The sequence below is a fragment of the Puma concolor genome, chromosome A2 (genome assembly GCF_028749965.1).
Source record: "Puma concolor isolate L17-30 chromosome A2, mPumCon1.1.hap2, whole genome shotgun sequence".
Classification (NCBI taxonomy): Eukaryota; Metazoa; Chordata; class Mammalia; order Carnivora; family Felidae; genus Puma; species Puma concolor.
Window position 1 is genome coordinate 18,010,262 of NC_141668.1, and position 144,179 is coordinate 18,154,440.

At 40.7% G+C, this 144,179-nt stretch overlaps 1 long non-coding RNA gene across 1 annotated transcript; it reads right to left on the bottom strand.

Moving 5' to 3' along the window:
- Positions 1 to 24,838: 24,838 nt before the first annotated feature.
- Positions 24,839 to 111,128, bottom strand: LOC147583033 (uncharacterized). The gene is made up of 3 exons (XR_015242752.1): positions 111,065 to 111,128; positions 109,796 to 109,909; positions 24,839 to 25,014 (listed from the first exon to the last, which is right to left on the bottom strand). It is a non-coding gene; the product is annotated as an uncharacterized LOC147583033 (long non-coding RNA).
- Between the last annotated feature and the right edge of the window lie 33,051 nt (positions 111,129 to 144,179).

The following is a 144,179-nucleotide window of genomic DNA, read 5'->3' on the forward strand; positions in this document are numbered from 1 at the left end:
TTACACTGTTCTCATTAAGAAGCCACCAATAGGGGTAAAACTAGCTGACTCTGAGTCAAGAATAAATTTAAGAAGATAAGAGAGCTGGGATTGTCCTCCTTCCTCTAGACAATCATAAAGTCTTGAATGACTTCCCCTAAAGATGTATCCCCAAAACCATATAGTATAGAGGAATTCACTCTGGAGGATTCCACAGAAGGCCATTTGTACAGGAAGCCCTGGAGAAAACAGAAATGACTAGTCAATGCTTTGATCCCGTCCGGGGAAGCAAATAATGAACCTAGTATGTACCTAGGGAGCTACCTATCCAGTGACAGATTATGGACATATCAACCAGTGCCAGTGAAGACAGCTGGCATAAAGATAAAAGGGCTAATATATCTCAAAGACAGATTCAACAGAACAGAGATTCCTGGCCAACAGAAACTATCGATACTCGGGATCCCCAAAAACTACATAAGGAGACATCATACAGAATATTAAGATAAGGTAGCAATGGCATCATAGATCCCATCTGAGCTTTAGGACCCAGAAAATTTTAAAGATAAGAGATGGGAGGGGCCAGAAGACAGACACCATGAGAAAAAGGGCTGTGGTAGAGATCCACTGAATGGAGAGAATAATTCTTGTAGGTGGAGACTCTGGAGATAAAGGTTCTATGCCATAATCAGCACATTCTGTTATCTTACAGGACCGGATGCATAATCTCAATGACTGAGGCTAACCACAGGATAGGGGGTAATGGGTAAGTCGAGGCGTGGAAGAGTGTTCTCCCACCTAAAGATAGCTGTGGCTACTCCGCCTCGGTTAACGGTTGCCACTAAGGAATTTGGGCCCAATATTGCCACATTGTCTGATTTTTCAAGAAGGGTTAGAAAATTGTTGTGTGACAAAATCAGACTGTTCTGTGACAAACAATTTTTTTTTTAATTAAAAAAAATTCTATATAGGCCAATCAAAACATGTCCACAGACCCCCAGTTTGTTATCTCTACAATCTGTCTTCAGGCTCCTGGGCCTGACAGAGGAAGCTGTTTACTCCTACTGGGCCTTAGCATCACCTTCTCCCAAGAGGAACGAGAAATGCTGGGAACAATGGCCATCACAAGAAAAAGCAATCTATTTTTTAAGGGTAAGACATAGTTCTCATTTACCTTGAATTGCACAAGCTCTGCCATTCAGAGCTAAGTTAACAACGTTAGCTCAAAATACACTTCAAGTTTCCTTTACTTTTTAAAAAGTGTAAGGCTAAAATAGGACTCTAATTTGCCAAATTTCAAACCGGTTCATAATGGTGCAATTCAGGCTTTTTGCATCGTGCTAATGAAAATGGCATACTGACTGGGCATTTCACGCATTCAAAGATGCTGATGCGGCCCTCTAAAAATAAATGAAAAGGAAAGACCCACCCCGCCCCCGATAATCAGTTGATTAATCTTCTCACTGAGATGACCAGATATTTTGGTGCTGCGTGGATAGACACAAGACACCCCTTGCAAGGTCAGTCCAGTGAGTGTAGAGAGCACAGATTGGAGTTGATGTTTTATAGCTCCCGGGATAGTGTTCAATGCATTTCTATCCCTTTGCAGAGGCAAGAGCTGCTTTTAATCTGAGAGAAACTTTTCCTCTATATGAAAAATCACTCTGCCTCTTCCCACCCTGTTTCCACAAATGCGATTTTTTTCAAAATTCATTTATTTTTACAGTGAGGGAATTTCTAGCTGGAAAACACACTGGAAGTCATTCTGGTCAAATCTCTCGCTCAGTGGGGGAAATTCAGGCTAGAGAACCCCCAACAAATGAGCAGTTGGTGAAATAACTGCTGAGTTCTAACCAAGCCTCTAAGAGTTGTGACTCTGGGATGGAGAATGGGAAACGTGTGACTTAGCATCCTTCCCTCATCCTTCCCCCAACTTCTCCCCCTTGCACATAATACGAGGAAAGATCCTTGCTGTAAAATCTCACTTATCGTGCTCTGCTCTCTCCTTAGTAATCCTCAGCACCAACAAACACCCAACAGGCTGGCGTCCCAAGCACCGTTCGTGACTCACAAGTATCTGATTATTTAAAGCAGTGAAATATCACATTTGGCACCTCTTCTGAGAGGCAGCTGCTGCGTTTAGCTGGCGTGTGAGCAGTTGGTGGGTCCTGCCCACTGACAGGGCAAGTCAAAAATAGTGCCCACGTCAACCCTCAAAACCGCACGGTGTAGCTGAAATCTCAGAATTTGTGGGGCTAACTTGGCCCGGTAGGCAGTGGAAACCTGGATGAAAGTCAGGCAAATAACCTTCCCAGTTTGCTGGCCTTTCTGTCCTCCAAAGGGAGAACAAATCACTGGCTTGATAGAATTGGTCAGAATTGCTTGAATCGGTGACAAAGATACAATTTCATCATAAATCAGATGAATTCATTATGGACAAGTAATTTCAAAATAATAAATTATTTCCATTTTTATAGAAAAATAGATTGGCTATGGAAATTAGGTGCATTTTAAAACATTTCATTAAATGTGGTGTAGCATCTCAAATGGTAAGCGTGCCCATGGCTTCTAGAGCTCTTACAGTAATGTTCTGGAAGGTAGCTGTCCTCATTTCCCCTGTATGTGTTCATAACACGGCTCTTCATCCTTGGTCAGTTATATATCATTAAAATACCTTCCAGTTTAATGTCCTGTCTTTTCATTTTCTTTCCTGGTAAATTTACATCAAAAAGAAGTACTTAATTTGTTGCAATCAGTTTTATTCATCTTTTCTTGTACATTTTGTTTCTTACGGGTTTTATTTACGAAATATTACCCATCATAAAGTGAAAAAGCATCAGCTATCTTTTCTCCTAAAAGGGTTACCGTTTTTTCCTTGGAAAAATAAACCAACACTGTTTTATGTGTATGGTGTGAGGTAAGAATCGAATTTCATTGTTCCCCAACATGATAAATTGTGAGCATTTATCTTCCGCTGACCTAGAATGCTACCTCTATTGCAAATCAAAATGTCACAAATGTAGGTTCTAGAATTTTGAACTTTATTCACGAGTCAGTTTGTCTACCCCGTATAAACACCACTGAAATAAATACTGCAAATACAGAGTAAGCTGACACTCTGTGGAGCAAATCTCCACGCCGGATTCTTCCTAGGAGAGTTTTGCCCATTTAGCTTTCCCTTAAACTTTTAGAAGCTGCATGTCAAGTTTCTCAAAAATTTCTATTGGTGTTTTTACTGATATTGCATTGAATCTCTAGCTTAACTTGTAGAGAACAGGCATCTCACGCTATTAAGTGTTCTGAGTCACTAATTGGATTCATTTATTTATTCATTTATTTAATTCTTCCTTAATGTCTTTCAAAAAGTTTTAAAATTTCTCTATAAAAGTCTTACACAGTACTTGTTAGATTTATTCCTATGTGCCTTTATACTTTTGTGCTATTGTAAAGATGGCCATTTTTGAATTACATTTTTGTTTTAGATGGTGTATAAAAATGCAGTTAACTTTTGTATGTCCTATAGCTGGACACGTTGTTAAAGTCTCTTATTAATTCTAGTAAATCTGAAGAAATTCTGGATGTTTCTGTCTGGGTAACTATTTTCTGCAAATAATGGCAATTTTGTGTTCCTTCTTTATATCTTTTATTATATTTCTTTTGTAGTATCTTGACTATACTTAATACACTGAAACATATAAAACAATATTGAACAGAGGGAGTTTTGTTGGTCATTCTTGTCTTCTTCCTAATTTTACAATGCTTCTCTTTTTTTTTTTACCACTAATAATGTTTTAAAAACATTTTAATATGTAGCTTTTTTAGGTTAAGAGAGTTTCTTCTATTCCTAGTTTGAAAAATTTTTGTAATAAATGGGTATTGAATTTTATCAGTTTTTTCCAACTTTTGAGAAAATCTGTATTTGTTTTGATCTGTTGGTGTTGTGAATTTAATTTATATAATGCATTTAAAAAATAAAATATTCTTGAATTGGGGGGGAATAAACTATGTATTAAGGATATATGATCTTACTATGCATAATAATTAGATTTCATGTGCCAATATTTTGCTCAGGATTTGCATACCTCCATATACCCAAGTAAGATGATCAGCCTATTATTTTCTTTTCTCATGGTGTTCTTATGTGGTTTTAGAAACAAGATTCTATTCGCTTCCTAAAATGTGCTTAGAGAATATCCTTTTATTTTTTTTCTATTATTTGGCAGGTGTATAATATTAGAACTATCCCTTGAAACTTTGGCAGAATTCTGCAACTAGTGTTTTCTTTGTGAGAAAATTGAGATGAATTTAATGGTTACAGAAGTTTTCATGCTTTCTATTTCTTCTAAAGTCAGTTTAGGTAAAATATATGTTTCCAGGAATTTGTATATTTCATTTAACTTTTCGAATCTATTGACATAAGCCTATATACTTCGTATTTTCTTATTACTTTTTGGATCTTTTCTGTATCTGTAACTATAACCCTTTTCTATATTTAATGTTAGACAGTTTTGTCTTCTTTAACTTCAATTAATCTCATCAGATATCTATTCTAGTAATCTTTTCAAAAAAGAACATTTGGTTTTGTCATTCTTCTTTATCTTCGATTTCTTTTTTTTTATTAATTTGTTTCTAATGTAATTATAGTCTTTTTTGTACATTCTCTTGAGGATATTGTGCTACTTTTTTACTCTTTTCTTAGGATGAATAATTAGCTCATAATTTAACTTTTTCACAGTAGCAAAAAAAGCTAAACAAGTATTTACGACTAGTAACAATTACAGATATTTTTGCATTGTATTTCTATAGTTGCAGAATCTCAAAATATCGTGTCCATTTATAACTACTTTAAAATTATAGTTATTAGAGCCACCACCAGAAATTATTATTTAATAAAATAACAAAGAAGCACATATACTACTAAATCACAAATTTAAAAAACTACTTTGATAATTCTACTTTTAGGTAATTTGTTTTCTTTATACTTTCATGTGTTTTATTTTACGCATTAGGGATCACTGTTATGTAAAGGAAACCATGGGCTTCACCAGATTTCCATAAAGGAAAAAAAAGTTTAAACTCTCTTTGGTACAACTTAATGCAGGATTCTCGGGTTTAGCTTTCTCACCTTGCCAGGGGCTGACTTCTATATATCAGTGCTTTTATAGGTATTTTCTTTCATGTAACCACACTTTACCATTCCTTGTTTGCTTTCTTTTCTATGACTTTACTTTCCTGGATTATATTTTTTTAGATCACTGTTGCCCTTAGGTATTTTTCTTACTTTGTAGCAGATGAATTAAATATTATATTCGGGGCAATTTACTAAAGATCTCACTATATTCTAGAAAAAGGATCCCTCAGACTATGTAGCCCAGTATCCTATTGAATTCGAAGTCTTGTTCAAGATTTCCCAGCTCTTATTAAGCTAAGTTGGGAAGAAGATTTACCATAATTTATTAAAAATTCTTGCTTCTGGATACAGAAGGACTGTATCCCTCAAAGAACAATTTTCCCCAGTGAGAACTTGTACCTCTTACTCATAGAGCCATGAAGCATTCTTCTCTCACTGCAAAATTCAACATTTGTTATATGGAAAACTAGTCCTCAGGTTTCAACATCCACTGCTCCCATCCATTTTGATGGGGACATACACTCTTCTCTCTGGTGAGATGGAGGGCATATCAGCACCACTGACAATTCTTGAGGGCTCCACCCTCCATCAGGGCTCAGTGGCCACTATCCTCTGTGCCCTCAGTCCTCACACAATGCTTCAGAGTGCTCCTAGCCTGATACTGCCATCTCTCAGTGAATTTCCCAATCCCAGTTTTCCCTTAGAATTCATCCAATGGACCAGGAATTGGAATTCTCTCTTTCTTCTTATATTCTATAGTATTCATACCAATTAATTATTCTTACTTATCTTTTAAGATTCCTACCGGTAGAGGAATAAGTCTCTTGACCTATAGAATCTCCTTTCTCTCTCTCCCCGCTACACACACACACACACACACACACACACACACACACACACACACATATACACACCACAATGAATTGTACATATATATGTGAAGGGCACCACCTCTTTCGTTGATTTATATCAAGGCTGTTCTCTGAATACTATTGAGGCTAATGAGCCACAATTTATTTTTCTTTGCTTCCCAGTAATTCTGCATCTGGTTGCTTTAACTAGTACTTCCCCACCCACTCTACATTTATCAGCCTTAGTTATTATGTTCTATCTAGGCTTTTTCAAATCTCATAGGCAAAACATTTTCTTGTTTTAACTTACATTTCTATGACCAGTGATGTTGAGAATTTTATCTTGCTCGTGACTAAGTTATTCTAACATGAACTCACTCTCCTCTCAAAATGTATGTTATTTTTCAAATTTAGGCCAGATGGTGGCTACTATAATAATTAACTACTTGTTTTCACATAATCTTTTTGGAGGAACTCTAGGAAGTGATTATTTTCAAAGGTGATTAGAGCCGATTTCTATTGCTTCACTGCTCGAATTCTTTTATTGTTTCTGACTCACTTATTTTAATTATCTAAAGATTAAACTAAATAAATTGAGTGACTGGAAGTACCTAAATAATAGCATCAGCTCTTTATGGGGTTGACTGCAGCCTTAGGATATTTTTATAAGACTTCAAAACAATCATTTGATTTGGCCGGAGCCTTCAAACATTTATAGATATTTGAAGGAGGAAGGTCCTTGAGGAGAGTCAGATCCAGTCTTGTTATTTTGTAAATCCAGCAACTCATATCCAGAAATGTCGGCTGATTTACCAATATTACAGAGGAAGTTACTGGAAAATTTCGGATTACAACCCAGATGTCCTGGCTCTTTTTGTACTTATTTATAAACATTTTGCCACCATACAAATTTTTCCAAATTGGAAAAAGAAACTATGACAAATAGTACATTTTGTATATTCAGACAGACTTGATATGTAGACTCCAGGAAATAACAAATTTTCTCTGACCAAGGCTATCAACCTTTCTGGTGGCAGGACTTGATTTAATCCATATTCAACTTGGTTTTTGCTTAGTAGTTTCAAATTCTTAAAACAAAAAAATAAGTAGGCTAGAACCAGTTTAGGAAGTGTGTCAGAGAGGCAGCTAGAGACAGGGCCTGATACAGTGATGATTCTAGTATCTTTTTAAAATAAAGACATTTCAGTGCCAGTTGAAGAAAAAAATAGCTCGACTGGAGTTAGTGACTTAATGAGTGACTTTTTTCTGCATAGCATCACACTGAACATGGAATTTAGCTCCTGTACCACTTGCCCCCAGACTCAACCCACACAGAGAATTTGGGAGTATAGTAGATTTAAACACACACACACAAACTGGAGTCTGTTGCAGCTACAAATTTCTACATCGGAGGAGATTATGAACAGCAATCAAGTTGGAAGAAGAGGTGTGTAGGGGACATGTTTTGAAGAGGTTTTTGTGTACAAGCTTACCATTGGGGGTTCGATTGTGTATTTTTGCTGTTGCTGCTGTGTATTTGTTTTTGTTTTTTGCAGGACCAGGGAGATGCCTGAATCTAAGAAATTTCTTTACCCAGAAGAGCTTGTTGGTCAGCGGGCTAGGAAATGTGCCAACTGGACCTTTCCTGACACAGCATCCAGCACATATCACGTTATGCTTGATTTCTCATCCCGTCTTTCTCTCCTCTCTGTCCCTTCAGCTCTCTTCTCATTGTGTGAAGGGCAGAAAATCTTTTCCTTCTCTCTGATGCCTTGGAACCAGCATGCCTTCTGTAAACACTTAAATAAAATCCCAGCCAAAGACAGTTCCCTCTATAAGAGCAACTCTAATGCCAGCTGTTTAGGCGATAATATCTTTTGACCATATTATACAATAAGCAAAGAGTCAACTACGAGGGTTTAATGGAGATGCGGAGTCTACCATAGTTCTTAACGGTCTCCAATCTCTGAACAATCTCTAAGCCATAGCACTTAACAATCTTTAAACTCTGCTTATCTTCCTCTACTTGCCTAAATTTATTCCATTTCTGATCAAGTACTACTCTCTCCATGAAAGTGAACATTCTTTTGCTAGTTCTACCCAATTCTCATCTTGTTCTTAGGCAAAGTTTTTCTCAGCCTTCCTCTGCACTGAAGAAACTCTTTTTGCCAATTCCCATCTGGCTCCAAATGGCTGTCATCCCTTGCCTAGTGCTCCTATATAAACGAATAATTAATAATCCTCAACATATTCTTCCCTTTCTTTATTCATTGTTTGCAATTTTCAACCCAAGTACCCAAATATCTACTACTGTTCTGTTCCAGAGCCTTGGAGTGAACATGGTGGTCTCCCATTCACATGCTTCCTGTAGTGCATTCTGGCAGTAATTTAAAACTCATACATTGAAAACACTCCGAGTGAAAGTTTTTTCACAGAAAACATGCCAAATAATGAGAATAGAGAACTTCCCTTAAAAATGTCCATGTCTTTGTAATGATTGTATACTCTCTCCCCCCAAATCAAGAAAACAGATTTCATTACCCTTTCAGATCCTATTTTTAAAAAGAAATAGCTACTCTTCATTCTTCCTATGATATCAGAGGCCAACCTCACTCCCTCTGCTTTTCTGCCTCTGACGGAAGTCTCCATTCAACCCATACACAAAACCATGTTGCAACAAGGGAATTTAACATCACCGGGAGAATGGTGGGCTCAGTTGTATCTCTTGGTAGGTGAAGACACGTCTGTATAGCTCTTACAAGTGTTCCTGCTTTAGTACTCCCCAATAGATTACTTCAGGACTCTTTGGATCCATGACATCGTTTGATTATGACCTCAGTTGTGAACCTAATTTCCAATAACAGGTGTCTTAAAACAGACACTGTTCTCATGAGAGAGTTTTTCTCTGTGGTTCCTATTCCTTCTCTCTGCCTTTTCAAAAAACCATTTGGCTGGCCAAAGAAGTAATTTAATTCAGAGGGAGGGGGAAGGCAGGCAGCCAGGAGAGAGGGAGGACAACAGATCAGAAGGCCGTAGACTTCATTCTCAGGTGCTGTACAACCTGCAAGCATCAGTACATGATGCTTGATAAATGGGTGTTTTCTAGGAAATAACACTTAGGTTTTGAGAAGGCTGCAGATACCAGGCAGTTGGGGCAGGTATAATATGGATGGAGAGTGGTCCCTAAGGTAAGACGAGGTGTAGAAGGACCTCATGTATCTATCACCTCATGAGATTCTCTAGGTTACAGTTTTCTTTCTTTTCTCGATCTCCAATTATTGAAAATAACATTGGCACTCTCCTTCTAAAGGAAAGATATTATTTTTACTAAGAAAATATTGGGAAATATCTTTCTGGCCATTTCATTATTTTCATAGCAACCTTCACAATAACCTATAATTTCAAGGCAACCCATGAACACCCAATACCTAGTCCTTGCAAGTTGGAGCATTTTAGCTCAATATATGCTTAATATCACTAAGCTTGCTGCTACAGATAATTTTTGTTGGTTTTTTTTTGTTTTGTTTTGTTTTTTTTTTTTTAGTTTTAGGATCACTTATTAGCCAGGGGCTAAGAAGGAAAAAAAAAATAGATGCATTATCTTGAAAAGACAAGAACATGATTGACAAGCAAGAATTGGCCCCCAAGCTAGTTCCAGTCAATTTCCTGAACAAAAGATTCATTCTCAATCTTTCTTCCCACATGAAACAGGCCTAACTGAGGAATTCTTACATAACCCCAAATCTGTAGGACAATTGTAAACAGGAATTAAGGTGTTAACTCCATCAGGATGAGGTTAAAAGTTTTCTGCTTCCACTTGGGTCTTTAAGAATCTTCACTTTTTTTTTTTTGCCTTTATTATCAATATTACTTTCCCATCCTTCAGGGTGTGTGTATATATGTATGGCATACACAGAACATAGTATATATAGTGTGTATGCATTTGACATTAACTTAAAATCTTAATGTGCAGGATATTTCAATCCTATCAAGTAATAAGAAACAACCAAATCTGTCTTCAGGCATTGGAAAACTCTGCATTCATTTTTGTAGGTTAAATCATCCCTGTCGCAATAGTCTTTGCACACAGAATATTATTTTCGAAGGAAATACTTGGTTAGGCTCTTAGAGAATCTTACAAATGTCTACACATACCTAAGCTAGTGGAACTCAGAATAAGACTCTCACCAGCCTCTGACTAAGAGTGAAAATCAATGTAAATCACGCAACTTACTCTCCTGAACGTTTGAATGTAGAAATGCGCGGTTGGAAGAAACTTAGCTCCAAGTGATTCCCTGAGTATTTCACAAGTACAAAAAAGTAGGCTGGTAGCAACTCTCCTGCGAATTTCAGCCATGTGGAGAAGAAACCATAACCTCCCACAACTACCACGTTCCATCTCCGTGGGAGCAAGCTCAAAAGCCCTTCCTGCTCCCGATTCTGTGAGTTACCAAGGAAACTGTAGGCCATGTAAATATACTTGGTATTTGAGAGGTATTCCCTGAGGACCTACTCTTCCATTTGTGTTTAATGAGGTCTTTTTACTGAAACACACTAAGTAACATAGAAAACTCTAGGGGCGCCTGGGTGGCGCAGTCGGTTAAGCGTCCAACTTCAGCCAGGTCACGATCTCGCGGTCCGTGAGTTCGAGCCCCGCGTCAGGCTCTGGGCTGATGGCTCAGAGCCTGGAGCCTGTTTCCGATTCTGTGTCTCCCTCTCTCTCTGCCCCTCCCCCGTTCATGCTCTGTCTCTCTCTGTCCCAAAAATAAATAAATAAACGTTGAAAAAAAAAATTAAAAAAATAAAATAAAAAGAAAAAGAAAACTCTAATCAATGGTTCCCTGAATTCATAGATGGCCCCTGTAGTCCAGGAACGTACAATGTCAATGTCAACAACATGGGAAAATTGCGTACAAACAGCGCTCCCACCTAGCAGGTAACCTGGTGTTTGGAAATGCCTGAGAGTGTCCAGGGATCAGGTAGGTAATGCTTAGATGCAGAAAGTCTTAGAAGACTCCTAAGAGTTCAATCGTCCTGAGAAGAATGAAGCCAGGGAAACAGTCATTCTCCAATAACAGACTCTGTGCTCTTCTCCACCCTTATGGGCCTTCACTCCCCTCTTCCTTTCACTCTCCTCTACTTCCTCTCATGCCAAAGTCCCAACTCCTTTGAAGTGCATCCTCCAATGTGGGGTATCCCCCATTAATGCTTTCATTTGTTTCCACACTGTACAGGGGAAGGGGGAATTTTAGATCCTGAAATCTGAGTATAGAGGGAAGGGAAGAAAGCCTCATGGTTATTTGGGCTTCAACTTGGATATCTGAAGGCCAGTAAGAATTTAGTTACTGCACAGGTAAATCTACTAGGTATATCTCCTATATGTTACATTAAGACTGTCTGTATCCCTCCTAGCTCAAAGCTCCTTTAAAAAACATTTCTATTATCTTAACAAAAGACCATGGGGGAGGGGAAGGGAGAAAAAAAAAAAAAACGTTACAGGGAGGGAGGGAGGCAAACCATAAGAGACTCTTAAGGACTGAGAACAAACTAAGGGTAGATGGGGGGTGGGGGAGAGGGGAAAGTGGGTGATGGGCAGGGAGGAGGGCACTTGTTGGGATGAGCACTAGGTGTTATATGGAAACCAATTTGACAATAAATTATATTTAAAAAATAATTGAAAAAAATAAAAAGCACTTCTATTATAGCCAGGCAACTAGAAAAGAATGAAGGTAGAGGTGGAAATGAGGAAATCTGTTCCAGCTTAAGTTAAAAAATAAATTTGTAGTATTCATTTATCCACATCCCCAAACATCTTCTATCACAATTTTAACATACAAATAACTTGAGAAAATCATACAATAATCCCTGCATACCCATCACCAAACTTCGACAATTATCAAACTTAAATTGTTTTGAAGCAAATCCCAATTGTTGTATCATTTTGCCCATAAAAACGTCAGTATGTACCTCTAAAAACATCATGACATCATGACCTTTTCTCTGAAAACCATAGCTACAATGGCATTAACCAAAAAAAGATAGCAATAATTCCTCAGTATCATCAAATATCCAATTAGTCTTCAAATTTCTCCAATTGTCTCTTTTTTTTTTTTAACAATGCATACATACAAATCAGGATCAAAATGTGGTATACTTGGTTGATAAATCTCTTAAGTCTTCTTGAATATATAAGTTCTCCTATCTTTTATTATTATTATTATTATTATTATTATTATTCATTTGTGGAAGACATGAGACTAGTTGTCCTGTGTATTTGGACCAGTCTAGCTTTTGCTGATTGCATCCTTATGGTCCTTTAGCATGTTCCTCTGCCCGATATATATTGATAGTCTAGCTGGAGGCTAGATTAGATTCAGGGTCTTTCTTTCTTTCTTTCTTTCTTTCTTTCTTTCTTTCTTTCTTTCTTTCTTTCTTTCTTTCCAAGAAAACCTTAGAAGTAGTCTGTGTACCTTCATTAGAAGGTAAAATACAGACTGAATGTCTCTGTTTTACAATTTACAATCCATTATAATAATTGCCTAGATTCATTCACTGGGGGGAAATTCAAAAAGATTTAGGAAAGGCATCTGTATACCCTAGGAACTAAGGACTCAAGAATGAGTAAGACATGGTCTTGCTCAGAAAAACCTTATAGCTGAAGATGTAGGAAACAAGAAACAGGCTGCTATAATGCCAGGCAGACCCTGTCAAGAGCAGGTAAGTCTGTAGTGATGCCAGTTTTATACAAGGGAGCTGAGCTAAGCAGCGTAAGAAGGCATTCCAGGTAACATCAACACCAGAAAGAAGCAATTGTGCAGAAGATTACTGGGTGTATGTGGGGAAACCCAGCTACTGTGACCATCAATTTTTTTCAGCTATATAAGAAGGCTGACCTGCATGTTCTTTAAATGCCTTCTGCGCCTAAAGTTCTAGAAATCCATATACTTAAACCTGTAAGACAGCCAAAATCCTTGCATATTTGTAGAACAAGAATGTTAGTAGTAAATCAAATGATAACAAAATTCAGACAGTTTGTTACGCGCTGTTGAATTCAGCTTCTTCAATAAAATTTTAATCAGAGGAAGATAAGATATTTGAGACACTTCCGCAAAGGATTTCTGGCTAATTCAGAGGACTTTGGAGTGTGATTACTCCAGTTTTTCACTGAGTTAAGTTTAATGTCAAAACATGATTTTCTAAGCACTCGATGGGCTGTGGGCAGGTGTATAAATTAGAATAATGAACTTTGGAGGGGAAATTTGGAAATAACTGTTAACAATATAGATTTAAATACTTTTGACCTAGCATTATGCTTGAAGCAATAAATTCTATACAGATACTCACATAAATATGCAAAGATGGTGATTATAGCCTTGCTTTTAATAGTGGTAAACTGAAAACAATTACAGCTATCAACAGAGGATTGATTTTTAAAATAAAGATTTGTTGCCAAAAAAAAAATGGTTTGCCACCAAAAAAGAATGGACCACAGCTCTAAGAACTTAAATGAACATCACCTTACAATTGCAGATTAATCTTGTGAAAAAAAGTTTGTTGCTACCTGTAAATCTGTATGTTTGCATGTATATTTGTATTCATAATAGAAAAATGCCTGGAAGTACAAAAACCAAAAAAAATTTTTTACCAGTATTTGCTTTCAGAAGGTGTAATTATAGGAGATTTGCATATAGTGACTTCTTTCTATACTATTTGAATGCTTTATCTGTACCTATTGCTTTGCAAAGTAGGGCAGTAACATTTTTAACGAAGGCTTCTCTTTCCCTTGATAGATTTCCCTCATCCCCTCTCTCCCTCCCTTCTGATTGGATTCTCCCAACGCATAACCTTCCTCTATCTTCTAACACACCCAGAATAAGTCAATAATAAAACCTTTGCTTGATCTTGCATGCTCCCCTGGCTTCTGCCCAGTTCCCTGCTTCTCCTCACAAACATGTCCGATTTGGAGGCCACACTCACTGCTGCACCACTACAGCTCCCTTTCACTTTTCAACACAACATCATTGGGTTCCTATCTTCATCACTACACTAAAACTTCCTTGATAAAAGCCAGCAAAAGCCTTCTGGATGTCAAATGGTTTCTTTCCTTGAAACCTCTTATTCAGATCATTCCTTGAATGTTCTTCCCTTTGTCCTCTTAATTCCATCCTCTCCCATTCCCTCAGGTATTCTGTCTACCTTCCACACCTTCTCTGTCCCTTCAAGTCACATTACCAGCATGCTCATGTCACTCTATGAAGTACACACACACACACACACACACACACACACACACACACACACACACTTTTGCCCTCTGTTCTCCACTTCCACACACTGTAACTTTTCAATTTTTCTTCTTTCCTTTAAAACCAAGCCTCTTGAAGGCTTGCTGTTTCATCATCACCCACCCATTCTTCAGCCCAAAGATGAATTTGTGAAAAAGCAAACGAAGCTGTATGTCAGGACCCCTCATTGTGTGGACCCCTTCTAACACTCTATATACAGTTTTGAATTCATAATTGAGTATCCTTTTTCTTATAAAGGAGTCCCCAAACAGTACAGCTGAAGACTACCCATAATTTGGGCCTGTTCATGCTTCAGTGCATTGAAAACTGGCTTCTAATGTAACCATTCCTCTGAACTACTGTGATACATTTCAATTTAATTCTTAATTGATAAATCCATATGTCATTGTTAGTCTGTCTGACTTCTTTGAGATTTTGTCACAAGGAGTTAACTATCTCTTCTTTTTAAAGCTGCCCTTCATTTTAACTTCCATTCTTCCCTGGATCTTTAAACATCACTTGAATCTCCTCATTCTTCTTCTCTCCTTGCCTGCCCACTCCTACATTTTAATCAATCATCAGTCCTGTCGAGTGTACTTCTAAAAGTGTACTTCCTCTGTGTTTATTCCATTGTCATTCAGACTTGCTCTTGGCTTCTACTCTCAAAAGATCCAATCTCTGTAATTATGTCATCTCTCTGCCTTCACCTACCCCCACTTTTAAAATTCTGAAAGGTGGCCCGTAGCTTAATGATGAAATTCAAACTCTTCACAATGACATATAAAGCCTTCCCTGGCATATTTTCTCCTTTTCCAGCCTCATCTCAAAACATGGCTCAATCAGTACTCTAAGCTCCAGCCAGAATACTTGCTGTTCCCAGAAGGCACATGTGTGCTTTGGACCTACTTCCTCCATTGTCTAAAGAATGATTTCCCATTTTCTTCTGTGCTCCCGGCCATCATTCTATCTAATTCCTACTCGATTTTTAGTATCAGTTTAAGAATCATTCCCTGAGAACCCTCTTTAGTTTTTGAAGTTTAATTATTATTATTCATATTTGAGGGACAGAGAAAGAGTGCAGGGGAGGGGTAGACAGAGAGGGAGACAGAGAATCCCAAGCAGGATCTGTGCTGTCAGCACAGAGTCCAATGTGGGGCTCGAACCCACAAGCTGTGAGATCATGACCTGAGCTGAAACCAAGAGTCAGACACTTAACCAACTGAACCATGCAGGCACCCCCCTGACTACCCTCTTTTAAATGCAGCTGGTACTACTTACGTATGTTGGAATAGCATTCTGTTGTCTCTATTATGGTATTCACCAAAGTAGACTGTAATTGCTGATATAGCTGTCTGCTTCCCCTATTAGGAACATTCTTTAAGGACAAAGAATATGCTCAACTCATTCTGTACACTTAGTACAAGAAGTACTGCTTGGGACATGGTAGGCTCTTGACAAATGTTTGTGAAATAAATGAGTAAACAAATTAATGAATGTTCAATACTCTTCAGTAGGATCAGCTTAGGAGTCTTTTCCTTCCTTCCATATTTTTGTGCCTAAACCTTCTTTTAAACTTTAATAATAAGTTGGATATCCTATTTTCTATCTGTAATGAAGTGACTGGTTTCATTCTTTTTTAATATGTTATGTTCATGAAATATTTCTTTTCATCAGTCTAATCAATATTTATCCAGTGCCACATGGTACATGTATTAGGGTCTTTGGGGTTCCCAAACTATGAAGAACCAGGCAATGAAAGATGTTCTTACCAATCAGGTTAATATCCTCTGTGATTATCAGCCACACTTTCAAGTTTGAAGAGAATTTATTCACAGTGAAAGAATCAAAGATAGCACAAGTAAGTAAAATATCCATGAAGGTCTAATTTCAACAAGTATCAGTGCATAGATTGACAGTGAGCAACAAAGGTAGGGTATTGCAATAAGAACTCTGAAAGCCGGAATTCATGACCCTCAGTTGTTTTTCATCTAGAAATTTAAAAAATAATTCCTTAGCCTGCTGTTGACTTCACACACTCCCACCTCACTGGAGACTTAAGGCACCCAGAAAAGTATAACATTTGGAGACATCACAGGATAAGAGGGGATGGAGGTAAAGGCAAAAGAAAACAAATGAAATGTTTGATGATATCAGGATATTAACAAGGCATATATTATAAATAGGAAAAAAATAGCTGGGATTCATTCTCCCAAATGAAGCAGTTGATGGACTTTCTCTTCCTTCTCTACCCCTATGAAGCACAATGATCATGATTATGAAGATTCACGGGAGAGGGGGCTTGGGAGTCTTTTCCTCTTTAATGTTCACTTTCTCGTTCTCTTTTTCTCAGAGGGTGCCTTTAGCTCATGAAGGAACTGTATCTCTAAAGAGCACAGATTGGTCCAGATTAGAGTCCAGAAAAAAGGAAAAGAAACAAGTAACCATGTACTAGGATTACTCTACATTATTCTTGGTCTCAGGCTCACAGGGTGAACTTAAGGGCACTTGTAGATTTTCTTCCAGCTTAACTTGCCTAATTAACTTGAATGGGAAAATAGCCAAGAATTCAGGGGTGGCATTCTGATCTAGAGTAAATACTGTTCACCTTGACAAAATTCTCCAAAACAAATATAACTACAGATATTCATTCATGCCTTCAGCAAATATTTACTAAATCTCTATTATGAACCAGGCACTGTCCTAGGTACTGAAAATACAGAAATGGGCAAAATATACAAAAATAATACAGAGAAGGGGATGGAGAGTGTTAAGCAGAGTTGGTTATTTAAAATAGGTTGGATATGGAAGGCCTCACTGAAAAGATGACATTTGACTAAGACTGGAAAGAGATGAGGGAATGAGTCATGGAAATATCTGGGAAAAGAGGCAATGAGCCATGGCATCTGGGAGATAAACTTTCCAGGGAAAGAGAACAACTGGTGTCAACCTCCTGAGAAAGTAAAATTTTAGAGGAACAAGGGTTTTAGAGGATTAAGGATGTGAGTCACTTGGCTGGATTCCAAAGTATGAAAGAAGAAATAAGAGAAGGCCAGAGAGCTACGTTAACAGTAAATCACGTAGGATCTTGAGACCAGAGGCAGGCAGTAGCCCTTACTCTGGATGAGATGGCAAACCACCCAAGGGTTTCCAGCAGACAAGTGGCATGATGTGACATGAGTATTAAAGAGTGTATGTAGATTCTGTGTATGCATGCTAAGTAAGAGTACATTTTCCACAATAAATGCGTTCCTCTAAGAACTGTTAAGTTACATTTTAAAAAGTCAAATATTGTTTACATTAATTAGAGGATAGCAATTTTAATTAAATCACCTCACTCTACAGATGTTACCGTAAAATTCAGAAAATGGGACACTCCAAGGACAAATATCCAGGTTTTTGTTTTTAACAACAAATTGTGAATCTTCATATTAACTTGAAAATTTTCTGAGACAATTGGGGATATCTGAACACTGGACACTGGTGATGTTAAAGAATTATTGTTAGTTTTTGGCTTACAACTTTTCAAAAGCTCTTATCTTTTAGAGATAAATACTAAGATGTTCATAGATTAAATTATGGGATGGCTGGGATTTGCTTCAAAACAATGTATGTGGTAAGGGTGGGAGACTGGGTGAGGGAATTAGATGAAATGAGATGGGCCACGGGGTAAGTGTAGAAGCTGAGTGACAGGTACACAGGGCTTCATTTTGCCATTATCTTTGCTTTTATACTTGTTTCAAAATTTCCATAGTACAAATTCTAAAGATAGAATCAATGGGATCATTTTATAAAATGAAAAATAACCTAGTTCAAAAGAAATGCATGTTGGACACTTGAAATTTGATGTAAAAAAACAATGATGTTTAAAGGAAATCCCTATCCATTCATATCTGTGATTTTCGAAGAATCTTACATCTATTTTTAAGGAGTTCAGTGTGGCATAGTGGACAGGGCACGGACTGGGACAAGAAAGGCAGGCACAGTAGGTTCCTCTTTGCCTCGAACTGACTTTGTGTCCCTGAGCTAGTGACACAAGGACCATGGAGTTCTGTTTCCTCCTCTAAAATAATAAAGGACTTAGACCAGATGATGACTCAGGTTTCTTTCAAATCTAAGACACAATCTTTGCAATGGTTGATTTACATTAATTTCAATTTTAGTGACTGCCTTAGAGCAAACATATGTTACCAAAGGGTGAAATCCAAGGGAATCAAACTAGAATCCTGACAGATCCAAAAATCTGCCTGAAAATCACGTTGATTCCATTATTTCAATGATTCCAGATTCTTCTTACAACAAAACTAAATAATATTTTTTTTATTTTTTATTTTTATTTTTGATAGAGAGACAGAGTGTGAGCAGGGGAGAGTCAGAGAGAGAGGGAGACACAATCTGAAGCAGGCCCCAGGCTCCAAGTTGTCAGCACAGAGCCCGATGCGGGGCTTGAACTCACGAACCATGAGATCATGACCTGAGCTGAAGTCAGATGCTTAACTGACTGAGCCACCCAGGCACCCCCAGAGCTAAATAATAAAATGTAGAGAATAATTCTCTTTAGCTGGAGTCTGAATACTTTTTTCTGTAAAAGGCCAGATAGAAAATATCTTAGGTGTTGCTGCCCATAAGGTCTTTGTCAGAATATCTCAACTTTGCTGTTATTATGCAAAAGCAGCCATATGGAATGCATAAATAAATGGGGAGGCTATGTTCCAAGACACTTTATTTACCAAACAAGCAACAGGCGGCATTGGACCCACAGGCTATAGTTTGCTGGTCCTATCTACTTAGTATAATCAGATATTAGTATAAAAATCTTAATATAATCAGATAATATGGAGATAGTAAGTCATATTCATCTGTTTCATGTTTTCTTCATTCTGACTTTCTGTAACCTAATGGTAACAGTGAGTAATGATGTGACCCAATGCTGTCTATTTTTATATCCCAAGTCCGTCTCTTTCCGTCATCTCCACTGCTTTCCCTCTAGTGCCAACCCCAACATCTCTTGCTTAGATTACAAGCATAACTTGTTTTATTGTGCTTCATGTTATTGTGCTTTGCAGATACTGCAATTTTCACCAACTGAAGGTTTGCGGCAACCCTTCATCCAACAAGTCAGTCCGTACCATTTTTCCAACAGCATTTACTCATTTTGTGTCTGTGTCACGTTTTGGTCATTCTTGGGAGTATTTTTACAGTAGATGGCTTCCCACTTTGTACTGAGGCATCTTTAAGTCTAGGCATCTCGAAGATAAAAGATTGTGGAGAGAAAAGTCAACTTGATATTTGAGATAACAAACTTGGAGGCACATGGCGCCTCCCCTCCCATTTCATTGGCTTGCACTTAGCCACATGGCTGCACCTGGATGCAAGGAATGCTGGGAAGTGTAGCTGTTGCCTGGGCGGACCCTTCCCAGGACTACTCTACTAGAGTAGGAGCACAGATTTTTGTTGGATAGCTAACCATCTCTGCCAGAGCACCCATTCCTAAACTAAGCGTCACCATATTCAACTGCCAGCCAGCTTTGAATGTGATAGTCACAGGACTAACACCACACAATAAACACACCCATACGAGCAATTTTCACAAAATCTACAGCAATAAACATTTAATACAATCAAGAATGTTTGATAGAAATCTTTAGATTCACTAACAATTCTCACATTTTTCCTTTCTGTACCTAAACCCAGGACTTTCTACATCATATCAATCATTCCTCACCTGAATTTACCTAAAATCCCATCACTATTTTGTTTCAGACCACCAATTTTTTTCTCCACATTCTATTTTTTCTCTGACCAGCTAAGGAGTCATTCATGTGATTGTGTAGATTCATTGCTCATCCTGCTACCCTGATGTGCTTTTCTAAAACCTCCCCAAGATTTAATATGGAAAAGTCACAATTTGTGCCTAAAATATTCACAATATAACTATTATATACATATGTGTGTGTGTGTATGTGTGTGTGTGTGTGTGTGTATGAATTACCAAAATATTTTTTAAAGTCCACCTCTGGGTGTTGGGAAAATATATAAATTTTATGTCACTCCTTTTACTATCTATATTCTTAATACTTTGCTTATATTTTATGAGCAAAAATAAAATAAAAGTAAACTTCCAATCAACCTTAAGGCCTTTGTAAATTTCCCCTTACCCAATTCCCAAGGACTCATTTGAGTTTTGTTCTGATTTTGCTGTATTTTTTAAAAACTTTTATTTATTTCTGAGAGAGCACAAGCAGGGGAGGGGCAGAGAGAGGGGGAACAGAGGATCCAAAGCAGGCTCTGCACTGACAGCAGCAAGCCTGATGTGGGGCTTGAACTCACGAACCGTGAGATCATGACTTGAGCAGAAGTTGAATGCTCAACTGACCGAGCCACCCAGGCGCCCCTGCTTTTGCTATATTTTTAAGAAACTTCATTTCTTGAAAGAGAGGAAAGTAGTTTCTGAAAATCTGCATATTGTATCTTTTCCTTTCATCATGTAACATGCTTGCCTGGTAAAGAGCTTTAACATAAAAAAAGATAGATTTTTATAGCTACAAGTCCAACATAGAACGGGACATTGAGCAAGATTTTAGTTGGTCCCATTATATCACTGCTAAAATTTTAACTATAAACGATTCAGGAACCTCATTTTAAGTAACAGCTTCTAACTCCTCTCTCTAATTTTCTCAGAACTGCTAAAAAGAAGCAAGACTGAAAAAGTTTATCTTTTCATTTCGCCTTCACTCAAGGGATCGTGGCTGTTGCCAAATATCAGACAACAGAGAGAAAGAAAAAGCCAAAGGAATAAAAATATCTAACAAATGGACAATGGCCTCTGAGTGATGGAAAATTCACATTATGTGGCACTTGGTGTCGCACAGGTCTTAGGCTAAACAACAAATTACTGAACCATAAGAAGCTATTTCTCTGTGTTCTTCCCAGGCCCTACAAACAGTAGACAAATGAGTCCCCACATTGAAGAATGCATCAGTCTTAGTTCATCCACCAAATATTGGGAAGGAATGTTGCCCTTCCCAAAGTGAAGAATCTCAACATGTAAACAAAAGTGAAATGTCATTCTGATGTCACTACAAGGATCCATATAGACTTTGATTCCTTTGACAAACCCACATAGTACAGGACCCCTTCCACACTTCCATGCCATGGAGGCAAGAGTGCTGTTCCCACTCCCTAACCTCCCTGTAAATACAGCTCTCCAGAGCAAGCCAAAGTCCTTCCACCCAGAATTCTCTCTCTTTCTCTCCCCCCCCCCCAGTCTCTCTCTCTCTCTCTCACACACATACGTGCATGTCATTTGTGGGTTCTATTATGAGTCTCATGTAAAAATTTGATATTTGTTTTAACACCACAGCCTGCATCCCCAGAATTGCTCTACTCTGTACTCGTTCAATCAATTCTAATTTTTCCAGATCATTTAAATCCTTTCTATTGTCTTACTCTTGCTGAATAACAATCACTCTGTCTGTACTGTCATCGTTTAGTGCCTGAATATAAAAGCCCTTTTCTGACAAAAATTTTCCATCTCTTCTGTCTTCGCATCGTGGCACGGCATGGCACGCTCCAGCGCCCTGACTGCCATGGGATCCCCAATCACACTTAAACATGTCTACCTAAAAGTGACATGGACAATAATATTTTCTAATGAAATCAGATTCCCTACACTGATTTCTTTGTTTTCTTTCCCCAGCAATGAAATATCACTGTGTGGTTACGCAAGTGGAACTGTACCTTGAGTATTTCTATGCAAATTAGAACAAGTACTTGCTGATGTGCACACAGGCACAGAAACACGCACAGAGACTTGTAATAAGGTAAGTGTGTAGTAGGAGTGGATCAGAGGGACTTAGATGACTGCAGAGAGGAAATATTGACTCCAGATGACTAAGTCAACATAAAGTGTGAGGAACTCACCTCAGAACCCAGTCAAACTTCATTGCAAAGAATAATACCTTCCAATAGCGTGCCTTCACTGACACTCCTGTTCTCTTTCTCGCTTTTCCTCACTATGTATACCTACATGTGCACACTTCCCCTCATCCCTAGTCTACACAGCTAATCGCCCGGTGGTAATTGCGATCTGACTGTTACTAAGCTAGGATAGTCATAGATCCCATGTTCATGTATAAATTGCAACCACACTATTAGATAGTTATTATTTTCCTATCTTAGTGATGATGATAAAGGCACAGGACTGCTGTGACTTGGCTATGGTTGTATTCCTCAACCTACACCACAACTCCTGACAAGCAGCCCCTCTCACTCGGCTTCAGCTCTCATCATGTGCTGGTGGCCATTCCTTCCAGTTGCCGCCATAAGCCAAAGAAAGGTATGGGGGCCTCTGACTTTTGTTAGTCATAGATGCTCCATCATTGCTTGTCAAATCTCTTAGCTCTGCCTGTTCTTCTTCATGAACAAATAACCCCTTCATGAAACTCTCCTCATTACCAAGTCAAAGAAGCAGAGACTTTATTCAACAGCACAAAGGTAAACATAAGAAAGATGATGCAACCAACTAAAAGATGGGTACAGAAGATAAAGAGGAAGGAAGGGAAAAGAGGAAATATCCTAATTTTGTCATTGTTTCCAGTAAGGCATTAGTGGAGACCATCTAAAACCAAGCATTAAAACATTTTTATAGAGTTGTAAGGATAATTTCTTGAGCAAAAACAAAAATACCCATACACAACAGTCTGAACAAACAGGCCATACAGTGAAACAAGTTTTTAAAATAGAGTAACTTAAGACAAAAATGGGACCAAACCTGTTTGTCATGTGACAATGTACTGAACTTGACAGCAAAAAAAAAAGAGAAGTTTCTACTGATCACAAAGCCTTCTGTTGGCCCAAGAAAATCACAAGGCAAGCCCAGATTCAGTGGTGTGGAAGTCACTTTATCCACTGATGAGAACCACAAAGTCCCATTGCAAATCATGTGGATAGAGACAGAGGGGAACAGTTAGGATCACTGGCCCATCAACCTACCACATAACTCATTCACCAAATTGCTTTCCACAGAAGTAACAAATTACGTTTCCCTCAACAATGTGTCAGAAGTGATTTCACCACAGACGGTATTTTGTTTCCTTTGGGGTTTATTTGTTGTTTTTAGAGGTTTGTTTTTGTAATCTTGTTCACTTTTGTTTTGCACTTTTATCATAAGGTATATTTCTAAGAATTTTCTCTTTTCAATGATATGAATATTAATTTGTGTCTCTCTATACTATTAAATTCTCTTATTGTTTGGGTAGTTTTTCAACATGGATTTTCCAAGCATACTGTCATGTCATCAGATAACAATTGTACACCTCCCTTCTAATGTTTTTATATCAAGTCCAATGTTTTATGCCCCTGTCCAATTGTGTAAGCTAATATTCCCCAGAACATTGTTAATAATAATGATGCTAATGCAGATATTTGCTTTACTGTTGGCTTTAATGAAAATGTTTTCTAAACTTTCTTAATTAAGAACTTGCTGGCTCTGAGATGAGATAGATATATTTTATCATCTTAAAAGCTTTAACAGCTTTTCATAATCTGATAGTTCCTAAGGTGTAGGACTATAATGTGTTTGAGAATCATTCATGAATAACTCTTAGGGAAAAAAAAATCAGAAAATAATCTGCTTCTTGAAACCCTCAGAAAATAATCTCAACTGTACAAAAGAATCATATACAAAGATTTTTAGCACTGTGTAGATGGCAATAGGACAACCTAATGCCATAAAGTAGAGGTATGACTCAATGAACCAATGGTTAATGGTGCTACCAAGTAGAGGCAATACAACAGTCATTAAGACATATATTTAAGAAATATGTAATATTCATTATTCAATTAAAAATATAAATTACCTTGTTAAGCATAAATATGCAAAAATATGCACAGAAAAAATACAACACATGGATAATTGTGTAGCTTTAAATAATAGAACTATGTTTAATCTTTTTTCCTACTTTTCTGTACTTTGAAACTTCAATGAGAATTAGAAAATAAACAGTAAAAAAATAGCATAGTTTAGTGCCTGGCAGGGAACCCGATATCAACAAGGAGGCCAAGCATGGACTCCACCCCAACACTCTGAAGACACATCGGTTTTAGATTCAAGCAAAAAAAAGTGCAACCAACTGTTTGACAAATGCTATAGTCAGTCAATTCAGTCAGTTAATTAGTTGGACTGATTTTTTTTTCCAAAATTAGTTGGCAAGAGCTATAATATAATTAGGCGTACTAACTAGATATTTTTGCCTTTCATACACTCAGTTGCAGAACAAGGCTACAGAGGAGGGGATTCTTTTGCATCAGAAACCAGAGCCACAGTTACAGTGAGTGTCTGGTTGTGTCCATTTGGTGATATGGGGGAAGAGTGTAACCAAGTGTATATATTTACACTCTCTTCCTTAAATGCATCAACATACTTCTATTTATTTGACCACTTCTTCCTCTCCCACACCATACACTATAATTATCTAATGTAAGCATTACATCTCTGCCTTTTTTTTCCTAGTTCTATGTATCTTTGAGGGGCAATTTATCATGGTAAGGGAAACGGAAGTACAGAAAAGACTGGCCTCATGACTTACCTAAAGAGGATGCTCTGAACCTCATCCATGGTTACCACTGCTCTAGCTTCAGAGTTCCAGACAGAATCCTGGAAGTGGCAGGATTTTTGTCCATTCCCATCTCTCACATTGCATTTGACTCCATTACTTTTTCTTCTTTTTCTCTCGATTTTATTCCCTTTGTAACAGGTTGCACCTAAACACTGAAAATCATGCCATGTAAAAATGATTAAAAATAGTCATTCAATCAAGATAAGTTGCTCAACTGTCTGTCACGCATCAGCTTCGTGTCTGCCCTTCTCATTCCTTATGCCAAAATCTTCAAAGATTTTTCTCAACAAAATTTGTAGGTCTCCTACTCCAGTTTTCATTTTCACATTACTCTTAATATTGGCAGCTTGTCTTTCTACTATCTTTCAACTGAATATTTTTATAAATTAGCCAGTGCTTTTTATATTAACAAGCTGACAGTTCTTTCTGTGTATAATACTTTGCTGACATGAATATAACTTTGATTTGACGTTGACAGACAAATCTGTACCATTGGTGGATTTCGAAATGTATTTCTTTACAGAAACATCACTCAATGATAGCCATGAAGTTACTAGTATGATTGAGTTTGTGTCCGCAAAATTCAGCCATTGACCCAGGCAGAACTTTAGGGTACTAGATAATCATCAACTAGTTAATAAAAATATGTAACATTTACATGCCATTTACAGCATACTTTCTCATTCATACCTTATTCTATCTTTCAAATGACCCTGATAGTGATGTATTATTGTTGCTAGCAGCACATGACAGCAAAAGAACCCAAGGTCAAAAGAGGTGGAGTAGCTGCCTTCCAGAGTCAGTTAATGAACGACAGAAAAGATATTATTGTTCCATCAAATTCTTATCATCATCAATGGGCAGGAACACCTGCTCCCATAAAGTAAGTCTGTTACATGTTAATAACACCAACATTATCCTGCCACTGTATCAAGGTTACTGACTGGTCTACCATGAATATTTTTAATTCCCTCTTCTAATCTATTTTGTATGTGTGTTGTGTTTGCTTCGTTGAGATCAAACTATATGGATATGTCACTTACCTCTTTTTCATGTAAACTATGACATGTGCTCTTTACAAACATCATTTTAAATGTATCCATACTTGTTCATCTCATGTCATTTAACCATATCTTTATTGTTAATCATTCAAGCTTCTTCTAAATGCAGGCATGGGTGTGTTTCAAGCATCATTTTTATGCACGAGGCATTTCACCTTACGTTCTCAGATAAATTTCTATCAGTGAATGGAAGACTACTAATATTTTTTAGGTTCTCAGTACACTTTGGAATGCTTTCCAAAGGCTGTGTGATTTACATTCCCACAGTAGTATATGGGAAAATACTCTTGCCAGTATTAAGTGATTTACATTTTACACTTTCAGAGAAGTTCATAGTCAAGCTTAGTATTTTAGTGTTTTAATTGACACCTTCTTTATTCATAATTTAACATTTTCCCATTTTCAGCCACTTTGCCGTTTGTATTTCCACTATTATAAACTGTTTGTTGACCACTTGTTTTTTGAAATTTTAGTGTCTTAATCTAAATATGCAACTAATACATGTGTGTCTTGCTAAATTTTGTATATTAAACATTTTAACCTTTTGTCTTTAATGTGTATTGTAAATATTTTCCAAATGTGTAGGCTGCTTAGTAAACTGGTCTTTAATTTTGAGCAACAGTTTTAAAAAACACGTTTAATTATAGTGAAGTCTACTATCATTGCCAAAGTAATTTCTTTCTATGCTTTCCAAAATAGAAGATGCCCATGGAGATATTGATAAATATTTATTTGTTTGTTTCTGGACTTTTATGGTTTGACATTTTATTAAACCTACTACTTTAAAAATTTCAATGAATATATTCTAGTGATATTGACCTGCACTGGTTAATCATTTAACAACTGATATTGATTAATCAACAGTCCTAGTATTATTGTATGACCCACAGCTCATTTATTGCTTTGTGATGTTTAATCATCATATAATCATCCTTTTTATTAAAAAGTCTTTTTCTGGGGCGCCTGGGTGGCGCAGTCGGTTAAGCGTCCGACTTCAGCCAGGTCACGATCTCGCGGTCCGTGAGTTCGAGCCCCGCGTCGGGCTCTGGGCTGATGGCTCGGAGCCTGGAGCCTGTTTCCGATTCTGTGTCTCCCTCTCTCTCTGCCCCTCCCCCATTCATGCTCTGTCTCTCTCTGTCCCAAAAATAAATAAACGTTGAAAAAAAAAATTAAAAAAAAAAAAGTCTTTTTCTGGTCCATTTATTTTGTCATTTTGTTTAGTTTAATGCCACTTTATAATTTAAATTATTATAGCATTATAAAGACATTAATATCTGAAGAATCTATTTCCTGTTCTGTACTTTCATTTTCAAATATTCTTATTTTATTCATACCTCAGGAAAATGTTCATTCCACCTTCCTTTACATTTTCAGACTCTAAGAAAATCCAAAAATATGAAGTAATTTGTGATTTTATGTATTTTTCTCTGAGAATCCTCTCGTGTTTCTCAGTAGGTTTTGCAGGATTCTTTATTCGATTTTGCTAATATCTATTACTTTTTTCTTAAAAATATGGGAATAAATAGGCACACTTGCTCTAGGACTCTGCAGTGCATTTTATTTCTAAATTTAAATAGTTTTCTACCATGAAAGTGACACATGGATGCAGCTGGAAAATGCAATCACTACAAAAATTTTTTTCAATCTCACCTCACAGATGTAATTACTATTTTTTTTAATGTTTATTTATTTTTGAGGGAGAGAGAGCATATGAGCTGGGGAGAGGCAGAAAGAGAAGGAGACAGAAAATCCAAAGTAGGCTCCAAGCTCCGTACTGTCAGCACAAAACCCAATAATGGGCTTGAACCCATGAACTGTGAGATCATGACCTGAACCAAAGTCGGACACTCAAGTGAATGAGCCACCCAGGTGCCCCTAGGTGTGATTACTATTAAACATTGTAAGTATCATGCCCCAAATTTTCTACCTAATGCATGTATGTTTTTTTTTTTTTTTTATTTAAATATGAAATTTATTGTCAAATTGGTTTCCATACAACACCCAGTGCTCATCCCAAAAGGTGCCCTCCTCGGTACCCATCACCCACCCTCTCCTCCCTCCCACCCCCCATCAACCCTTAGTTTGTTCTCAGTTCTCAACAGTCTCTTATGCTTTGGCTCTCTCCCACTCTAACCTCTTTTTTTTTTTTTTTGTTCCCCTCCCCCATGGGTTTCTCTTAAGTTTCTCAGGATCCACATAAGAGTGAAACCATATGGTATCTGTCTTTCTCTGTATGGCTTATTTCACTTAGCATCACACTCTCCAGTTCCATCCACGTTGCTACAAAAGGCCATATTTCATTTTTTCTCATTGCCACGTAGTACTCCATTGTGTATATAAACCACAATTTCTTTATCCATTCATCAGTTGATGGACATTTAGGCTCTTTCCATAATTTGGCTATTGTTGAGAGTGCTGCTATGAACATTGGGGTACAAGTGCCCCTATGCATCAGTACTCCTGTGTCCCTTGGATAAATTCCTAGCAGTGCTATTGCTGGGTCATAGGGTAGGTCTATTTTTAATTTTCTGAGGAACCTCCACACTGCTTTCCAGAGCGGCTGCACCAATTTGCATTCCCACCAACAGTGCAAGAGGGTTCCCGTTTCTCCACATCCTCTCCAGCATCTATAGTCTCCTGATTTGTTCATTTTGGCCACTCTGACTGGCGTGAGGTGATAGCTGAGTGTGGTTTTGATTTGTATTTCCCTGATAAGGAGCGACGCTGAACATCTTTTCATGTGCCTGTTGGCCATCCGGATGTCTTCTTTAGAGAAGTGTCTCTTCATGTTTTCTGCCCATTTCTTCACTGGGTTATTTGCTTTTCGGGTGTGGAGTTTGGTGAGCTCTTTATAGATTTTGGATACTAGCCCTTTGTCCAATATGTCATTTGCAAATATCTTTTCCCATTCCGTTGGTTGCCTTTTAGTTTTGTTGGTTGTTTCCTTTGCTGTGCAGAAGCTTTTTATCTTCATAAGGTCCCAGTAATTCACTTTTGCTTTTAATTCCCTTGCCTTTGGGGATGTGTCGAGGAAGAGATTGCTACGGCTGAGGTCAGAGAGGTCTTTTCCTGCTTTCTCCTCTAAGGTTTTGATGGTTTCCTGTCTCACATTCAGGTCCTTTATCCATTTTGAGTTTATTTTTGTGAATGGTGTGAGAAAGTGGTCTAGTTTCAACCTTCTGCATGTTGCTGTCCAGTTCTCCCAGCACCATTTGTTAAAGAGACTGTCTTTTTTCCATTGGATGTTCTTTCCTGCTTTGTCAAAGATGAGTTGGCCATACGTTTGTGGGTCTAGTTCTGGGGTTTCTATTCTATTCCATTGGTCTATGTGTCTGTTTTTGTGCCAGTATGTTTAAACACACACACACACACACACACACACACACACACACACACACACATTTTGGAAGCCTTGCACACATGGTGTTGTCATTTTGATTTTCTCATTTTGCAATATCCTTTGCTGATTGTTTTGAAATGTATTAAACTGATTTCTATTAATTTCTTTTTCATTTTTGAGCACCTATATGAGAAATTCATGAATCTGAAATATGGACTTGTTGGGTGAAAGGATAGGTACATTTTTAAAATTTTGAAATACTCTATCAACCTCCCTCTGAAGAATCTCCACCAGTTTTGTACCCTACAAAACAATGCAGGAAAGATAGGCTATATCTTCCACAACAAGGTGTATTACGAACCTTATACCTAACTATTTTAATTTGCTTCTCTTTAATCCAGAGTGATTTTGAGCCTTTTTCAAGAGACTATAAGGCACGTGTATTTCTTTATGAAACTTCATCATGGGTTTTGCCAATTATTTCTATTGAGTAGCTTATCTAGTTTTTTTTTTAATTTTTTAAATGTTTATTTATTTTTTGAGAGACAGTGAGAGAGACAGCATGAGCAGGAGAGGGGCAGAGAGAGAGGGAGACCCAGAATCGGAAGCAGGCTCCAGGCTCTGAGAGGTCAGCACAGAGCCCAACGCGGGGCTCGAACTCACGAGCCGTGAGATCATGACCTAAGCCAAAGTCGGACACTCAACTGACAGCCACCCAGGTGCCCCACTTATCTCGTTTTTATTAGTAAGAACATAAATGAGGTTTTAGCTGTTATTAAATACATGTTTGAGTGTGGCTTTTGATTTTATTACATGTTTTTGAGTGCATTTTTAAAGTTTTAGTTAAAATTCAGCCATCATTTCATTTACACTTTCTGAGTTCTGTTATTGATTCAGGAAAGCTATCCTCATAATAATATTATTCTTTAACTTAATCTTCTTTAAGTCGTTTTATAGTTTCATTTTACTTTATCACCTAATACACTACCATTTCACAGGCGAGGAAAATACAGCAATAATTTGCCTGCGGTCACAGAGTTATGAGTGATAAATCCAGGGAGTGAATTCAGTTTGCTTGACACCAGAGTTTAATCAATACAATACGTCTATTCATGTCCTAAGGCCACATGTATTTAATTACTCTCGCTTTCTTATCACCCCATTACTCTTATTTTTGAAGAATTTTTCTGACTATTTCCTCAGGATTATTTTTTCAGTACACATGGAAACAAACTGTCAAATCCGTCCAACACCCACCACACTGTCTCTTCCCAAATTGCGACATTCAGCATCATCACACTGAAGGTCTAGGTTAATGTATGAGAACTTGAACTCTTTACTGAGTTTTCCAATCTGAGAAAATGTCTTTCCATTGACTCAAATCTTCTTGTTTGTCCCTGAGTAAAACTTTCTTTGTATACATTCAATAAATTTCTTGACATTTTTGTTGACATTTTTTCCTACTGTCAACGAGAGATTTGATTTCATGACATTTTCCAATTGCTGTTTTGCATACTAAAATGTGTTCATCTTTCATTTTTTTGTGATTCACCTTACTAAATCCTCTCATTGTTTTAGGTAGTTTTTCATTACAATCTCTCCGGTTTTCCATATAAATTGTCATCTCATCTGCCAATAGCAAGAGTTGCCTGTTCCATTAGAATGTTTATATTTCTCATTTCAATAAAATTCTTTAGGATTTCCAAAAAATATTAACTATTACAAGTTCCAGTGCATACCATTGTCTTGTTCCTGACTTTCATGAGAATTCTTCAAGTTTTTTATTAGTTTAGATTTTTTAGAGAACGTTTTCCATGGAATCCTGTAAAATTGGTTTTATTTTTATACAACAGAGACATTTCCAAAGAAATTTGCATTTCCCCAAGAAGGATGTATCTATATAATTTTTTAATATGTATTTAAAACACAATGCTCTCACTTCTAGCAAAAGACAATACTTTTAGTTTGTTATAGTCCAGTCATTTTTCAATCTAAATTTTCTCTAAACTATTATTTTGAGAAATTGATTTTGGTTCAATCGGGCTGTTTAGCCCTTGAATACTTTGTGATATCCCTATATTAAAACTTAGTATAAGGTTCTGAACAATTTAACTTTGTACTCACTTTGATCTTTTATCTTATCACCTCTTTGAAAAAGTTTTAATAAAATTATTTTAAAGTAAAGAATTAATTTCACACATCACGGACAAGACGTCTCAAGTTGTCCCGATCTTTTTCTTTTTAAAAAGAGGGTATGTAACAAGTCAGAATATATGAATACGAAGTCTTTGAAAGACATACAATCTGCTGGCGGTTTTTCTTAGCCTTAAAAAACTTGGCCCTGACTTTCCATCACTGTAAGAAAAATGATGAACAAATGAAAGGCTCTTTGCTTAAAAGTTAAAAGTTATTGCTGGGATAGGGGCATGTGTACCCCAATGTTTATAGCAGCACTTTCACCAATAGCCAAATTATGGAAAGAGACTAAATGTCCATCAACTGATGAATGGATAAAGAAGATGTGGTTTATATATTCCATGGAATACTACTTGGCAATAAGAATGAAATTTGGCCATTTGCACCAATGTGGTTGGAACTGGAAGGTATTATGCTGAGTGAAATAAGTCAGTCAGAGAAGGACAGATATCATATGTTTTCACTCATATGTGGATCTTGAGAAACTGAACACAAGAACTTGGGGGAAGGGGAAAAAGATACAAACAGAGAGGGAGGGAGGCAAACCACAAGAGACTCTTAAATACAGAGAACAAATTAAGGATGGATGGGGGGGGTGGGGGAAAAGGGCAAAGCAGGTGATGGGCGTTGAGGAGGGCACTTGTTGGGATGAGCACTGGGTGTTGTATGTAAGCCAATTTGACAATAAATAATATTCATTAAAAAAAGAAATGAAAAAAATGTACTTCAAAGAAAAAAAAAAAAACACAAGTCATTGCCAGGGCACCTGGGTGGCTCAGTTGGCTAAGCATCCAACTCTTGATTTCAGGGCAGGTCATTATCTCAGGTTTCATGGGATCAAGCCCACCATTGGGCTCTGGCTGGAAGCATGGAGCCTGCTTGGATTCTCTCTCCCCCCTTTCTCTGCCCCTCCCCCCACTCACACACGCTGTCTCTCTCTCTCTGAAAGTAAATAAGTAAGCATTAAAAAAAAAAAGTTATTGCTGGCCTCAGCATACTGTTATGATCAAATGGATCCAAACACCCAGCAGGCAGAGGATAGGCAGGCAGTAACAGGGTGGGCGACTGCCTTTAGCAAAACATGGCAAAATAGTGACTTATCTTCCTGTGAAGCATTTTTGTTACTTCAGTTTCCAGGGAGAACAAGGAAGAACATGGCAGGTTTGAGTCCAATTAGATGATTTCAAAAAGGTGTCCTAGTTGGTTTCCATGTTTATTAAGTGGAGCTACCAAAATAAAATACCACAGACCATTTGACTTAAACAACGGAAGTTATTTTCTCATAGTTCGGAAAGCTCAAAGTCCAAGATCAAGGTGCCAGCATGATCAGTTTCTTGTAAGGGTTCTCTTTCTGGATTGCAGACAGCCTCTTCTCTTTCTGTCCTCACCGGACAGTGAGGAGACAGACAGCAAGCTCTCTGGTGTCTCTTCTTATACAATTCTTTTTTTTTAATGTTTATTTATTTATTTCGACACAGACAGACAGATAGACAGAATTGGGAGCAGACTCCAGGCTCCCAGCTGTCAGCACAGAGCCTGACGTGGGGCTCGAACTCATAAGCCATGAGATCATGACCTGAGTTGAAGTCGAATGCTTAACCGACTGAGCCACCCAGGCACCCTTGGTGTCTCTTCTTATAAAGGCAGTAGTTCTATCATGAAGATCCTACCTCACAATCTCATCTAAACCCAATTATCTCCCCAAAGTTACCATCTCCAAAAACCATCATACAAATGGGTGGGGGGCACAATTCAAAGAGGTGTCCCAGCCCTGGAACCCCCCCAAATTCCTGTCCTTCTCACATGCAAAATATTCATTTATTCCCAACAGCCCAAAAGTCTTAACTTGTTCCAGCATCAACTCTAAAACCTAATGTCCAAAATCTCCCCCAAATCATCTAAATCAAATGCGGGTTAAGACTAAAGGTACAATTGATCCTGAGGCAAAATTCATGTCTAGCTGTGAACTTCTGAAAGCAGACATATTATGTGCTCCCAAAATACAGTGGTGAGACAAGCAAGGGATAGACATACCCGTTCCCAAAGGGAGAAATTAGAAGGAAGAAAGAGGAAGAAGGCCTAAGCAGGTTCAAAGGCTATCAAGGCAAATTCCCTTTTTTTTTTTATTTTTTTATTTTTTTAGTTTTCTTAATGTTTTATTTATTTTTGTGAGAGAGAGAGAGAGTGAGCAGGGGAGGGGGAGAGAGAGACACACACAGAACCTGAAACAGGCTCTAGGATTTGAGCTGTCAGCACAGAGCCTGATGTGGAACTCGAATCTATGAGCCACGAGATCATGACCTGAGCCGAAGTTGGACACTTAACCGACTAAGCCATCCAGGCACCGCACCCTCACCCCCGCACCCCCCCTCCCCCGCCCTGGCCATGGCAAATTCTATTAGATTAGGTTTGCGAATAATCCCCTTTGCCTCTCTGTCCCACCTTCCAGGCCCACTAGGTAGCAGCATCACCCCCATAGCTTACTGTACCAAAATCTGTGTTAGTCAAGATTCCCCAGAGAAACATATAAATATATGGCGATATATATAGTCACCAAGCTGGAGACCCAGGAGAGCTGATGGTGTAGTTATAGTCTGAGTCTGAGTCCAAAGACCTTACAAGCAGGTGAACCAATGGTGTCCTGTCTGAACACTGCCAGGCTTGAGACCCAAGCAGAAATATTTTTTCAGTTCAGTTCCTTCCTGAAGGCCGGAAAGACCAACATCCTAGATCAAACAATCAGGCAGCCTGTTATTCAGGCTTTTAGGTCTATTCAGGTATTCCACTGATTGGATGAGGCCCACCCACATTGAGGAGAGCAATTTGCTTTACTCAGTCTACCAACACAAATGTTAACCTTACCCAGAAACACCCTTAAGACACACCCAGAAAAACGTGTGGCCAACTCTCTGGGCCCCCAATGGCCCAGTTAAGTTAACACATAAAAATTAACCACCATGGTGTTCTTCCTGATTTGTGATTTTCCTTTGACCACAAAGAGTGAATCAAGACAAATATTTCCCACAGCTTTGTGTCTATTTGATGACACTCATCTTAGAAATGCCTGTCTCTCTCTCAGACTTTCTGTCTTCAAGAACAACAGACTATGCCTGCCAGGGTTAAGCTGCTCAACATAGGGATGTTTGAAAATCTCTAGATGAAAAGCAAAAATGTCTCAACTTGATGTCACGGACAAAGAGCTGTAGTATGTTAGTTGATAGCAGTGTTATGAAAAAATGTTACCTAAATCGATATTTCAGGTAAACATCCCAATCTGTTGATTGACCTTCTAAGGGGAAATTTCTCCTTGACCCTCTTTGGGTCTCTGTCTGGGCCTAAGAATTAAACTGACTTAAGCAGGAGAAAAGCACACACATTTCATTTAGTGATGCTGATAGGTCCGTGGGAGCCTTCACAAGAGAAGTGAACAGCACAAAGAAGCAGTTAGGGCCAAATGCTTCCATAAGAGATTGGACAAGAGCAGTAAATTGTGAAAACGTGACAAGACAAAGGGGTTTGGTGGAGGGCAGTTAATTATGGGAAAGTAACTAGGAAGATAAGAGTTAGTTTAACAAAGCCTGTTTCTACAGGTTTCTTGGCCTTGACTCTCTGTCTTGATGATAAGAATATTTTCCTTCCTCTGGTACTTACTGGTTGGGTACCTTTCACATGGGAGTTTAATCTCCTGCTTTCTGGAAGAAAAAGGAAGGTCAGAACGCTTTTCATGCATCTACTGTTTCATGCATCAAGTGTCTTCCATTATGTATGCCATACATATTTTGGGGTGGCTTGCTCCGATTCCCTATCACCTCTATTGATATCTTCCCACAAAAGAAAATTCTACTATAAAGCATCACTGAAATAAAAATTCACCATTTTACAATATCAAGTCAACCATTAAACTGAGAATATTATAGTGTTTCATAGGAGGAATGAGAGCAGTTTTATGTTATGGAAAAAGGTCTGTCCTAAGAATCAGACATTCTGGGTTCAAATGTCCTTGAAAAAGTTCCTTACCGTACCTGATCTCACCTTCCTTGTCTTTGAAAGGGGGATAGGGCTGTTCTGAGGATTCAGTGAGACCACGTATAGGACAGTCTTTTGTGTATTCTGTTTTTAAAATGCATTCTCATACAGCTTTCAGGATATTATATTTTAGAGAAGTTTTGAAATTGTCCTCCGAAGTTATAATTTCTGTTACAAATGTTCATATCTGCTGTCGGATATGAAGAGAGAGATAATTTCCCAATGCAGTTGCAAATTTGTGTAATGAGTTTCCATCTGCCCGTTCATTCGTCCAGCAATTCATTAAACAGACACACGTACACACATACATACGCACACCTCTGCGCACACTCACGCACACAGTGGGGGCGGGTATTAGCAAGTATTCTCAGCAAAAGCAGCTGTAATCCCTGCCCTTGAACCTCTTACAGTCTAGCGGAGAAGGAAGATGTTAACCCAATAATCAAATAAATGTAAAACTGAGACACAGAGATGGCCTGACAAGGGGGGTTTCACCGACTCTGGAAGATCAGAAAGAGCTTCTTTTGGAAAAGGGACCAAGACTTGTCTGCCAAATGAACGGGAACTGATGGAGGAAAAACTGGAGACGAGAATTGTTTAGTCTCGGGTAAAAGCTTGAGGATAGAGCACAGCCAGTATGCAGGACAGAACAACGGTCAGAAGGTTTGGAACAAAGAAAGCTTGAGTGGGGAATAAAATCAGGTTAAGTGGTCATTAAGGGCCTATTTTAAAATTCATACTGGGAAGTGACAGGACAGAGAAGGAAGAATTCAGAAAATGCATTCGGTTGATCATGAGAGGTTTGAAGAGTACTGAACTTTAGGGGCACCTGGGTGGCTCAGTGGGTTGAGCGTCCAACCTCGGCTCAGGTCATCATCTCACGGTTTGTGAGTTCAAGCTCCGTGTCGGGCTCTGTGCTGATGGCTCAGAGCCTGGAGCCTGCTTTGGATTCCGTGTCACTCTCTCGCTCTCTGCCCCTCCCCCACTTGCACTCTGTCTCTCTCAAAAATAAACTGTTAAAAAAAAAAAGAAAGAAAAACAGAAAAGTACTAAACTTAAAGAGAAATCCTGGCTTATTTCGAGAGAGCATGGGGCAAAGAGAAGCAATGGGGCTTGGGTGGGTGCAAAGGCAAGACAGAGATAGTCCTGGAGGTCAGGAAGCCTCAGAAATGCAGCCAAGGCCAAAGAAGAGTTATCCTAGGGTGTTCTCTGCCTTGTTTGTATTGTAAGTAAATACAGGATTCCCTTGGCCAGAGAGGGTTTACTAGAGTCACAGAAAGGTCAGAGAACTGCAAAGAAAGCCCGCTGCTACCACAATACTGTGCCACAGACCTTGAGCAAGCACATACATCATCTCCCCGGTTTGGAGACCCCTGATCCCCAAGGTTGGGAACACTATCTTAGGTTTTTCAGGTATCTCACTTCCTCACAAATTATGTCTCCTTCAAGCATCACACTGTTCCTCCATAGAAGTTCAGACCACAAGTTAATTCGTTATTTTATTTTTTATTTTAAAAAAAAAATTTTTTTAACATTTATTTGTTTTTGAGACAGAGAGAGACAGAGCATGAACAGGGGAGGGGCAGAGAGAGAGGGAGACGCAGAATCCGAAACAGGCTCTGGGGTCTGAGCTGTCAGCACACAGCCCGACGCGGGGCTCGAACTCACGGACCGTGAGATCATGACCTGAGCCCAAGTCGGATGCTTAACCGACTGAGCCACCCAGGCGCCCCTGATTCGTTATTTTAAACCTTTGCTAGAATACTGTCTCTCGGTGAATGGCTATTTTTTGTTTCAAAAAGAAACTAAGATTATATAACTTCTGAAAACAATTGCTTTTGAAAAACAACTAAAGCAAAAATCAACCAATGGAACTACGTCAAACTCAAAAGCTTCTGCCCAGCAAAAGAAACAATTAGCAAAATGAAAAGGCAGCCTGCAAAATGCGAGAAAATTGTTGCTCACCATATGTCAGATAAGGGGTTAATATCAAAAATATATAAAGAATGAACACAAATAACAAAAAAAATCTGATTAGAAAATGGGCAGAACTAATTCTTTTATCAAAGAGGACATCCAGATGGCCAACAGGCACGGGAGAAGGTGCTCAACATCACGCATCATCAGGGAAAAGTAAATCACAACCACAATGAAAGACCACCTCACACTTGTCAGAATGGCCATTATCGAGAAAAGAAACAATAGTCATTGGGAAGGATGTGGTGAATAGGGAACACTTACACACAGTTGGTGGGAATGTAAATTAGTCCAACCACTATGGAAAACAATATGGAGGTTCCTCCAAAAATTAAAAATAGACCTACTGCATGATCCAGCAACTCCACTTTGGGAATATACCCAAAAGAAATGAAAACAGGAGTTCTGCAAGATACACACCCCCAGGTTTATCACAGCACTATGCACAACAGCCAAGATACGGAAACAACTCAGATGTTTATCACAGCACTAGTCACCATAGCCACGATATGGAAACAGCCAACAAATGAATGGATTAAAATGATATGGCATGTACACGCAATGAAATACTATCCAGCCACAAGAAGGGAGGATCTCCTGCCATGTGCGACAACACGGATGGACCTTGAACACCAGACAGAGAAAGACAAGTACTGTATGATATCACTTAGATGTGGAATCTAAAATAACCAAGCATGTGAACAAACAGAACAGAGTAAAACAGTGGTTATCAGGGGATAGGGGCTGGGAGGGGAAGACTGAAGTGTTTAAGAGTAAACTTGTAACAAGTACTAAGATAGCCATAGATATTTATCGTACAGTTAACTGAACATAGACAATAATATTGCAGAACAAGTAAGCAATGTGATATATATTGTTACAACAGAAACCATTATTACAATATATATTCAGAGTAACATGTACAGCTTAAATTTACACAGTGTTACATGTCAAATTTATCCAATAAAATAATTTCAAAAAATTACATGAAATTGATTGTTTTGGCAAGAAGAGAACAAGAGAGCGGCCCTGACAGGTAGCTGCTGAGGGGTCAGCCAGGGCTCTCACTAGCTGAGTGACAGTCTTAGAGCATGGGTAAGCCAGACTCATGTGTCAATCAAATTACTATCATTCATCCCTAGGGGTGCTGAGCAAGGCCAAGGGTGTACCTCGCCCTTTCTAAGCACATGGTTAGGCCAGGGATGCCTGCAAAACTGAGGTGTTTACATTCCCTCTATTCTTTCTAGAAACTACCAGAAAATTCTTAAAGTATCTGAATGTATAAAAATGGTCTTTTTTGCCTGTCAAAGAGCTCATTTTAAGTTCATTTTTGGTTCAATCTGGTTGACCTCCATCTTTAACCTAAAAATATTACCTCAGCAAAATGAAATAAAGAGAATCAAGAAAGAGAAAGCAAAATGAAGAAGCAAAGGAAGAAAAAAACATACTAATACACTAAAAAAAAAAAAAAAAAAAAAAAAGGTTTTCAGATCAAAGGCCCAGAGAATGAGATTTATTTGGGGCACAAGATAGCTATTCAGAAGATACTACTTCAAGTGGACAAATTAAACCGTCTAACACCCAAGTGATGTCACAAGCGATAATTAATGTCTAAATTAAAACTGCACATATCAAACCATGTGCTGATTATGACCAGTAGCGTCAGGTTAATCCAGGTAGACGATCCGTGGTTTTATTTTTAAATTGAAATACAGCATAGCTGGACAGAAAAATCATCAGAAAATATAACATGATAATTATACTGTAACACACTTTCATTTGAAATAGGATATTGATCACTGGGATGATGCACATTTGTTATGCACTAATGCATTTCAACATACAAAGTAGGATGATAGATCTGGAGTAATTATATAGAAATTGACAGCCCATTTATCACTGTTTGTGGTTATTTCACAGCATTGGCATTTCCATGAATTATGGCATGCCATCTCACATGTACACAAATGTTAAATCATTTATGGCAACAATTGATCATTAACTACAGCTTATGCTGAGGGGTAGCACCTATAAGACACTCAATTAAAGGAATGAGTTTGGTGTGTGGGTTGTGCGATTAATTTGACAGGCACACCGCAAGTTTTAAAGGTGACTCATATTTCATTTATTTTGTTGCTTCCACCTATAAAACATTACTGAACTGAGATAAAGGAGTATGCTGAGAGTAGGAAGTATTTTTCAACCCAGAAAGAGCCTGTGTTGAAATACCTTTGTTGGGGAATACCAACTCCCTGATCTCTGGGAGGGACAGCTCTATCACCCTATCTGCCAAGTGATTTTGTTTTCCAAATTTCTGAGCAGATAGTAAGATTGGTTACCAATTATTCTAGAAATGAAGTAGAGAAAAATACAACGATTGGAGGGGAAAAAAGCAACCCAAGAAACAGAAATAGGTATAGGCAAAGAACAAACAGAATGAAGAATGATCTAAGACAGAACAGGGGCGGGGGGGGGGGGGGAAGAACAGAGAATGAAATTTGTGAATAAATTTTCATTCAAACTCAATTTAATTCAACACGTATTTATTTTTTTTTAATTTTTTTTTCAACGTTTTTATTTATTTTTGGGACAGAGACAGACAGAGCATGAACGGGGGAGGGGCAGAGAGAAAGGGAGACACAAAATCGGAAGCAGGCTCCAGGCTCCGAGCCGTCAGCCCAGAGCCTGACGCGGGGCTCAAACTCCCGGACCGCGAGATCGTGACCTGGCTGAAGTCGGACGCTTAACCGACTGCGCCCCAATTCAACACATATTTAAAGAGCATCTACTAAGGGCCAATCACCCTGACCTTGTCTGCCAAAATCAAGGTCTTAACTAAAAGGTTCTTGGGCTCATTTCTTCCTCTTTATTTATACCAGGAGCACTCAAGTTCAAGTACTTGATTCCTTATTCCTGGATTATGTTAAGAGGCTCATAACTATTTACTGGCTACACAAGTCTCTCAATTCTTGCCTTTCCATGTATCAATGCCAGACTAATATCCTTAATATTCTCTTTGAAAACATTATTCCTCCTTTCAAAAGCTCTCAGTTGCCTACAGGAAAAATTCAACTTGATTCAACTCTTTGTACTTCATAATATTAGTTGAGGACAGTAGTGTAAATGGGGACAATGTTGTTGACGCCCCCCTCAAAAAAGCCCTAATTTTCATATTCACTGATTTGCATAAGTGTAAATACCTTCCACGAGAGCTGATTTCAAACTACCATGTGATGTCACTGAACCGACCGGACTTCTGGGACCAGGTGGGGTACAGTGCAGGGCTGAGCCACCCAGGTGCCCCTTGGGTCACAATCTTAGGCCAAAAGTATTTTTGCATAGGGGCGCCTGAGTGGCTCAGTCGGTTGAGCATCTGACTTCGGCTCAGGTCATGATCTCACGGTCTGTGAGTTCGAGCCCCGCGTCGGGCTCTGTGCGGACAGCTCAGAGCCTGGAGCCCGCTTCGGACTCTGTGTCTCCCTCTCTCCCTGCCCCTCCCCCGCTCATGCTCTGTCTCTCTCCAAAAGTAAACATTAACATTGGTGTCTCAGCTTAAAAAAAAAAAAAGTCTTTTTGCATATGCAACCCCTCAGATCTCTCCCCAGTGATTCTGAAAATTGTGAACAGTCTCTGGGGAGCTTTGTGAATCAGCCCTCTTGCCTGCTACACAATGTAGGCCGTTCTATTCCTCCCTTGGGCCCTGAGGGCTGTGCATCCAGTCCCCTGTCTCTGCCAAGACTAACAGCAGGAATTGTGCCGCTGGCACCCTCCGAAACCGCAGCTCCCACACCCGCCCCATCAGGGCACTGTAGGGCGCTGCAGAGAGCGTCCGCGCCTGCCAACATCTGCTTCGGGCTGCCAGGGCCCGGTGTCGAGGACCGACATTTGAGCAGAGGGCAACTGAGCCTGATGTTGTGAGTCTTGTTACGTGTGCTGAGTCTCCTGTCTGTCGTCCTGACAAAAGCCGCTGGCACGGTCTTCTGCCACCGTGAGATTTCTTGGCACGAATGCTGCTGATGCTTTGCGTTCTCGGGGCTCTCACCCCGTCAGTGCGTTCTTGGTCTTCCGCTGCTGCCCTCCGGGGAGACGCTTTTGACACAAGTCATCGGAACGAGCCAGAAGATGCCCAGGCGAAGGAAACCGTGTTTTCCGTAGCCGCCCATGCAACCGAGGAACCCGGCCGTGCCCTTTCATTTGCCCTTAGGTGGAGGTTTGCCCAAACAAGGTACAGAGGGGGCGAGATTCCGGTTTGGTCCGAAGCTGGGGACTGGCAAGTTTTTCTCAGCTGCTAGAGAGCGAGAGGCAGAGGTGTACCTGGCATTGCGTCTTCTTCCTCCCCCTGTGAGGGGGTGGCCATGCAGGTACTGAACCAGGAGAGCCAAATCATGGTAAGCCCTTCCTGACGGCCATTAGTGCAAAGTTCTTGGAATGGAAACACAGAGTGCAGAAGAATTTGACTTCGTTATGGATCCTGGTGTACTCTTCCCTGGACTAAACATGCTGTAGGCAACTACGCAGCCCTGAGGAGGTCTCCTTCCTGACAGAGGAAATACCGCACAGAAATATGCTGCCTTGACTCCTACTTCCATCGGTATCATTGGCAAAACAAATCAGAAACCTACAGCACATCGGGGTGGAGCCTCTGCCCACCGACCTGAACCATGGTTGCTGTGTTAAGGGAAAGCAGCAGCTTCCCAGGCAAAGGCACAATTAGAAACCAAGGGGCTGGTTTTGTAACCAGTCAGCAGGATAACCAACCGCAGGCCCCCAGCGGTTGTGTGCTGCCCACTAAATGCATATTGCCCTGCCCCTTGCACATGGGGGCCGTTTGACTAATTCTGGCCAATGGACAAGGACGGAAAAAACCTGCATCCTATCTGATCCAAAGTATGTAAGAACCGATGAGCAACCTTCCAGCACTCTTGACCTCTGCCATAGCACCTGCAGAATGCACACGCTGACATGCTCTCGCTCTCTGGTGTCTGGGTAAAATTCAGCCTCCCACCAACCACTGTTGGACTTTGAGTATAACATAAACCTTTGTAACGTTAAGTCGTGAGATTTAAGGACTCATTTTTCAGAGTGTTATACCCTGACTAGCACACCTCCTTTGTCTCAGCAGACCTTGCCGGTCCTTGCCTGATCAATCCATTTGCTTGGCTTGTCTGTCCTTTACTCAGGATCCCATTCCAAGTTCCTAGTTGATCTCTCAGACCTTCTCTTATTTCTTGAACCATCGGTACTCCAAGTATGAACTTGAGGGAGATAGAAAAGAGAAGGCCCGGGAGGCACTATGTACAGAAGCAGAGAATATTTTGAGGCAATGTGTTTCCTCTTCCATTCCTAGACGTGCCCAAGGGAGCCCTATTTTTTTTTTTTAATTTTTTTTTTCAACGTTTATTTATTTTTGGGACAGAGAGAGACAGAGCATGAACGGGTGAGGGGCAGAAAGAGAGGGAGACACAGAATCGGAAACAGGCTCCAGGCTCTGAGCCATCAGCCCAGAGCCCGACGCGGGGCTCGAACTCACGGACCGCGAGATCGTGACCTGGCTGAAGTCGGACGCTTAACCGACTGCGCCACCCAGGCGCCCCAAGGGAGCCCTATTTAATCTCAAACCAGGATCTTTATCATACACTTGCAAAGACAATGCATTATTTCTGTGTTCAAACTTCAATCATAAGGACCACTTTTCTGGAGGTAGAACCTCAAATAGAGCATCATGCAATTCTCACCACTGTGTAACCATCCCTAGAGTCAACATTATTGTAATACCTAAGATCTAGTTGACATTGTTAATGCTGCAGTGTTTAGAAACAGGAAGTGGAAATGTTCCCACTTCTACCTAAATGTCATGGACAAATTACACTGAATGGATTCCTACGATGAGAAGAAAATAATTATGGATGAAAAAAAGGGGCCTGCACTATTCTCTCGCCATTTGAAAGGCATATAAAATATATTTATGAGATACATTAAAGAGCTTACTTTGCTAGTATCCAACTCTAAATGACCATTTCCAGTCTTCTCTAGGGTATATTTTTGTAACAGTATCAATTTATTATAAAGGTCAATATTTTTTCTCTTTCAAATTCTTTCAAGCGAGGTTTTTAAGTCCATTTTCTGAAGTATTTAAAATTCTAATAAACAGCTGCAAAATTACCAGGGAAGTCCTATGGGATTTTCTTTTTTAAACCTACTATTTGATGGAACATGAACTGGGTTACAGTAAAATACCATTAAGAAAAGGTCAGCTCTGAAAAACAAAGAACAAAGGCAAAGAACATCAAGCATCTTAGAGACACTGGAATCACTGGAGTTTACTCCATTTAGTCTTTCAGAGTATGAAGCTTGCAGTTCTTAAGTGCTAGCTTTCCAAGGAAATGGGAATACCCATCCTGCATGAAGGCTGATCTGGCATTCTCTCTTTCTCCCATCATTTGGATCAAGTCACTCGGTTTGATTTCTTCGTCAGTTACTGGGACCAGAGCGTTGCACTGTCAAGACTTTTTTTCTTAGTGATCTTTGCGACCACAAACGCTCTTCTGGTAGGTAGTGCTCAATACAGAGATTTGTTGGATGAATAAATCAGTATTTTCTGGGTCCTAGGACAAGTCTAAAAGTCAACAATTCCATCGAGGAAGTTCCCTGTCTGCAAGGCAATTCTCATTGGTATCAAACCACTGAGACACTTTGCCCGCTGAATTTTCTGAACAGACCAGCCATTTTGTTACTCAGCGGGCATGGACAGAGTTTCCGCCTCCCACTCCACCCTAAGCCCTCTAGCAAGAATGGGTCATGGTCATGGGAAAGAACGCTTTGATGGCCATCTGTGCTGAGTGTAGAGCTCTCACTGCAGTGAGCCTGGCTGAAGGTGTTCTTCCCCCTTGGCAACGTTTCTTTGCTGCCACACTTCATAGATGGTTCATCTTTAGGGCAGCCTGCCCGAACCAATGGAAGTCTGGATTTTGAGGTCACTGCTTTCTTATTTACTCCTCACTGGCTTGTTTGTTTTCCCACAGAGAGGATGAGACTCCTGGGTGTGCTTAGGAGAAAAGGGGCAGGGCTCACATGTTTTGAGAACGCAGATCTATTTCTAGCCTGGATTAAAGTTGCCTTGCCTGCAACACAGCCAAAATCACTATTCAGAATGTAGTTGGAGCCCCAAGCCCCAGCTAAGAACCTGGTATTCCTTGGCTTGGCCTTGTCCTTCATGCACGTTTTCTTTTCTTTCTTTTTTTTTTTTTTTTGTTTCCCCTCAGAAGCTTCACAGAAACAGTGGCTATTGTACAGTAAGGTTGCGTGCACCTCTGGGGTTCTGTCATCTCGCTCTTTCCATGGAAAAGTCTCTTACCACAACACTCCCCTTAACATAGCTTAGATGAATTTCACTTCAGCTAATCTAGCAGCTCTGTTCCCTATTTACACAAACCAACATAAATGGACTTATGAAGAAGCACAATTAAAAATCTTATTCACCAGGGGGCGCCTGGGTGACTCCGTAGATCCGGTGTCCTGCTCCAGCTCAGGTCATAATCTCACGGTTCGGGGTCAGGGGCAATTTGAGCCCCACATCAGGCTCTGTGCTGAGGGCTCAGAGCCTGGAGCCTGCTTCGGATTCTGTGTCTCCCTCTTTTTCTGTCCCTCCCCTGCTCACCCCCCATCTTTCTCTCTCTCTTAAAGATAAATAATAAACATTTAAAAAACTCTTATTCACCTTTTTGACTGAGGTAATCACAGCCTATTCTATCACCTTGTTAAAAAGAAAGGGAAAGATTAGAAATTTTAAAAATTAATGACTTTAGTATTAATTCACTGTAGGTTTTACAACAGATAATAAGACAGCTCTGAAATTGTCATCTAGAAATGCTGCTTGTCATACTTTTTTTTAATGTTTGCATAAGAGAAACCCTAGCGTCTGTGGTTCAAGCCCCACTTTGCCTTGTCTTCCCAAATTTCAATTATCCTAAAAAAAAATCCTGTTTCTTTTCCAGCTAGGCCCCCATCTTGATGAATGTGTGATTCATTTCTGTATCCTCAGAACCCAGGGTAAGACCACCCTACCTTAGGCATTCAATTAAAAAAAAAAATCAGTAGAATGAAGTTATACATGTAAAGGTGTTTAGAAACAGTAAAACTATAAATATAAATATATATATGTATGTATGTATATATATGGGATATATATATGGGATATATATACATATATATGGGATATATATATATATGTATGGGATATATAGACATATATGGGATATATATAGATATACTATATATATGGGATATATATATAGATATACTATATATATGGGATATATATAGATATACTGTATATATGGGATATATATAGATATACTGTATATATGGGATATATATATAGATATATATATATCTATATATATCCATATATATATGGATATATATATCTATATATATCCATATATATATGGATATATATAGATATATATATATATGGATATATATATGGGATATAGATATATATAGCATATATAGGATACATCTATCTATATGGGACTAACGTTAATCATGGAATAGATTACTATGTACAAAGATACCCCAAAATAGAGTGAGCCATCCAAGGCTAGCATGACAACTGTGTTCCATGCTCTCATTCAAGAATCCACATGTCTTTCAATGTGTTGCTTCACCGTCTTCTGGGGTGTTGTCCTCATCTACATGGTTAAAAACAGTTTACCACCACGCCCATAAAAACCACGTTTGCAACCATGACTATATTCCAGGCCCGCTGGCAGGGGAAGAGGAAATTCAGGATCAGGGAGGGGCTCCATCCTCTCAAGCATCTATTGGCCTACATTTTGATACAGCACTACGACCAATAGCCGCAGGGGAGGCTGGGAAAGGTAGTCTCCAAATGGTCATGTATGTGTCCAGCTAAAATTTAAGGGTTCTAATACTAAAAGATACAAAAGGAAATGCATGCTAGTGTACAAACGGAAGCATCTGCCACGGGATGCTTGTCCACCTGTGGACAAGCATTTTTTGTCCACCCAAGTATCTAGGTGAACCTCTTCCCCAGAATTTATACTCCAGAGACCCACCCATCCTGTTCTTGCCTCCAGCTCAAAGGTCAGGATCTCTGACTTGTGCGCAAGAAGATGAAAAAGGAATTTGAAAGACAGCAGTTGATATTTAAGTTCACACCTTGAAGTTGCACATATTGCTTTTCATACCCCATTGGCCCGTATTCAGTCAAGCTCGTGGCAAAAAAAAAAAGGCTGAAAATACAGTTTTCAGCTTGGGGGTCATGTCTTCAACGAACTCTTAGGCTTTTGACTAAGTTCTTATAAAGCAATTTGGAGAACACTTACTTCCCTAAGGAAAACTGAATTGCCATTATTTGCTATTCAGATATGTGACATTCATCTTTTTCTCCCCCAGATTGCCTCACTCCTTATAGATTTTCAATGACTGCTGAATTGTTATTTTCTAAACACAAAAATTAATAGCAGTACAAACGACTGGAAGCTAGATGTACAGACCAGATGTACTTTGAAACAACTCAGCAATTAGTTTCATATACCCATATGCCATAGTTCTTGAGCATTACATAGATAAAACTAGCTGAGTTAGATTTATGGAACATGATTAGATTTTAGCGACCAGTATTGTGAACAAAGGCTTTTTTTAAGTTTATTTATTTATTTTAAGGGGGGAGGGGGAGCGTAGAGAGAGAGGGAGAGCGAGAATCCCAAGCAGACTCCACCCTTCAGCACAGAGCCCAACACGGTTCAATCCCACAAACCGTGAGATCGTGACGTGAGGCAAAGTCAACTGTCAGATGCTTAACCGACTGAGCCACCCAGGTGCTCCTGGGAACAAAGCCCTTTATGATATATTGCAAAGTGGGGGGTAAAATCTATTGTAATACCATTAAAGCCTCTTTTTCTAATTCAAATTCAAAAACAGAAGGACCGGAATTTATTGTCCTTCTGATGGTCTGCAACATAAATACACACAAACCCTACCTACCAAGAGGCAGGAGTAGTAATCATTTGCTAAGCATCCACAAAACATATACTAGCTGATTTACATGTGTTATTTCCTACGTCCTCCAACAGCTCCCCAAGGGAGGGACCTTTGTTTTTACTCTTAAAATGACACATTAAAATTCAGAGAGGTTGGGTAACTTATTTTTTTGACACTGAAGTCCCAGGTGTTTGGTAATATCAAGAATTTTTTTGCTGAGTCTTTAAGGAAAGAATGGCTAGTATATAGGTACAGACTGACTTCATCGAATGTTTGGAGCAATAAAGACTTGATGTATAAAATACGTCCTTTTCCCTAATTAAAGTGTATGATGCACAGGCCTGACAACTTTGATTATTTTTGAAAAACGGTTCTGTCACGGTATTATGCTTTCCAGACTGCTTCGAGTTTTGTTTTTGTTTTTTTTTTTTTTTATAACTCAGGGCATTTACATGAAAACAAGACTTTGTTTCCAAAGAATGTGACTGTTTATGCACTGCCTGAAGTCACGATTCTCCCTTTGGGTGTGACAATTACTTCCATCATAACCAATTGAGAAATAAAATATAGAAGCAAAATTGTTTCCAAATTAATGGCTTTTAAAAGTTTCCCAGGGAGCTGTCTAAACATTTTCATGTTCCATATCAATCTCCAGCATGAGAAAGCGGCAAAACTGTACTAAAAGGAAAGCAAAGGTAACCGTTGTAGATAAGTTTCACCATCTGGACGTGCAACAGATTTCTAGATTACAGAAGTTCCAGTTGGGTGCAGGCCAATAGATGTAGTAGCTCCTGTTATACACAAGCACAGGTTTTATCCAACGTGGCAAGCATCCCCATTTGAGATGTCCTTTCGCGTAATGTCATCAGAAGAACCAGAGGCCGCCGAGTCACTCAGCTGACGGGAGACGCAGATTTCGATACACAGCCCGCCCATCAGAGGAGATTAATGTGCACGTTCATGCAGCATGTGCACCTTTCGCCTTGCAACGCCTTGCAACGTCTTCCACCTTGCAACTGCAGAGGACTGACTGTTCTCTGCCTTTCGTAAAGCCCCTAATGCTCAGAGTGGGTGGTGTTTAAGAGTTCTCAATTGATATCATTTAGAGAACGGAATTGCTCTCGAACCGTTTGCACTCGTTATGGTTGAATGCCTACGTATGCACACATTGTGCCCAAGCCCACATGCCAGACATCGCTTTGTCATTCATGACTGGCCCGCCCCCAAAGTCTATGTAGGTGTGCACCTTTATTTTTTTTTATTTTTTTTTCAACGTTTATTTATTTTTGGGACAGAGAGAGACAGAGCATGAATGGGGGAGGGGCAGAGAGAGAGGGAGACACAGAATCGGAAACAGGCTCCAGGCTCTGAGCCATCAGCCCAGAGCCTGACGCGGGGCTCGAACTCCTGGACCGCGAGATCGTGACCTGGCTGAAGTCGGACGCTTAACCGACTGCGCCACCCAGGCGCCCCTAGGTGTGCACCTTTAAATTTTGTTGTGGTGGTAGTGGTGGTGGTCGTTGCTGTTGATGAAAATAATAATCTTATGCATTTTTAATTCAGTGGGGTTGTGAACGTTCATGCTATCAAGGGCCAGGTAGTAACTAAAGAAAACAAACGAATCCTCAGGGTATGATTACAAGGTGGGTGTTGGGCAAAAGAAACTAGAAGGGACCTGGGTCAATCAAGATTCGATGCATGATCGTGGGACTGCAGATAATGCACTTTCCTAGACTCACAGGTCAGAAGACCCTCAGTATGAAGGCGCAGGGCCTAAAACAGCCAATGGAGGAGGCACGGAGTTAATGATAATTATTAAATCAATGGAGGTATAGGCGATTAATATTTTATGTTTAATAATTACACTAGCAATTAAAATCTTTATGAGTTAGTGATTACTAGTAACAAGTTAATGAATGATTTATGGTGATGAATGAATTATACAAAAATCGGAACCGAATTCTGAAAAACGACTGGCGTGTATACAACTATAAAAGAGGGAGTAAATTTCAAGCTCTGAGCCTCAGCTATAAACCATGACTGAGGAAGGATATTCGTCCTCAGTGCTTGGCACAGCCTCTGACACATAATAAATACCAAATGTTCTTGACGAAATACATACTAGCAGGATGAGTACGTGGTCCTTTAGATGACTGATGAGAGAGAGGATCACTTAGAGTTGAGACACCAGACTAACATGTCATGTTCTTTTTTTTTTTTTTTTTTGAGCATTAAAAAAATTTGTTTAATGTTTATTTTTGAGAGAGAGAGAGAGAGAGTGTGTGTGTGTGTGTGTGTGTGTGTGTGTGAGAGAGAGAGAGAGAGAGAGAGAGAGAGAGAGAGAGAGAGAGGGGAGGGGAGGGGAGGGGAGGGGAGGGGAGGGGAGGGGAGGGAAAGAGACAGAGGGAGACACAGAATCTGAAGCTCCAGGCTCAGAGCTGTCAACACAGAGCCCGACGCCAGGCTTGAACTCACAAACCGTGAGATCATGACCTGAGCTGAAGTCAGACATGTAACTGACTGAGCCACCCAGGTGCCCCAAAGGCATGTTTTTAATGTGTATTTATTTTTGAGAGAAAGAGCGAGCGAGTCCGGGAGGTGGGTGCAGAGAGAGAGGGGAACGGAGGATATGAAGCAGGCTCCACGCTGACAGCAGAGAGCCCGATGCCGGACTCGAACTCATAAACTGTGAGATCATGACCTGAGCCAAAGCCTGACACTTAACCGAGCCACCCAGGTGCCCCGAACACCTCACATTCTTAAAAGTAGAGGCTGACAGACAAGGGATGACAATGGGAAAGCACTGAAAACAACCCTAAGGTTTTTAACTCCCCCCCCTCTAGACGGTAGAGGACACCCAGGGCTAAATATGCTACAATGCACAGGACAGGCCCCCACAACAAAAACAATTATGCAGCCCGAAATATCAGCAGTGCTCAATTTGGGAAATCGTTGCCTCGCCGAATGGATTCCTCCGTTCTTTCTGGCAAAGTACTGCCCATCCTTCAAAGTCCAGCCTAACTGCTGCCTAGAGCGTCACTGAAGGACGCTGAAGAACCTGAAGAAATCTCAGATTCATTTCAGGAAAAATGTAACAACCCAGAGTAGTACGCTGCATGCACAGCGGATGCAATAAGGGCCTGTTAACTAAAATTCCAACACAATACCTCCTCCAGACCTCAAGAGAATCGTACCTTTTCACTGAGAACTTCCGTTCCCAAAGCGTATTTTACCCATCACTAGCGCTGAACTTCTCACACATCACTGTTGTTTGGAATTGTATTTATGGTTGTGCATCGCTTCGCCTAAGCTGCAACAATAAAAATAGCTCCCACAAATTGAGCATTTACTATTTACAGGACACTTTGCTAAAGGCTTCGGATCATCTCATTTAGCCCGTGCGCGAGAAAATATGAGGCGGCGATCATGATCCCCATTTTACACGTGAAGAAAATGGATTGTAAGACAGAGTTAAGGAATAGATACCAGGCCACATAGCTAGAAAGTAGCAGAGCTAAGATCCAAACCAGATGTCAGTCCTGCTGTCTCACGGGTCACACAAGTACAGAGATAATACATCCTTGGTGGAGAATAACTGTTGTGGTACTTTTGAATCAGAGAAGATACAAAGATTCATGGCCCACCCACAAAGTGAGCAGGGATAAGGGAACCCATCCTATATGCTGGTGCTGACAGTGGATGCCTTGGATATATACTCACGTAGAGTGTCCAGATGGTATAGAAATCATGGGTCAAAATGCAACCACATCAGAATAGGTGAGTTTAAATGCTGTAGTCATTAAATACACGGGTGAAATGAAAGGATAAAGAAACACAAACTATGGCCCAGTGTTCTAGCATGTAATGAAAACCTAACAACAGGCCATCTAGGCCTGAGGTCTAAAGTACAGAGAGACCAGATATGTAGGACTGGAAATCCTGTCCACAGCCTGTGATTCAGGAACAGGCTCGAGGAGAGGGTCTGGCAAGAAAGACGCAAAGCCCTGGACCAGGAGGAGGCAGAGTGCACAGGCTCACCAGAGCAGACCCTATTACGTGAGCCAAAGGTGGGGACAGGAGGGATGGGCAGGCGTGGGGCCTGGGAAACAATGGGAGCCCTAGTGCCAAACTTTGAGTGACATGTCCAGGAGGGATGGTAGTCAGGAATGGCCTGATAATGAAGCCGACTGGATTCAGGTGAGGCCATGCAGTGGGAACCAGGGGCAGGACTGAGCTCTCGCTGTACAAGACAGAAGGATGGCAAGTCTGGAGCCAGGTTGGGCTGATAAGGATCTTGCCTCTCAAGATAAGATCAGTCTTGGGCTCCAAGTCAGAGTTCTCTAAATGTAAATATAATGTTAATGTTTTTTACTACTTGGGAAACTTTTCTCCAAATCTGAAATGACTTCACAAACAAGGGAAAGTCATCTCTAGCTCTCCCCACGCGGGGCAGAGCACCCCTCTATGAATAGGAAAGACGCTGTCCTTTGCAGTTTTCAACTAGGTTGAGCACTTCCTGAGCACATCACCCAGGGGGTTCACCAGGTTGGTGGCAGGGGCTCAGAGGTGGTCCCACCACCAGAGAGAACCCCAAATTCTCTCCCTGTCTGCCCGTCTACTCAGGACCATGCAGGACCTCTTAGAACAATATAGTTGGGCCCACTGAATTGAGTGATGGGATGCTGCGTTAACCAGAAGGCTGGTTGCCCAGGAAAAAACAAAACCCTCCAGTGGTCCCCACCAAATAATCCCTTCCATAATCTCTCAGCAGCAATCTCCCTCAAAATCTTTTTTAAATTTTTCTTACCGTGAATGAACTCTGAGTGCTTGAAAATACGGAAGAGTATACTCAAATCCCATTCCACGTGCATTAAGGGGCACTTCTCAAGTTAACAGCCTCCCTCTGTCCACGCATTTGTAGCAGCCAAAAAGCTGGCCTCCTCCACAGAGGACTGAATCTGACTACTTTTCAGGTGGCCTGGAAACCCCACTTGTATTTTGACATTGGAAGCAGCTATGGATGCTCCTAACTTTCCAAGTAGAAAGGAGGAAAAAGCTGATTACATATGGCCAGTAGCTAGAATCATTTAAGCTAAATTAATAGGGTCTATAAATAACTTTGTCCTTCCTTTAAAAAAAAAAAAAAAGATTGTGAGGTTAGCGAACAATCAGAGGAGAGGAATGGCCTATTTCCGCCTTCAGGTTGTCAGAACCTGAAGAAATCTCAGATTAGTTTTAGGGAAAATGTAACAACCCAGGGTAGTACGCTCCATGCGCAGCGGATGGAATAAAGGCCTGTTAACTAAAATTGCAACACAGCTTTAGCAACACATTTGTCCATCCTTCTTTCCGTAGCCCCTCATTTGCATTCTATTTAGTTTTATTTTTTTATTTTTTAAAAAAAAATTTTTTTCAACATTTATTTATTTTTGGGACAGAGAGAGACAGAGCATGAACGGGGGAGGGGCAGAGAGAGAGGGAGACACAGAATCGGAAACAGGCTCCAGGCTCTGAGCCATCAGCCCAGAGCCTGACGCGGGGCTCGAACTCACGGACCGCAAGATCGTGACCTGGCTGAAGTCGGACGCTCAACCGACTGCACCACCCAGGCGCCCCTGCATTCTATTTAGTTTTAATGTGATTTCTTTACCAGTGGATTAGATCTTAGGCTTTGCGTGTTGAAGTCACCGGTTGTTTGTTTGTTTTACTTTGAATAATTTGTAAACCCCCAAATAAAGAGGATTTGTCATGGAACTTTTAAAAGAATATAGCGTATGTCCTTGACTTTGACACCATAGATTGCTTTTAAGAAGCCCTATTATTTTACGTACCAACCAGAAAGAAAAACACTACCAACTAAACAGTGACATAATGTGTTCCTATCAGATTGAATTTTATCATATGGAAACTGAGAAGTTCTCCTAGATGTGTAGCACACAGATTTTTATCATATATTACTGTTGTACATACATATGGATAAAGGACACCTAAAATACATTGGTTAATGCATCTTCTTAAAATGTCTTCACATTCAGAGTCTGACTCTTGAGATTACTTTTGCACCCTGAGTTGTTAATGTACAGATTTTTCCATAAAGTGCTGCTGATGCAGTATATCTTACAAAGAATCTACAACAAAAAATCCTTTGGTGCTGAACCTTAAGCAATCAAGAAGAACCTACAGCATCTCCTTTCCCTGTAACTATTTGGTTCCTAGGGGTTAAAAGACTGCTCTCCTATTTTCTTTGGAATTCTCTTCCAAGCAGCTGTCACAGTCATTGTGCAATTTTTTTGGGGGGGAGGGGGTGAGTTTTTTGCTGTTTTCATAGTTCAGGCAATGACAAATAATCAAACTGATGGCCTGGCCATCAGCAATTTTTCAGCACTATCAAAGGCAAAATACAACCTAACACAGAGACATTCAGATTTGCACCTGAGAACCCATCAAATACAGTATATAGTTACTGAACTATCTGAGCTGGAAATTTATTCCCTGAACTGAGAATACTCTCTCTTTTCAATTTCCACTTCAACTGAGAATTGAAACCCAGAGTTTTGCTATCTTGATTTCTTGGCAGACATCTTGAGTTGTTTCTGGGTTCTTCTCAGGAAGCTTCCACCCCCAAATTTTTCACCCTAAATGTGAAGAAGATTCATTCATTTGGGTAAATCCTGAGCTACACCGGTGGCTAATTTATAGAATAGGCTATAATGTAATAAGATATCCCATAGAGTTTGATAAGGTGCAGAAAGGGAAGTAGGTTTCATAGCGTGAGTGGATGCCTAGAATAACTATGGATCCTGACCTTTGGCCCGCCCACCCCCTAGAGATCAGACACCTGTGCCAAGTGCTCTCTGGAAATGCAGTGAACAACAAACACCATTGTAGTAGGTACAGAGGAAGGAGACGGGACAAATGAGCACACAAAACAAAGTCGACTTCATTTTTTCCTTCAGCCAGTCAATCAGACAACAAATATTTACGGAACCTCTGAAAAATGCAAGGTGCAAGCATTTTTGCTTCTCCCACTTTTACCCACGTCCATCCTCCATCAAAGACACAGACGGCTGCCCTGTAATCCCTTAACTATTCTTTCTTCCAGATCTTACTCTCTGATGTTTCAAGGGTAGAAGGCTAATACAATAGCATACGATCAAATATTTCTCCCCATTCCTTACCTCCATTAACAAAACACCTCTAAGGGAAAAATCATTCTACCAGAATGCACAGCGTACTGCTGTTTATTCAGCTCCAGCTTTAAAATTCTGTAAAATCAGGATCTTGAGAATTGTAGGGACATCTCAGGCTTTCCACCAAATTAAATTTGCGCGACACTGTGTTTCAGATCCTCCACCACTGGACAAATGCTGCTTATATTAATGGGAATTAAGGTTATTCATCCAAACAGCTGAAAATTGCCTTGGTTTAACTCTGAAAGACTTTGATGGGGATCCTTTTATTTACTTATTTCTTCTAGAAATGACCCAGCACTGAAACAAATTAGGTACTTTGTTATTTTTTCCTTTGCCAGCTCAGAAACTAGGTTATTGCTTCCCATACTACCAATCAGAAATACCCACTGATTTTTTTTGTAAAGAAATGCTTCTTGCTTCCCCTCACTGTAGTTGTATAAATCACTGGTGCTGTGCTGGATATAGGCCACCTCTATAGCCTGCTGAACAAATGATTAGACACAGCATAGGGTATGTTGGTTTCGCTGTGAAGTGAGCCCCCTGCTCCCAGTGCCAGTTAAGAGTGTGATTTGTCTGCTCTGTTTTCCTGATTTCCGGCCACTTGATATTAACTTGTTAAAGCCTGTGTTCATATCATGCATTGTTTCTGGTCCTGGCCAGACTCTCCGGCTCCCTCCATGGTTGGCCCGCTGCTGGTTGACAAACAAGCACTTCTCAGCCCCCAGTGACCTCTTTGAAGTTGTGTCCATATAACTTCCCGTGAAATCATTTTTTTTTTCCTTGAAGTTTTCTTTGTTTTGTCCTCTGATGTTGAAGCAGCCTAAAATAGTTAAATTGGCTCCTGGTCTGTTTATTTATCTTTGAAGCAGTCTTAAAACGCTCTATCTGCCCTTTCAACTCGAACCTTTAAACACCCATGAGCAGTCATGGCTTTTATTTACTCAGGTTTCTTATTTTGACTATGTCAGTCGATCTAGAAACTAGAGGGTGAGATCTCCAATGGGCTGAGGAGGCTAAGATTGGAACAGGGACATGGACGGTACCATTAAGAGGCAGTCACTGGATATGCAGTTGGTGATTTACACACTCAGAGCACGTGCCGGCTTGGAGGGGATTTAAATGCCCACTTGCACTGACCTTGGAAAGCTAGGGTTGCACTCTCCGTGAGTGAGTGGAAACCCAAGGCAATTCATTGATGCACAAGTAGTCAATCATTCCAAACCATTTTTATGGCCAAGAGAAAGACAGGATGTAGTTCCCAAGCTGTTTAAAAACTAGCAAAATCAACAAAGACCTGTTCACCTTTGACCAATATCCACATATACAAAGAAGTCTTAAGGTACATTAATTATGATCCCATCAACCTAGGATCATCTGTTAAATAAGATCATAAAGTTCTTGACAAGCCTTGTTACCCAGCAGCTTTCTGCAGCAATCATCCTGTTCACGTGCTATCAGAGAGATGTCTGGACAAAGGTACTTGAGACCGCATCCTAAGGATTATTTGCCAACTGCTGGGTTCTGTGTGCAAAGGCTTATAGTGAAGAAATTAAATTCCTTTGACAAAAGAGAAGAAATCAAAATGCTCCTAGAGTAAATACACTGAGAACTCCTATCTAAAGCCCGCAAGGCTCACCAAGATCTAATTTTATCCTCTTCTATTACCTATACTTTTTAAAGGTGGGGAGACATTTATTATTTTAGTTTATGGGAAAACTGTAATTCCAATATGAAATCAGTGAAGCCATTTAAAAATCAAAGTTAACGTTAACAAGATGATCTATTTCATCCCCCCAATAGAAGCTAATGAATCATTGTGAATTTATTGTGGTAGAAAGACAGTGGCTGCTGGAAATTATACTGATGAGCAGAAATCCTCACAAGTGGGTACTTTAAAGCAATTATTTTCCATTTTGTTCTAAAAAAGCCTCTGAGTACAACTAAGCTCTGATTACCTGGCATCTGAAAATATACGTTCTCAGAGGGATATTTGCGATGATTATTTCAGTGGAAAGAAAGTAAACAGCTACTGTTTGTGAAAGCTCAGTTGTGAGCCTCTTTAAAGTTTGAAATACGAATTGTGCAAAAGACAGAGCTCTGACTTAACTGACTAGCACAGCACTGTGTTACTACGCTGCCAGTTGCAAAGAGTCAAACTTCCCCGGTTCCTGAGGACCAAAAAGGACTTCGAACTGCATTCTCTCCAACACAAACCTCTTCAAAGTCAAAAGCCAGTGTCATTTTTGCCAACACACGCTCCAGCCTCACGCCTAATATTCCTCCATTGTTTTCTGCTTGGCCCCTTCAGGGTCATGAAGAATGCTGAATCCAACAAGGGCAGATAGTACAGAGCTCAACCATTCAAGTTGATTACTTCAAGAGAGGGAAGCCAAAGGTCATCCAAAGAGGGAATCAGGTGGAGAGAACATTTGATTTGTTTTTCAAGTAGAGAAAGGTTGGGGGTTATTATAAAGAGGTCTTGTGCCCCTTTCTGTCTAATTCAAGTTTATTGGTGCATAGTGGAAGTCGAAAGGCCATATTTAAAAAGGAGCGAGGAATGTGGGCCAATCTAAGGTTAAAGGCTGTAAGAAACAAGTGTTTAACTTTGTAAACTCAGCTTCTAACTCCAGGGCTGGAGATGGTGAGCACAAGTACAGAGAGATATAATCAACTTTTTCATTGGCCTCGGGCATAATTTTTCCCCGAATGGGGGAAATATTAAAAATATATATATAGTTGATACACTTCAGTAACTGAGATGAAGAGGATGTGTACCGGATTCTACCAGATTTGATTGTACCAAAACCAAAATCATCATTTTCATGACCATTTTTAATTGCCAGGCCCTTTACGGTTGACTAGATTGCCACCCAACTGTGTGGACTGCGATGTCGCCCCACACATGGAGTCACTTGCCCAATTTTCCTACAACTAACAGATTGTGAAGCTTGGATTAGCTGCTGAGTGTTTGTCTGTGTTTTGTCCTCAATATGAAAATAATCCATGTTCATTTTGAAGAGTGTAGAAAATATATTCTATTTCAAAATCATGACCCCAATTCCCAGAGAAGTTGTTAAAATGTTACTCATTTCATGATTGTTTAATAGACTGCTGTGCCTACTCGGTATCATTGTATTCTGCTTTAAAATAGTACCATAAACATTTTCCATATCCTTAAAACCTGCATGTGAATATCATATTTAATGTCTGTGCATTACCCCAAATGTTCTTTTTCTTCCTTTCTTCCAGTCCATAATGGGTGAACATTTAGAAAGTCTTAGTTTACTCACTATTATAAATTATCCCACAAAAACATCAATAATTGAATTTCTGGCCCTAAAGTCATGAACATCTTTAAAACTCTTTACTCATATTTACAAATTACCTTATTTAAAGTTTAACATACTTTCCACTTTTAGCAGTGTATAGACTCCCTGCTTCATGATACACCCCAACACTAAAACATCTTTGTGGCAGGTGCCTGGGTGGCTCAGTCAGGTAAGTGTTCGACTTTGGTTCAGGTCATGATCTCACGGCTCAAGAGTTTGAGCCCCGTGTCGGCCTCTGTGCTGACAGCTCAGAGCCTGGAGCCTGCTTCGGATTCTGTGTCTCCCTCTCTCTCTCTCTGCCCACCCCCCCCCCGCCCCCGGCTCACACTCTGTATGTGTCTCTCTTTCAAAAATAAGTAAACATTAAGAAATCTTTTTTAATCTTTGGGTATTTAATTAGTGCGATTCATATCTCATTTTCATTTGTAAGTTTTGGTCACAAAATGAGGCAAATACTTTTCGAATGTTTACTAATTATTTCCACTGTGTCTTCAGTAAAGTAAGCGTGCATGGTTTTTTCCCATTTATTTATTGGAGTCTCACGGCTTTTCTCATTGATTTTTAAGACCATGTCTGTCATGCCGAGTGCTGGAACCCCACCAATGTATAGGACAAAATAAAAATTAATTGAATGACTTCCTTATAAATCAATATTATCAAGCATTTTCATATTTTTTGGAATGCTTTTTTCTTTGCCATCTTTTAATCTAATGTGCACATTCTAAACTCTTCAAAATAATTTGAATCTTTGCCTTTTCTTTTGCAAATTATTCCATTTGGTTCAAGTAGAGAAGGTCCTGCCCAATGTAGGGCTCAGATAAATAAACTCATTTTCCTTCCAGGCATTTTTTTTGGCTTAACATTTGCTAGGTAAGAATGATCCAGAATTTATCTTAATATGGGATAAGAGTTGAAGACAACATTTTTTCAAATTTTTTTTTTCAACGTTTATTTATTTTTGGGACAGAGAGAGACAGAGCATGAACGGGCGAGGGGCAGAGAGAGAGGGAGACACAGAATCGGAAACAGGCTCCAGGCTCCGAGCCATCAGCCCAGAGCCCGACGCGGGGCTCGAACTCACGGACCGTGAGATCGTGACCTTGTTGAAGTCGGACGCTTAACCGACTGCGCCACCCAGGCGCCCCTAGACAACATTTTTTTAAAGCAAATAACCTAAACCCATTACATAACTCTTTCCTTCCCCAAAGATTTTTTTAAGAGATCATTTTCACTTATTTAATTCATTTATGTACTAAAAGATATTTTTTGGTGTTATTCTGTTTCTTTGATCTCTCTGAAGATGCTTATGGTTGTATCACATTAAGTAATATGTTATATAGCTTTAAACTGATTTCATATCCTGCAGCAATAATTTAACTCATTAATAATCTTTTTATATTAATTGATATGAAATTTGTAATTATAAAATATATATTTAAAAAATATATTTTTAAAAATAAAAAGTTAAGAAATCTTACTAGAAAAACATATGCACTATTTTTTTTAAAAAAAGATGAAGCTGGAATACACACAATCAACCCCAATTCAGCCTTCCCTCCTCTTATCTGGGTCCCCCCCCCCCAGAAACTAGGTTCCAATCTTCTAACAGTTTATGTTTTTAATTCATGTGGTAATTACCCCTAACGCTCAACATAATACACCCATGCTAATAGATTTTGCAATTTATCTACTCAAACATTATCTACTTCCAATGAAACAAAATAGGTTCCAACTCTAAACCTCTCCCTGACAACTCATCTCTCTATTACCTTTGTAACTTTAAATCATGTATTTTAATATTTATTTCTTGTTCAAACAACCAGAGATTTTCTCTGGATTTCTTTCTTTGCACAATAAAGGGTTTAGTGTCCCTATCCATTTCCGTACCTATAGTCCCTCCCTCTACTTCCAGACTTCCCTCATCTGCACATTTATGTTCTATTGTCTGGTTTGTTAAAATCTGTGTTTTTGCTGATACAAAGGGTCTAAGGAGGAATCAAGTATCCAACAGATAGAGAGCTGCATTTGCCATCGTCCAGAGAATTTGAGACGAGTAACCTCCCAGTGATAGAGTCTCTGAAACACCCATGCAAGCATCCCCAGGAGGAAAAGTAGACTCTCGCCACCTGCCAAGTCTAGGGAGCATGGAAGCCACAGGAGGACCCACCAGAAGGAAGCACGCTCTCCTCCCTCCCCTTTTCTGCTCTTGGAGAGGTGGAAACCAGTCATCAAGGGAGAAAAACTATATTACGACAAGAAAAAGAAGAAGCCTTAAGATTAAAGCAAAAGGAAAGTTTGAATATTATAGGAAATTAGGCTTTTAAATACTGTGACCCTGTCTTGTGATTTCTAGTGGCAGAAAATCTTTCTGCATTCCATAAAAATTACAACTTTTTATCCAGGAAGGGGACAGAGCCAGCACTAAAAGATCAATTTCAACGGAAAGACAAAGAGGAAAACTAAGCTATTTTATGATTATTTTCTAGAAGTTTGTTTACAACAATGATTATTTAAGGGTTATAACTCAGATGAGAGTTGGGAGTACATGACTTTTTAACCCCATTTCAACCCTAGAGTTCTGTTTCTCATTTTTAAATTTATCCTTGATTGGTATCCATGGTACTTCAAGTGTATAGATACAACTGTATATAAGAAATAATTATAATTTTGGAAGGATGTATGATTTTAATTGAATCATAGGATTCATAGGATTTTAATTGAATCCTATGAGTCATAGGATTTTAATTGAATCATAATTTCTTCCTAAGTTTCCATTAAAATTACTTCAGCTTCATGTCTAATATTTTTCAGATGACCAAGGATTCTAAGTTTCCATGTCTTTTGGAAAGATTTTGAATCATATAAAAACCAATAATGGGAATTTACCAGAGAAGCTAATTTTTTTTCAAATCTTCATTGCATTTCCATTTTGGTGTAAATACTTAGCCCTGCTTCTTCCCTTCATCATCTTTTAAATCCATACATTGTCCATGTGCGTTATTTCTCTCAAACAATAGAACTTACAGGAAAGTATATTATGTGGTGTGACCACAACTTGCTAAGTATCACTAGTTATAGTCCATTTGTTGGCTGGAGTCACCATGCCAGTAGAATGACCATCAAAAATACCATTTCCCTTTTAGGTTTCTATATTTTATAGAATCGCTATCCTCTGGCCTTCTGAACAGCCCTTTCCTAGCCTACCCCTAAGAGTCGGCTTACACTTTCTGCTTTTCAAAAGGGATTTAAGGCACCTCCAAACAATTTGATGTATACAACAAGGTTCTGGAAAAAAATCATCAAAAATACAAGAAAGCCTAGGAGAAAGCAAAAAAGCTAAGTATGAGGTTTCACATAATTATTGTGGTTGCCTATTCAGTTTTGCCATGAGTTTCCTCAGAGGCCAAAACCCAGTGTGTTGAATGCTTCTAGTTCTTTGTTTAATGAAAGCAAACCAATTTTGAGAGAGAGAAAGAGACAGAGAGAGATACCGAGAAAATGGTACATGCGTTTCTTTCCCAGTTGTTAAGTTCAAATGAAACTGTGTACAGAGAAGGTAGGCAATGTGTCTTTGACTGAGACTATCTACAAAATACAAACAGAACCAAAGATATAATATTTAGAATTTTAATTTAGTAAAGGTGGTTGTCCAAGGGATAAGGTAATATGCAACAAGTATGTAATTTTCTAGTGTTTTGCCCTGATTCAAGGATAGGGGTGTGGATTACCTAGAGAAGCGAGTGGAAACCATGTGTTTAAATCTGGTTTACTTCTAAGGCACTGATCTTACAGGGTTTTAAGCAGCAGTTGGTTGGCAGATGGCCTGAGATCAAGCACTCCAGCAAGAGTCTAGGGAAGCAGCATTATTTGTTGCATGCAAGACGTATGTTCAATACCACATTGGTGGGTGGCAATTCTAATGCCACTGGTTTGCAAGTCATACCCTGAGACATGTGTTCTAGGCAGTAAGTGTCCACGCTATTCGTAAGTGGAAGTTCTACCATCTTCCACCTGTCTCCGAAAATATATTGATTTCTAAGCTTTACGTCAATAAAGTTGCATTAGTCTGACAAGCATATATGTTTCTAACACTATCCTATGAAAAGCCTTATAATTCAAATCACTCAAAATGAAAAGCATTCTTTCCAGAAGAAAGTTTATGTCTATTCAAACTTTGGAAGAAGAAGCTTCTTAAGTTATAAATATTTTTTAAGTGTGCTGTTCCTTCTCTAAGTTAAAAAAAAAAATCTCCTCAGCTCCTTGGTATTTCGATATTTCAAAGCTTTTAAAGTCAAACCCCCAATGCAACCTGCCTTATTTAGAAAAGGTTCATTTGTTTTACAGTGTCGTGATCATGCTAATGTATTTTAAAAATCAATTAAACTTAATCTAAACATCTCAAGAGAGAGGAAGGTTTACTCCTTTTTCATCTAAACTCAGACACAAAGCCCTTCAGTAAATGCATTTTCATGCTGTGCTGGGAATATGTAACGTCCAGACAAACTGCTTAAATGTCACCCAGCAAAGTACAAATCCAGCATATAGTTTGGAGGAACAAATGTTTGAAAGCCTAATACACCCAGATTAATGGTGAGCCATAGTTACATATAATAATGTCATTATGCCAAGCAAGAAAGGATGCCAGCCAGATGAACTTACAAAATAACTTGGAAAGCTCGACTGTAGTTTCTTGGGTCAGAATAGAACATAAAACCCACCGGGGCTCTCTTTAAGATAATTAACCAAATTCCCAAAAAGTGTTTTACACTAAACTGCAAGGAGGTCACAATCTTGTTTTGACAGCTGAATAAGAATCAGATAAAACCAAATTGTTTACTACCCCTAATATGCCCTCAGCTGTCTAAATAGTCCCAATTAGGGGCGGGAAGGCAGAAAATCCATCGTCCTAACAGATGAAGACAATTGGACCAATTATATCTGTGAAGCACTTCATTCTACTCAAGTCGATCTCCCCACAAGTGAAGAGTCATTTCCCCCAATAAACCTCTTGGCTGACCATCTTTGCTTCTATAACCTGATTTAAATATCTGAGTCTCTTTTGCAAATCTATCTCCCACTTAATGAATTCCCAAGCCGATGCTGAATCCTTATCCAATGCAATGTTATATACGCTAAGGAGGAATCAAAATCCATTACAAGATACATTTGTACAACAAATAGCAGGCTGGGTGAAAAGCTGCAAACATTAGGAATATCCTATAAAACAAGATGCATAAGCACGTGGGAAAAATTAACAGGTTGAAAATAAATCCACAAAAATAGGTGTTCTAACGTAGAACAGTAGATTATCTTTCTTTTCCAAGGAAAAAGAGAATTGACTAATTTTGCACAAAGGAGAGTATCTGCAAGACTGTCTTACGATATAATTGGGGGAAGAAAAACAAAAATGCACGAAATGAGTCGGAACCATTCAAAGGCAGCATATCGACATGTAAAAAAGAACAGGCTACAAAATCCATTCACAACTGTTAAGTAAGAACCAAACAAGGGGCAGCAGTTGGTTCCGGGTGGCTGCCCGAAGGAAGCAACTTTCTGGGCTCTGGGAAACAAAGCTATCCGGTGGTAGAGCATGATAAATCCGTGAGGACACCAGAAAAGCTGGAGCAGGTATAAACAGGAGTTTGCAAGAATGCTGACTCTGCAAGACCAAAGACAATCGCCTACACATTGCCAGAGTAGGCAGGGGAAAAAAACGACGTTTTTTCGAAAGCAGTTGGGTGGCAGGACAAGCTTTGTGCCAGGAATTAAATGACCTACATTTTTGGTTGGTCCTGTCATTTTCATGACTTTGGGTAACTCACATGAATTTTCAGTCTCGATTTCCTCAATTTGAAAAATGATAACAGTAATTATCCATAATCTCTCATCTTCCCCTGTTATTGTAAAGGTCAAATGATATGATGTTACTGGACTATGGAAACGGAAAGTGTTACTCGTATGAAAAGGGTTTTTAGGAAGAGTACGTTAATATGCATCCTCCAGGATTTCCGCATGGCCCAGGTCTTACCTCCAGACTTTCCATATGCTCTTCTAAATTAACCTTATTCATACCCGTGGCTTCAACCACCGTCCACCTATATGCTGATGGCTTTCAGATCACAGTCTCTAACTCAGATCTGACTACTTATTAGATATTTCCACATCATGATCCAAGTGCACTTAAAATCAACATGTCCCAAACTGCTTACTGTCCTTCCGCTAAAGTACTTGAGATAATCTATCTGGATACAATGCAAGGTCAACATGATCCCAGTCTTGGCTCAGGTTCCGCAAAAGCAGACCCTGAGATGAATGTTCACGTGCAGTCGCAGAGTCAGGAAGTGCTCCCAGGAGAAAACTCGAAGGGGAAAGAGGATTGGAAAAACAGGAAGCCAGGCAGCTGTGTCACTTCAGCAAAAGATGTAGCCTCAGCCTGATCCCACAGGGAGAGTATATTACGTCTCTCGGTTTGTGCCACCTCGAGGCAACGGAGTTGAGCTTTCGTATTCCTGTGCAGTCTTTGTTTCTAAAGCTATATTGGGGGTCGGGCTGGGGAGACATAAATTCCCAGGCACTTCCAGCTCCCTATACATGTGAGTAAAAGCACTCTGGAAGCTGTTGCATAGTCTTTCAAGAGGCAAAAAGAAACCCACAGAAACCTGGGGAGGGACGTAGAGATCCGTGAGGATGTGAGTAGGGTTAGCGTGGTTAACATCTTTTGAAAGATCCAACCCAGAAGCCTATGAGTCACCCTGGAGCCTTTGCTCTCCTTCATCCTGTACCAGTCACCAAGTCCTGTAGAAATCCAGTATTTCCCTCAAGTCTATTCTGACTGCTCTTTTGCTATCCTTTGAGCCCTCATCACTTCCAGCTCGAACTCCTAGAGCAGCCTCCCATCTGATCACTATGCCCCATCTCAAAGCCTCCACGGAACTAAACCATTAAACTAGCCTCCAAAGGACAGGGAGAACCGATACTCCAAAACACGTAAGTGGATTTGATTTGTCACCCCCGCTACGCAAAACCCTTAAAGATCTCCTCGTAATTTTTTGGCTGTTTCAAAATGATTTCTAATATATATTCTTATTTTTTTAATGTATTTATTTAAATTCAAGTTAGTTAACATACAGCATGGTACCGGTTTCAGGACTAGAACCCAGTGATTCATCACTTACATATGTCACCCAGTGCTTATCCTATCGAGTACCCTCCTAAAACCTCTTAGCTTTGCACACCTGGCCTCTAACTATCTTGCCAGCTCAGCATTCTCAAAAAATTTTGTTCTCAGGACCACTCACACTCTAAACATTTACTGGAGATTCCAAAGAGCTTTGGATTGTGTGGGTTACAACAACTAATAAGTACCGTATTCAAAATTAAAACAGAAAAAAACAAAAACACGCGCTTATTTAATTTTAGATTACTGTCGAGGCAGAGGCCTCCCTTGGTACAAAACCTACCAACACTCTGCCCACAAGACGCAGGGACGGATGCTCCTGAGCCCAACTCCACTAGAATTGCGCCCCTCATCCCCCATGCCTCCACGGAGGTCGGATTATGTATCCCTCCTCCCTTCTTCTCCTTCTTTCTGGAGCAGGAACATGCGCAGATCTGGGAGGCCGACCTACCCCCGCACAAGCTGGTATCCAGGCCTCTCACAGAAATTATAATCCCGTGGGCCTCTTCCAATTCATGACTCCTAAACAGGCACCTTACACTCTTCAGTGTAATTACACCTCTACTCCTAGTCAAATCACTCCGTCATCCCTAATCCTCTAGATTTCCAGCCTGACTTATGTCCAAGTTCGCCTCTGCCACCCCATCCCAGAGACTGTTAGCACCCCGAGTGTGCTTCTTCCAAAGCAATTCCAAAAAAAAAAATAATAATAATAATAATCAATTGTCTTGTCTATTCTTCCCCCTCCATCCTTCAGTCCTTTAAGGCCAGACGCCACGGCTGAGTTGAGTGTTTATCCTATCTGCCAACTCACCCCTATCTATGGCAAATAGGAGGCAGTTGGCCAACATCTGTTGAAAAATGCTTGCTAAATTTTTGTAAGTGTCACGTGGTATAGTATGTTAGACTGGAATTGGCACTGGGGGACAAGGGTTAAGTCGTAAAACAAGAAGTTGTGAAGGGAAAGGGAAGCACTCTGACAAAGAGCGTGTGCTTGTCTGTGGGAAACCAGAAGAATGGAAACCAATTAAAAGGCTAATGAACTATGTACACAAGAAATACCAGAGAGAGGCCTGTCTACAGCCGTAACACCCTGAACATGCCCGATCCCGTCTGATCTCGGAAGCTAAGCAGGGTCGGGCCTGGTTAGTGCCTGGATGGGAGAAACACCAGAGGCCTAAAGAAAGTTAGTGAAAATGGAGAAGGGGAGAAATCATTGAGATGAACCCAGCAGGTGGATTAGATGGGACAATGTTCTCAAGCGTGGCGGTGAAGAGATAGAATGAAGACTTACACACCTTTTCAATATAAGAAAAATGAGGGAGTACCTTATACGTTTTTTCGTTATTAGAACACAAGCATGTGAGAGTTTGATGTGAAATTTTGTTCTCCCATTTAAAAACTGTGTAATATAGGAGAAATTTCTTTTTTTTTTTTTTTATTTTTTTTTTCAACGTTTTTATTTATTTATGGGACAGACAGAGACAGAGCATGAACGGGGGAGGGGCAGAGAGAGAGGGAGACACAGAATCGGAAACAGGCTCCAGGCTCCGAGCCATCAGCCCAGAGCCTGACGCGGGGCTCGAACTCACCGACCGTGAGATCGTGACCTGGCTGAAGTCGGACGCTTAACCGACTGCGCCACCCAGGCGCCCCTAGGAGAAATTTCTTAAACTAAGTTACTTTTTTGTACAAAAATGTGAAAGTTATAACTAAACCTTGTAAATTGTGGTGAAACTAGATATTATGCAAATAACAGCTCTCACAGTGCGTGACGCCTAATAAATACTACTCCTACTTCTTTGTCCACTATTTGTTCTTTTGCCCTCTGTCGCTTTTGCCCCTGTGACTGATTTAGAGTTGGTCAACCTTCTCACACCTCGACAACAGGAAATAACGCACGGGTACTGTGACCATGCTACCTGTCCTTTCCCAACCCTCATTCTCTCTCCCTCATCCCATCTTGTCTAATTCATTCACTCTCTACACACGACCAAAGCAGCTACCCCCCATCCATGCTCAAGAAATTAAAATTCTGGGGGCGCCTGGGTGGCGCAGTCGGTTAAGCGTCCGACTTCAGCCAGGTCACGATCTCGCGGTCCGTGAGTTCGAGCCCCGCGTCAGGCTCTGGGCTGATGGCTCAGAGCCTGGAGCCTGTTTCCGATTCTGTGTCTCCCTCTCTCTCTGCCCCTCCCCCGTTCATGCTCTGTCTCTCTCTGTCCCAAAAATAAATAAACGTTGAAAAAAAAATTGTAAAAAGAAATTAAAATTCTGATACATATGAACGTACACATGTCCTCATGTATTCCTGTATCTGAGAGCAAGGATCAGTAACGTAAGAAGTGATTCCATTTTTAAAGCCTTTATATCAATAATAAACATGGAGATAGGTGCCCTTCCTTGACCACATTTTGAACGGCCTTTTTTCTCATTACCAATTCGTTTCTGAAGTTCTGACTTTCTCAAACACCATTTGGATTTCAAGATCTAAAGAGAGGAAACACATCATTTTTTCCAATGTGAAACACAATAGATCCCCTTTGTATCCCCAGAAGGAGTGCAAAGAGAACGGCCTTTGCCTGGAATTGTTTTTACCAAATATATTTAATTTAATGGTGTCAACAGTTTAGATTTGAAGTCGGTCATCTTTTTTCTAGATTGCTGGATGCTTAGCCAGATGAAGTGTACAACCAATGCTGGAGTGTCCTTAAAAAAGACATGACTTTGAACATCAGAACACTATATACATGCCATAGCTATAAGCAATGAATAGCTATTACCGAATTCAAGAACAATCTTGTTTGTCAAAGGTAATGATATATGAAGGTAAGTAACTCCCCAAGCTTTACTTAAAGAATATTCATTTTCTGAATTGTATCATGCCTGAAAGGCTCTCACTTATGAAATTCAAGTGCCAATATCTATTACTGACTGAAAGAAATAAAGGTTGTAACAGCTAAGAAGACTTGAATTTAGCAAATTATTTTAGCTTCTAGTATAAGTTTAATTATGATTTTAATAATCTGACCATTGTTCATTTACTTTTATTTAGGTGTTTGTAGCACATAATTACATACAAGATTCAAGCACTCACCATTTTTTAAGTAATACGAATCTATAAGAAAGGACAGAGAAAACATTTTGCATTTACTATGCAAAAAAACAGAATAGAAGAAGCAAGGACATCTTAGAACAGTACGTTAGCATCATTGTTCCTTCAGGTATATAGATCTTTCCTTATGACACTCAACGAGTCTTTGCATTTGAGAATGAAAAGTAGGAAACCTCCTATATTCCTGCATTTATCTGACTTCAAATCAGAATCAACCGTGCCTCAAATGTCTTCCAGGCTGATTATACAAAGTCTAATTTGAAAACATTCCTGAGAAGGGGTTGGGGGGCGCCTTGGTGGCTGAGTCAGTTAAGCATCCAACTTCAGGTCAAGCCCTGTGTCTAGCTTACTGCTATCAGCACAGAGCCCGCTTCAGATCCTCTGTCCCCCCTCTCTCTCTGCACCCCCCCACACACAAATAAACATTTAACATAAAAATTAACAGGATGACTTAAATTTTAAATGCTCTAAGTTTAATCTAATTACCTCATTGAAAGAACCGGATAGGAAAGTTTTCTTCCCATAGAAGGAAAGCATGTGTAAGGTTCTGCATTTTGGATCCTCCTTACCACTCTCCCTGAATGATTAAATAAACAAAAGATGAAGGCACGGTTTTCCACATTTAGAAAATGAATTAGAGGGCTTTAGTGGCATCAGTGTAATGATCTAAAAGCTCTCCTGAGAACTGGATAGCTAAACAAAACGAAACACTTGTTAGCATGAAAAGGAAGGCAACCAGTGGTAGCAAATGTCAGAGGCTCTAAGAACACAATGACTGTTTCAAATATCTAAAGAACCAACACACGGATGGAAAATCATAATTGTTTAGGGAATTACCGGGCACTAAGCGAGGCCCAGTGAAACTAAGGGGAAGTTAAGAATTACTGCCACTTACTATGAAGAAGATAAATGCTTTAAAATATTTTCTTCATTTAAGAGGAAATATCTTTAAAACCACCCACACTCCTACTCTTCAGACATAACCACGGTTAATGCTGCTTCCTCTCCTTTCAGGGATCTCACCGCATATATTGTTCTGGAACCAGAATGTTTCCTTAAAACCATAGTGAACATCTTTACTTGTAAATGAATATAGGTGCGTATCTATTACACCTTCCAGAATGGCTGCAGAGCATTTCTTGGTATAGCACAACCACTGTTTACTTATCAATATTTTGGAGCATCTCGATTTTTTTTCCCAGGTTAATACTATTCAAAACAAGAATGCAAATAAAAAACATTTACACATGCACTTGTGTGCTTCTACCCACTTCCATCATGAGGACAAATTTCTAACAATCCCATTTCTGCTTGATCAGAGGTTATGCATATCAATTAATTTTGTCACATTGCTAATTTGCCAACCAGAAATGTCCCATCACCTGTATTTCACTGCGAGATGGCTCATTTTTCCCCCTCATTACTAACATTAGGTATTAGCATTCTTTTATTCTTTATCAATTCGACAGATTAAAAACACGGCATCTCATTGTTGTAAGTGTGGATCTTTGAGTATCGGCAAGAATATACGTATGTATAATTTGCACGATGTATATTTTTCCTTTTAATTTTACATGCAATGCTTTTTATCAAAAGATTGTTTGCTCATTTCCTTTCATCACAAAATTTTCTCCTTCTCCCTCTTCCTCTCTCTCTCTCTGCCTCTCTTTTAATTTATGGATTTTGCATTTGGGGTCATACTTATAAAGCTGAGACAATACCACTTATGGAAAAGGCTAAAGAAGAACTTACCTTAAAAAATGGTAAATCAGGGAGCGCCTGGGTGGCTCGGTCGGTTGAGCGTCCGACTTCGGCTCAGGTCATGATCTCACAGTCTGTGACTTCGAGCCCTGTGTCGGGCTCTGTGCTGGCAGCTCAGAGCCTGGAGCCTGCTTCAGATTCTGTGTCCCCCTCTCTCTCCACCCTACCCCTGCTTGTGCTCTGTCTCTCTCTGTCTTTCAAAAATAAATAAACATAAAAAAAATTTTTTAATAAAAAAAAAAAATGGTAAATCAGTCATCAAGGTAGTTGCTTAAGATTAGGCTGCGTGATTTCCAGCTGGTATTTTCTTGCTGTTGCAGAGGCCTATATGAGACCTTTGAGATTTTATAATGATGTGTATAAAAATATTAAAAGTGGTTTGTGAATGTAATTAATAGAAAAAATAAACAGAAGGATCAAAATCAGAACTGAGGCAGAATAACACTGTAGGACAGGAGCTGGGTAGCCTTTCACTATTCACTTTAAAGCCTGTGTCTGCTGCAGCTTTTCAAACATGTTCGAGTGAGCTTTTTTAATATTATTTTAACTTTATTTTTATTTATTTTGAGAGAGCTAGAGAGCAAGTGGGGGAGGGGCAGAGAGACAGGGAGACAGAGAGAGAATCCCAAGCAGGCTCTGCACTGTCAGCTCAGAGCCCGATGCGGAGCTGGAACTCACAGACTAGGCGATCATACCCTGAGCCGAAGTCAAGAGCTGGACGCTTAACCAACTGAGCCACCCAGGAGCCCCTGTTCAAGGGAGGGTTTTAAAAAAAAAAAAAAAAAAAAAAGTAAATAATCATAACAAAATCTATTACTATTTTTCTAAAGATTTTATTTTTAAGTCATAAGTAAACAACATGGGACTCAAATTTACAACCCCAAGATCCAGAGTCTCATGCTCTACTGGCTAAGCCAGCCGGGTACTCCATAATCCTAACAAAATTTAGCGATAAAACAATAAATAGAGAAGACCCACATAAAAAGAGAAGAATACATTATGAGGCAGAGACGCACGTGAGCTACCAGTCTCCTAGGCTGGCTTAGTCATCTACCAGGTGACCACAACTTCTCTACTTCCTTGTCCACGAGCCCTAACCATCTCAGCAATTTTTAGGCTCAGTTTTGCTGGTTATCGCGACAATTCCTATTCTGAAGAAAGGAAGTCTGGGCTAGACCTAAGCAGGCTAGTGTCTGATTGCTTCTCTTGGCTGAACACTGTCAGCACTAAGCATGCATGTCACTGAAGCCTATTTTTCCTGCTCAAGTACCTTCTAATTTATCTCATTTCTACCTTGCTCGAACCAGAGTATTCCTTGACATGATAGTTACTCTTGATTTTGCTCATCACTTCCTTCTTTCTGAAATATTATCTTAGGGATCAGGGCAACTGGGACTTACTTATCATCCCTCTGGGGCACCACCGGTGCTTGAGTGATTATGCAAGTGTCTGGACAAATTCGAAGCCCCTGATTGGAAACACTTCTAACAAGGAGAGACTGAGTCTTTGACCCTAACCCAGAGTTTCTATAGATCTAAAGGACTGGAACGCTCTGAATCAGAGAGGATGCCTGAGAACCCAGTCAAGAGCAGACCGAAATCCTGAGTCATGGCACTGGAATAGAGCCCAACTCTCTCACCTCTCTCATTCAGCAGCGGGAGAGCTTTCTTGGACCCAGACAACCTCTTTCAACTTCAAATTCTAGCTGGGAAGCCTGGAGAAACTGGAGCAGTTGGTTGACTTCATGCATCACTGAGAGATCTGTAGTCCTCTCACCTATTTGGCAAGGCTATAAAGCAAACGGGACAAATCCTACTTTACCTACAGACTCCTTTACAACATATTACATTGCTGTGTGGGTCAATGCATCGGTATACAGACAAAAAGTGTGTAGAAACAAGAGGGAACCAGGTCATCAGACATTTTCTGTAAATGGTCAGTAAGCAGTAGCTTAGGCTTTTCAGGACACAGACACTCTCCTTTGCATATTTTTCTGTTGGCATGCCTGTTTACAACTTTTTAAATATGTAATAACCATTCTTAGCTAATGGGCAATATGAAAACAGACCCCAGGCCACAGGCCACAGTTCACCAACCCTTGGTCTAAGTGCATCAGTTAAAAGACAAAGGTCATCAGATTGGATGGAAAAAAAAAAAAAAAACACGACACAGCTATCATGACTACAAGAAATCCACTTTATTTCTTTTTTTTTTTAATTTTTTTTTTCAACGTTTATTTATTTTTGGGACAGAGAGAGACAGAGCATGAACGGGGGAGGGGCAGAGAGAGAGGGAGACACAGAATCGGAAACAGGCTCCAGGCTCTGAGCCATCAATCAGCCCAGAGCCCGACGCAGGGCTCGAACTCCCGGACCGCGAGATCGTGACCTGGCTGGAGTCGGACGCTTAACCGACTGCGCCACCCAGGCGCCCCAAGAAATCCACTTTAAATGCAATGATATAGATAGGCTAAAAGAAAGATGGTTTAAAAGATATGCCGTGTAAATACAAAGCAGAAGAAAGCTGGAGGGTCTATATAATATCAGAAAAACTAGATTTAAAAACCATGAACATTACCAAGGTTAAAATGGATGTTATAAAGTTATCAAAGGATCCATTCAACAAGAATGCACAACAATTCTAAGTGTGAGTGAACCGAACAACAGAGCAGTTAAATATACGAAGCAGAAACTGATAGTACTGAGAGAAGAAAATGATTATTTCCAAGATTACAGCTGGAGACTTTTCCATCACTCTCTCGGTAATCAGTAGAGTGAGCAGGGAGAAAATCATCAAGGATGAAAAAGATGCAAACAGCAGCAAAAACAACTTCACCTAACTGACATTTACAGAAAATTCTCCTCTCTCTCCCCCCAATGGAAAGAGAATACACATTCTGCCCAAGTGCGAATGAAATATTTACCAAAAGAGACCACGTCCCAGGTCATAAAATAAACTTGAACAAATGTAAAAGAAATGAAATCATATGAAGTATCTCTCTGACCACAATGGAATTAAACTGGAAATTAATCACAGAAAAATATCAAGAAAGCCTTCAAATACTTGGAAATGAAACACTATACTTTTAAATAGGTCAAAGAGGAATTCTTAAGAAGTGTATTAATCTTCCCAGGTTGCTCTAACGAAATACCATAGACTGGATGGTTTAAATGATAGACTTTCATTTCTCACAGTTCTAAAGGCTAAGAAGTTCAAGATCAATGTGCCAGCAGATTTGATTCCTGGTAACAGCCCTGTCCCTGGCCTGCAGGTGGCTGCCTTCTCACTGTATCCACACATGGTGGACAGAGAGACAGAGAGAGAGAGAGAGAGAGAGAGAGAGAGAGAGAGAGAGAGAGAGAACGCTCTTTCTCCCTTTATAAAAACACCAATCCCATCTTGGAGGTCTCATTCTCATGACTTCATTTAATCCTTCCCAAAGGCCCCATCTCCAAATATCATCACATTGGGGATTAGGGTTTCAACATGTGAATTTGAGGGAGCTCCATTCAGTTCATAAGAGGAAGTTAGAAAATATAGAACTAAATGAAATGGAAATGCACCATCTCAAAATGTGTGGAAATAACTAAAACAATGTCTGTCAAGGGTGTTCATAAAATTAAGTGTATATATTAGTTAAGAAAAAATTTCTGGAATTGATAAAAGCAGCTTCTACATTAAGAAACTAGAAAAATGAGAAAAAGTAACACCAAAGCAACCAGAAGAAAAGGAATCTAAAGATAAGACCAGAAATAAATAAAGTTGAAAAGAGAAAAACAATAGAGAAACCAACAAACCCAAAGCAGGTTATGTGAAAGGATCCATAAATCTGATAAACCTTTCAGGTTAATCATGCAAATGTCAATTCCTCCAATTTTCTGACTATGGGAAGGATCGTGAGGTCTTCAGACTTTGTGACCTTAGATCTTGGACTTTATGTCTATAACTCTCTACTTCCACCTAATGTTAGAGTACAGACAATGCAGAAAGCTTCTTTTAAAAAGAGAAATTTATGCCCAGAATGCTCAGATTTCAATACAGCTTTATGGCTGCGTATAACGAACAAGCAACAAAGTCACTTTTTCAGTCATGTTCCTTTATAAGACAAGGAGCTGAATTACAAGTTAATCACGTGAACACGAAGGGCAAGCTATTCATAAGCCCCATCTTAATTCTAGTTGGTGTCTCCAGCGAAGCTTTCTCCAGCTTCTGATTCCCTCTGGCCTCCTTCCAGAATCCACAGCTTCGCTTCCCAAAAGATGATCTCAACAACTGCCCTGCAAAAAGGACGACCTGAAACACAGAAGTTATTTGGCCAACACTCCCTTACTTGAGAAGAAGCTTTCCAACTTCCCCGGATATGTTTTCAAACTTGTCCCCTTCTTACAGCCATTGCAAACCGAAGACATTTCTATCTCATGTAACATCTTCAGTCATTCAGCAGCTATGTAGACCTACGCCCTCAAGGGATTTGTAATTAAGCGAGAGAGACACAAAATAATCACATCTAAAAGGAGCAGGCAACCTGACCATATGTGATGCTAAAACTCCTGTGATTCCGGTGGGGACTACAGAACGTTAGAGAATGAGGAGATCCGTGAGAAGCAGAATGGTCCTCATGTGTTAAGTTGAACCTAGAGGAAAATACAAGGTGCCAGGAATATGGGGGCCACGTGAATAGAGGCACGGAAATAAAAATACCCACGGAGCAGAAAAGAGACTAGCACAACAAGAGTACAGAAGGCATATTAGGAAACAAAATGTGGTTTGAGAGATATGAAACCAAGCAGAGGAACTCAGACAGAAAGGTGTGGGAAACGGGTTCAGTGAAACGGTAGGTAGACACAAGGAAAGTGGTCTTTGGGGAGAAGATACATGGAGCATAATGGGGGAGGAGGAGGAGGAAGTCTGCTGCCACGCAGCACCCGGGGAATTATCTCTGATGGCCACAGTGGAAAGAGAAAGTAAAAGACACACATAAAATATTTTCAGAGATAGAACTGACTGTACTTGGCGAGTGGGGGCAGAAGATAAAGAAGCATTGAGTCTCTGGGAGGATGTGACAAGATAGAAGTTAAGAAAACAGAAAGACAGAGAGAAAATAGAGAAATGAGGGGCTCCTGGGTGGCTTAGTTGGTTGGGCTCTCACTCTTGATCTTGGCTCAGGTTATGATCTCACGATTTGCGGGATCAAGCCTCTCCTTGGGCTCCGTGCTGTCAGCGTGGAGCCTGCTTGATACTCTCTCTCTCTCTCTCTCTCTCTCTCTCTCTCTCTCCCTCTCTCTCTCTCTCCCCTTCCCCTACATGGATACCCCCTCAAAATACATACATACATACATACATACATACATACATACATACATAAAAATAGAGAAATGAGTTATGGAAGAGATAACAGGATAAAATCCTTGAAACCCCTAAGAATGAGGTGAGGGTGACAGTCTTGAGTTGGCATGTGTGCCAAGATTAGAGTGCCAACACAGCACCAGAAACAAATTTCTGAATTGACTAAATAGACATGATAAAGTCACACACACACAGCCAATGTCTTGGGGACAAGCGCTAATGAGAGAAGTAGGCTAAAGATCATGACTGAAGTTTCCTGAATTTCCACTTAACCACGCCATCCAGGAAGCAGAAGAGCTGTTGAAGGAAACAGACAGAGACGCTAAGAAACAAAACAAAACCAGAAACAAAGCAAAACAAACTTTCAAAAAGCTGAAGTTGTACCATGGTGTCCACCGCAACAAAGTGGTAAAGGGAATGGGGATGGAATTAAGGTAACTGAACTCGAGATTTAGAAGTTTTGGCCATTGGTTGCCAGGGACCGCAGGGTGGGAGAGTAGGAAGCTAATGTAGGATGAATACAGTTTCAGTTTTGCAAGCTGAGAAAGGCTGGAGACGACTGGCGGTGCACAACGGTATGAATGAACTGAATGTCGATTGACTGTACACATAAAAATTCTCTTCGTCAGGGGCGCCTGGGTGGCTCGGTTGGTTAAGCGTCCGACTTCGGCTCAGGTCATGATCTCACGTTTTGTGGGTTCGAGCCCCGCGTCGGGCTGTGTGCTGACAGCTCAGAGCCCGGGAGCCTGCTTCGGATTCTGTGTTTCCCTCTCTCTCTGCCCCACCCCTGCTTGCTCTCTGTCTCTCTCTCTCTCAAAAATGAATAAATGTTAAAAATTTTTTTAAGAAATACTCTTCATCCTACTCTTCCAATGCACAGTTTTCCTCACAAATAATCGGGTAAATTTGTGCAGGAATCACATGTAGGACTTAAGTTGGTAAAAAAAACCCTTTAGGGAAGAAAACTTCTTGTTCCAGAAAGAGGACACAGGCTACGGCATTTGAAATTAATTGTTGGATCAGAGTACTATTCATTCCAATTAGTCTATCAGCCTGGAAATGACTGTGAGGCACAGTTAGAATGCAGTGCTCAGAAGATCATCATAAATAGAACCAATCCCTTAATTAGACATTTTTAATAGACTTACTGTACCATGTCACCTAACAGTATTCCGAAACCTGGAAAAACACGTGATTTATAATCCATTAACTGGTTTTGTCCAACAATCATTAGTTAGACTGGAGAAGGAAAAATAAGTGAAAAATACAACCAGTGAAGGTCACACTAGACATTATTCATCCTTTTGTACCTGTTGCTCTCTCACCGACCTATTTCTTGGTAATCATAAAATTAATTTTTTAGGGGCTCCTGGGTGGTCAGTCCGTTAAGCGTCTGACTCTGGATTTCAGCTCGGGTCATGATCTCACAGTTTGCAATACTGAGCCCCGCGTCGGGCTCTGCTTGGGATTCATCTCTCCCCCTCTCTCTCTGTCCCTCCCCTGCTTGTGCTCGCTTTCTCTCTCAAAAATAAAAATAAACATATAAAATAAAATAAGGCTACTTATTTACTGAAAGCTATCCAGCATGGTCAACTGTTGTTTTCCCCTGTGGACGCACAAATTACTACATCCTTTATAAAGAGAAAAGGTATTTGTGTTTTTCTTCCATCTCTTGGGTATAACCAACAACACATAAATGCTTGAGAAATGCAGAGTGACATTTCTATGAGAAGAGTCCACCCAGGGCCTGAATATGGACCAAACGTTGTCCTCATAAGCAGAGGCTTTACGTCCATTCACACAGCACACGTATCTGAGGTTACTATAGCAAACGAATGGCTTGTAGCCACAATGGAACGAAGGGTCCTTTGAGAAGTACAGCTTAATCTCTTAGCCTAATCATTCCTGGCCACTTTTGTAGTTTGTCTTAAATAAAACAATTGTACTTGGCAGTCTAGGGAGGAGGAGAGGAGAATTCTTAAAGTATAGGATGAGAAAAATCAACTTAAATCATGAACACCGTACATATCAAATTAAGAGTGGGTACCGAGAAGGCTCTCCTTGCACTCCAAAGCGGATCTATTTTCATCAAGGAGAAGAAAATGTCTTTTGCATTATATAAGAAAAAAATGGATTTATGAATCCATGGCAGGAAACACCAATTACTAGTTTATGTAAGTTACAGAATCACATTCAGCATTGATGGCATGGAAATGTATAATTTAGCTGTACGGAGTCCCCATTGTTATTGGTGGGGTTGCTGTACACATTTCCTAAATCCCAGTAATTTCCTTGTGAGGTTGTGTAATTCTCATAGCTGGTAATAACAGGGCCAGGTTCAGGGTATGGTAATGACAGATTTCTTCAGGCACCGCCAGGTGAGACTCAGTATAGAAGGCTACTTGCACATGAAACGTGCTTATTCTTTTCCTAAAAAACTGCCATTGTTAAAATAATACTGTGAATTAGCCTAAAAATAGGTCACACTGTATTTTAATAGCCAATGCATAATGAAAAGACTATATCCTTCAAGGATAAAAAAAAAAAACAAAAAAAACCTTTTAAAAGTATTTTTTGAAGAATCAAAACTGAAATTTCAGAATATTTTAGAAATTATTGACAATGAGGCTACAATAAAAAAAAGATCTTTTGTAAAAGAAATCAGAGGCAAATTCATAGTCATAAATGCCTTTTTTCTTGAAGAAGAAAAATGAGATAAACATTTAACTCAATAAGCTAATAGAGCAAAACAAAACCCCCAATATGAAGACATCCCAGTTACATCCGTAGAACAGTCATAGGCATGTCCATAAAATAGATATTCTGAAACATTTTGTTCAGTGAGGTATTTCTGTATGGACTCAAATGGTACATGTCCAAAAAGATGTTAAATAAAGAAACCAAGGTTTTAAATCACTAGTGTAGTATTGCAACCATTCATGTTTCTTTTTTCTTTTTGAGTTAAAAAACCCATGTCTATTCCTCGATCACCTCTAAATAGAAACCCGAAATGGATAGGCGAGGTGGGGGATGGAAGATCAAAGAATGGGGAAGGGAGCGTGATTTACACTTTATACTGTCTGCCTTTCAGGTACCTTTCAATACTTTTTTTTGCCGTGAGAATGTATTATTTATTCAAATAAATAAATTTAAAATAAAAGTGGTCAGAGGAATAAGCTTCACCCAGCAGCTCATTCTTTATTCTCTTTGAAGACAGAAAAGTTTCCCAGTGGTCCGCTCTCCCTTTGTACCTCTCTTGATCCCACTCTGCCTTGAGATGAGCTTGTTTGCCCCTTAACTATGCAAAGTAGGAAGGTCCCCCAGGCCAGATACTTGGGCTGACACCATTTTCTCTCACAATCTCACTTTACCATCCAGAAGTCACACCCTGGTTAAGTTAGCCTCTATGTCTGTAATTTCTATTCTTTTTCCTTTGACTTTCATCCCCCACTCTTTACATTTAAAATCAGTATTGCTTATCTATACAAGAATGTTCTTCAGTGAAATGGGTATCATGGAGTTCTCAGAGATGCTGACTTTTTCTCATCAATATTGACAGCTTTCCCCTTCTGAAGCATTTAAACATTTTCTAAATTAAAGAGCTTTATAGATGACTGTTTAAATTCACAAATTTCCAAAAACTCTATGCTAATTATTTAATTATTTAATGCGTATGAAAGTAATGCATTAACGATCTATGTCTCTGTGAAATTATTTTTTGAAAAGGTATTTTGGAACTTATTTATGGTGGGTACGTATAACCCGTTAAGACGGCTAAAAATCAAGTCTACTGAAAGAGACAGATTCAGCTGCAAACTGGTGCAGCCACTCTGGAAAACAGTGTGGAGGTTCCACAAAAAATTAAAAGTAGATCTACCCTATGACCCAGCAATAGCACAGCTAGGAATTTACCCAAGGGATACAGGAGTACTGATGCATAGGGGCACTTGTACCCCAATGTTTATAGCAGCACTCTCAACAATTGCCTAATTGTGGAAAGAGCCTAAATGTCCATCAACTGATGAATGGATAAAGAAATTGTGGTTTAAATACACAATGGAATGCTACTTGGCAATGAGAAAGAATGAAAACTGGCTTTTTGTAGCAACGTGGATGGAACTGGAGAGTGTGATGCTAAGTGAAATTAGTCCTACAGAGAAAGACAGATACCATATGGTTTCACTCTTATGTGGATCCTGAGAAACTTAACAGAAGACCATGGAGGAGAGGAAGGAAAAAAAAAAACAAAAGTTAGAGAGGGAGAGAGCCAAACCATAAGAGACTCTTAAAAACTGAGAATAAACTGAGCGTTGATGGGGAGTGGGAGGGAGGGGAAAGTGGGTGATGGGCATTGAGGAAGGCACCTGTTGGGATGAGCACTGGGTGTTGTATGGAAACCAATCTGACAATAAATTTCATATTAAAAAAAGAGAGAGAGAGAGAGAGATTCAGCAACATTGCAACTTAGGAAAAGCAACATTTCCTAGGGTTTGAGTTTCAAGTATTCTTGCCTACTTCTTCAGTTCACACTATCTATTCACACTTCCCATTTCACATGGGAGAAATGAAAAAGCTCAGAAGCTGAGCTTCTGTCAGCTTCAGGAGAGACCATTTCCCGGAGCTCTTGGTTCCCCACACTCCCACCCAGCTTTACTCCCAACGGGAGATGGTTCGGACATTGACATGTTGAAACCACTGCTAGGTTTCTAAGAGTAGTCGCCCTACGAAGTGAGACAGCATAACCATTAAAAAATGGAGAGGCAATCTCTTCTCCCTGCACAAATGTTGACAGAGAACTGAGTCTCTGTGCAAAGTTGAGCCGAGTTCCCACTTGCTGGATAAAGAATTCGCTTCTTTTCTGTTTGGAGTTAAAATAATTATGGCTCACCTTTCCCATAAGACCATAAGGTCTTCAAATAAATCCATTCTAAAGTAGCTTTTCTCTGCCTAGTAATTTTCCTTTGCATTTCTGGATACCAGCTGAACCAAAACATTGCCGGCTTATGTAGAGCATTTTACAGGAATCCATAATCCTGAGGATAACAGGAGGTAAAAACCAGAGTTTCCAAAGTTAGCTGCCCCAAAACAAATCGGACCTCCTAAGAAATAGGGAATGAACGGCCCTGGGATAAAACCTACTGCTATCTGACATAATCCTCTGCTCCCTGCAATGGCTGAACAGAATTCATTCCTGGACCTCCTGGTTCCAGAGCCCCACAGAGTGGCTCCTCTACCCCCTCATCATTGACTGTGATTACTCCCAGTCAACCACCCTTGACGTTGCCTTCCTTTCACAACGCTATGCCTGGCACCCTACCCTTTCGATTCTAGCTCATATCAGGTGCAACTGTTAATCAACTTTGAATCAAAGATATCCAACTTGAGCCCAATAAAAATAAGTAAATAATAATAATTTGTGCATGAATCACAAAAATGCTAAAATACTTTTCTTGAATGAAGTCCAAACTCAATAATGATTCTTGAAAGAATGGATGAAGTGCATTTTTCTTCAGCATCACTGCTTATATATATGTGTAATTTATTGTCAAATTGGTTTCCAAACAACACCCAGTGTTAATCCCAACAGGTGCCCTCCTCAATGCCCATCACCTACTTTCCCCTCCCTCCCACCCCCCCATCAACCCTCAGTTTATTCTCAGTTTTTAACAGTCTCTTATGGTTTGGCTCCCTCCCTCTCTAACCTTTTTTTTCCTTCCCCTCCCCCATGGTCTTCTGTTAAGTTTCTGTTAAGATCCACATAAGAGTGAAAACATATGGTATCTGTCTTTCTCTGTAGGACTTATTTCACTTAGCATAACATTCTCCAGTTCCATCCACGTTGCTACCAATGGTCAGATTTCATTCTTCCTCATTGCCAAGTAGTATTCCATTGTATATATAAACCACATCTTCTTTATCCATTCATCAGTTGATGAACACATAGGCTCTTTCCATAATTTGGCTATTGTTGAAAGTGCTGCGATAAACATTGGGGTACGAGTGCCCCTATGCATCAGCACTCCTGTATCCCTTGGGTAAATTCCTAGCAGTGCTATTGCTAGGGTCACAGGGTAGATCTACTTTTAATTTTTTTGTGGAACCTCCCCTATGTTTTCCAGAGCGGCTGCACCAGTTTTCATTCCCACCAACAGTGCAAGAGGGTTCCCGTTTCTCCACATCCTCGCCAGCATCTAGAGTCTCCTGATTTGTTCATTTTAGCCGGCGTGAGATGGTATCTCTGTGTGGTTTTGATTTGTGTTTCCCTGATGAGGAGTGACATTGAGCATCTTTCCATGTGCCTGTTGGCAATCTTCAGCATCCCTCTTAATATCTTAATACAATGCTGGGTAGAGAATCAGCATATCTTTAAATACTGGATGCTTACTTGATAAATAATTTAATTGACTTCTTCTTTAAATATATTTACCATATTAGTTTGCTAAGGCTGCCATAACAAAATACCACAGACTGGGTGGCTTCAACAGCATATTTATTATCTCAAAGTGCTAGAGACCGGAAAGTCCAAGATCAAGGTGTCAGTACATTGGCTTCTTCTGAGGTTTCTCTGCTTGGCTTACAGACGGTGACCTTCACCCCAAATCTTCACGTGGTCTTTCCTCTATGCATACTCATGTCTGTGTCCTAATCTCCCCCTTTCTATAAAGGGCACCAATTATATTGGATTATGGACCACCCATATGACCTCATTTTACCTTCATTGCCTCTTTAAAGGCCCTGTTTATAAATACCAGGGTGCTGGGAACTTGTTTTCAGATACTGGAAACTAGGACTTCAACAAATGAGTTTGAGAAGACACAATTCAGTCCATAAAGTTTACTAAAACAAATTGACCAAACAAATCCACGATAACAGATTCTCACTATAATTTGGTCTCTAGAATCACGTCTCTTTGTAAGAAGATTTTTACCATAAAGTTCCTGCCACGCTTTTGCAACTAAACCTCCTCTGGTTTAATGACCAACTAAAAAATAAAATAAAAAACTGAATTCTATTATAAAGTATAATTATGGCAACGTTTCAGTGTATAATCTTTTGATAAATTCTTTGGGGAAAAAAAAAGCCACAGTAATGCTGCTGTCTGTATCCAAAGCCCTTCCGTGTGTGCTCTCAAGCTGAGTCTGATCTTAGCCATATGTGTCTTCCTTTGGCCAAATAGACATGAGTAGATACGACATAAGCAGCGGCTTGGAAATCGCTTGTGTGTGTTGGGCATGCCCTTCTGATGTTCTTGGAACCCTTTCAGCCATGCAAGTGAGACCAGAGGAGCCTGCTGGTGACAAGAGACATGGGGCCCATGTTCCCCTCACTCCAGCCAACAGCAAACCACGCCTCGGAATCAGAACCAACCCATGTAAGCACACTTACCTCAGGGAGCCCAGCCAGAGCCACACAAGAACCTTCCAGCTGAATTCACACCAAACTACCAACCCACTGGATCATGAGCCAAACTCAAGGTTACCGTTTTGAGCAATTAAGTGCGGAGGTAGTTTGTGAAGCTAGTCACATCATGAAAAGCTTTGCACCTTAGAACATACTTACTTAAACGCAGATGAATGGAATTAACATTTGCCTGTTAAAGCACGCAAACCAGAGTGGATACAAATGTCCAGAGACTAAAAAAGCCCCCCAAAGTGAAATGATACCCTGTTAAAGAGGCCACATGATGACAAAGACATACTGGTGGGAGCCACAGGCAAGGGATGTTATCAACATCATATCAGAATAACTCAAAAGATAGTATCGAGGCAAACGGGGTCAAATCACAGCTGCAGCAGTGAAACATCAGCCACGTTGTAGGGTCCCCTTGGGAAATGAGGTAACCCGAACCCAATTTGGGTGAAGAGCAGTGTAGTTCGGTGGTAGAAACGTGAATGAATAAACTATTCAAGAGGAGGACACCGAAGCATTTTCAGTGCTACAAATCAATGGCTAAGAAATTGTGGCTAACGTAAGATTTTGCTACACCAGATACCATAAACAAGTAAAATTATTTGCTGATTCGTGAAGGTTACGCCCGTGAGACACATGCAGGCTAAAAAAAAAAAAAAAAAGGAAAGAAAGAATGAAAGAAAAAGAGAAAGAAATTTCAATTCATTCTTGACTAGCAGGCCTGTTCACGAACAGCAAGGCATTCATTTGGCCGAAGAGGAAGAAGAGGAGATGAGAAGTTTGCAAATATTGAAGGCTGTGGGCTGTTGGCTGATGACTCAGCGTTCTGAGGCGGGCAGTTCCCTGGGCAAAGCCCGGCTCAGCAGCTCTGGGGAGGCGAATTGTTAATTGCTAATTCATCTCACCTAGATAAATTAGTCCGTCTGCCCTGGCACGAGAAGGCGGTGGCTGCAAAGCCCGCACTGGAGCCCCACGGCCAGATGTGACAGTTGGTGATGAGGGCTCCCTGGGGACCAACGGAGAATGCAATGCCACCTGAGACCCCTCACCAGGAGGGATAAAAGCCGGGGAAACAGAGGCTCACGACAAAAGAGCAGGAAAAACTCGGACGACTTGGAGGAGCAAAGGGAGGGTCGTTCATAATCATGCTGAGACCGCAGTGTGAAACCGAACTGGCCTATTTGGAGTCAAGAGGTCACAGACTCTTTATCATACACGTACGTATGTATCACGATCGTAGAAAATCCAAAAGGAAAACATTCTGAAAAAGTACAAGGGGATCAAGAGGAAGTTGGCAGAAGACTGTGGCTTCACAGGAAAAGGACAGTCTAGAGCGGCCCTCTTGGGATGAGTCAGCCCTAACGCTCAGGATCCAGTAGCCTGATCCTGAAAAGATCAGCCTGGAACAGCCTGGAAAGATCCAGAAACCAATCAACTGCCACAGGAAGACGGGATGCATTGTGGGAGTTGGTGACTCACTGAGCAGAGATCTGACTGCTTGTGAAACAATGTTCCTGGTGTAAATGTTTAAGAAAGAGAAGAAGCTCTTTGGGGTGCACCTGCCATTCATTTTTTAACCAGTGTTTACAGAGAGGCAACTCTTGGCTAAGCCTTGCACCCAGTGATACAGAGGGAAACTCCTGGGAGCCTAGATTCCAATGGGAGATACACAATAACCACAGAAACATACTCCCTTATAATCATGTGAGGGTCATGAGCAAAATAAAGACAGTGGTGTCATTGCCAGCATCTCTGGGTAGTGAGTGAAGTGATAAACGGTTCAGTTCATAAGGAGAGACCTGAGAAGCTGATTTTTGAACTGAGGCATTAAATGGAGCTGGTCGTGCAAAGATCTCGGGGGGAAGAACATTTCAGACAGAAGAAACAGCTTCTACAGTAAGTGCTACAACCAGAACAAGGCTGTGTGGCTGGAACAAAGAGAGGGTGAGATTGGAGTGTCTGGGAGGGGCCAGATACTGTAAGAACTGTGGGTTTTCTCTCAGTGTGCCAAGAAATCGTGAAAGGTTCTCTGCAGACAGAGTCATAATTCAGTTTACCATTTTTAAAAATTTATCTTCAAGTTAGTTAACATACAGTGTTGTCTTGGCTTCAGGAGTGGAACCCAGTGATTCATCTCTTACATAAGACACCCAGTGCTCATCCCAAAAAGTGCCCTCCTTAATGCCTGTCACCCATTTGACAACCCCCCCCCCTTAAACATGGCTTCCTGTCTGTTCCCAGGTTGTAAGCAGGAAAGAGGAGAATTTGGAGGAGTCCAGCAGAGAGAGGATTTGCATTGGCAGAGATGGACAGAAGCTGTTTGCTTTGGGCTCTGTTTTGCTTCTGGTTCAGAAGTGGAGCCTGTGAGAAAGAAAAATGAAGAATGAGGCGGGTTCTTACTTGGAAGGATAATGCCATACGACAGACATAATGAAAGTTGGGGGAAGTGCAGGTGTACTTCCGCCTCGTAAATCTTAAACGAGATAATGATCAAACATCCAAATATAAACATCAAAAAAAGCAATTGCATATAAGACCCGAATCCTGAAAGAGGATGCCAGAGGTACAGTTAAAATTTTGGAATCACTGAGTATAAATGTCATTTAAACCAAAGCACTTAATGAGATTAGTGATGGAGAAAGAGCAAATAGAGAAAAGCATGTGCCCAACACCCAGCCGCGTGGCATTCTGACATTTAGGTGATGCACTCAAGGAGCCAACACAGACGACTGGGAAAGAGTGGCCAATGAAGCAGAACAAAAATGCAGAAAATGCAGTGTCACAGAAGTCAAGAGAAGACAGTGTCTTAAGAGAGACAAAGCGGTCAGCTACACACACACTGCATAGTGACTGAATCGGGAGACTACAGAGAAGCAATCTTTGAATTTTGTAGCATGAAAACTAATAATCTTGACAGAAACAGTTTCCAAAGCTTGACAGAGATAGTTCGTTTACCAGAGTTGAGAAGATGAGTTGGGAGGCTGTGGCCATTCAGACGATTCTAGAGATTTTGCTGTGACTCCTATCTATTCCTGTAGATTTGTGTGAAATAAATCGTAGTGCTCACAGGGGTCAGTGCTGGAGGTTCATCCCATGTCCCTTTGGGTAGCTTAGCAGAGCGCTGACTCAGCAGGTGTGAGTTGCGTCCAGAGAACATGCCGGCAAGGTAGGTACTGAGTTCCAAAAGCTCTCCCTTTCTATCAAGACCACTTTTGAATAGGAAGTGCTCACTCTTATGTCACTATCTAGATACAGGGTTGGTAAGCTGGCCCCATGAGTCAAATCTGGCCCACCACTTGCTTTCTAAACAAAGCTTCATTAATATACAGCCATTCTCATTAATGCGCATGTTGCATATGGCTGCTTTCACATTACAATGGCAGAGCTGAGCGCTTGTGACAGAACCGGTGGCCCACAGAGCTAAAAACGTTTACTCGTGAGCCCTTCACAGAACAGATTTTGCCAGTCGTGTTCTAAGTAACAATTCCCTTTCAATATGCCTTTCCCCTTATTACATCCTATTGTAGATCTTTCTCTCTCTAACTATGGTGGCCTATGTCTAGGACCACTTTGCCACATGACAGGTCATGATTGAATCATTTCTTCCACATCGTATTGGGGTTTCAAAAAGGAAAGAATATGGGCAGTAATTTGTATTATTGTATAATTATATTATAATATATAAATAATACATTTTGGTTCTCTAGACCAAAACTCCATTGTTCCAAAAAGAACAGGGTTTTAGCTAGGGATGTTGATTATAGTTGATGGAAAGAGATACTCCACCAGGGATCCTAAGTCCTTGGATCTTTGGCTAGCTGACACTGTAATAGGTCACATTGTGTGACGAGGGATCCATGTGCACAGAATACATCCCAGGAAAATCTAAAGCTCTATGCTTAGTGAAATCTTTGATATCTAAACCTCAGTGGGACCTACTATCCTGGTGAGCTGGGTGAAAGTTCAGGGTGGGACTTGGTATCCAGATCACCACTTTTCCCTTGTCCCCTCCAGGATACAAACACAGTGAACTAGCCACATAGGCATCAAACTATCAGCCTAATTGGCAATAAATCCGGATCAGAGGCCACTGCAAAGCGTCCTTTACCACTTCCCAAACCTAGAGTTTGGTTAAGTATGCAACCCTTAGGTACCTATGCAGTTACGGTCTTGAAGAAGCTGAAATTAAGAGCAGAGAACTGCAAATCCCTGCCAACCCTGAAAGCTGCATAGAGGAGATGTCCCATGTCACCTGAGTCAGAGGGCAGTGGCCACGTCCCCATCAAGAAGACTCAAAGGCTTCCAGGGGCTCCATACCGCCTCACCAGCTGAATTTGTCTCACTCTCCTCTTGAAAAAAAAAGTTGGGTGAAAGGGCCAGAAGTATTTCTCTAACACTGTTTCTTCCTTAAGAATGGAACAGAAACCCCCGTATGTAAATATAAGGATAGGTTTGTAATTTTTTTCCTTCACAGTGGTCTGGATGAGCCATGGCCATTATTCTACCTTTTAGGTTTGGGCTTTAACTAAAATGAGGCTGAAGGGTTTTCCTCTTGGCTTTCTAGATCTTACTATTCTCCTAGTGACAGCATTGACAAAGCCCACTTGCCAGAGTTCCAGAGCCAAATGTATCTTACCAGGCTGTCCTTGCCAGGCTTCCTCTTCTTTTTTAAAAAAATTGTATGGGGGCGCCTGGGTGGCTCAGTCGGTTAAGCGGCCGACTTCGGCTCAGGTCATGATCTCGCGGTCCGTGAGTTCGAGCCCCACGTTGGGCTCTGTGCTGACAGCTCAGAGCCTGGAGCCCGTTTCAGATTCTGTGTCTCCCTCTCTCTGACCCTCCCCCGTTCATGCTCTGTCTCTCTCTGTCTCAAAAATAAATAAACGTTAAAAAAATTTAAAAAACAATTGTATGTATGTATGTAGATAGGTATGTATGTATGTATGTATGTACGGATTTAGAAAGAAAGAGAGAGAGAGAGAATGATTGGGGTAGGGGCAGGGAGAGAGGGAGAGGGAAAATCCCAACCAGGCTCCATGCTGTCAGCACAGAGCCTGAGGTAGGGCTGGAACGCACGAATCATGAGATCATGACCTGAGCTGAAATCAAGAGTCAGAGGCTTAACTGACTGAGCCACAAAGGCACCCTGTCCTCTTCTGTCTTCCATGATCAAGGACTCCTTCCAAATAGAAGTATTCCCAGCTCATTTGGCAAGGAAGAAAAAGTAAGGAGAAAAGAGGCTCTAGTGATGTTATCCAGGCTTGAGAGAGAGATTTTCCTGTCCCTGCTAAAAGCCACTAATTCTAGGGGCGCCTGGGTGGCGCAGTCGGTTAGGCGTCCGACTTCAGCCAGGTCACGATCTCGCGGTCCGTGAGTTCGAGCCCCGCGTCAGGCTCTGGGCTGATGGCTCAGAGCCTGGAGCCTGTTTCCGATTCTGTGTCTCCCTCTCTCTCTGCCCCTCCCCCGTTCATGCTCTGTCTCTCTCTGTCCCAAAAATAAATAAACGTTGAAAAAAAAAAAAAGCCACTAATTCTATAGTGAAGATACACACACACACACACACACACACACACACACACACACACACACACACTTCTTCCCTGACTTTTGAGAGAGGGAGTAGTACAGCACGTATCCTTGAGTTCCACCTAGAGGTTATAGAATATCTCTGACAAAAAGTATATCATGATGACTGGGAAGAAAATAATTTGTTATTCTGATTTAGGGGACTTTCACTTGCAATTGGAAGGAAAGATGAAATATTCTCAGTTAAAATGGGAAAAATATTAAGACAGTCAACATCACTTCTGACATTAAAAAAAAAAAAAAAAGATTAACAGTGGATAAGGTGCCTGGTAATTCAAAGGAGAACACGGGGGAAAGTACAAGAATCTACATATGTTTCAGCAGACATACTGATGCATTTAATGTAGGTTGGGGTAAAAAGTCAAGGTGAACTGGAGGCTCAGCAAAAAAGATCAATTTTACCTCATAAATATCACTGAGACTTGGTAGTATAGAATTCATCGTGAAGACGGCGATCAAAGGTGTATCTTGTTCAAATGAAATCAATCAGGTAGGAATGGAAGCAAAATGAAATTACAGCTTAAAGAATCTGTAACCGAGTGTAAATCTACAAATGTGAATATGTCAGTGCCTAGAAACCATAGTGGGTGAAGAAAAAAGAGAGAGGCTCGCAGGCAGACAGTCTAGTGGGAGCATTCTATGAAGGATATAATGTCTTTTTGAAGTAGTCAACAAAATTGGACCTGAGTTATGGCAGAGATATAAAGGTTGTTAGAAGGGACCCTACTCCCTGCCTGCACGTATCCATGAAATAGCTCTCACTCCAGCAAGGGACGGCACGCCAGTAAAACTTCTATCTGTTCTCCCCACGCTTTATTTACTCCCCAACAGTGGGCTCCCCAACATGGGAACAGCTATCCAACAGGTATACGTAGGCAGATTCTGACATCAGTTGATTTCCTTTTTGGATGTGAATAAGATAATGACCTAAAAGTCAGGTGTCATATGTTGTCTTTATCTCTTTGGCCCCTCTCTCGGGGTTGATACAGATGAGGCAGTGACTCTTCTAGATGGATAATTGTCTGTCTGGATAGGAGTTCCACCTAGAAGTTATAGAGCACCCAGGATAACAAGAATATCATGCTGACTACCTTAAAGACTCCTCTCCCCAAGATCCAACCAGGGAGGTTTTAGAAGGCACAGTTGTGGTCACAGGTCCAAGCCACCTGCTCCCATCCAGATCTAGTAATAATAGGAATAGAGATAGATCTAGATATACAGATCTCATGTCTGTCTTTTGTGTCTATTTCTCACGTGGGCCCCTAAACTTCTAATAACGGGTACCTGACTTGTTTCCATTTTAGAAATATTTAGGAATCCAAAAAACAGTTCCTTTAAAAAATGTCTTCAGAGATCAAGGCACAGAGCTCACCTTTGGCCTCACGTCTCCTTGTGTCTTTCTGGGGATCTGAATCCTACGTTCTTTACGATCCAGCTGGGATGCCACTTCTGTGCTTCTCTCCCGTAGCCACAAAAGGTCAGGTTTTCTCTAGATTGTAAATGCCATGGAGCAGAAACCAACAAACCACAAACTTCTTCCTACATCATCATCCTCACTTAAAAAAATTTTTTTTGAATGTTTATTAATTTTTGAGAGAAAGAGACAGGGCGCAAGTGGGGAGGGGCAGAGAGAGAGGGAGACAGAATCAGAAGCAGGCTCTGAGCTGTCAGTGCACAGCCCAATGCGGGGCTCAAACCCACAAACCGTGAGATCAGGACCTGAACCAAAGTCGGACGCCCAACTGACTGAGCCACCCAGACACCCCTCATCATCTTCACTTTTAAACCTGTTCCTATATCTGTCAACTGAGTCAGGAGACTCAGAGTCATGCCAGGCTCCTGACTCAAAATCATGCCCCTTCATCTCTCATACGGGAATGTACTCCATTTGCCCTCGACTGTTTCAGCTAAAGGCCCTCACCCCTGGCGTAACTATCCAATGCCAACTTTCACTTTCAAATCACCCTTTATAGATGATCAGCTATACGGACACCTTGAACCCATATCTGACCTTGCCTTCTCCCTAGGTCTTAAACGGAGTCCCCTTGTCTGCCTCATCAAGTCTCCATACAACACCCAGTGCTCAACCCAACAGGTGCCCTCAAATACCCATCACCCACCCTCCGCTCCCTCCCACCCCCCATCAACCCTCAGTTTGTTCTCAGATTTTAAGAGTCTCTTATGGTTTGGCTCCCTCCCTCTCTAACCCTTTTTTTTGTTCCTTCCCCTCCCCCATGGTCTTCTGTTAATTTTTTCAGGATCCACATAAGAGTGAACAAGTCTCATTACTGTAACTGTCCAACTACTCCTCTGGATGCCATACTTTGATTCTACCCCCCACAGCTGCCAGAGAAGACTGTTGGAAACTCAAATGTACTCATGATGTTTCCTTATTTATAATCATTCTATACCCCCCCCACAAACAATCCCAAACTGACATGTCTGACCTTTGATCATATCTAGCATCCCACCAGTTTCTTCTTGTAAATTGAACTTTAGTCACACCAAAATGCAGGTGCTTACACACCTCATGCTGTCTTTCTTCTTTATCTTGGCCTGTGACGCCTCCTTTACCTGGAGACAATCCTCCCTCTGCCCTCCTTCCCCACATTACGTGGCAAACTGCTCTTCCCTTAGGATTCACCTAATATCAGGCACCTTCCTTTACCACCTCTGACCTCCCCAGGTTTGGATTATGGGTTCCTTTCTCTGTGTTGCTGTAATAACTTGTTTTCATGTCTACTGAATTTATAGTACAGTGTCTTTATTGTTTATATGTTTGTTCTCTCCTTAGACTGGGAGATCCTTGAGAATAAAGAACTACCTTTTCCTGATTTGGGGGACCATGGTGAGAAATACAAGTCTACAGTGGGCAGTCCATAAATATTTTTTACAATATTTATCACAACACACTTGAAACATACAGAGAAATATACCGAAGAAATATACAGAGAAATATAATACTATTAGCACCTGTGTCCCTACCACTTGAAATCATGATGACAATTTTGCTAATCTGCTTTGTCACATTTTTGCTCATTCCTGTATCCATGCATCAATGCATCTTGTTTTTAATGTATTTCAAAGTAAATCGAAGACAGTGTTCCATCCTGCCCCAAATCTGTCAATATACATATCATTAACTGAAGTTCATTATTGTGTGTGTGTGTTTTCCCTTTTAAGATGAACATACACTGAAACGCATAAATCTTAAACTCAACTTTGTTGAGTTTTGACACATACATATATTTGAGTAACTTCTGCTTTCTCCACTAAATTGTGTTTACATCTTTATCAAAAATCAGTTGACTATATTTGTGTGGCTGTATTTCTGAGCTCTCTATTCTATCGCATTGATTTATGTGTCTCCTCTTTCACCAATACCATGCTGTCTTCACTACTCTATCTTTATGGTAACTCTTGAACTTGATCATTTCTATTTGCTGTCATTTCCTCTCAGACTGAAGAATTTCTTTCAACACTGCTTCCAGTTCAGGTCTGTTGGTAAGAGAGTCTCTTGATTTTACTGAAAACTGTCTTCATTTTGCATTCACTCTTGAAGGATATTTTTCCTGGATAGAGAATTCTGGGTTAACAGTTTGCCATTTAAAGCCTCTTTAAAGATTTTGCTCTAGGGGCACCTGGGTGGCTCAGTCGGTTGAGCATCCGGCTTCGGCTCAGGTCATGATCTCGCAGTTCGTGAGTTCAAGCCCCGCGTCGGGCTCTGTGCTGATAGCTCAGAGCCTGAAGCCTGCTTCGGATCCTGTGTCTCCCTCTCTCTCTGCCCCTCCCCCACTCATGCTCTGTCTCTATCTCAGAAATAAACATTAAAAAAAATTTTGTTCTAATGTATCCTAGCCTCCATCTCTTTCTAACAAGAGATCAGTAATGACTTAAATTGTCATTCCCCTTTACACAAACGTTGATTTTCTCCAGTTGCATTCAAGATTTTCTCCTAATCTTTGGTTTTTCACAGTTTATGTTTTGCCTAGGCATGTTTTCGATGTATATATCCTGCTTAAGTTTTTCTAAGCTCCTCAAATTTGTAAATGTCTTTCAACAAAGTAAAAGAAAAAAATAGCCGTTATTTCTTCCCCATTCCCCATCTCTTCTCCTGGGATTTGAGTTATGGTAAATGTTTTCATATTTTGCTGCATGTTTCTGAGGTCCTGTTCTTCCTTTTTTTATTTGACAGAGAGAGACAGACAGACAGACAGACAGACAGACAGACAGCACATGAGCAGGGGAGGGGCACAGGGAGAGAGAGAAAACCCCAAGCAGATTCTGCGCTGATAGTGCAACTCTGGGCTTGATCTCATGAACCACAAGATCGTCACCTGAGCCAAAATCAAGAGGCAGATACTCAACCGATTGAGCCACCCAGGTGCGTCTCCTTTTCTTTCTTTAATTTTTTTTTTCTAGTCTTCAAATTCATTAATTTCTATTGATCTTCAAGTTCACAGACTCGCCCATCATCACCTCTTTTTACCTAAGCTGACTGGTGAATTTTTAAAATTTCAAATATTCACTTCCTCAACTGTAGAATTTCCACTTATTCTTTGCTATTCTTTTTACTTCTCTGCTAAGATTTACTTTAAAAAAATTCATGAACATATTTTCTTCAAGAGCTTGAGCAACATTCTAATAGCTACTTCAGAATCTTTGCCTGCTAATGCCAACATCTGGCTCATCTTGGGGTTGGCCTTTCCTTATTTTCTTTCCTCTTAATAATGAATCAAATTTTCCTGATTCTTTGTATGTTAAATAATTTTAGATTATGAATTGCTAGATTCTGCTTTATTCCTCTAAAGAGAGTTTTGTTGTTAAGATTGTTTATGTTAGCAGGCAATTAGCATGAGAGGCCTTGAACTTCAAACTCTTTCTTGGATGACAGTTTCAATCTAATCCTTAACTAGGATGCTTGGAACCTGCTCTAGACATCCTCATGTCAGGAGTCAGTCAGATGGTTGGAATGCGTGCAGAGACAAACCTTTAGGCTCCTTCTCTCTGGTTCCATCACTTGCCAGAGGCTGTGTTGTCCAGAACTTTGTCGTCTGATTCCATCAACCAAGAAGAATTCAGATTTTCTATCACAGTTTTAGAGCTCCATATGTATAGGGCAAACTGAGCCTTCACTCAGTTCATGAGCCATGAATATGGGAACTCAGCCAATGTCTTCTGCTTCATCAAAGTGTTGATTCCCCTACAGAAACTACCTACATTTGGTTGTTCTCGAGCATCTTCTGGCCATTGGTTTTGCTTTTTGGTTCTGCTTTATTTTTGTTTTGTCTAGAGTTTATATGTGTTAACTGAAGAAGGGTCAGTCAGAGAGGAGCTTACTCAGACATTATTAGAAGCGAGTCTCAATAATTCATAAATATTTATTGAGTTAAACCTTAGTCTGGCACCTCAAGGACAGAGATCTTTATCTATTTATTTAGATAAAGTGCCAGGAATCATGGATGGTATATTTTAAGTACTCCAAAAACATTTCTTGAGTAAATGAACAGATGAATATACAATTAACATCTACATTTTCCATGTGCCTTAACTGACTTTCTCAGAAACTGAACACATAATTAAAAGGAGCATAACCCATAATCTCTTTTCAAAACTAACAATTGTTAACACTGTCATATTTGCTTTTTGTATATTGTTAAAGAGTCATGAAATTAGATATAAAGTAGAAGACCCCTAAATCTATTAATTTTTTGCCCTAACTTTGAATGCCAGGACACATATATTTTCATCTAAATTATAGAGAATTCATTAATCTTTCTAATTTCCCAAAAGGAGAAAAGGGACATAATGAGTGGTTCTTCTAAAAGAGTTCAGTGGGCAAATAAGATAGAAAAAATCTGTATTCAACAAAATAAACCTTTATGGAAAATCTCGAACTAGTGGTTCAAAACCATTAAGGATAGTGTATACTACACAGAACTTCCCTAACCTATCTGACCTTGGAACACTATCTTAGAACACTTCGTGGGACTACGGTTCTCTGCAACTCACTTTAGGGAAAGCTAATATGGAACAGTCCCATATTTCCGATGCAAAAATTTAGGCATGGAAAGTCCTCCTTTGATAGACTGGATCCGCATCCTATATCTCTGGTTCCCCAAATGGCATATTCTCTCCTTCCCCCATTGAGCCTGGATTTCATTTCTACCTTTCCATTACATCTGCCTTAAGTAAAATCAGCCATCAACTTTGGCTATTTACATGTTGATCCAAACATAAAAGAGAATAAAACAGCAGAAGCAGACTGGAGGAACGATTAAGAACCTGGAGATATAAAAGGCAATTGCTTTCAAGAGGATTCACCTGGCACACAGGGCTTTCTTTCATGATTAAATTCTTTTTGAAAGCCTAAATCAAAGGCACAGCCTATCAGAGAGCTAGGAAATCCATAATAAAAAAAAAAATGTCATTGATGAGAGCCGTTTTGTTATCATACTGAGTGCTTTTGACAGCATTCGCTGCCTAAGCACATGAGGGAAACTGCAATACTTGCTGAAGGTTTCCTTTTATACAAAACGCTACAATGAAGTGCCCAGTGAGCGAGAAAAAAAGAAATAAAACACAGTTGGCAAAGTCAAAGCAAGCAGAATTAATGCCTCCGAACCACAGCCCTGGCATCTCTAGCTCCCCAGGGGGATTGGTGGGAAACTATAGCTTTTGTTCAGTCCTTTCAGAACACTATTAATTTTTTTCTGCTTGGCTGAGTCAGGACTGTATAGGGGACAGGCAAAGGGCAGGACAAACCCATTTTTAAGTCTTCACGTCCTGAATAGGCACCAGTAATATTCAAGAAGTAACAACCATGAGTAATAAGTGTCCTTGGGGACCCAGGAATGTTTTCTCATCCAGGACCACAGAATCCCAAACAGGGCCCTGCATGTATAAGGCATGTTCATCAGTCGGCAAGTCCCGCTGATGAATATGGCTCCTGTTGTGCAATATTTCCGTTTATCACCTTTACTTAGAAGAAACTGACGTCAAAGGAAATTTAGGAAGGGGTGGAAGGAAGGGAGAGTCAAGAGGATGTGTACTTAGATCTACCCTACTTGGGCAGACAAAAAAAAAAGGAGATGGATAAAAAGCCCAGTAAGTCTTTTAATGTGGGGACCCAGAAATCCACCTCATGTGATTGGGGATCGCAGGTGAAAAGGAGTACATACACTGGCCACAGGGTATATGGTGGCCCGAGCATTTATCTTTACTTCCCTTTTTAAAAACTGGAAATAATCATTCTCTGATTGCCACGCTAATGTTTTCCCGTTTATTTAATCAGACCATACAGAGAGGTATAATGAAGAAAGGAAAATCACCCCAAGTTCCACTTTGCAGGTATTAGCACTGTTAAAACCTCGATTCATGTTCATAAGGTTTCCATGATACATAAATCACAGACTTTGAATATGCTATAAAGATAGATTCATCCTTCGCTTGCCATTTTATAACTTTATTCCACTTAACTATAAATCATGATCATCTTTCTGTATCAATACTTACATCATCATTTTGAATAAATGTAAAGTATGTCCTTAGTTGGATATAGAATTATTCATTTGCCTAAGCTCACTGCTGAATAATTTCCCACTGTCATAAACAATGCATTGTAAATATCCTTGCTTATATATCCTTGCATACTTCTTTATTTACTTAGGAAAAAAGCCTAGATGTAGAACCACTGGGTCAAAGAGCACACGTATTTGAGTTTTATATACATTTTGCCAGATTGAGTTATGTTGGGGGAAAATAGTGTATCGATTTACACTGGCACCAACAGTATATGAGAGTCAGCACTTAGCTTCAGCACTTGGGATATGAGAAGCTTCTCACCCATATTGGGGCTGTACCCATACTACAGAGTCAGAACTCACTGACGACAGTCTGAGCCTGATTCATCTTTGCACCCTCCAAAGCACTGAAAATGGCATTGGTTCTACAGTGGATGCCCCATAAAGGTTCCGATAAGTAGGTGAAGTTCTCATCATGACCTCCAGACCCTATAGTCTCTGTCCACCCCCATCACCTCCCCGGCTCCCTCCCTAGTGATTCTTCCACTTTGCCTGCTCCAGGCACACTGATATCCTTACTGTTCCTCCACACTCCTACACACTTAGCATACTCTCTCCAGGGTGCTGGCACCTGCTATTCCTTCTTTCTGGAACTTTCTTCCCCTGATATCCACAGGACTCATTCCCTCAGGATGCTGCTCAAAGGCCACATTATCAGTGAGTCTTCCTATTTTCAACCACAATTCCCTCAACATCCACTGTCCTCCTTCCATATTAATTTTCTCCAATGTCTGTATTGCCATGTGACACTACATATGTTACTTGTTTATGGCGTTTACTTTCTGCCTCCACCCACTAGGGTGGGAGTTTTTGTATATTTTGTTTACTGCTGTATTCCCAGTACCTAGAAGAGGTGCTGAGTAATACACAGTAAATGAGGATATTGAATTATTAAACTAAAAAATGAATGAAGACATTTGCAAGCAGAAAGTTCACTGCTGGAGCCATAAATGAGGGCACAGTGAGAGAAAGGGTATGCATGGCTGAACAGAACAAGGCTGCAACATAGGCTCGAGTCATATGATCAGAATGGTCATTCCATATCTAGTCATTCCATATCTAGTTGAAGTTGGAAGTGAAAGAATCCAGGTAATCTTGAAAAGTGTGCCATTTGGGAATACAAAACTCACATGGCATTTCTATAAAATGCATATCACAAAGCAAAAATGGATTACAAAGTAAAAAAAAAAAAAGTAGAAATCAATATGGTGTCAATATGGACGAGGCGCTATTGGAGATACCATTTATGAAAAGAGATGGTGTTCCAGAAAAGAAGAGAAAGTGTTCCCAAAGGATGTGAAACTGGGAACATGTGACTGATGTGTTCAGGGTATGGAAGAGCGGAGAAGAGAGTGTTCTCATTTACTCGTGAACTTCAGGAAGGCAGTTTGATAACCCAGGCATTAAAGCGAGAACTGAAAAAAGAAACACAGACCTGCCCTCAAGGAATCTACAACCCAGCGGGGAAGAAATATGGGTAAGCTACCACTGTGGCACCATGTTGTGGGTGCTATTTGTGGCAGAACTGAGGGGTCCTTAACCCAGATGAGTAGGTGCGGGAGGAGGGCATTGTCAGGAATGGTAGTCTCTGGGCTGAGTTGAGAAAGATGTGTCAGATAGGAATTGGCCAGAAGGCACAAAGGACACACTCCCAAGGAGGAGAAAGTCACCTGTGCAAAAGCTCTAAGGCAAAGAGAAGGTGTGGTGCTCAAGGAACTATGAGGAGAAGATCACGGCCTTCTCTGCTCAAGGCAGAGGCTGCAACAGTCCTGAGACATGTGGCTGGAGAGGTGAGCAAGCCCAGGGAGTAGGAGTCCCCTCTCTGGGATTCATCCCTATTGGGAGACACTGGGCTCCATGGAAGGAATTGAGAAGGGAGATCAACCCTAATCCTTGATAAACTCATTTCACAAAATTCCAGGCATATTGAACAGACTAAAAGAGAACAAGAGCCCGTTTAATATGACCCGAAGCCTGCCAGGATCAAAGGAAAAAGCATCAAAGGTGAAACTCAGACATCAGCCTTCCACAGGCCTGCAGCAGAGGACATCATAGGTAACAGAGGGGAATGGCAGCCAAGGGCACTGGATTTGGGAGGTGATCCTGGCTGCTGCTTCCTGAAAAACAGAAGCACTGTGGACAGAAATCAAGGTGAGACTTGGCTTACTTTCCGGTTACTTCCATTGCCTCTTGAAATTCCGCCCATTCCCCCATCACTCGTGATTCATAGGATGTTTCTCTGATAAAAGTTGACTTTCATTGAATAAAGAACCGAATCTATGACAAGCTACAAAAGCCTTCCTACATTGTGTCATGTGTCATCATTTTTTCTCCACTGTGACAAACAGTTGTGGATATGAGAAGCAACTGGCCTCCAGCTTGAGCATAGGTACTAGAAGAATGTTCCATTACGGTAGCGTTTCCGCATACCAAAATCACCTGGAATTTTTTTCTTTTTACAATACCAACGCCTGAGTCTCACCCCAGAGATTCTCATTCAATGTGTTTAGGGTGCCTGGGAATCAGTGATTACAGGGTTCCCATTAAAAGTTCTAACGAAACCAATTATAAACAGGAAGTTTGGCCGTGTAGACTCTAGAATTTCCTACGTTTATTTCACGGTGGGACCAGCAATTTTTGGCAGAGTACTGATTAACATCCAACAAGACGCTAATCTTCAGCAAAATATAGTTTAAGAAGTTCTCATCTTTCTTTTTAAAGAAATAAAAATGCCTGGGACTACTCGTGTACATTTATTGTTTTCTATTTACCATCAATCACAGCATCAATCAGTGAAAGAAGCCAGGATTTTCATTAATCCTTCTCATTTAGGTTTAATTATTTTGAGACAAATGATAAGCAAACAAGCAAGTACGAATATTTCCCTCTTCTACTGGAGACTACCTTCTAAACAGAGTAAGAAGCCCACTACCCCATGACTCTGTCCTCTTCTCAGCCAGCTGAACTTCACTGAACCCTGCCCCAGGATGGCGAATACTATTCCCTCGAAGCACATGTCTTCATCATTTACAACTCTCCCTCACTTTTCTCCTGACCGGTGGGCACAGCTTGGTGATCCACAAAATATCTAGCCCATGTAAGTATAAATATTAAATAAACTCCTGGGAGGCAGGCGGCACATGGCAGTGACAATGGCATGCTCTCTTGAAACAGCCAGGCCAGACCTGTTTAAATCCCGTCTCCACTACTTACTAGTCTTGTGTCCTAGGGCAAGCTTATCTCTCTAATCCCAAATTTGACCAATAAAGTGAAGAAGCCTGACACATCTAATTTCCGGGACTCAGAGATTAAGGGTTAAAAAGTGAACTGCCTGACTTAAGTATGGTGCCCGATAAATATTTGTGGATTGATTGAAAGGATTTCTAAGGTAATGACATAGCTATTTTTTTTTTTTATCAGAAATTGCTTTAAAATTTTTTCAGGGTATAATGTGAGACAAGGTTTAAAATGAAGGTATTTCCTCTGTTCACAGGTCATTTTCGAAAGAGTGTGCATTCTGGGAATTGAAATATCCCTAGCCCTCTGCTATAGTTAAGGTCAGGGCCATACTCATAAATCCTCGACTTTCTGTTCCTGAGCAGATATTAGCAATGAGCTCCTTTATATTTCTGTCCACACGAACATATTAATGTCAAAGGACAAGTATAAATGAAGAGGCTTGGGCAGCCAAACTTGAAGTTATTCATGAAAACACACATTTTTTGGCTGCTTTCGGAGCACATTTTCAAGCAAGAATATTGAAAGACCAAAGAAATCCAGGGGTTGGGTTATCTACACATACCTTCTCCAATTCAGAATTAATACTCAAAACTATCCAATCGCAGACACACTTCCTTGGGTAGATGGCAATGTCGTTTTATTTATGTTCTTAGAGACCAAATGTAAAGTAACCTGAGGTGTAAATCCAATGGATAAGGAGTTCTATCTCACACAGTGATTTACTATTTATTAACTATTTAATACTACTTATTTGCTCCTTATTGAAGGTTTCTTCAACAGTGACCACCCATATCTTTCAAAATGGATTCCCACTCTAGACCACTCTGGAAAGGAATTGATAAGAAATGATTGTCTTCTTCTCGTATTCAAACCTCCCAAACATTGGAGAATCCTTCAATGGCTTCCCTTTGGGTTAGAGGTTAAAGCTGAAAAATTTTTTTTGTAATTCTTTTTTGTAACTTCTTTATTGAGCTATAATTAATACATATGATGCTGTAGATATTTAATGTATACAACCTAATGACTTTGGAGATAAGTATATGCCATGAAACCATAATAATTATCAATGCCATATCCACTTATACATCACCTCCAAAAGTTTCCACCTGTCCCCCGCTTTGTGTTTCTGTTTTGGGGGTCTTTTTTTCTTTTACAGTAAGACCATTTAACGTAAGATCTACCCTCTTAGCAAAATTTTGTAAGTATGCAGTACAGAATTGTTCAACATAAGCCTATGTTGTATAGCAGATCTCCAGAAATTATTTATTTTGCAAAACAGAAATTTTATATGCTTTGACCAGTATTTCCCCCCCAATGCCTCACCAATCCCTAGCAACCATCATTCTACTCTCTGCTTCTACGTGTTTGACTATTGTACATTCCACGTATAAGTGAAATCGTGCCATATTTGTCTTTCTGTGTCTGGCTTCTTTCACTTAGCATAACATCCTCCGGGTCCATCCATGTTGTTGCAAAGAGGAGGATTTCTTTTTTCAAGGCTGAATAAGAGTCCACTCTGTGTCTATACTACGTTTTCTTTATCCATTTATCTGGGCGCTCGTGTGGCTTCCCTGTGTTGGCTATGGTCACTAATGCCACAATCAACATGGGAGTGAAGGTATCTCTTTGATACTCAGATTTCAATTCCTTTGGATACATACCAGGAAGTGGGATTGCTGAAAATCCTTCATGGGATGCCTTAGAGGGCCACCTTGCCTATGGTCCCCCTGAGGCTCTGTGCTTCGGTCATATGACATAAGAATGTAACGGTTTCTCACATTCTGCTGCTCACCTTAGGCCCTGACACAGGCCAGGAATATTCTACCTACTACTCCCTACATCTAGCCAGCACTTCCTCAGCCTCCCTTGATCTTCTCTGTCCCACATCCGGCTGGGTTTTGTCCCCTGTTATTCCTATAATACCACGTATGACACTCATGATCACGTACTCCAAATCTACTCTCCTTTATAAATTGTACACTTGCCGGAGGGCTGGGATGTTTTATGTCTTGTTCACCACTCTCACCAGCACTAAGACACTATATTTTTAACAATTAAATGGACATGGTGAATGAAGAATAAGTTAGGGGAAAAGCTGAGCTTTTAACCTGCTTTCAGTGTTTTGTTTTGTTTTTTCTGGTCTTGCTACTTACCTCACAGAAGGTATAAGAAAGAATGTGCTGTCACATTTTTTTTTTAATTTTTTTTTCAACGTTTATTTATTTTTGGGACAGAGAGAGACAAAGCATGAACGGGGGAGGGGCAGAGAGAGAGGGAGACACAGAATCGGAAACAGGCTCCAGGCTCTGAGCCATCAGCCCAGAGCCCGACGCGGGGCTCGAACTCACCGACCGCGAGATCGTGACCTGGCTGAAGTCGGACGCTTAACCGACTGCGCCACCCAGGCGCCCCTGCTGTCACATTTTTTACATGAGCTGTGTCTTAATGTATGAGTAATTTCACAGACGTCAATCAGAGCCTTTTACTCCCAGTGGCTACTTCAAGAAAGGCTTTAATTGTTAATATTCTACCTCTTCAATTCAATTGTAATTAGCAATAAAAAGTATGTAATACATACTTATTAACCATGGTCCAGAGACTGAAAATAATTTATTAAATAAACATAGTTAAGTGACTTGCTGTACACAGTTTTTCATTACAGCATCTGATTTTATAAATCAGCTACAAGTTTTGCTAATTTCCTCCTGCAAATCTGACTTATGCATTTTAAAATTTTAAATGAGCCAAATGTACCAAATAAGACAAACTTCAGTCCATATCTGCTCATCCTTTACTTCCGTGTAATGGTAAGAACCTGGCCCCGAGGGTGGACCTGTGCTGGCAGGTCATCTTTAGTTACAGCTGTAAAAACCCACATTTCAAAACTGTCATAACAGAATGGCCTGGTTTCCCGTGAAAGGAGAGTCAACTAGTGCCATTAAACTTGAGTTTTGTGAACACCCCTGTTTTTTTTCTCAGTAGACATATAAAATGGAAAGAAGTCCAATTTAGCTTATACTAAATCAAAAGTATCAAGTCTCGGGGCGCCTGGGTGGCGCAGTCGGTTAAGCGGCCGACTTCAGCCAGGTCACGATCTCGCGGTCCGTGAGTTCGAGCCCCGCGTCGGGCTCTGGGCTGATGGCTCGGAGCCTGGAGCCTGTTTCCGATTCTGTGTCTCCCTCTCTCTCTGCCCCTCCCCCGTTCATGCTCTGTCTCTCTCTGTCCCAAAAATAAATAAAAAAAAAAAAAAAAAAACGAAAAAAAAAAAAAAAAAAAAAAAAAAGTATCAAGTCTCACCTTGATGGTGCCAACCAATAGTTAGCTAGTTTATTCAAAGAGAAAGCTACATGCATATAATGGAGACAAATTCTATCCCATTAAACTAAACTGAAACCACTTGCCCATAACCGTTTGTTATAACCTCCTTTAAGCACTGATCCTAGCATTCTCACTCTCCATGTCAGTCATGGGGTTCACCCTTTTATTAATTTCTTTTTTTTCTTTTCTTTCTTCTTTCTTGTTATTGTTTTTGTTTAAAAACTTAATTACGCATGCTTTCTGTTGCCTATTTGTCTCAACAGAGAGAACTTTAATCATGTTAGACCCCAGGTTGACAGTGAAGGATAGAATGGAGTTTCACAGACTCTGCCACACAGAAATAGCTTTAAATCTACTAACGATGTTACATATGCAGTGTGGCATGATGGAGAGTGCCTGGCTCATGGTCACAGGAGGACTGTGGCTTAAATCTCAGGTTTGTGATTAAGTGACTCTGGTCTGTGACCCCAAATGAATAATTTTAACCTGCAGGTCTCTTTCTCCTTTTCAGAGGGTTCCTGTGAGGGCTAAAGGAGATAACACATATCACACGATTAATGTGATCCCCAGCAAATGGTAAACATTCAAGGTATTTTAATTATAACTTATTATCTATAAAGTAATTAAGTTATCTGCTGTGATATTTAAGACCCCTAGTTTTCAAATATGTAAATCTATAAGTACTATTTATAAACATATAATCAAAGCTATTGATATACTCAATATATATTTTAAGTGGTGGCCATAGTCATTAACAGCGAATGAGTATGAATTTTCAATTTTTATATTAAAAATTTGACAGCTAAGGGATGCCTGGGTGGCTCGGTCGGTTAAGCATCCAACTCTTGACTTCAGCTCAGGTCATGATCTCGCAGTTTGTGGGTTCAAGCCCCGTATGGGCTCTGCACTGTCAGCTCTCTCTGCCTCTCTGTCTCTCTCAAAATCAATAAATAAACATTTTAAAAAATAAATAACAATTTGACACCTAATGTGTGATATTTTGTTATCTAGTAAGTATTTATAACTGGTTTTTATCTTAAAGTTGATAATTTAATCCTGGATATTTTAAGGACCATCAGAATCCTGATTTCAATTTAACAGTCTGGGTGAACTTACAGAAGGAATGTAGTCTTGTAGTTCAATTCTATATCCATTTATTTGAGACTCACTCAGAATTTTAAAAATTTATCTAACAAACATTCATTGAGCTATAAGCACTACTCTAGGTGGAAGTAAACAATGTTAATTGTGTTTGCCATATTTTTGATAATTAGACTGTCAGAGGTGCCCACAAAACCCTATGTGTGGAAATGGAAATTTGCAATGAAAACATCACAAAATGTAATACTTTAGTAATGCTAGGAATGAAGCAAAGATGAAAAATACAATTGATGCAAGACTGTTTTTCTCTTAAAGGTTGCTTGACGAAAAACAGGGTTAATAGAGAGGGTAAATAATATTAGACAGAGACTATCTAGAACACATGATCTTAAGGGTTGATGGTACTTTTTCACGTCTTATTTCATCTCAAAACTTAAGATTTACTTTTTCCTTGATGAGTGGATGCCATCAAAACATGCTTACGGTCATCAAATAGAAGTGTCTTATTAGCTCATCAGTGGAATAAGGATAAGGCGGTAACAGAGTAAAAGATGAGAGAAATTTCTGAGAAGAAACTATGAAGAAAGAGGTTGCAGGTAAGTTAGTGCATGTGTGCGTGTGTGTGCGCGCGTGTGTGTTAGGAATTACCCAATTGGGAAACAACCGAGCTGTAAAAGTGACCACCAAGAGGATAAACAAAACCACACGTGTACAACCCCTCTGCAGAATAAAGAGAAGACGGCAAAGATCAGATATTTCATCCATAAGCTCTCACCCCCATCCACTAAGTAGACTTATTGACTCAGGACAAGCTGGTTGCTCTCTGGAAAAAAACAAAACCGTTTTCATAGAGGTGACTGAGCGACCGTTTCATATGCTTTCTTCCTCTTCATTTCAGCCCAGACAGAATTTGGGATTGGCTGATGCATTATGTTTTCAGAAAAAAGAAAGATCCTCCAAATCAAAAAGAAATCTCCCCTGGCCCATCTCTTTCTTAGGACTTGAATCTTAATGCAAAACATTGGCAAATTATCTCTTTTGTCATGGCCGGCCCTTTAGCTAAGGTTTTTCTCAGAATTTGCATTTTTTAAATTACAGCTTATTTTTAAGCTGAATTTGACACAAAGACCAACTGCTCCATGAACTGTGGAAAAATCTCCTACTCTGTGGCATGAGGTATCATTTATCTTAAGCAATGGGGTGTAACACTATTGTTTCAGATACCGATTAGTTCTCATTCTGAACCCATTTAAGCTAGTTCGGCTTGAGAGCTGCTCATTACTCCGCCGAAAGAAAGAAAGGAAGGAAGACAGGATACAAGGGAGGGAGGAGGGCAGAAAGGAATGGCTGAACTCCACTTCAGGCAATCCTGCTGAAAACTGGAGTGTTCCTGTGTATACACAGGTCAGACATCTATTCCCATGACATACCCACTTTTTCCTTTCCCCAGAGTTAACAGAACAATCACGCTTTAGTCCAAATTCTCCACATGACCACAGGAAAACCGAGTATTTCTGAGGAGACTCTGCGTAGGCTGTGTACTCAGAAGTCAGTAACTTCAGAGAACGTGTCTCTTCCTGCATTTTCTCAGTGTGTGGCTAGAATCAAGAATCTCAAAGGTGCTTACCAGTGGCTAACAAGTTCTGTAATCAAGACTTCTTAAGAAAGCATATCACTAAAAAAACAGGGAAGTTCATTCCAGCAGGAAACTTGCTACTTGGTGAGCTACAAGCTCATGACTCCTTAGGGAAAGTTTAAAGAGCAGCCACTTGGTCTCACGCATCCACAACTAGGAATAAGGGCATATAAAGGTTCACATAGCATAGCAACTAAATCTCTCTCAAGAGAAAAGTCTTTGAAGTTGGAGCTGTTGGTATATCTCTCTGTTAATTATGCTGGTATGTTAAGCAGAGGTTGGGCTAAGAAAAGAAAAATCATTATTATTTTTGGCGTGGACACCACTGAGTATCAACTACAAACTTACAGAATTAACTTCTATGTGGACGTGAATCCCATTACATCAGAGTCCACAAACCAAGGCTCTTATAAGAACTGGTAAATCATTCCAAACACTAAAAAAAAGATGATGGGTTTCATTTCCTTTGATCTAAAGCTATACGAATTTATGTACAAGACAGAGTACACAATGTAGTAGTCTCCTAAACACATGACTCAAAATGTCAGAATACAGAGGAATTAATGCAAAGCATATCCAAAAGAAAATAAAACACTAGGAAAGGCCACCTCGTCTTTTTACTGAATCTTATTGGCATTTAAAACCACCCCTATTATAATGACCACTTGTTGGGTTTACCCAGAATCCCTTCCTCTTCTTTTGCTAAGAGTACCCTACTTTTCCTTATTGTAGGATAATAACACATCAAGACATACACATCAAGGAACATCAATAATAACATATTCAAAGATAACCCGATATCACACTGTGCCTTGAGGCTTTAAGATTTAGCACAATGACAATTGTAACACAAGTTAGCAAACAGCGAGTTCCATGTCCTAATGACCACAATGACATCCTCTAGAGATAGTTTTGTTTTGCTTTCTCGTAGCTACAGATGACATCCCTGGCCCTACATAGCCTTCTCCCCAAAAAGAAGCTTAATGTCTTGTGTAACTCGGACTTGAGAAATATCATGGAGACAAGGATTTCCAAGCATGAGAGTGCTTAGGTTAGGTCAACAGATAGGTCAACGGTGCCTCTCTCCTACAGGAAGAACACAGCCCATGTAAGAACTGCAGGAACTGTAATGCCTGGGTTTTTTTCCCCTTTGGTTATTATAGGAAACAAATATTTCAATCGCTTTAGTTACTGACTTTCTCAGTGCCATGAGGAGAATATGATAGAAGCCCAGACATAAACTAAAGTATTATGAAAAAACTTCCAAAATGGCACACAGCCCAGTGAGGGCATGTTTCTATCCTGAAGTCTGCTCCGTGATTTTCATATATAGCCTTCGAGTGCCCTTAACTTTTAGCTGCATTCTAAATTTGGTGGTTGTAGCTGTTGTTTTTGTAACTTGGGACTATACACGTGATCTTGAATCCAACACAACAAACTTCAGTATTCTGACCCTCTGAATTAAAGAAATTCCATAAAGTAATCATGCAAATTCCATTGTAACCAACCCAGCCCTCTTTTTTAAAAAATTTTTAAGTTTATTTATTCATTTTGAGAGACAGCGAGCAAGCGAGCAAGTGGGGAGGGGCAGAGAGGGAGAGAGAATCCCAAGCAAGCCCCATGTGGAGCCAAAGTGGGTCTTGAACTCAAGAACTGGAAGATCATGACCTGAGCCAAAACCTAGAGTCAGATGCTCAGCTGACTGAGCCACCCACGTGCCCCACCAAGCCAGCCTTCTTAAACAAAGTTTACCTTTTCCCATCTAGTTCTGAAAGATTCAAAAGGAATCTTGCTCTGTGCATTACCTAATAATTACTTAACTCAGAATCCAGTAGAACTCTCTATCCAGTTGCCCAGGGCTGAGAAAGTTGGAAAAGCAGAGGCAAGAACTGAACTATAGCTTCCAGGCTGTAAGAAAGTTGGGGAATCCTGTGGCGACTAAGCCATAGCAATATATATCATCCATTTTTCCCTCTCTTCTTAAGCCATGATTCCAATGACATATACATCCCAGAAAATGGAGAAGACAAGTATTATAAAGTGGCTAAAACAGTCCCCTGTCCTACAGAAGCTTCAAGGAGAAATTGCCACTGAAATTTTATTACAACGTTTCTTATAGCAATTTATACCGAGGCTATAAAAATGTATCATTCCCTTCGACCAAAAACTCCACTCCTGGGAATGTTTCCTCAGGAAATAACTCAACAGAAGGAAAAACCAACTGCACAATACTGTTATTTGCAGCTCAATCTAAAATTGCAAAGTACCAGAATCAATCTAAATGTATAGCAGTAAGGAATTTTTAAATAAATTATTCTGCATAATTTAATGGAATATTACACAGCCATAAAATGATAATTATACTGTCTTGATAGAACATTCAGGGGAAATGTATAAAATGTTACATTCTTTATTATAATTACAAGTATTAAAACTAAGAAGGCACATATATAAACATCAGGATAGAATAAAAAAAATAAAAGTAATCATATTAAAGTATGAGCTCATTGGTGATATTTCTTTGGCCACACTTAATTTATGTCATGTTATAAATCCACAGCATCAATGACAACACTCTGCCTTCTCCTTCGGGGGAGAAAAATCAACCTTAGTTACCCATTTGTTTCTTAAAAAGGCTCTCACTGAGCAGCTGCGATGAGTCAGTGTTCATTCAGAATTAGAGATATATTCACCTAAAGTCAAATATGCTCGGGCCAAGATTTCTTCAGCTTCATTCCATGTGATTAGAAAATATTTGCAGGACTTTGTCACCCCATATATCTGTAACTACCACAGTTCATCTAAAACTGGATGCCTGTTTCCCCTCACATACTCAATGTCTCTGAAACTGAGATGCATTTTCTAACTGATGTCATCATCAATGAGATATAGTCCCTGTCACTGTCACCTGTTATGATGAAGTTGTAACTATCTGCATGTGTGCAAACTTGGTCATGGATCTTCATATGCTCGTCATCTTAGCTAAGCTATTTGCACTGCTGGTAGCACAAATCATCATTTGTGCTTGTTTTTCACAGGCATTTAAAATTTGGACACGCAGCGCCTGGGTGGCTCAGTCGGTTAAGCGTCCAACTTCGGCTCAGGCCATGATTCCACAGCTCACGAGCCCTGCATCAGGCTCTGTGCTTACAGCTCGGAGCCTGGATCCTGCTTCAGATTCTGTGTCTCTGTCTCTGTCTCTCTCTCTCTCTCTCTCTCTCTCTCTCTCTCAAAAATAAGTAAAATTTGTGTGATTATTCGGCATTAAGTAAAAAGTGTACATGCTGGAAGGCACAGATACTGAGTAGCAGTATAAATCTAATAGCAGGGGAGCAAATATCTTTGTTAGAGAAACGAATGCATTTTGTCTTCTTCCTGCACCAACAACCAGATTATTTTACCTGCATTTTCTCCTTTCTCTGGCTGATAGAAGGCCTTCCATAATTTGCTATCCTTGTGACCCAAGTACTGGAGAACTCATGTGCTAAAGCAAAAGACCAACCCACTTAATATTCTCCAGCCTGGACATCAGCCCTCTAGATGGGAACTTGTCCGGGCAATTCTATGGGAAACAACAATTTCTGGGAAAAATGTTTTAGAAGCAACACATTTTTCTCATTGGTGATTTCATAAAATTGGGTAATAATGCTCTAATCTCCTAACAGAGAGTATCTCCTAATCGGTCATATCTAGCACTGCAACAATCACTTAGAGGACCTGACTGTGTTTGCTAATGGACAATCTGGCCTGCTTCAAGCAGGAAGGTGGTTTCACAGCACTAACTGGAACCTCAGGAGAGCAAGGTTTGAATACATACCATTGCATCCCCAAAGGTGTTCTCCTAACATTATTCCTTGGACCTGGAATTTCATTCATTTCTCTCCTTATTCTTTTTTATATTCTTTTCAAATTTTTACTTGAATTCTAGTTAGTTAACATCCACTGAAATACTGGTTTCAGTATTCATCACTGAATAGTGTTGAAATAGTGATTCATCACTGACAGTATAACACCCCATGCTTATCACAACAAGTACCCTCCTTAGTACCCATCGCCCACCGAGTCTTCCCCCCTCAACCCCCCTCCATCAACCCTCAGTTTGTACTCTATTGGTAAGAATCTCTCATGGTGTGTTTCCCAACCTCTTTCCCCCACCTCCCATATATTCATCTGTTTTGTTTCTTAAATTCCACATATGAGTGAGATCATTTGGCATTTTTCTTTCTGATTGTCTTATTTCGCTTAGCATAAGACACTCTAGCTCCACCCACGTTGTTGCAAATGGCAAGTTTTCATTCTTTTTGACGGCTGAGTAATATTCCACTGTATATATCTATACACCATAGATCTCTCCATTCCTCAGTCAATGGACATCTGGGATCTCTCTATCATTTGGCTATTGTTGATAATGCTGCAATGAACATCAGAGTGCATGTACCCCTTCGATCTATATTTTCCCCTCCATATTCTTAATTCTGGCTAGAAACCTTTGTCAAAATCTTCACCAGAGCATAGAGCACAGGTATTATTTAGTACCTTTTTTCCTTCTTTCTTCACCTCTCTTCCCATCCTTTTCTTTCCACGGCAGAAACGGAGGTTCAGAAGCCTTGTGTCCCAGCACCAGCCAGGCCAAACCAGGAGAGACTCTTCCTTCATGCAAAAAAAAAAAAAAAAAAAAAAGACATTAAGGAAAATTGGGGATGGGGAAAGTGAATTGGAATTATGACTGATGGTACCCAAGCAAGCATATACTGCACCTCACACTGTGGCTGTTTGAGGATGATGAGGCTCAGATACACACTGGAAGGAAACTGGCTTATTCCTCTATAATAGTTTGTCTTAAATCATGACTTTTAAGGAAATCCAAATGAGAAGCTTAGCAGGTACCAGGACGCAGGGACACATGCATATTATATGCAGCGATGCTAGAGCACTGATTACCTCTGCCTTTGCCTGGAACGTGGCCCACACTATACATCCTGATAATCAGAGCCTTGGTCAACTTCTCTCTCCCTCCCTTTTCTCTTCCCACTACACAAGCACCCTAGCTTTTCTCCAAAGAGCTTAGGTGGATGTTCAGAGTATGATTGTGTTTGCATTTTGGGGAGGTATTTCTGGTGGCAGTGAGGAAGATACACTGGAATAAAAATACTTAAGGCAGAGGTTGCAGTTAGGAAGATAAGAGACGGTTTTCATGCAAAGCAGGGCTGCAATGGATCAATGGGAGCGGAAGGAGCTGGGTTCGGTGGTAAGAAGGGGTCGCAGAATAGACTGCCTCCAGTTAAAAGCTCCGTGGTGACTGGTCAGCAGCATGGCTGTCTAACGGCCGTCATTCCTAACCTTGACACTGTTGGGAGTGGATGCCCTCTCTCGTTTATCACACTTCCATGTTACCCCTACCCCCACTGCCTTTGGAAATGTTGGTTGACTCTCACTTAACTCAGCTCTCTCCTCCCAGTAAATCACCTTCATACCTGGCTTCATGCCTTTATGGGCCATCGTGAGCACAGCAGGGACAAATGTCTAAGATTTCTGTGAGGGTCTATAATCCACAGCAGAGATGAATCAAAAAGATCATCATTTTGAGTACTGAGTTGCTTGAATTAATTTAAACCTTGTTCCGAATAATATCTACCAACAAATCTACATAAATGTTTGTCATCGCAGACTCATGAATAATTGTGATTTGATTAGGAACAGGTTTCTAATGAAAACTGTATTGTCATTGAACACGATAGGCTTCTTCTATGTGCTTAGGCTTATTCTTAGTTGGTTCAAGCAGGATTGCCAGACTCAACTCCTCACCTGGTGGTGGCTGATGCAAAGTGGAAATACAACAGTGAATTTTTCCACATGGTCCAGAGACCCTATGGGTTAAAAAAAAAAAAAAAAAAAAAAGGTTCTTGATCAAATAAATTTAGGAAATGCTGCATACCCTAATCCCTTCTTGAAGCAACTCTGATGTTATGTTAACATCTCAAAGGCTCTGGGAAGTCCTACATTAAATAAGTACTGAACAGAGCATTCCCTAAACACTGCAGCCGGTAAAGCCCATATAAACTTGGAAAACCTATTTAACCTAACTTTGCTTCACTGCCTCTCTGTGGTGGGAGTATTGGACCTTGCCTCCTACAGAAAATGCTAGAAAGAGCTGACAAGCACAATTAAGAGTCACTTCACAAACGGGAACTCACTGGCCCTTAAAACCATGAAAGGGCCAAGTTTGTGCCACATTTAGACGATTGTTCCATTATCCCATGGCCTTCCTTTCCCAAAATAAGCCACAGTCATCTCTCACATTGAAAGGATGAAATCACACCATGGCCATTGCAGAGTGAGCTTAAGAGAGAAAAAGGAAAGAGAGAGACAGATCTGCCCCCAGAATGAAGTGCCCTGTGAGGTTAATGGGGGTTGCACCTTACAGGCCCCTTAGAGAAGACCTGGCCACGTACGATATGATCACATATTCTTGTCAAATTTGCAAATAAGAAATATTTAAACTGCAATCGTTTAGATACTATTTCTTCCCACCCTGATTCGCCATCTGTTACATCTTTTCCCGTGCCGGGTAATGTTGGTGTAATCGTGAATCATTTTGTTTTTTTGGCCAAGAAGTTGAGTTGGGGACACACCGAGTTTGGGTTTCATAGGATATGTTTAGGCAGCTTCCAGTCATTTCTGTTAAGTTGTGACCAGCCATCCCAGTGAAGGAATGGCTTCCAAAACTCTTCCTCCAGCCCACTGTGCCAACCTACCTGGCGTCATGATCTAAAGCACGGTGAGAAGGAAACATGTCCTACGATTGACACAGCAACAGAATGGTGTTGTTTGTGAATGGAAAGCAGCGCATGAACTGTAGGGAGTCAGACACTAATTTGTATGATATTTCACACGGAAGATTCCACTGTCATTAATGCACAATCAGAATTGAAGTTTTCTCCTGTCAAAAATGTACTTGATTGTGCCACATACATAAATATACATGGACCATACATTTTCCTTTTTTGAGGAGAATCCTTTTTTTTAATTACATTTACGAGAATTTCCATGCTCGTAGGGCACAAGCCTACAACTGTTCCATTGTTGTATACATCCCAAGATTTTAGATGATGTCTTAGAATATCCCTCACAGGGGCACCTGGGTGGCTCAGTCAGTTGAGCGTCCGACTTCGGCTGAGGTCATGATCTCGCTGCTCGCGGGTTCGAGCCATGTTGGGCTCCATGCTGACAGCTCAGAGCCTGGAGCCTTCTTCAGATTCTGTGTCTCCCTCTCTCTCTTCCCCTCCCCCTGCTCGCACTCTGTCTGTCTGTCTCTCTCTCTGTCTCACTCTGTCTTTCAAAAATAAACATTAAAAAAAATTTTTTTAAGTTCAAAAAAAAGAATATCCCTCGCATACTGTCTGGATAAAGTCTAGCAGCTCTAGATGAAACAGTGCACAATACTGTCACTGACCTAGTGACATGGATAAAGAAATAAGTGAAATATTTATTAATAAGTGACTGCATGTGGGGCGCCTGGGTGGCGCAGTCGGTTAGGCGTCCGACTTCAGCCAGGTCACGATCTCGCGGTCCGTGAGTTCGAGCCCCGCGTCAGGCTCTGGGCTGATGGCTCAGAGCCTGGAGCCTGTTTCCGATTCTGTGTCTCCCTCTCTCTCTGCCCCTCCCCCGTTCATGCTCTGTCTCTCTCTGTCCCAAAAATAAATAAACGTTGAAAAAAAAAATTAAAAAAAAAAAAATAATAAGTGACTGCATGAGACGTAAGATTCATTTCATTAGAACACTTTCAGCTCCATACAATATAGCACCAACTTAAAATGACTTGAACTACTCTTGTTCATTCTCTAATTTCAGATTTATTTTATATTATTTCAGAATTAGAGATAATACCAAAATTCAAATATGATCAAAAGAAGCCAAAATGTAAATTGAAAGACAATACTGGCAAAGTTTCAATATTACCAAAATTCGTATTATATCATGATGGAAACTAAAACGTGTGGATCAGTATCATGACCATGAGGACAAGAATCATATTCAAACAGTCCCAACTCAGAAGTAAAAAAGCAAGAGGCAAATGAATGTTGCAGGAAACACAATTTGCAGTATTTAAAAAATGTTGTCAGATTAAAAAGATGCTCAACATCACTCATCATCGGGGAAAACAAATCAAAACCACATTGAGATACCACCTCACACCTGTCAGAATGGCTAAAATTAACAACTCAGAAAACAACAGATGCTGGTGACGATATGGAGATACGGGAACCCTCTTGCACTGTTGGTGGGAAGGCACACTGGTACAGCCACTTTGGAAAACAGTGTGGAAGCTCCTCAAAAAATTAAAAATAGAACTACCCTACGACCCAGAAATAGCACCACTGGGAATTTATCCAAAGGATACAGGAGTGCTGATTCAAGGGGTACATGCACCCCAATGTTTACAGCAGTGCTTTCAACAATAGCCAAATTATCGAAAGAGCTCAAATGTCCACCAACAAATGAATGGATAAAGAACATGTGGTTTCTATATACAATGGAATACTACTTGGCAATGAGGAAGAATGAAATCCTGCTGTTTGCAACAACATGGATGGAACTGGAAGGTATAATGATAAGTGAAATAAGTCAATCAGAGAAAGACAGATATCATATGTTTTCACTCGTAGGTGGAACTTGAGAAATTTAACAGAAGACCATGGGGGAAGGAAAGGGGAAAAAGTCATTTCAAACAGAGAGGGAAGCAAACCCACAAGAGACTCTTAAACACAGAGAACAAACTGAGGGTTTGATTGGGGGGAGGGGGGAGAGGGGAAAATGGATGATGGGCATTGAGGAGGGCACTTGTTGGGTTGAGCACTGGGTGGTGTATATAAGCGATGAATCACGGGAATCTACCCCTGAAACCAAGAGCATGCTGTATACACTGTATGTTGGCTAAATTACAATAAATTATATTTTAAAAAATAATAAATAAATAAATAAATAAATAAATAAATAAATAAAGTCCCGATTAGACTGCCTAAGAAAACTTCAAATGTCTAACATTGTAAAGTTTACATACAATGCCCAGTTTAAAGAGGTTTTTTTCTAATTTCGCAAAAATCCTAAACACTTGCATAGCATTACCAACAGAAGGTTGCTAAGCCAAAATAAATGTTTCTAAACTATCAGTGATACAAATCAATTTTGAGTCAATCATTTTAAGGGAAAAAACTATTATCTCTCTACTTTCTTTATAGAAAATGATATTAAAAATTTATTGTCGGGGCGCCTGGGTGGCGCAGTCGGTTAAGCATCCGACTTCAGCCAGGTCACGATCTCACGGTCCGTGAGTTCGAGCCCCGCGTCAGGCTCTGGGCTGATGGCTCAGAGCCTGGAGCCTGTTTCTGATTCTGTGTCTCCCTCTCTCTCTGCCCCTCCCCCATTCGTGCTCTGTCTCTCTCTGTCCCAAAAAATAAATAAACGTTGAAAAAAAAAATTAAAAAAAAAAAATTATTGTCATTTGAAGAGGCAAAAAGAAGGCAACCAAAAAATGTTGCAATTACAAAAGTGCATTGGGAAGTGAATTAATAAAATTGTGTTCTTCAAGATTTTGTGACAATTTGGATATCTGTATACTTTAAAAAAATGAATAACTTGTGATTTGTCATCCTAAATAAATATTTATTTTCATACCTAATTTAAAGTTACATTTGTAACTTTGTATTCTTTTTCTTACAGAAGTCTCCCCAAGTCATCAAAGCCTCAGAGCCCACACAACCTGGACCCACTCCTGATCCATCCTTTCTTAGACTTTGGTAAGGGAATTTATTCAAACAGATTGACCAGTTGGTTATTTGATAGCATTTATATATTGACCCAACTACCAGTGAATTTAATGAAAGTGGACCCCATACCTAGACCTCCAAAGATAAGCTTCTCTGAGCTCAAATCACATCCTGATAGTGAAACAATTCTCTAAAATGAAGAAAGCTGGTAGGAGTGAATCTTGACTTCTATTCTGGAAGTTTCAAGTTCTGTCCATTGGAAATGAGTCCACGGCCTAGAATTGAGATTTTTGAAGATACGCATAAATAGTTAAGGGCATCTAAACGTAATCCCTTGGTTTTAGAAAGCCAATTTCATGAAGAAATGCTTCATGAAAGAAATTTCATGAGTAAATGCTAGGAAGCATTTACTCATGACAGTGTTCATAAGCAAGGTGATATAAAACTAATATTTGCCTTGTGGCCTATTGCTATGATGGCACAGACAGATTAATAGAGGAAGTTGAAGAAACTGCAAATGATCATTTGTCTTTCCCTGCTTAGAGCAACCCGACCCTTAGAATATACTACCCCCCCCCCCCCCCGCCAACCATTGTAACAAAGATCAATAACCCAGGCTCTGTGTGGCATTAAATAAAATGTGTGGAGGTGGGGAGATAAGGTAAATCTTTTCTAGGGACTTTCTTAAATTCTAAACAGTCTGGCCCGTGACTCTTGGGTAAGTTTAGCTGCTTGCTTCCTTTGCTATCCCCAAGATCCTCTCCACCATAACAAAAAGGCTAAAGAAAATTAAGGAAAAGGGGGAAAAAGTAAACTAAATAGCTAGTAGTTCAACAGGGACAACAGGATAAATGGGATAAAATATATTAAACCAAGATTAAGATTCTTATATTTTTAGGGCACCTGGGTGGTTCAGGTCAGCATCTGACTCTTGATTTCAGGTCAGGTCATGATCTCACGGTTCATGGGTTCGAGCCCCATGTTGGGCTCTGTGCTGACATTGTGGAGCCTGCTTGGGATTCTCTCTCTCTCTCTCTCTCTCTCTCTCTCTCTCTCTCTCTCTCTGCTCCTCCCCAATCTGTGCGCTCTGTTTCTCTCTCTCAAAATAAATAAATAAACTTAAAAAAAAAATATTCTCATGTTTTCAACCTGGCATCCTCCTTCAGTGTTTGCAAAGCATTAAAAATAGGTGCACTGTGCATCCCGTCTACAATGCTTCGTCTTCGTAATTGGCCGGTGTATATGCTACATTCACAGAAAGCTATTAAACAAGATGACGGCTTGGCAATGTCGCAGCAACTCTTCCATTTTTCATTGTTATGCTGATGAGCAATTGAAATGGCTGTAATCAAAATAACTGTTATTCTATTTTTAGTGATCTCTTTACTCTCCAAATTAAATACATATAGCAAGAAAAAGTAACCTGACACGGTCAGTGCTATAAAAAGAAACAAATGCCTCTCTCACGATGCCCTTCTATAGTCACACAGGAGAAGACTCACTGAAATGCACATAATATGGTCCATTTCCAACAACGTGGTTTGCATCTCCTACTCCATATAATATCAACTACTTTTGAACTCTTCTGAATTCCTCTGATGACAAGCGTGTCATTAACCCTGCAAGCACTCCCCCTTGACTTGGCGGTAACCTCAGGTCAGCCATGCCCTAGCAGGCTGACTTGAACATCTGTGGCAGCATGACCTGAGGGCCCTACGACTCATGGGTAATGGGAAGCGTGGAGACTGGTGCCATTTTGAGGGTACTGAGCAGGTGAGCCACTCTCCCCAGTTACATAAAGGAAACTGACAGTCAAGCAATGCCATAGCTGCTGTCCAAATTATGCAGAAGAAATGACCCTTGACCTCTCAGTGTTTAGTAGTCATTTCAGGTAGAGATTCTGGACTTTGGGTCTGAGTATCATCATTTGTTCCAGACTCTCTCCCTCCAGGCAGGTGAACCCCTAAGCCACCCACCACCCATGACTGTCTCTTTCTTGCCTCTGTCTACAGGGAAGCCAGAGGACAGCTTGAGACAGCTGAAACCGAGTCACGTAACAAGATAGCCATCAAGAGGAAGAAAAGATTCTGCCAGCAGAAGGTAATGTTCCTGTTACAGGAAAGACTGTACAAGAACACATCCCGATCATAGCAATGATCACTATTATACTGTGCCAACTCGTGTCACAACACATATCTATCAGTGTCAGCTTGGCCTTCCTATTCTGCTTCCAATACAGCAAGAGATGATCCCAGCTCGGACAGCTATCTATCATGGCTGTTATTTTCCTGTTTTCCCAAGACAGGAAGAAATGATGACCTTCAAGCCTTGGTGAAGTGGAACCTTTCTCTCCTTTATTTTCCTTCTGAAGAAGGGACACTCCATATCACTTATCACTCTTTAAATCTGTTTTGTCGAGTCCAAAGATCTATATAAATGTATCATATTGTTTTCATCATGATCGTTAATATTGTGTAAATCCTTAGTTTTTCTTTACAGGTTCATATTATTCCAAGAGAAAACATGGTGAAATTCTTGAGGCCTAACAACCCAATCTATCTCCGTTAACTTAATCTTAGGACATCCCAGTTTCCATTCCTTGCATCCATATTTAGTTGGACGGGAAGCAAATAACCAAGACCACATTGTGTAGAGACTCTGCCTTTAAAGGTCTCACAAGCCAGGAGATTTATTACAACTACAAACATATGCTCAAGATGCCATATGAGCTAAGAAAGGGAAGTTTCTTCCTTCTTCAGAGTCCTCATATATATTGTTCCCTTGGTCTCGGGGGGACACTTAGCCTACTCTCTGCCTGGAGAACTCCTGTATCTCCTTGGCTTAGATGGCTTTTCTCCGGAGAAGCTTTCTCACTTCCATTATTTCAAGTAGAGTCTACCTGTTGGATGCTCCCTTCCACAGTACTTACAACATGAAAACAAAATAATTTACGATTATCAGTTTGATGTATGTATGCCCCACCAGACTGCAACTGCCTCACTGTTACACGCCTAGCAGGTAGAAAAAGGGAGACCATGCATCTGGGATATCTTAAAGGGTAAGTGCACTTCAGCAGACAAGCATGGAAGCCAAAGAAGGAATGGCTTTCCAGAAAGCGAAAAAAATGGGGAAAGATGAAAAAATTGGAAAAACTGGCAGGAAACGGGCAGACTGATGGAGAGGTGGCACGCCAAGGAATTCACACACAGTCCTATACGTACTGGGCAGCCACTGAAGACGCAAGCAAAAAAAGTGATACGCATTTTAGAAATATGGCTTTGGCGGCCGTGAGGGCAAGAAGAACTTGCAGGCAAGGAACTCAGTGAGAAAGTTACTGAGAAATGTGGAGTGTCTGAATCAAGGTAGGACCTGAAAATGTAGAGGAAGGGATGGATTTGAAGGACATTAGGAAAGCAGAAATAATCGTTATTGGCAATAACTTAGATGCCGTTGGGAAGGGAATGGAGGGGTTACGGATGACATGGCGGTCTGGGATTGGGTGACTTGTGATATGAGTACAGTGTGATACCACTAATCAGTATTTCAAATGGGAGGTTAGGTTTGGGTCAGAGAGAATAGTCATCATTGGGCACTTACTGAGTCTGAGGTGCCCATGGGTCTTCCAGTAAGGAAGTCAATAATCCAGTTGGGTAAATGGATTGAAGGCTCAGGAGAGAGGAGTGGGCTGGAGCTGGAGGTTTGGGGTTCTCAATGAATGAGGGGGACTGATGCCATGAGAGCACACGGGAGTGACAAAGAGCAGGGGTAGATTGAAAAAAAGGGGGCTGGTTGCAGAGCCCTCATAAACTCTCTTGCCTCTTCCATCCAGCCCACCACTTGCCATCTTCCGCTGGCTCAGCACTCCTCCTCTGCAAGACCCCTCATGCCAGCCCCCTGGCCAGGCCTTTGCTTACCAACAACCCAGTCCTCATACCTTCGACAGGAAAATAAAATTCCAATTCTGAATGCCTCCAGAAAAGTGAGAAAAGGCCAAGTTGTAACTCTCAAGATGGTGGCATGATCACAAACAACATGGCTGTGCTGCTGACGGCTGGGCTTGTTTGCTGGGGCTGACATAACAAAACACCACTGGAAGCCAAAAGTCCAAGATCAAGGTGTTGGCAGGGTTGATTCCTTTTGAAGGCCGTGAGGAAGAATCTGTTCCGTGCTTCTCCCCTTGTTCTGGTGGTTTCTGGCAATCTTCGGTGTTTCTTGGCTTATAGACACACCACCCTGATCTCTGCTTTCGTGCCCCCGTGACGTTCTTCCTGCATGCATGTGCTTGGATCCAAATCTCCCCTTTTGCTAAGGACACCAGTCATGTTGAAGTAGGTCCTACCCTAATGACATCATCTTAAATCAACTAATTACATCTGCAACAGCTTTCTTTCCAAACAAGGTCACATTCTAAAGTATTAGAAGTTAAGACTTGAAAATTTGAATTTTGAGGGAACGCAATTTAAGCCGTAACAACCACTGAACACCATCCATTTGTTTTTTGCTTGGTAGAGAAGCTATTTCTTGCATAAAGTAATATAACGAGAAAGTGCTCTATGACCTGGAAATTGTTAAAAGTACTGTAGTTATTACTTTTGATAAGACATTAGCAATTTACATAAATGGTATTGCAAAATCGTTAAGGGTGAAGCTAAGGGCCTTCCTAATCCAAATGCTGAGTCTATGGACACAATGATACGGCATGATCACAATGATCACCGTGCCAAATTTTTAGTCCTTTCTATGCAACAAAAACACGGGATCAGACTGTTGATAGCTATTCTATAACTATTTTTAGGCTTTGTGACTGTCTGCCTTGTCATCCCCATGAGTTTTGTAATGGCTTTGTGTAAAATGAGTTTATTCATCTCTGAAGATTTAACACATAACTGTTAGGACTGTGGCCATTAGTCCCTGACTCGTCGCGGGGGCATCAGTGCTCATGAGGTCATTGCTTGGCACCCCCCAGCAACTGAGCGTTAGTGGCATCATTCAGAGCTTGCGGCGTGACAGGTGTAGGAGCATCCCAGGGGGTGCACGCGCGATCCCATGCTCCGTCACCAGCCTGATTTCTCCATGTTTCTGAATTAACGTTTTTAATGAAACTCTGCCTCGCACTTTTCGTTGGCTTCAAAGCTTCTTCCCGGCGTCTTAGAACTGAACTTGTAGATACTGACATGCCTCTAAATCCCATTCTCCACCTGAGAAAAGGGATCAAAAGCTTGGACCTCCTTTTTTTTTTTTTGTTTTGTTTTTTTTTAATTTTTTTAACGTTTATTTATTTTTGAGACAGAGAGAGACAGAGCATGAATGGGGGGGTCAGAGAGAGGGAGACACAGAATCTGAAACAGGCTCCAGGCTCTGAGCTGTCAGCACAGAGCCTGACGTGGGGCTCGAACTCACAGGCCACGAGATCATGACCTGAGCCGAAGTCGGCCGCCCAACCGACTGAGCCACCCAGGCGCCCCTTGGACCTCCTTTTGATCTGCACAATGCTATCCTCAGAACCCTCCAACTGGTGATATTTTGCTCCAGTTTCTTTGAGGTTGTTTTCATTCAGAAGAAGTTCTACCAAACAGAACCGCAGAAAACCTTTTACTCGTAGGCACCTTTGCACTTCCTCTTGCTCCAAAACCTATCTCCACGCGGCTAATTTCTCCCTCACAATATAACTGTAAACATCGGCGTAGCATTCTGCATAAACCCTACAAGGGATTATAGTCCCTCTTAGTCCCACGACGTAGCTACCGCCCCTGCGAGTTCCCATCCAGCTGAATGGAGGGCCACAAAGAAGGCCTTCCCTCCTGGGTGTTTTTATTTATCGTTTATTATATTGGGACAGACACAAGTCAGTTAACTTGCCAGCCTCGATCGAAGCGGGTGGAAACCAGAAGTCTTCCTTGCCTTCATTTAAACTCCCTGCCCCATTCCTTGTCAAGCTAATTCTAAAGTTCATTCAGACTCTACTAATAGGCTGTATAAAATGGCCCTACATCAGAATTCCCACCTTGCTAGTCACAAAATAGGGACAGTCAGTGCTTTGGCACAATACGTACTCCTCGACTCAGAGCCAATAATGCGATATGAAATTTTAAGTGCAGAATTCTTAAAATTAAGTTGCTGCCAAACCAGAAAGGACATATATTGTGAATCACTGGAGAGAAAAATTACAAAGGGCTTGGGTTGGCTGCGTTCAGCTGGGTTGATAGCTATGGGGCAGAGGGAGAAAAGCAAGGAAGCGGTGTTATAGAAAATGAAAATCCACTTTTATAGAAAATTAGGTGGTCAGGGACATGGTTGGTGGGGCAGAAAACCCCACAATGTCCAGGATGACCTAATGGAGTGAGTCGGGTCTTAGGGAGAAAAGTGATGAGACAGGGAGAGGATTAAAAGGATTCCTAGGAGCACAGATTTGTGAGGACCGTCTACGGGGTCATCATGCCCTCCAACCAAAAGCCAATGGAAATAACTAAATTCCAGAGGCTGAATGGAGGCAACAAGGCCAATGCCACAAAAAGAAAAAAAAAAAAAAAAGGGCTTGGAGAAAGAGCAATAACGAGAGGAAGATATTGAGAGGGACTGTTCGGTGTTTTGAAACCAGCCACGATTGGGAGAAATTGGGAGAATTTTGTCTCTCTCACCTGGGAGGCACCGCCCTGACACTGCCTTTACCTCTTCCTGCTATCTCGGCTGCCCCGTGCCCTGCCCCCCAGCCTGCACCCAGAGGGGTATCCAGGGTCACTCTTGTTACGGAACACCTTTCTGCCTGTGTCTGTAGCCAGCCAGCTTTTGTATCATCTTAATGGCAAATCCGATTTTTCTATGGATGTGGCCAACACCTAAATGGGCTTTTACTCCCCAAGATTCTTGCAACAGGCTATTTACCAGCCCCATTTCCTCTCCTGAAATGTTTTCACCCCTTCTTCATTCTGGTTGAACCATTTGAAATCCCTTTCCAACTGGCGTGGGAGAGAAATCAGCAGCATTAGCTGCTCTCCACTTGAACCTTCTCAGAAGATGAATCAAACCAGCAAATGAGGGGGCCCCCCGGGTGGCTCAGTCGGTGAAGCGTCTGACTTTGGCTCAGGTCATGCTCTCACGGTTCATGGGTTCGAGCCCCGTGTTGGGCTCTGTGCTGACAGCTCGGAGCCTGGAGCCTGCTTTGGATTCTGTGTCTCCCCCCTCTCTCTCTGCCCCTCCCCTGCTCACACTTTGTCTCTCTTTCCCTCAAAAATAAACACGAAAGAAAATTAAAAAACAAAACAAAACCAAAACCAGCAGACGAGGAGGAGCACTTTGTAACGTGCACATTTGCTTACTATTCACCTTCACTCTCTACAGCCCATATCCTCAATCCAACAGTGAACACTAAAGCAATGCCTAGGTTTGCACTTGGCTGATTTAAATGTTTATTTATTTATTTTGAAAGAGAGAGAGAGACAGAACGAGAGCACATGCACGTGCCTGAGCAGGGGAGGGGCAGAGAGAAAGAGAGAGGGAGAGAGAGAGAATCCCAAGCAGGCTCTGGCAAGGTCAGCAAACAGTCCCACGTGGGGCTCCATCTCATGAACCATGAGATCACGACCTGAGCCGAAATCAAGAGCCAGACGCTTAACCGACGGAGCCACCCAGGTGCCCCCTGCACTTGACCCATTTAAACGTCCTCCTCTCTGTACCGGAAAAAGTCAAGTGGGACTATTTCCAAAAGCAACAGGATGAGGTAAAATCTGCAATTCTACAAGTCCCTCTCAAAGCATCCCTTTACTCCTCTTTATTCATAGGATAACGGCATCAAAGCATCAGTCCGAGATCTGCTAAAAAAACGGGACAAGAGTGTTGCATTTTATTTGGTCTTGGATAGATTAAGTGAAGTTGAAATGAATTAAGAAAAAAAAAAAATAGGCAGTAAGAGCATCCCAACAGAGTTTTCCTTTTTTCTAAAGAAAAAAAGTGCAGGAGGATTGAAAGCTTGAGTGATGCGGTGCAATACAGATGCTATTGACCAATAAATCACAAAGGTAAGAGACGTCTAGAAAACGCACACATAAGCGATTCGACCATCCAGATGAAAGGCTGCCAAAAAGTGCCGTCAGAAACTGCCAGCCTCCCTGCTGAGGCTAGTCGTTCTCCTACTTTCTCTGTCCGTGGCCTCAGTCCTGCCTGCACGCTGGCCTCACCCTGGTTCACTGTGGACAACACATGATACAGTCCTTACCAAGCTCATAATATGTGTTAGCAAAGTCTTTGGTTGTTTTTTTTTTTTTTTTTCTTTTTGCTGTGTATTTTCTAACTCCATCCAGGCATGGAGTCTGGGCACTGACTTCTTCTATCTGACCCTCTGAGCCAGTGTTCCGGCCTTTGTCACTCAACTTGTCTGTGTACGTGTTTCCCAGGCTCCGGCATTCCTGGGGCTGCTCCCGCAGACTCCGATGGGCTGGACGCCTCTGGCTTTTTTTTATTCTGTGCTCCCCCATGTCCTTGCTAAGGTCCTAAACCTGCTGTGCTGCCCTAGTATGTGGGCTTCTGACTTATCGAGACCTCACTATCTCTGTCAGAGCCTCCCTCCCAGATAATTCTCAGGCCCTACGCTGATGCTACCCTGATCCATGCACGGATAAGCATAAAGAGAAGGATTTGGGGGTCACAAGAGAATTACTTATTACTCTGGGTGTATGGATATTTGCTAAGAGCCAGATATAGATGTAAGTGCAAATCCATATCGCTATTCTCTGCTATGTGAAGGGAGAAAACGGTTACCATCGGGCAAATGTGAATAATAACTGAAGTGGGTTAAGATATGAAATAGGAAATGGGTAAATTAATCAGGGGCTGGGGACACTTAAAAAAATAACTTGGGGCGCCTAGGTGGCTCAGTCGGTTGAGCGTCCAGCTTCGGCTCAGGTCATGATCTCACGGTTCGTGGGTTCGAGCCTTGCATCGGGCTCTGTGCCGACAGCTCAGAACCTGGAGCCTGCTTCGGATTCTGTGTCTCCCTCTCTCTGCCCCTTACCCACTCACGCTCTCTCTCTCTCTCTCTCTCTCTCAAAAATGAACATTAAAAAAAGAAGAAAAAAAATAATTTACTCCAACAATGAAATGTTCCACAGAGATTTTAAAATTGGTTTGCAAACTAATAATAGTAATGATAATTAAGTCAATAGAGAATGGAGAGCATCACCCCTTGGTGAATATACTCAGAACCAGTGACCTACCAGCTCAGAAGTTTCTTGCCAGACTGATGGAAATCCTGCTTCTGTCACAGACTGATAAATTAGCACAGGAGAGAGATTATGTAGCTATGCTCAAGAAGCTATCAGGGGACCGGAAAGCAGTGTCAGAATATGCTTCCTGTCCTCAGTAAAACCCTTCCAGGCAGGAAACTACAAACATTATCAAAAGTCCTAATGAAAACCGTGATCATCTAGAGGTGAGCACCCACCAAAAACTGTGTTCTTAAACCTGACCCCAGAAAAACATTTGTATCCAAGTAGTTACAAAAATGGTCTGCAAATCAACTAACGCAACAGACTTTTTAAAAAGGTTAAGAATGTAAATGCAAATACATTTGCCAACTGGCAGGTGAGAAGCCCTGAATACAAGTGACTTAACCTGGAATTCAGACTTGAAGAGAATGTCTGATATCAGCTGTCCATGTTTAAAAAAAAATTTTTCAGGGCGCCTGGGTGGCTCAGTCAGTTAAGCGTCCGACTTCAGCTCAGGTCAGGATCTCACAGCTCCTGGGTGTGAGCCCCGCATGGGGCTCTGTGCAGACAACTCAGAGCCTGGAGCCTGCTTCAGATTCTGTGTCTCCCTCTCTGTCTGCCCCTTCCCCACTCGCACTCTGTCTCTCTTTCTCAAAGATAGACATTAAAAAAAAAAAAAAATTTTTTTTTTCAAGTTATTGGTATTTTGGTCAGCAGAAAAGCAGAAGATTATATCCAAGGGTTTCAGACTGCTTTGGGAAGACAACAGACAGAAGGTGACGCTGGGGACTGACCAAACAATTAACTCATGGTAAGTAGAGGGAGAAGCAGCAGGCTGGGGACCAGCTTCAGTCACCAGGCCAACTCATAGAGCTCTGTTCACTGTTATCCAGAAAATATTCTACACAGTGATAGGTTTTTATGGCTGGGGTCCACTATTAGCTAATCTAAAGTTGTATTTAAAAGAAAAATGAATATTGTGACCCATGATCCCTTTGAAAATCTGAGAAATTCCTGGACTTCTCCCTCAAGGAGAAAAATGCACCTAAGGTACAAATTTTAGAAACAAGTACTCGGGGCTCCGTGGATCAATGCCAAACTCATGAATCCACAAGCCACGTATTAAAAACCCCTGCATTTGACTAATCAAGGGAGAGAGACAGGTGTCTTAGAGGACATAATCTGCTATGAACATTGCAAGGGATGTGAATAGGCATACGGAATGGTGTGCCGAGAGCCACAGTGCAAATGTGCAGGAGGCCAGCAGACCTGAGTGCTATCATCACGTTTCAAGCATAATGTTTGAAGCTATCTTAGTGAATTATCCCATGATGGCCAAACCTATGAAGTGAAACCCTCTCGGTTCCTCCATGTTGTCACCACTTTTTAAACCTCCCTACCTCATGCACTCCTCTCTCCTCTCTGTGATTTTGCTCCCTTATCCCACATCAGCTTGTTCTTTCATTCCTTGATTTGTTCTTCTGACCACCAGGGACTCTACTCCTGACCCACGAAGTACAAGCAGGAACACCCTGCTGTCCAGCCAAAGGAACCTAAATACCCCAAGTGCCCCAACAAGTTAAGCTTCTGAAAAGTTTCCTCAATGTCACGGCAGAGCTCATTGAATTTCAAATTGCAAGACAGGGTCACCCCCCAAAAAATATGGGAGTGAGACTGGATTATTCAATGTGGAAGCAAGTCATTCATTCTGCTGACAACAGCAGGGCCTTCTGTCACAGTTTCGTGGGACGGGCCATGTATTGAGAATGGATGACCGCTCTATGATGATCTGGAAAAGGGCCACTGTAAAGAGAAGTAATCAGAAGGCCAAACAGCAGAGAGAGTAATCAGAGATAGGCGGCTTTCTGGAACAAATACATCACTTAGATTATGTTTAAAGCCCCAGAAGACTCTGAAAATAGCAGCAGCCAAGATCTGAAGGGCAGTGTTTTAATGTATGTAATATGGAACAGCCATTTGTCACACATCAGTCTTCTCAGCCATATCCAGTCCTTCCAGCTGGCGACATAGTCAACAGGGTCATCTTCTCCCACCCACAAAGGACTAATACAAATTTTAAAAAGCACCATCAGATTTGTCAAGTACTTTTGAAAGGACAACGAAAAGTCTTGGCCATTTGATTATGATTATGCACAGTAAAACAAAAGAGAGTACATTGGAATTGAGTTTTGTCAGGTGAAGCACAAGAAAAAGAGGAAAAAAATGAAATAAGCAGGATGGACCCAGGTTATGTCACAATCCTAAGTGATTCAGGCTTCAAAATGAAGAAACATTTTGAGCACTTACTAAATGCAAGGCAGCGTTCCATGCTGTCAGCCATTAATTTTTAAATCTAACTGTCCATAAAAATTATCTGGATGAACGTTAAAAAAAAAAAAACAACACTCTTGGGATTCTCCTTACAGCTTCTAAATCAGAATCTCTGATCTGAGACCCTAGACTCTAAATTTTTTAAAGGGCACCTTGGGTGATCTTGATGTAGCTTCTAATTCTGTAGAATTAACAGGACATAGCCCCTGCCCTCATGTATTCGACAGTACAATTTATGAGGAAATGCCTAAGTGTAGATAAAACGTGAATGTGTAAAATATTAAATAACAATATAGCAACACAAGGGATATCATGATGCAATAAATAATAATGTCCCCTTTTCTCTGTCCTTTGACCAAGCACAGAGAAGTAAAGGTAATGATACATAGATAGAACAGGAGCAAAAAAGAAAAAAAAATTCTCCCTATTTTACTGGATTATTTCAAATCAAATTTTATGTGATTGTAAATTACAAAAAAAGGAACCGAGAAATCGTGTGAGGAGAGAAAATGCAAGTAAATAAAAAGATTTAGCTGCAGCCACAATGATTTTTCCTATGGTTTTGAACATGCAAATCATTCTCCAAACTAACAATTAGCACAGAGCTAATAATTAAACAACATTTGTAATAATAATTAAAGTGCATTAGAAGAATGTTAGCATCCTTCAAATTTTAACAGCCCCTAAAAAATAATTTTCATTTTAATGTGCCTAACTAATTAAATTGACTACATTTGTCTGGCAGTAGTCTAAAAACCTGGCTGAAAATCATGAGCAAAACACTGTACGAAAATAAAAGGAAAGAGGAACTATAAGGGCATACAGTTTATTACACATTAACCAAGTTTTAGAGGAATTATATAGGTTTCATGTTCAAATCCCTCTGGTCTGCCTTTGTCCTGAACCTGCTCAGGTAACCTCCCTGTTACCCTCAAGTGTAGGGTAGCCCCTAGTTATCAACAGGCAGAGTTCCTTGAAGTCATCTATCAAAAGGACTTGACTTTGGAGTCACCCAGCTACCCTAGAATTCCCTGGGACCCTGTTAGAACACCCAACTTCATTATACTGAAACCCACCCCCCAAATTAACCCTCTCTGGGCTTCCATATGTTGATGTTGTACCCTTCTTATGCCCCCCCCCAGGCCATATTCATCTTTAACTGGCATGAATTTCACAATGTGGACAATATTTCTTTTTTTTTTTTTTTTTTTTAATTTTATTTTTTTTTTAATTTTTTTTTTCAACGTTTATTTATTTTGGGGACAGAGAGAGACAGAGCATGAACAGGGGAGGGGCAGAGAGAGAGGGAGACACAGAATCGGAAACAGGCTCCAGGCTCCGAGCCATCAGCCCAGAGCCTGATGCGGGGCTCGAACTCACGGACAGCGAGATCGTGACCTGGCTGAAGTCGGATGCTTAACCGACTGTGCCACCCAGGCGCCCCTGTGGACAATATTTCTAACAAGAATTTCATTTGCCCTTGAAATGCTGTATCTAAAAGCATCTTGCCATACCAAGTGGATTATCTGAAGATGCTAAGAAATTAATCGTTAATTATTTTTGCCCTCTTAATATTGGCTCATCATTTAGCTACTTCCCTTCAGAAATATAAAAGAATTTAAAGATGGGTTATCTCTTCTTTGTAAATTTAAAAGATAAGAAAATACCATATGTATACACAAGAAACTACGAGAAGCAACCCAAAACAATTTGGAACAAATGTAAGAGCTGTATGTGCCCTCCAAATATTGGAGAATTAAAAAAAAATTTTTTTAAAGGAAGCCACATCTAAACTTCCTGCCTGTAAGCTAATTGAAAGAACACTAATTGAAGAAACTATAGTTTTAAAGAATGAAGCCCCCGCCCTGACTCTGTTCCCCAGATAAACAGAAAACCTTACCCCAACTTCTCTATGTTTCAGAGACCCTGTTTGTTAAAAGAGAGACTGAATTAAATCCATGTTCATGACTGGAGGAGGGAGGATCAGAACCACCACGAAGAATTTCCCAATTCACACCATCCATTTCACGGCCTAGAAGATTCACACATTACCTGCCCTCAGACTTGCCCCTGAAAAACAGTAGAATATGGGATGTCGCAAATGTAGCTCGAAAAATCACTCCATGAAACTGTTATCCCTCCTCACTTTCCATCTGAAAGCCACTGACTGATAGTCTCGAGGACTTTTCTATTCCTCACATTCTTGGAAACATCAGCACCGTATTGGAAAATCTTGATCTATAAGCCTTGAAATATGAGAAGATAGCAAATAGGCAGAGGCAGCGATCCTCAAGTCTCTACGTGCATAAAAATTCAATTTAATGAGAGTTACGCACCTACTTTGCCCCAAGACAGTCTTGGGGAATCAGCAGTAAGGAAACGTACACATACACACATGACTCGAAGCCAAAGTCCCTGACCTCGTAAAGCGTGCCTTCTCTAGTCCTGTCCCAAGAGATTCTGACACAGTAGAGCTTGGGTATAGGCCAGAAAGCTGCGTTTCAAGACACAGAGTGATACAGATGATCCAAAGACCACACTGAGAAACACCTGATTAAGGAATTAGGTTGTTGGAAACTTGAAGCTTATATAAATTCTGTGGGTCCTCTTTAAGAATATTATGAGAGCACAGACAGTAGCTTAACTGTACAACAGAGTGACTATGAGGTCCATGAACATATCCCACTAAACTCATCAAATGTATGCTCCCTTCAACGTCCCCTAAGCTGAGTGCCCAGAAGGTCTACTCCAGCACTGCCCCACACCAAAGAAAGCTTAACAGAAAGGAAGTCAGAATGGAAAGAGACAATGGTCCTGACTGCCATTAAAACATCTCACTTTTACCAACCTTACAAACACATGGCTATGTATCCCATTGCTAGGCTCTTCCCAGAGACCTGGAATGACCCAGTCAAGTGAGAGGCCCTGAGACTTCAGTTCCACGGACCCCCCTGTAAATCCCCCTACAGGTGGGGTCAGGGGTAGTGGCCAACAGACTAACAACACAGGCAAACAAGAACCCATGTGTGAAGCAGACAGTGTGGAATCTGAGCTTGATCCCAGCTCCACGTTAAAAGTTCAATAAATGCTTTTGCTAGATTATCATGAAAGCCTATTTGGTATTACCCGCTAACAGTAACTCATAAGTAAGGAGGAGAAAGAATTGTTTTAAACTATCTTTTAGAAGTGAGAAGTATATGTAATAGTTTGAAAAATTATATTCAATGTTTCTATTGTTTTTCTTTTTAAATGTAAACTAAACTAGATTTGATCAAATCTTGAGGTGCCTGGGTGGCTAGGTTGGTTAAGTGTCTAACTTTGGCTCAGGTCATGATCTCACAGTTCATGGGTTCAAGCCCCATGTAGGGCTCCGTGCTCACAGCTCGGAGCCTGGAGCCTGCTTCAGATTCTGTATCTCCCTCTCTCTCTGCCCCTCTCCTGCTTGCACTCTGTCTCTCTCTGTCTCTCTGTCTCTCTCTCCCCCTTGTCTCTCTCTCTCTCAAAAATAAACATTAAAAAAATTTTTTTTAAAGATTTGATCAAATATTCTTGACTTGGGAAGACATATGGACTATAGATTGAGAAAGCATTACGGGAGTTGTGAATTTTAATTTTTTTTTTTCCCAACGTTTATTCATTTTTGGGACAGAGAGAGACAGAGCATGAATGGGGGAGGGGCAGAGAGAGAGGGAGACACAGAATCGGAAACAGGCTCCAGGCTCTGAGCCATCAGCCCAGAGCCCGACGCAGGGCTCGAACTCATGGACCGCGAGATCGTGACCTGGCTGAAGTCGGACGCTTAACCGACTGCGCCACCCAGGCGCCCCAGGAGTTGTGAATTTTAAAGAAATAAATACTTCCTCTACTACAAAGCTGTAATCATCAAGACAGTATGGTATTGGCACAAAAACAGACACATAAACCAATGAAATTGAATAGAGAACCCAGAATTGGACACACAAATGTATGGCCAACTAATATTTGACAAAGCAGGAAAGTATCCAATGGAAAAAAGACAGTCTCTTTAGCCAATGGGGCTGGTAAGACTGGACAGTGACATGCAGAAGAATAAAATTGGACCACTTTGTGACACTACACACAAATATAAACTCAAAATGGATGAAAGACCTACGTGTGAGACAGAAAACCATCAAAACCCTGAAGGAGAAAACAGGCAACAAACTCTTTGACCTCAGCCACAGCAACTTCTTACTTGACACATCTCTGAAGGCAAGGGAAATAAAAGCAAAAATGAACTATTGAGACCTCACCAAAATAAAAAGCTTCTTCACTGCAAAGGAAACAATCAACAAAAGGCAACCGACGGAATGGGAAAAGATATTTGAAAATGACATATCAGATGAAGGGTTAGTATCAAAAATCTATAAAGAACTTACCAAACTCAATACCCGAAAAACAAATAATCCAGTGAAGAAATGGGCAGAAGGCATGAATAGGCACTTTTCCAAAGAAGACATCCAGATGGCCAACAGACACATGAAAAGATGCTCAACATCACTCATCATCAGGGAAATACAAATCAAAACCACACTGAGACACCACCTCACACTGGTCAGAGTGACTAAAATTAACAACTCAGGAAACAACCGATGTTGGCGAGGATGTGGAGAAATGGGAACCCTCTCGCGCTGTTGGTGGGAAGGCAAACTGGCACAGCTGCTCTGGAAAACAGCATGGAGGTTCCTCAAAAAATTAAAAATAGAACTACCCTATGACCCAGAAATAGTACTACTAGGGATTTATCCAAAGAATACAGGAGTGCTGATTCACAGGGGCACAGGCACCCCAATGTTTATAGGAGCACTTTCAGCAACAGCCAAATCATGGAAAGAGCCCAAATGTCCATCAACAGATGAACGGATAAAGAAGATGTGGTTTATGTATACAATAGAATACTTGGCAATGAGAAAGAATGAAATCCTGCCATTTGCAACAGTGTGGATGGAACTGGCAGGTATTATGCTAAGTGAAATAAGTCAGTCAGAGAAAGACAGATATCATATATTTTCACTCATATGTGGAACTTGAGACACTTAACAGAAGACCATGGGGGAAGGGAAGGGGAAAAAAATAGTTTCAAACAGAGAGGGAAGCAAACCCATAAGAGACTTTTAAAAACAGAGAACAAACTGAGGGTTGATGGTGGGGGGGTGGAGAGGGGGAAATGGGTGACAGGCACTGAGGAGGGCATTTGTTGGGATGAGCACTGGGTGTTGTATGTAAGTGATAAATCACAGAAATCTACCCCTGAAACCAAGAGCACGCTGTATACACTGTACGTTAGCTAACTTGACAATAAATTATATTTTTTTTTTAAAAGGAACTAAATTCCTTTAAGATTCAAGAAGGTGAGAGCTGCCGCGCACATTTGGGTATGGATGAGGGACAGGCAGAATGGAGAGGGAGAAGAGCTTGATCCGTCTCACTTCTGGTGTGGGTTCCCTGTCTTTGCCTTTCCCAGCTCCCTGCGGGTAGACCAGCAGCGGATCCAGATGGTGGACTGGACTATGACAAGACCCAGCCCTTCTGGGGGGGCAGGGAAGACCCACGTCACACTGTAAGGGATTTCGAAACTAGGCTGGCTAGTTTAGATTTTATCCTAGAGCCCTAGGGGTTGATAGTGATCAACGGGGAGTTGGCGAGATGGCTCCGGTCATGGCAGGGAGGTAGGACACCGAGAGCCTATGGAACAGTCAGGAGTCTGTGGCAATGGTCCAGGAGAGAGATGGTGAAGCACAACCGAGGGTAGTGACAGCGACTATGAAGATCACGGGCTCTGGAGCTACAAGGAGGGAGGGCAGCTACCAGTGCCTTTTCCCCCAGCCCCCGGTCTAGCCTCCCAGGAAAACACTCTTTCGCTATTCTCCCACCACCTTCCTGAGAGAATCACTGGTCACAGGTCCTCAAGAACCATGGTTCTATTTCAGCTTTATTCCCACACCTGCCTAACAAGCCTTGTTCGCCTTGGAGAGCACACCGGGGTCAAAGAAACTCAAGAACTCTCCAAGAGGGTAGGCCAAACTGGGTATCCTCTGGTGCCCAGCTACGTTATCTTCAGTATGATCAATATCACATAGCAAGTGGAGTGCATCTTCTGGGACTGAATTTTTTTCCACGTTCTACCAATATAAAACAATCTAAACAACTCCAAACTTCAATGTCTGCCTCATCCCAGCCTGTCTGGATTTCTTCCTCCACCTCAGACTTCCCCTAGGCAATTTCCTGTCGAAGTAGACAAGCTTCAGAACTCCCCATCACGTACCTACCTGTTGGAGATTCAGAACTGCCTCCTCTGCCTGATTCATTTCCCGAAGAGACTAATCTTCTTGTTGCAGAACCATCGTGCTCCAGACAAAAAGCTCAAAAGACCCATCTAGATCACAAAAGATCAGGGAGCCAGAGAGCCACCCTCTGTAGGATACAGATTAGTATTAAAAAAAAAAAAGAAAGCAGGTCTGGCTTCACCTACCTTCCAAAAAGTTTTCCATCCTACTAGGAGGATGAGGAAGAAGGATATTTACTGATAAAACAGAAGTTATTTTTCCTGTGACAATTTCACACGCACACACACAAGCAAAGTGAGTGTTTTTTTCTAGAAAACGTAGATAGATAGACACACAGACAGACAGATAAGGTAGATATAGAGAATCTCATGTCTGGTCACTTTGAAGAAAATACTAAAGTCCAGAGAGGTTGAGTGACTAACTCGAGATCACACAGCAGGCCATCAGGCATAGAATCTTCATTGTATTACTGCCGAACCAGTTTTTTTGCAACTACACCGAGGCTCCCTCACACAGTAGAGAGAGTAGGATAGGGAACAGTTAAGAATCAGACTTACTGTGCTGATATCCCCATTCTTATGCTATGTGATGCCCTGGACAACGTATTTAACCTCTCTGTGCCCCATGCCTTCATCTGAGTAACAGGCATCATCCCAATTACCTATTTTATAGGACTATTATGACAACTAAATAGAATAATATATGTCAAGTACTGGCATATGTAAGTGTGCAATTGATAGAATATAACCAATATTATCACTATTACTGTCCAATTGAACCAGTTGAGCATTTGTGAGTCTTGGATGGCCTATTTCCATGTAATTGGTTGGTTAAAGCATAAATGAACAATTAAAAAAACCCTAAATGAGTTTGTAGGGTGGCACAAATTTCCATAATTTTAAGGCTGGTGCATGAATGTATGCACTTCCTCTGCCTTTTAGATGCAGTTTTCTGGCTTCTCCTTAAATATACATTAAGAATTGAGCTCCCCCAAGATTTTCCTGCGTATGCAGGTCCAAAACTCCTATAAAGATTACTACCTTAAATCTGCTTCGCCAAATACTCCGTGCCTTGTTATTCATGTTACTTCCCTGGATTTTACTACGTTAGATGCTATGACGCCCCTGTATTTGAACCTGGCCAGATAGGGCCACTGATCTCTACTGCACAACAGCACCCTTCTTTCCTTTTGCCTACCAGCCATCTTGGAATATAATAACAGAGTCTCCAAACCGTAAGAGGATCCCTTCTTCCCAACTCTTACATGTGAATTCCCAAAGTCTCATTTTAGGACAGTGCTCTTCAAACCTGGCTCCATTTGGGGATCACCGAAAGCAGGGTCTGTTTCTCTCTCATTCCCAACACCTCCAAGAGAAGCCAGATAAGGAGCTCCACGATGTCTGTTGCATCACACTGAAAGTGTGCATTCTTTCTTACTCCCGAAGCAAAGTAACCAAGCTAGAGCAAGTCTTTCTAGAAATCCAGGACTACGATGCTACCAGAGAGCACTTGAAGGGCACCCCCAAGAGCATCCCCTGAATGAATCTGCCCCCTCATCAATGTGTCAGAGTCACGTGTGCAGCTCTGTCACTGGCCGTTTTTAACTCGCAAAGTCTGGAGGCTCCTCGAGTGTGAATATAATTAAAGCCTCTGCATCTTGCCTCTTCCATTGTGCCTGGCGCTGGTCCCCGCTGGCTGTTCCGATAAGACAAGACTGATGAATGTGAATATGTCCGAAGTTAAAGCAGGCAGGAGATAATGAAAAAGGCTGATTGGAAAGTCCTTATCAACTAAAGAGAGTTCTGAGAGATACAGAGCACAAGGACTATACGCACACCTATCTTCCAAAGTCAAGAAGCGCAACACCTGTTCTGCCAACTCTACAGCCTTCTCCCCACGGACACAAGCCAGGCAGATGGGCCACTGCCACACAACTCCAGCAGAAGAATATTCCGGGAGAATGGTGCCTTATGGAGTTAGGCGGCCCCTACATCACCTGCGGTGTGAAGATTCACAGCACTTGTAACACACACACGGTTGCTGCCACTGTTAACAAGCTGCAAAGCAATCAAAGTCACTTACGGTAGTAACTACGACTTTTCACGACACAGTCGTGGCTCTCGTTCTCAGACCTCCCTTCTGCGTTCAGATCACGTGGTCAATTTCTGAGACCATCTGGTTCCGACATCCTGCTCCAAGCTCCCCTCTCCTCTCCTGCCCAAGCTCTACCCACTAACCTTGCATCATGGAGAGTGTTAAAACCCCTGGAAAATTTGGTGGAGGTCTACGTTGCAAATGTTGATTGCCGTCTTTATTCTTTGTTGTGATGATTACCTTGCTGTGGTCAAAGTAGATTTGAGCCTCAACTCCCATCCCACGGCTGCCGTGACAGACGCTGGTTCGGTCTTTTCCTATCGGTCCATTCTTAGACCAAATCATCATCACTCCCATTGTCCAAAGCTTCCCCCCGAGGTAGTATGGTATAGTGATGAAAGTGACTGACCTTGGCACCTGGAGGTCTGGGTTCAAATCTCAGTTTCACTACTCATAAGCATTGACACCTTTGGCAAGTAGGTGTGCTTCAGTATTCTCACCTATAATAAGTGGGTGATGGTGATAGTATCTACCTCATAAGATTGTTATGGGGATTAAATATTTTATCTTGTAGACCAGTGCCTTACACATTATAATATTCAATATCCTTCCTAGGTTTGAGGTTTTGTGAGATTGACCCACCCAGAGTCACGCTAATAGGACAAGCAAGTGCCTGCTCAGCCCTCTTTAGTTCCCAAGATGGGTAAATTCCTTCCTTGTCTTTCTTTTTCTTCCAGCGTAGAACTTAGAATATTCTAGGGGATGTGTTGGCTGTTTTTTCCACCCTTGTTGATAAAATTTACTTAAAATTGAGATTATTTCTCGATGTTAAAAATGTCTGTGGTAACCCTCTGTGGATCTCTGATGGTGGACACTTTCTCTACTCTCAGATTTCCAGTTCACCCTCTCAGTTTCCATTATTTTCTCATTGGGCTTCCTTCTTTAGTTACAGCTTGCCCATATCTACCCCAGCCACGAGTTCTCAACTCCTACCATAGCCAGGAAATTATTTCCTTTTATGATATTTTATTCATGCTTTTGAAACATGAACTGACTTTTGAAGAACCATCATAACCATACCTTAGAAAAATTCTTAGAACTATATATTTATATTTTAACACCCAACTCCAGGTAGTTCCCACTCCTAAAATCACTTCTTAGGACATGAGATGTTTTCCCAAAATGGAAGTAAGAAGATGAAACTTAGGTGAATTCAAATACTGAAACAAAGAAACTGAACAGGATACTGCCAGATAAGGATGGGAAGGAGGAGTTGGACCTTAGATTCCCTCTTAGATGTGGCAACAGAACAGACAGGATGATGGTAAGTTCAACAGGCTGATGAATGTTACCTCCAAAGGGCCACTCTGACTCCGATTCTGTTTCTCTTACCAGCACATGTCTGGAAGTTATTTCCTGCTTAGTTGTAACCTGAAGTTACTTGCTCCTTTGGGTGGAGAAGATCCAATTTTGAGAGAATGCATTACTTCTAAGAGCTTTTCAGAGCAATGAGCTACTGTGTTTCATCCACAAACGACTCCCATGAAGAGCTTTTAGATCCCAGAATGGCCAGGTCTGTGATCTAAAAATGTCCCCAAGAACTTTTTTTCTCCTTCAACTTCCTGTCATTGGAATGTTTACCCAACTTGTCTCCTAGTGGCATTTCTCAGGGCTTTATACCTCCTCATGAGCACATGCCTATCACCATGGCTTGGTAGACTGCAATACGATAGGCACTGATGAGAGGAGGATGGAGACTGCCTGGAAGAACAATAGTCTGGACATGCACCAAAACAGATAACCACGTCCTTTTATTTAGTTCCAAACTGTGTCTGTATTCAACCAATGCCTGCCCTTGCCCCCGCTCCCCCGACCTGCCCCACTGTCTTATAAGGCACTTCTTCATTTTGCAGTATAATAGGAGTAAGTTTGGACCCTGAGCTAATCACCCAGTTCTGTCAACAAATGCTTCCCATGCACCACTGTATGTTTGGGCTAATACAGCCTTTTTAAGAAGAATACGATTTGGGTGGGGAAGAAAGGTTAGCCTGTTTGAGCAGGCAGGGAGACAGGCAAGAACTGAGGCATAGCATAATTGGAAATTGGGGTCTCATGTCAAACTTGGAAATAAATATGAAAAAATATAAATGCGGAATATTCAATATTGCTTTGTGTTGAAAGAGCACTAAATAGCACTTAGACAGCAATTCCTTAACTAACAAATGAATCTGGAGAGCTGGATAAATAGACCAATGTCCTGATGGGATGGTCAAGGCTATGGAGAAGTAGAGAAGCTCTGTGAAATCATAGGAATGGAGTGTGAACACTGTATAATACAAGAGTAATTAAGACAGACTTTAACAGCTTCCTATTGCTGCTGTAACAAACTACCACAACACGGATGGCCTAAAACAACACACATTTATTGTCTTTCATGCCTGGAGGTCAGAAGGCCAAACCTGATCTCACTGAGCTGAAATCAAGGTGTTGGACATCTGCATTGTTTCTGCAGATTCCGCCATAGAACTTATTTCCTTGTCCTTTCCAGCTTCTAGAAGCCACTGGCATTCCTTGGCTTGTGGTCCTTTCCTCCATCTTCAAGGCCAGCAACAACCAATTATCTGTCCCATCATATCACTCTGACAGACTTCAGCCTCCCTCTTCTAGTTTCAGAACCCTTGTAATTATGCTGGGCCATCTAGGTGGTTCAAGACAATGCCCTTACCTTAGGATCAGATAATTAGCAGTCTTAATTCCATCTGCCACTATAATTCCCACCACCACCACTGTTTTTTTAGAGGCTGGGGGGGGGGGGCGGGCGGGGAGAGATTCTTAAGCAGGTTCCATGCTCAGCACGGAGCCCAATGCAGGGCTTGATCCCACAACTGTGAGGTCATGACCTGAGCTGAACTCAAGAGTCAGAGGCTTAACCAACTAAGCCAACAAGGTGCCCTTATAACCCCCTTTTCCAATGCAAGGTAACATATTCACAGGATCTGGGTATCAGGATGTGGACATCTTTGGGAGGCCATTATTCTGCCTCCCACAACAACCCTTAAAAAAAAAGCATTAAGAGAATGATGGTTGAGAGAAGAAAACCCAAATGTGGAGAGGAGGTATAGCTCAAGAGTTAGCTTCAATTAGGATTAACAAGTTGACATAACTTTAGGTCTAGTTCTCTAGAGGAACTGTATCAGACCATACGTTATGCTCTAACTCAGGATTATTTGTAATGTTCTCCAACTGAAGGGGAGAGAGGGGAGTTTCGTTATCCTTTTCTGTGTCTGCATATTAATTAGAACAAAATTCTTCAACAAAGATTACTCATCTAGCCATCACTCAAGGAATAATTCAAGCACTGCCTTCCTGTGAAGCTCTCCCTACTCCACAGGCAGAATTAATTTCTCTTCCTTGGATCACTGTCCCTGGTGCTTTCCTTTCCAACAGTACTTATCATTCTGTAATGTAATTTCCTGTTTTCCTGCCTGTCTCCCTACTGGATGATGAGGTCCTTTTGAGGACAGAGACCATGACTTATACATCTTTGTATTCTAAGCACCTAGCAAGGTGGCTAGCATAAGAAAGGCATTCAACATGTTTACCGAATGAAAACCTGCCGGTAAATTAAGAGGATTCTGAACTACCTGCAGTCATAGGGGAAGGTGAGAGGGTGGTACTTGGGGACTGAACATGAGATGATAACTTTAAAAATGAGAATAATACACATGAAATCTCTAAGTCTTGAGGATGCATCTGAGAGGGAGACAGGAAACTGATAGGAATTAAGAAATGAAGAAATTTTCCTCTGAGAGACTGCGGATTGAAAAAGCAAGGTCAAAATGCAGACAAGGAAATTTACCTGCTACGACTTTATACATTCTGGACCACACTAAGCATACAAATGAACATTGAAAACAGACAAAACAAAGTAAAACACCAAAACTACAGTTCCAGGGAGAAGAGTATGATGTTATACAATTTTTAAGCAGCCAAAACTTTGAGTCAATTGATGATGTATGTTAGAAAAATGTTCTCCACACACACTTTTTTTCCAAATGACTTTCTGAATAGTGTTAACACAAGCTACCTAGGAAGAAGAGCACGTTTCTCAACTGCTTGCACCCTCCCTGGAAACACAAGATTGATTTGAAGTTTCACGGATTCCCACTTCATTAAGGGGAAAAAGGAAACAAAAACGCTGACCCAGCTCTCTGCAAGAAGAAGAAATAGAAGAGAGGAGTAAGTAAAAAGAGAAGATGGATTATATAACACAATAAATATTCACAATTCCTCTCTCTCACACTCTCCTTTACCCAAATCCTTCCTCTCCCTCCAAACAAATCAAACACATGGTCATTCTATTCTGCATGTACTAGTCATTAAAAAGAGAAAAAAAAGGGGGGCGCCTGGTGGCTCAGTTTCTTAAGCATCTGATTTCGGCCCAGGTCATGATCTCACAGTTCATGAGTTTGAGCCCCACATCGGGCTCTGTGCTGACACTGAGGAGCCTGCTTGGAATTCTCTCTCTCTCTCTCTCTCTCTCTCTCTCTCTCTCTCTCTGCCCCTCCTCCACTCATGCTTTCTCTCTCTCTCAAAAAATAATAATAATAATAAACTTGAAAAGAAAAAACAAGTTAGATAACAGTTAAAGAAGCCTAAAGCTCAACCCTAGTAAAGACTGGGATGAGAATTTGGTAAAACCATTCTTACTCAGTAATACTGGAATTTCTTGGATGCTCTACTTGACCTGCTCTTCTCCTTCCTGTTGTGCACACAATTCGCAAACACACATGGTTCCACCATCTTAGGCTCATGGAACCCCACCCTGTTTTTCCCGATCCCCTTACCCACTTACTGTCCCTAACTGTTGCTCACGAGGTATGAGGAGAAAAATGGAGAACTACTAATTCTTGGCCTAAACAATGGAGCCCATTGAAGTACTTGATAAGGATAAAATGAAGAGGTCAGAGGAGAATTGGGAGAAAAATGCCCAGGAAACCACAGAGAACTGTGTGTCAAGCAGCCACTCAGAAAGAGCATCAAATACTGCAAACAAACATACAAACAAACAAACAAACAAACAAAACATTGGGTAAACAAGATAAATGAGATAGGCCTAAATATTTCCATTATGCATGGCACAAAAGAAAGAAGTAGCTTCTAGAAATATTGGGATTTTTCTCGGTGAAGTTTATTTTTGTATCATATATTCCTCTCTAAAACGCCATCCACACCTCAAACACATAAATTCAAGCACGCGCTCACATGCTTGTGCGCACGGGCGCGCGCGCACACACACACACACACATTCATGTTGATGCCTAAGTAAAAAGGAATTGGAGTCAGTCTTGACAAATGTTCCAATAGGTAAGAAGAAAACACAAAATACAGCTCTCGTTGTTGTTTTCATTTGTCAGTGGGCCAGTGGGCTCCACTGATTTGGAAAGAACGTAACTAAAGCATTCAGCCACAAAGCTAAAGGTTAGGGCATGGTTAATTTACTGCAACCCTGCCATTTTTAGAAGAAGGATTTACCAGCTAACCAAAGGCGAACTGTCTTCATCAGGTAAATATCATTAACTTCAAATTATCTCCGAATATGACTTTTACTAAGTTTAAAGACCTAAGGCTATGGGTTAGAAGTATTATGTCAAAGGAAAAAAGAGAATAATGGGATATCAGCAATTAATCATTATTTGTAAATCATTTTATATTCAATTCATCATGAGGTAGTAAAGGTAGTTACTATTGTTCTAATTTCTATATAAATAGTCTCAGAAGTTATATTACTAGAGTCTTCTAGACAGAGGGATAGAGCTGACCATACATGATTACAACAGCAGCAAAATCAAGAATCTTAGAGGAAGAGCTCTAAATCACCGTCAGGTTTCCGGCACATATAAACAAACCTGAGTTGTTGACAAAATTGGACAGACATACCACTTTGGGAAAAGAATGAGTGTCATGCAAAAGTTGGCTTACACCGGCCAGCCACAGCCTAATGTGTGTATTTCATTCCCACCCTGTGTTCAGTAACATCATGCTGGTATTTTGAAATCAGTCTTAATGGGAGTATTTTTCTCCAGCTTTATTGGAGTATGACTGGCAAATAAAAACTGTATATATTTGAGGTGTATAACGTGATGTTTTGATATATGTACACATTATGAAATAGTGACAAAAATCAAACTAATTAAAATAGCCATCACCTCACATAGTTACCCATCTGTGTGTGTGTGTGTGTGTGTGTGTGTGTGTGTGTGTGTGTGTGCGCGCGCGCACTGGAAATCTACTCTCTTAACACATTTCAAGTATAGAATACATTATTATTAACTACAGGCACCATGCTGTACATTAGGTCTCTAGAGTTATTTAACTCAAAACTGCAAGTTTCTACCCTTTGCTCAGTATCTCCTCTTTTCCCCCACTTCCCCTCTGGTGACCATAATTCTACTCTCATATTACTATGAGTTCAACCTTTTTAGATTCCATATCTATGTGACATCATGGAGTGTTTGTCTTTCTGTGTCTGAGTATTGCACTTAACATAATTTTCTCCAGGTTCATCCGTGTCATCACGAATGGCAGAATTTCCTTCCTTTTTTAGGCTGATTAATAGTCCATTCATATTGTGTGTGCGTGTGTGTGTGTGTGTGTGTGTGTGTGTGTGTATCACATTGTCTTTATCTATTTGTCTGTTGATGGGCACTTAGTTGTTTCCAAATCTTGACTATTGTGAATAATCCTGAAATGAACATGAGAGTACAGATATCTTTTTGCACTTTGAGATAGTGATTTTATTTCTTTTGAACATATACCCCGAAGTGGGATTAATAGACCCTATAATAGGGGCGCCTGGGTGGCGCAGTCGGTTGAGTGTCCGACTTCAGCCAGGTCACGATCTCGCGGTCCGTGAGTTCGAGCCCCGCGTCGGGCTCCGGGCTGATGGCTCAGAGCCTGGAGCCTGTTTCCGATTCTGTGTCTCCCTCTCTCTCTGCCCCTCGCCCGTTCATGCTCTGTCTCTCTCTGTCCCAAAAATAAATGTTGAAAAAAAAATTTAAAAAAAAAAATAGACCCTATAATAGTTATATTTTGAATTTTCTGAAGCACCTCCATACTGTTTTCAGTAATGGCTATACCCATTCACATCCCTACCAACAGTGTATAAGGGTTCCGTTTCTCTACATCCTTGCCAACAGTTGTTATCTTTTGACTTTTTGATAATAGCCACCCTAACATCTTAAGGCAGATAATATTTCATTATGGTTTTGATTTGCATTTCTCTGAATGTTGAGTGATGTTGAGCATCTTTTCATATACCTGTTGGCCATCTGTACGCCTTCCTTGGAAAACCGTCTATTCAGTTCCTTTGCCCATTTTTAAACCAGGTTAATTGGGTTTTTTTTTTTCCTACTGAGTTGTATGAGTTCCTTTTATATTATGAATACGACATCCTTATTAAATAGATGGTTTGTAACTATTTTCTGCCATTCTGTGGGATGCCTTTTCATTTTGCTGGTTGTTTCCTTTGCGGTGCAGAAACTGCAGTTTGATGTGGTCCCACTTGCTTGTCTTTTTCCTTTTGTGCCCTGCGCTTTTGATGCTTCCTTACATTTTGTACCCCAGGCACCTTAATTTGCTTCAATCCAGTTCCAGTCCTGCCTCATTGTCAAAAGCACCAGCCAAATCAAACTTACTTTCCACGAAGAGATGACTTCCATTTTCCAATTTAATTAAACAAGTAATACATATTGGCTTGAGAATCATCCCATCCCTGCATACTAGAGTGTATAAATATGATTGATCAGTAGATCAAAAGATAGATAGAAGACAGGCAGTAGGAGAGTGAGCCTGGCCATACTTGTGCCGACTGTAGAAAACAAGGTGTTCTAGCTCCGTTATTCCTTACATGCACCTCCTCTGCTTTGTTTTCGAAGAAATTTCCCTTAAGAAAGAAGGGACTGGGTGGCTCAGTTGGTTGAGCGTCCAACTCTTGGTTTCAGCTCAGGTCATGATCTCATGGTTTCCTGGGTTCGAACCCTGCATCGGGCTCTGCGCTGGGAGCATGGCGCCTGCTTGGGATTCTGTTTCCCTCTCTCCGCCCCTCCCCAACTCACGCTCTGTCTCTCTCCAAATAAATAAATCAACTTTAAAAAAAGAGGAAGAAAGCAGGGACAATAATCAGTAGATGAGAAGCTTTAAATAACCAACAAGTGTGTTGCCTCTCCTTGCTGGCCAGGAGAGGTCGACAGTTTCTGAAGAGAGAGCCCACATACAGGCTCTTGGCTTTATCAAAGCGGATTTGCCTCATGCTTCTGTCCCTGCAGGACATGGCCCTACATCTAATAAGGAACCTCAAGGGGACACGGTAGTGCATTCAGTTCACCCTGTGACCAACAGGACTTTGATTTCTCTCTAGGTGTCTACTAGATGCCCCTTTTCTCGGTTATGTGGGGATTTGTTCCAAGTAATTCCAGTGTATGTCCCCAGCATTTCCATGTGTGAAAATCAGGAAATCCACTTCATTTCAATCTTCCATCAGACCAGCCATGCCATTGATTTTATAATTAAATGTCAGTGGTAACGGTATTAGGTATGCATCACTGCACAGCAAATTATACCAAAACTTAATGTCTTAAAGGAGCAGTAAATATTTACTATTTCCCATGATTTCCGTAGGTTGGAGATTCAGGAGTGACTTGGCTAAGTGTTTCTGGTTCAGGGTCCCCCAGGAAGCTGCCTGCCCTTAAATTCATTGGAGGGCCTTTTGTATCACCAAACGGTTCTCTGACTTCTTCACAAAGAACTCAGTAGTGACACTCCCAGATTTACCTTTACATTGTGTTTTTCTCAGAGTACCCTGGATTTTACCTTTGCCCCAAAGCCTGTTCCTTCACTGTAGCACTGTTTGCCATCTGAAGAGGCTAGGAATTTTCAAACCCACCAGGTCCCAGTTCCTTTGCCTAGGACAATCTTTCCTTGGCTTGTCTCTCCCCTCTTGCTTTTTGTTGGAAGCCACAGGAAGAAACCAGGAGGCATCTCCAACACTTTTCCCGGAGTTCTCCTTCAGTCAATAACCCAATTCATTATGGTGCATTTTCTGTATTATCACCGGTGCTAGGTTACTGAACTCCCTGCCATTACTGGACAAGAATTCCCTTTCCTTTCAGTTTCCAAAAACAGTTTCCCTCGCTTTCCTTAAAGCCATCATCAAAAGCCTTCT